The sequence below is a fragment of the Pan troglodytes genome, chromosome 19 (assembly GCF_028858775.2).
Source record: "Pan troglodytes isolate AG18354 chromosome 19, NHGRI_mPanTro3-v2.0_pri, whole genome shotgun sequence".
Taxonomy (NCBI): Eukaryota; Metazoa; Chordata; class Mammalia; order Primates; family Hominidae; genus Pan; species Pan troglodytes.
This window is the reverse complement of record NC_072417.2, coordinates 12906365-13050543: the sequence shown is the minus strand read 5'-3', so window position 1 is coordinate 13050543 and position 144179 is coordinate 12906365. Positions and strand designations below refer to the sequence as shown.

The window sequence follows — 144179 nt, the reverse complement described above, 5'->3', positions numbered from 1 at the left end:
CCATTTCTACTAAAAATACCAAAAATTACCTGGGTGTAGTGGTCGGCGCCTGTAATCCCAGCTACTCAGGAGGCCGAGACAGGAGAATCGCTTGAACCCGGGAGTGGGAGGTTGCAGTGAGCCGAGATCACGTCATTGTACTCCAGCCTGGTTAACGAGAGTGAAACCCCGTTTCAAAAAAACAAAAAAAAACAAGTGTTTGCTGGGCCTGGCGGCTCACGTGTGTAAGCTCAATGCTCTGGGAGGCCAAAGCAGGAGGATTACCTGAGGCTAGGAGTTCAAGACCAGCCTGGGCAACATCGTGAGATCCTATCTCTAAAAAAAAAGAAATAAAATAACAAGTGTTGGTGAGGGTGCGAAGAAACTGGAACCCATGTGGATTCTGTGGGGATGTAAAATGAGGCCGCTGCTGCAGGAAACAGTACAGTGAATCCCTACAAAACTAAGTGTGGAATTACCATCCAACCCAGCAATTCCACTTTTTTTTTTTTTTTGGTGGAGTCTCACTCTGCTGCCCAGGCTGGAGTGCAGTGGCGCCACCTCAGCTCACTGCAGCCTCTGCCTCCTGGATTCCAGTGATTCTCCTGCCTCAGCCTCCCGAGTAGCTGGGATTACAGGAACGTGCCACCACGCCTGGCTAATTTTTGTGTTTTTAGTAGAGACGGGGTTTTACCATGTTGGCCAGGCTGGTCTTGAACTCCTGATCTGAGGTGAACCTCCCACGTCAGCCTCCCAAAGTGCTTGGATTACAGGTGTGAGCCACCGCGCCCGGCCTCAGTAATTCCACTTCTGGGTGTAGACCCAAAATAATTAAAGCAGGGACCGCAATGTATATTTGTTCACCTACATTCACAGCTGCATTATTCACAACAGCCAAGTAGAAGCTACCCAAGTGTCCATCGACAGGTGAATGGACACACAAAATGTGGTAGATTCATACAAGGAGATACATTAGTAAGCCTGAAAATGTGAGAAAATTCTGGCCCACGCTACAACGTTGAAAACATCATGTGAAGTGAAATAAGCTAGTCACAAAAAGAAAAATGTTTTATGATTCCACTTATATGAGGTTTCTAGGGTAGTCAAAATCATGGGGACAGAAATTAAGAGGGTGGTTTGTGGGCTGGGGGGAGGGGAGAATGGGGAGTTAGTGTTTAATGGGTGCAGTTTCAGGGGAGGGTGATGAAAAAGTTATGGAGACAGATGGGTGTGATGGTTGTACAACTATGAATGTACTTACTGCCGCTGAACCATACACTTAAAAATGGTTAAACGGAGGCTGGGTGCAGTGGCTCATGCCTGTCATCCCAGCACTTTGGGAGGCCGAGGCAGGAGGATCACTTGAGGTCAGGAGTTTGAGACCAGGCTGGCCAACACGGTGAAACCCCGTCTCCACTAAAAATACAAAAATTAGCCGGGCATGGTGGTGTGCACCTGTAATCCCAGCTACTCGGGAGGCTGAGGCAGGAGAATGCTTGAACCTGGGAGGCGGAGGTTGCAGTGAGCCGAGATGATGCCACTGCACTCCACTCCAGCCTGGGCGACAGAACAAAACTCCGTCTCAAAAAAAAAAGCATCTGCGCCCTGTCTGTCGGAGGAAGATGGGACTGTCGAGCTGCGGGGCTGAGGGTAGGGCGGTGGCAGGAGTCCTTTCCTGCCCTAGGAGTCATAGTCATTCAGCCTGCATGGGCAGGGTGTCCCGTTCTGTCACTGTGCTTGACAACAACGTGGTCCAACCAAGATCAGCCCATGTAGCAGGGATCCTTTTGACATCACCAGAAAGAGAAAGCCAAAGCATTGCCACATCTTTTTTCTGGTTATTGGAGGGCATTTGTTTAAATGACATTTAATTTTTTTTTTTCTTTTTTGAGACGGAGTCTCGCTGTGTCGCCCTGGCTGGAGTGCAGTGGTGCGATCTCGGCTCACTGCAAGCTCCACCTCCCGGGTTTACACCATTCTCCTGTCTCAGCCTCCCGAGTAGCTGGGACGACAGGCGCCCGCCACCACGCCCAGCTAATTTTTTGTATTTTTAGTAGAGACGGGGTTTCACCGTGTTAGCCAGGATGGTCTCAATCTCCTGAACTCATGATCCGCCCGCCTCGGCCTCCCATAGTGCTGGGATTACAGGCGTGAGCCACCACGCCTGGTCTTTTTTTTTTTTTTTTTTTTGAGATAGAGTCTTGCCCTGTCTCCCAGGCTGGAGTCCAGCGGCTCGATCTCAGCTCACTGCAACCTCCGCCTCCTGGGTTCCAGTGATTCTCACACCTCAGCCTCCCAAGTAGCTGGGATTACAGGCGCCTGCCACCATGCCCAGCTAATTTTTGTATTTTTAGTAGAGACAGGGTTTCGCCATGTCGACCAGGCTGGTCTTGAACTCCTGATCTCAAATGATCTGTCTGCCTCAACCTCCCAAAGTACTGGGATTACAGGCATGAGCCACTGCACCTGGCCAAAATTTTTTATCTTTAATAAAATCATATAGGAACTGAGTTTTTAAAGAGTCCAATAGAAGAAAAAGGCTTGGAGGAAAGACAGCCGCCTTCTGCTCCCCAACTCCCTACCCAAGTCCTGCTTCTCAGATCCAACCACTTTGAACTCCTTTTTAGCTATTTTTTTCTGGTATTTATCCCCATATCTCCAATAACAGGTTTATATCAGCACTTTTTAAATTTCAGTTGCAGATATTACCCATGGGCTTCCTTGGAGGAACTTGAGGATTTATGAACTTGGAGGATTTAACTGTCTTACCTCACCTCTTTCCCTGCCTTCTCAACGTCTTTTTTTTTTTTTTGAGATGGAGTTTTGCTCTTGTTGCACAGGCTAGAGTGCAATGGCGTAATCACGGCTCACCACAACCTCTGAGGCCTCCCGGTTTCAAGCGATTCTCCTGCCTCAGCCTCCTGAGTAGCTGGGATTACAGGCATGCGCCACCACGTCCAGCTAATTTTGTATTTTTGATAGACACAGGGTTTCTCCATGCTGGCCAGGCTGGTCTTGAACATCCGACCTCAGGTGATCCGCCCGCCTCAGCCTCCCAAAGTGCTGGGATTACAAGCATGAGCCACCGAGCCCTGCCCTTCTCAAGGTCTTTTAACACAATTTTGGCTAAAGCCTTATTTAGCGTCTTCCTTATGATGGCTATGTAGGTATCAGTGACAACCACATGTATTTCCCTTTTGTTTTCCCTGGAGTGAACGTCTTCTTTTTTTCATGTGCTCAGCTTTGTTGGAATCTGTGAGTCTTCCCACACTCTCCAGCAACTCTGTAAACCCGTCCTAATCCAATTTTCCGCAGAGTCAAACTTGCCGGCTACTTCCTCGGTTCTGTGTTTTCTCTGTGGACCCCTCTGCAGCCCCTCACCCCACCTGGACAGGCTGCTCTCCCAGCCGCCGCAAGGTTCCCTTTCTGAAACTTTCCTTTGCTGTCCTCCTGGGAACGCCAAAGAGAATTGTTTTATAACTATTTTTATACCTTTCAAAAGCCCTACCTGTTCATTGTAGAAAAACTAAAAAGGCACAAGAAAGAAAAATAAAGGTGATATATAATTTTTCTACCCAAACATAACCATTGACATTTTGGTAGATATCTTCTTGGTCTTTTTCTACACATCAGTATACATCAAAGAGGGTAGAGCATGGGGGAAGCAGGGGGGGAAATGCTATTTTGAAAACAAAGCTCAGGGGTGCTGCATTCCTGCCCCGGAAGAGCAGCAGGAAGATTCTGCTGTGGAGGAAAATAGCTTGTTGGGCCTCATCCGTTGATGAATAGCAAAAGTGCCGCCGGCCCCAGGACACGGTTAACAGAGCACAAGGAGAGATAACGTTTTTGAAAAAACAGAGGAATCAAATGCTTTGCCAGGAGGCAGTGGTAGGAATTAAGACGTTGAAGACCCACAGCATGCAAGGGAAGAAGTGTCTAGAGTCGCATAGTCCACTACAGTAGTCACTAGCCTCATGAAGCTATTTATTTATTATTAATTAATTAATTACTTTTTTTTTTGAGACGGAGTTTCACTCCTGTTGCCCAGGCTGCAGTGCAATAGCATGATCTCGGCTCACCGCAACCTCTGCCTCCCGGGTTCAAGCGATTCTCCTGCCTCAGCCTCCTGAGTAGCTGGGATTACAGGCATCCGCCACCACACCCGGCTAATTTTGTATTTTTTTTAGTATTTTTAGTAGAGATGGAGTTTCACCATATCGGCCAGGCCAGTCTCGAACTCCAGACCTCAGGTGATCCACCCTCCTCAGCCTCCCAAAGTGCTGGGATTACAAGCATGAGCCACCGTACCCAGCCAATTTTTTAAAGATAGAGTCTCACTCTGTCAACCAGGATGGAGTGCAATAGCACAATCTTGGCTAACTGTAGCCTCCACCTCCCGGGTTCAAGCGATTCTCCTGCCTCAGCCTCCAGATTGGCTGGGATTACAGGCACGTGCCACCACGCCCAGCTGATTTTTTTTATTTTTAGTAGAGACGGGGTTTCGCCTTGTTGGCCAGGCTGGTCTCGAACTCCTGACCTTAAGTGATCTGCCCTTGAGGTGGAAATATCTCCATTTGACACAGCAGGCATGTGAAAAAATAAATAGGCCTGGCACCATGGCTCACGCCTATAATCCCAGCACTTTGGGAGGCGAAGTGGGAGGTTTGATTGAGCCCAAGAGTTCGAGACCAGCCTGGGCAACATGGTGAAACCCCATTTTTACCCAGGAGGACGAGGCTGCAGTGAGTGAGCAACACCTGGGCACTCGAATCTGGGTGGCAGAGCAAGACTCTGTTGCAAATAACTAACTAAATGAGACATATCTTCAGGCAAGAGAATGGCAGGTGGTTATTTTGGACAGTGATGTCCAATGTTCAATTTTGAGCCATATTGCCCACTGTAGTGTGTTGTGGTTCTCTACCTCAAATCTTCAGTAAAGGCCAGGTGCGGTGGCTCACGACTGTAATCCCAGCATATTGGGAGACCAAGGCGGGCAGATCACTTGAGGTCAGGAGATCGAGACCAGCCTGGCCAACATGGTGAAACCCCATCTGTACTAAAAATACAAAAATTAGCTGGGTGTGGTGGCAGGTGCATGTAATCCCAGCTACTCGGGAGGCTGAGGCACGAGAATCGCTTGAACCCAGGAGGTGGAGGTTGCAGTGAGCCAAGATCTCGCCATCGCGCTCCAGGCTGGGTGACAGATTGAGACTCCATCTCAATAAACAACAGCAACAACCACAAAAAAGGCTAGGCACAGTGGTTTACACCTGTAATCCCAGCACTTTGGGAGGCTGAGGCGGGTGGATCATGAGGTCAAGAGATCGAGACCAGCCTGGCCAACATGGTGAAACCCTGTCTCTACTAAATATACAAAAATTAGCCGGGCGTGGTGATATGCTCCTGTAGTCCCAGCTACTCAGGAGGCTGAGGCAGGAGAATTGCTTCAACCGGGGAGGTGGAGGTTGCTGTGAGCCAAGATCGTGCCATTGCACTCCAGCCTGGTGACAGAGCGAGACTCCGCCTCAAAAAAAAAAAAAAAAAAAAAAAACTTCAATAAAGTCTGCTGCCCACTTGGTTTGAGAGAAATGGTAGAGTATTTGGGAGAAATGAAGGAATGAGGTGGCACAGTGTGAAACAGCATGGTGGGAAAGTAGAATAAGAGTGACAGAGTAAAGACTGAGAACCTCCAAGCATTCAACAATGAGCTAGCTCCTTGAAAAATCTTAGGAATTTTCTTTTCCTTTGTAGAGATAGGGTCTTGCTCTATCACCCAGGCTGGAGTGCAGTGGTGCCATCACAGCTCACTGGAGCCTTGGCCTCCCGGGCTCAAGCGATCTTCCCACCTCAGCCTCCTAAGCAGCTGAGACTATAGGTGTGTGCCACCACTCTCAGCTAATTAAAAAAAATTTTTTGTGTGTGGAAAGGGGGTCTCACTGTGCTGCCCAGGCTGGTCTCCAACTCCTAGGCTAAAGCGATGCTCCCACCTCGGCCCCCAAAAGTGTTGGGATTACAGGCATTAGCCACTGTGCCTGTTCTAGGCACACATAATCTATGCAACTGAAAGATTACCAAGTCCCTGGAAGGGCGGGAGAAGAAGACTCAAGGTTTGCTTTCAGGAATGACTCCCAGAACACTCCCAATGGAGTCATTATCTGTCACCCACAGGAACGCTGAGTTGTAGGACATTCTGTTCTAGCGACAATCCAGGTACCAGGAAGCTGGGCCCAAGAGGTTGCTGCCATCCACTGCCCCCACCTATACACTAGAATGTGGAATTCTGCCACTGCTACCTCCACAGTTTCTCTCAATATCCTCAAACCTGGAGACTTGACATGGGCATCTCATGGCCTTCTTGCCAAAAGCAAACAGCTAAGAGCAAAAAGAACACAGCATGACCTCCTTCCCTTCCCCTCCCTTCCCTTCATCTCGTCTCTTCTAGTCTCTTTCCTCCCCTCCCTTCCTCTTCTCTTCTTTTCTCTTTTTTTTTCCTGAGACAGAGTTTCACTCCTGTTGTCCAGGCTGGAGTGCAGTGGTGCAATCTCGGCTCACTGCAACCTCCGCCTCCTGGGTTTAAGTGATTCTCCTGCCTCAGCCTCCCGAGTAGCTGGGATTACAGGTGCCCACCACCACACCCAGCTGATTTTTGTATTTTTAGTAGAGGTGGAGTTTCACCATGTTGGCCAGGCTGGTCTTGAACTCCTGACCTCAGGTGATCCACCAGCCTCGGCCTCCCAAAGTGCTGGGATTACCGGCGTGAGCCACCGCACCCAGCCCACTTCCACTTTTCAGATCTCGAAGGAATGCATTTATTAATAAGTATCAACCTAGAACCCAGGCTGCGCCCAGAATCCAAGCTGCATGCAATCTGGGAAGGGCAGCTTTCTCCTTCCAGCCTCCCCAGCACAGAAAGGCCCGCTGGAAGAGGTGCCGAGGCTCACCCTACGCCATTCAGCAGAGGCTGGTCACCTCTAGGAAATCTCACAGTCTCTGTTATGCGCAGAGCTATTTTTGTCCTTCCTGCTCTCTATAGTCCTTTCTTCTAATAATAAAAGGTTTTCCTTTGAGGAGCCACCTCTCTCCTACTTGCAATGCATATAGTTGGGTGCGGCTGACCCCAGGCCCCAGTTCCAGGGGAGTGCACAGGTACCTACCCTGGGTAACTAGTATACTCCATCTCCTGCCTGTAATCCCAGCACTTTGGGAGGCCAAGGCAGGTGGATCGCTTGAGGTCAGGAGTTCGAGACCAGCCTGACCAACATGGTGAAACCCCGTCTTTACTAAAATACAAAAATTAGCTGGGCATGGTGGCAGGTGCCTGTAATCCCAGCTACTCAGGAGGCTGAGGCAGGAGAATCACTTGAACCCAGGAGAAGGAGGTTCCAGGGTGCAGAGATCACACCACTGCACTCCAGCCTGGGTGACAGAGTGAAACTCCGTCTCAAAAAAAAAAAAAAAAAAAAATTAGCTGGGCGTGGTGGCACATGCCTGTAATCTCAGCTACTCAAGAGGGTGAGACACAAGAATCGCTTGAACCTGGGACGTGGAGTTTGCAGTGAGCTGAGATTGCGCCACTGCACTCCAGCCTGAGCAACGGAGCAAGACTCTGTCTCAAAAATAAATAAATAAACTGTAGCAGGACAAGCTGCAGACAAAACCCCTCAGACACCAAGTTAAAGAAGGAAGGCTTTATTCGGCCGGGAGCTTCTAAAGACTCACATCTCCAACAACCAAGCTCCCCGAGTGAGCAATTCCTGTCCCTTTTAAGGGCTCAAAACTCTAAGGGGGTCTGCGTGAGACGGTTGTGATAGATTGAGCAAGCAGGGGGTACGTGACTGGGGGCTGCATGCACCGGTAATCAGAATGAAACAGAACAGGACAGGGATTTTCGCAGTGCTTTTCTACATAACGTCTGTAATCTATAGATAACATAACCGATTCGGTCAGGGGTCGATTTTCAACCAGGCCCAGGGCGTGGCGCCGGGCTGTCTGCCTGTGGATTTCATTTCTGCCTTTTAGTTTTTACTTCTTTCTTTGGAGGCAGAAATTGGGCATAAGACAATATGAGGGGTGGTCTCCTCCCTTAAAACTAGTATACACCATCTCCTGTTCTCGCTTGGTGTGTAATTCCTCAGAGAATATGTGAAGGGACATGATAGCATATCCCTGGAGACAGCCAAGAAGGGCAGGGATAGCCGTTTATCTTGGACTGCTGGGATATTTACCAACCTAGAAGCCAGGGGCAGAATACTATGATTCATTGTCATTTTCTGCTCTAAGATTTGGCAATTGTCCAGTCTCAGTGATCCAGATAAGCCAATTATTCAACAGCTATCTTTCAGAATTTCTTTTTTTTTTTTGAGACGGAGTTTCACTCTTATTGCCCAAGCTGGAGTGCAGTGGTGCGATCTCGGCTCACTGCAACCTCCGCCTCCCGGGTTCAAGCGATTCTCCTGCCTCAGCCTCTCGAGTAGCTGGGATTATAGGTGCGTGCCACCATGCCTGGCTAATTTTTTGTATTTTTAGTAGAAACGGGGTTTCACCATGTTAGCCAGGCTGTCTTGAACTCCAGACCTCAGGTGATCCGCCCGCCTTGGCCTTCGAAAGCGCTGGGATTACAGGCGTGAGCTACTGCGCCCGGTCTCTTTCAGAGTTTCAAACTGTCTACAAAGAAGACAGTCCTGATTTTATTTTTATTTTTTAGAGACAGTGTCTCATTCTGTCACCCAGGGTGGAGTGCAGTGGTGTGACCATAGCTCACCGTACCCTTGAACTCCTGGGCTCAAGCCATCCTCCTGCCTCAGCCTTCTGAGTACCTGTGACCACACGTGTACACCGCTGCATGTGGCTAATTTTTTTTTTTTTTTTTCCTGAGAAGGAGTCTCGCTCTGTCGCCCAGGCTGGAGTGCAGTGGCGCTATCTCGGCTCACTGCAAGCTCCACCTCCCGGGTTCATGCCCTTCTCCCGCCTCAGCCTCCCGAGTAGCTGGGACTACAGGCGCCTGCCACCACGCCTGGCTAATTTTGTTTTTGTATTTTTAGTAGAGACGGGTTTCACCGTGTTAGCCAGGATGGTCTTGATCTCCTGACCTTGTGATCCGCCTGCCTCAGCCTCCCAAAGTGCTGGGATTACAGAAGTGAGCCACCATGCCCGGCCTATTTTATTTTATTTTTGAGACGGAGTCTCGCCCTGTTGCCCAGGCTGGAGTGCAATGGCATGATTTCGGCTAAGTGCAACCTCCACCTCCAGGTTCAAATGGTTCTCCTGCCTCAGCCTCCCAAGTAGCTGGGATTACAGGCGCCCACGACCACGCCCAGTTAATTTTTGTATTTTTAGTAGAGACGAGGTTTCACCGTGTTGGCCAGGCTGGTCTCAAACTCCTGACCTTGTGATCTGCCTGCCTCAGACTCCCAAAGTGCTGGGATTACAGACGTGAGCCACTGCGCCCGGCCTAATTTTTGTATTTTTAGTTAGAGATGGGGTTTCACCAAGTTGGCCAGGCTGGTCTCAAACTCCTCGCCTCAAGTAATCCACCTGCCTTGGCCTCTCAAAGTCCTGGGATTATAGGCGTGAGCCACCACGCCAGCCAGGACAGATGATCTCTAATGGCAAAGCTCTGAGATCGTGTTTGAGCTCATGATCCAAAGTCACCAAGAAGGTGTCAGCTCTAATGTTTTTCTGGGGAAGTAAATCAGAAGGGAAAGTGAATGCTCTCAGTTAAAGAAGGGGCTGCTCCTGAGATCTTTGGGCGCCTCCTGTATTCATGGGAGTCTTCCTGTCCATTTGTTCCTGTCTTGCTCTCAAACTTAAGGCTTCAGGGCAGGAACTGGCACATATGAGACCCAAAGCCAGCCTCATGATCAGGACCTTGAATTCTGCTGAGTCCTGCCGCGGTTAGAGTCCAAGGGTTGAAGACCAGCCTTTCCCAGCGGCTGATCAGGGCCTTTTACCGGCCCAGCCCAAGCGACTACTTGGCAGTGGACTTTGTGTAATCTATTGTTAGTTGCCCCAGAAGTGCCACTTTGGCTGACACCCTCATCCACACCAGGCCCCACAGCCCACAGGGCCTGTGACCTCTGAGTCTGTCTGTCGTCAAGGGCAACTCTCCTAGAGGATTTTCCAGGCTTAGCCACTTAAGAGAGGTGTCACGAGGGCAAGCCTCACTTCTGAAAAGAATGTTGACTAGGGAAGCCTGGTGGGAAGAGAAGAGGGGCATGTGGGAAGAAGCAGAGGCAATGAGTGGGGGAGGAGAGTGAGGAATTCTGGAGTTACCCAAAAGGAAGAAAAAGGCTTGAACTTACGAAATGAAACAAAGCATGGCTTCCAAGAAATCTAGTTTGGCCCAGGAAGATCCTTAAGTGAACAATAGATTAAAATGTGGTTGGGCGAGGTGGCTCACGCCTGTCATCCCAGCACTTTGGGAGGCCGAGGCGGGCGGATCACCTGAGGTGGAGAATTCAAGACCAGCCTGGCCAACATGATGAAACCCCCATCTCTACTAAAAATACAAAAAAATTAGCCAGACACGGTGACATGCACCTGTAATCCCAGCTACTCGGGAGGCTGAGGCAGGAGAATCTCTTGAACCCAGGAGGTGGAGGTTGCAGTGAGCTGAGATCACGCCACTGCACTCAGTCTGGGCGATAGAGCTTCGTCTCAAAATAAATAAATAAACAAAAAAAGATGAAAATGTACAGAATGTCACATCATGTTGTACACAATAAGTACATACAATTTGTTATTTGTTTTGCTTTTTATCTTTTTATTTCTTCAAAGTGGTTTTTTGTTTTGTTTTGTTTTGTTTTTAGACAGAGTCTTGCTCTGTTGCCCAGACTGGAGTGCAGTGGCAAGATCTCAGCTCACCGCAACCTCCGTCTGCTGGGTTCAAGTGATTTTCCTGCCTCAGCCTCCTGAGTAGCTGGGACAACAGGCACATACCACCACTCCCAGCTAATTTTTGTATTTTTAGTAGAGACGGGGTTTCACCATATTGGCCAGGCTGGTCTCGAACTCCTGATCTCATGATCTGCCCGCCTCAGCCTCCCAAAGTGCTAGGATTACAGCTGTGAGCCACCACGCCCGGCCTTGTCATAATTTTTAACGACTGTATGATATTTGATTATGTGAATGTACTATACATATATATGTATGTGTGTGTGTGTGTGTGTGTGTGTGTGTGTGTGTATACACATATATGTATATATAGACGGAGTTTTGCTCTTATTGCCCGGGCTGGAGTGCAATGGCACGATCTCGGCTCACAGCAACCTCTGCCTTCTGGGTTCAAGCGAATCTCTTGCTTCAGCCTCCTGAGTAGCTGGGATTACAGGTATGCGCCACCATGCCCGGCTTATTTTGTAATTTTAGTAGAGACGGGGTTTCTCCATGTTGGTCAGGCTGGTCTCAAACTCTCAACCTCAGGTGATCTGCCTGCCTTGGCCTCCCATAGTGCTGGGATTACAGGTGTGAGCCACTGTGCCTGGCCGGAAGTACTATTTTTAACAATCTTCTGTTGCTAGGTATTTAAATCATGTCTATTTTCAACTATTATAAACCTGCTTCTTTAAACTTCCTGGCATATATATGTATCTTTGCACATCTGTCCAATTATTGCCTTCAGATGAATTCCTAAAAGTGGAGGTGCTAGGTTAATTTTTTTTATGCATATTGACATATTGACCACTTTTCCTACAGAAAGATTGTACCAATTTATTTTCCACCACCACGACTCATGCCTGATCCCCCTTTAAGTTAACAGCTTTGGTACTTTTTGTATTAAGACCATGGCTGGCTGGGCGCCGTGGCTCCTGCCTGTAATCCCAGCATTTTGGGAGGCTGAAGTGGGAGAATCACTTGAGGTCAGCAGTTTGAGACAAGCCTGGCCGACATCTTGAGATCCTGTATTTACAAAAAGTTTAAAAATTAGCTCAGCTTGGCGGCCTGTGCCTATAGCCCCAGTTACTCAGGAGGCTCAGGTGGGAGGATCACCTGTGCTCAGGAGTTCCAGGTTGCAGTGAGCTATGATGGCACCACTGCACTTCAGCCCCTAGGGGACAGAGCTCCTCCTCAGCCTCCGGAAGAGCTGGGACTACAGGCGCCCGCCACCACGCCCGGCTAATTTTTTTTTTTTTTTTTTTTTTTTTGGTATTTTTTGTAGAGACGGGGTTTCACCATGTTAGCCAGGATGGTCTCTATCTCCTGACCTCATGATCTGCCCGCCTCAGCCTCCCAAAGTGCTGGGATTATAGGCGTGAACCACCGACCTTTCTTTTTTAACATCATAATTGCATAAGTTTTATCCTTTGGCTCAGCAATTCTACTCATGGGAAAAATTTTAAAGAAAATATCTGGATTACATGCACAAAAAGAGTTTATGCTGAGGCTCACTGCAAATTGTAATCACTTTGTATATGATTACATACACATAAAGAGTTTATACAGGCGTGGTGGCTCAAACCTGTAATCCCAGCATTTTGGGAGGCTAAGGCAAGTGGATTGCTTGAGGTCAGTAGTTCGAGACCAGCCTGACCAACATGGTGAGACCCTGTCTCTACTAAAAAAAAGTACAAAATTAGTCAGGCGTGGTGGCTCACGACTGTAATCCCACCTACTTGGGGAGGCTGAGGCAGGAGAATCACTTGAACCCAGGAGGCAGAGGTTGTAGTGAGCCAAGATGGCGCCACTGCACTCCAGCCTGGGCAACAAGGGTGAAACTCCATCTCAAAAAACAAAACAAAACAAAAAAAACAAACAGTTTATGCCGATAGACTAGATTTTTTTCTGGCTGTCTGAGCAAGCCAATTGCTTTGGACAATCATCACTGTGTCCGGGTGGATTGGAAAGGGAGCCCTTAATTGTCTGAGTCTGTGCTCCAACTTTCTTACTGAGGGAGGAGGGGCGGGTGATGACTTGCAGCTCTGCGGACAGCACAAACCACCGTTGTTCAGACACCCACAGTCCGCACCCTTCTCCTTTTTCACAGGGTGAACCTCCTGCCTATGCTGCTGTCTTTACCATCAGCCTCCTCAACCTCACTTTACCTTCCTCAATGACATCAGGTCTTGGCTCATACACAGCTCTCTGCCCCACCCTGTCTGCCGAAGGTCACTGGTGACATGTGCCCAGATAATTTTGCTGCATTATTTATGAGGCAGGATAATAATTTAAGATGATAACGAGTTTCTTCTTCCCCTTTCTCAAAATCCCTTTTAATCCAAGGCCACCATCCCTCCTAGGATAGAACCAGATAAAAAAAGTCAACAACATCTTGGCTTTTAAACTCACAAGCTGTGCATTCAAGAGTGAGACCAAAAGACTCAGGAAGAGGAGAAACAATTCTCCGCACCTCCGCTCCAGATAAGATTTCATTAGAGAGGGAAGACAGGTGGGGCATTGGAAGAGGAAGCGAAAGAACAGGAACTGCGCACCCAGCCCCATCTGAAGTTCAATAGACCTCTTTTAAGTGGATTGAAAAGATCTTGATTCCTGGGGAAGCCCCAGGAGGGCAGCAAGCCCCAGAGGCAGATCTCCTACCACGATGGCATGGACACTGTGGAGTAGAAATGGCAGCTTGGCATGTCTAGGCTTGAGATTAGAAACAGATTCTTGCTGGGCACAGTGGCTCACGCCTGTAATTCCAGCACTTTGGGAGACCGAGGCAGGTGGATCACGAGATCAGGAATTCGAGACCAGCCTGGCCAACATGGTGAAACCCCGTCTCTACTAAAAAATACAAAAATTAGTTGGGCATGGTGGCAGGTGCCTGTAATCCCAGCTACTGGGGAGGCTGAGGCAGGAGGATCACTTGAACCCAGGAGGCAGAGGTTGCAGTAAGCCAAGATCATGCCATGGCACTCCAGCCTGGGCGACAGAGCAAGACTCTGTCTCAAAACAAAAACAAAAAGAAACAGATTCTTCCAGCTTCTACACTCTACTTCTTTAGAGAGGGGGGATCTCATGGCTGTGATAAGAGAATGCCACATGGATGGATGAGGATGTGGCTACACAGCAGGTTATCCACACTCGAGGCAGATCCTTCCTGCCTCCCACTCACACATTCCCTCAATGCTGCCTTCCTACCTTCTTCTACCCCAGCCTGAGACAGACAGGGATGGCTCACCTGGTACACCTGGAACAGGAGACCACCATGGAACAAGGCTGACAAAGATCAAGAAGCATGTCCCCTCCCCATTGGCTCTTTGGTGACATTTACATAACTCCCTCAGCAACAGAGTGGTGAGGACTTGAGAACAGCAGAATCTGATTAAGACAGTTTACCTGGGCCGAGCACGGTGGCTCACACCTGTAATCCCAGCACTTTGGGAGGCTGAGGTGCCTGTAGTCCCAGCTACTCGGGAGGCTGAGGCACGAGAATGGCATGAACCCAGGAGGCGGAGCTTGCAGTGAGCCGACATCACACCACTGCACTCCAGCCTGGGTGACAGAGCGAGACTCCATCTCAAAAAAAAAAAAAAAAAAATATATACACACACACACACACACACACACACACACACACACACACACACAAACACTGAGTTTACTTGGAAGTGACTTGATTATGTTCTTTGCTTCCAGAGACCTGGGGCTTAAGAAAGACATTTAGTTCAGTTATAGAAAAATAAAGTCCATGCAACTGTGAAATTTGAGTCTCCTTTGATGACAGTGAACAAATGGAAAAGCGGGGATCCAACAATAACCCTGCAGTATTATGCAAGGTTTTTTGTTGTTGTTGTTTTCTTTGAGACGAGGTCTCACTCTGTCGCTCAGGCTGGACTGCAGTGGCACCATCTCAGATGACTGCAGCCCTGAGGCTTCCCAGGCTGAAGCGATTCTCCCGCCTCAGCCTCCTGAGTAGCTGGGACTACAGGCATGTGCCACCACGCCTAGCTAATTTTTGTATGTTTTGTAGAGACAGGGTTTTGCTATGCTGCCCAGGTTGGTCTCAACCTCCTGGGCTCAAGTGATCTGCCTGTCTCAACTTCCCAAAGTGCTGGGATTACAGGCATGAGCCATTGTGCCGGGCCTATGCAAGTATTTAATATTTACAAATACTACAGACTAACATAGAAATCTTTATGATACAGTGTTATGTGAAAAAGCAGGACGTGTGTGCCCTTATAAATTACAACGTTTTTCTTTTTTTTTTTGAGATGGAGTCTTTCTCTGTCTTCCAGACTGGAGTGCAGTGGCACGATCTCGGCTCACTGTAACCTCTGCCTCCTAGGTTCAAGCGATTCTCCTGCCTCTGCCTCCTGAGTAGCTAGGATTATAGGCGCCCACCACCATGCCCAGCTAATGTTTGTATTTTTAGTAGAGACTGGGTTTCCGCATGTTGGCCAGGCTGTTCTTGAACTCCTGACCTCAAGTGATCTGCCTGCTTGGGCCTCCCAAAGTGCTGGGATTACAGGCATGAGACTGCACACGGCCTAAATTACGACAATGTTTAGAAGAGGCTGGGCATGGTGGCGCGTGCCTGTAATCCCAACACTTTAGGAGACCAAGGTGGGAGGATCACTTGAGCCAAGAAGTTTGACACCAACCTAGGTAACAGAGCAAGACCCTGTCTCTACAAAAAAAGAAAAAAAAAACAGCTGGGCATGGTGGCACACACCTGTAGTCCCAGCTACTCAGGAGGTTAAGATGGGAGAACCACTTGAGCCCAGGAGTTCAAGGCTGCAGTGAGCTATGATGACACCACTATACTTCAGCCTCAGTGACAGAACGAGACCTTGTTTCTATTAAAACAAAACAGGGCCGGGCGCGGTGTAATCCCAGTATCACGCCTGTAATCCCAGCACTTTGGGAGGCCGAGGCGGGCGGATCACGAGGTCAGGAGATTGAGACCATCCTGGTTAACACGGTGAAATCCCGTCTCTACTAAAAATACAAAAAATTAGCCAGGGGTGGTGGCAGGCACCTGTAGTCCCAGCTACTCAGGTGGCTGAGGCAGGAGAATGGCGTGAACCCGGGAGGCGGAGCTTGCAGTGAGCAGAGACTGCGCCACTGCACTCCAGCCTGGGTGACAGAGCAAGACTCTGTCTCGAAAAAAAAAAAAAAAAACAACAGACCAGGTGCGGTGGCTCACGCTGTAACCCCAACACTTTGGGAGGCCGAGGTGGGCAGATCACGAGGTAAAGAGATAGAGACCATCCTGGCCCACATCGTGAAACTCCTTCTCTACTATAAATACAAAAATTAGCCAGGTGTAGTGGCACGTGCCTGTAGTCCCAGCTACTCAGGAGGCAGAGCCAGGGAAATATTTTGAACCCTGAAAGCGAAGGTTGTAGTGAGCCTAGATCATGCCACTGCACTCCAGCTTGGCAACAGAGCCAGACTCTGTCTCAAAAAAAAAGAAAAAAGAAAAAAGAAACCACAAAGCAAAACAAAAGAAGCAAAAGCAATGTTTAAAAGAAAACCCTCAAAACATAGTTGAAATAAAATTTGGGACTAGACCAAAATGTTAAGTGGTTGTCTTTGGGAAGCTGTGGGTAATTTTTTTCCTCTATGAACATGTAGGTGTGTATGCATGTATGTGTGTATGCATGTATGTGTATGTATGTGTGCGTGCATGTGTGTGCATGCATGTATGTGTATGCATGTGTGTATGCATGTGTGCATGCGTGTATGCGTGCATGCATGTGTGCATGTATGCACGTATGTACATATGTATTTATTTATTTTTGAGACAGCCTGAGATCTGTCGCCCAGGGTGTAATGCAATGGCACGATCATGGCTCACTGCAGCCTTGACAACGTGGGCTCAAGCGATCCTCCCACCTCAGCCTCCTGAGTAGCTGGGACTATAGGCACACACCATCATACTCGGCTTGTTTTTTAATTTTTTTGTAGAGACAGGGTCTTGCCAGGTTGTGCAGGCTGATCTTGAACTCCTGGCCTTAAATGATCCTCCTGCCTCAGCCTCCCAAAGTGCTGGGATTACAGGCATGAGCCACCATGCCCAGCCCATGTATTTCTTTTTGCAGGCTGAGTATCCCTTATCCGCAATGTTTGCAACCAGAAGTGTTTCAGATTTCAGATTTTTTTTCCAGATTTTGGAATATTTGCATTATATCTATGTGTTGAACATCCTAAATCCAAAAATTCAAAATCTGAAATGCTGCAGTGAGCATTTTCCTTGAGTGTCATGTTGGTGCTCAAAAGTTTTGGATTTTGAAACATTTCGGGTTTCAGATTTTGGGATTTGGGATGCTCAACCTGTAATGAAATGTATGCATAAAATATATATGTATTATATATTTAACATATACATATTTAAATATGTACTTGTGTGTTATTTTAAGCATGATTTGGATCCATGGCCTAAAGCTTCGAAGAAGCTGGAGAAAAGCAGCGTAAAAGGGATTATGCAGGCCCCGTTTAGTATCGTCCTGCTCAGTCAGTCATCAGTTGTCTCCTTCCTCTTGCCTCGTAGGTGAATGTTGGGTGATGTCATGGACAGCACGAACCAAGAAATGGCAGACCGTGATGAATAGGATCCTTTGTTCATAGGAAAGACAGGAAACCCACGTACTACTTTACATTTTAAGTCAGCAGTTCTCAAAGTGTCATCCTCAGATCAGCAGCCTCAGCACTGCTTGTTAGAAATGCAACTTCTCGGCAGGGCACAGTGGCTCATGCCTGTAATCCCAGCACTTTGGGAGGCCGACGCAGGTGGATCACGAGGTCAGGAGATTGAGACAAGCCTGGCCAACATGGAGAAACCCCATCTCTACTAAAAATATAAAATTAGCCAGGTGTGGTGGCACATGCCTGTAATCCCAGGTCCTCAGGAGGCTGAGGCAGAAGAATCGCTTGAACCCAGGAGGCGGAGGTTGCAGTGAGCCGAGAACGCACCACTGCACTCCAGCCTGGGCAACAGACCAAGACTCTATCTCAAAAAAAAAAAAAAAAAAAAAAAGAGAAATGCAAGTTCTCTGGCTCCAGCCCAGACCCACTGAATCAGCAACTCTGGGGCTGGGACCCAGCAATGTGTATTTAATATTTAATAAGCCTTCCAGAGAATTCTGCTAAAGTTTGACAATGACATTCTTTTTTTTTGATCAAGTTTTTTCAGTAAACTTATTTTTTTAGTAAACAGTTTTATATTTACAGAAAAATGGCAAAGATAGTAAGTACAAAAAGTTCCATATCCTCTGCACTCAGTTTCCCTATTAACATCTTACATTTGGATAACTGCTTTTCTGATTAATAATCATGGAAGAGCTGGCTTTAGTCACTGGAGTAGATACCAATATGGAGGCTGGAAGGAACTAAGAATTATGTTTATCATCATTTTTACCACCACCTCTACCATGAAGTGGTGATACATTATGTTATTCATATAATGATTCCTATTTTATTTGAATTATTTATTTCATTTGATTCACAATATATGCCTGTGAAGTAGGCCAAGGAAGTTATCCCCACCTTACAGCTGAAAAAAACTGAGGACCAGAAAGATCACACAATTACTAATAATCATGGCTGATATATTTTTGTCTATTTGATTGTTTTTGTTTGTTGTTTTGTTTTGAGACAGGGTCTCATTCAGTTGCCCAGACTGGAGCATAGCGGCACAATCTTGGATCACTGCAGCCTCAACCTCCTGGACTCAAGTGATCCTCTTGCCTCAGCCTCCTGAGTAGCTGGGACTACAGGTGTGCACCACCACGTCCTGCTAATTTAAATTTTTTTTTTGTAGAAACAGGGTCTCCCTATGTTGCCCAGGCTGGTCCCAAACTCCTGGACTCAAGCAATCCTCCTGCCTCAGCCTCCCAAAGTACTGGCATTACAGGTGTGAGTCACTGCGCCTGGCCGACATGGCTGATGTTTATTAAACGTTTCCAATAAGGCAAGTCTTATTGATAATATACCAATAATATGTTAACAATTTATATGCATTATCTCATTTAAACCTCAAACTAGCATAGAAGTTTTTATATAAATAAAAATTTAAAAGGGGCCGGTCGTGGTGGCTCACACCTATAATCCCAGCAATTTGGGAGGCCGAGGCGGGCGGATCACCCGAGGTCAGCAGTTAAAGACCAGCCTGACCAACATGGACAAACCCCGTCTCTACTAAAAATACAAAATTAGTCAGGCGTGGTGGCGCATGCCTGTAATCCCAGCTACTCAGGGGGCTGAGGCAGGAGAATCACTTGAACCCGCGAGGCAGAAGTTGCGGTGAGCCAAGATTGAGCCCCTGCACTCCAGCCTGGGCAACAAGAGCGAAACTCCGTCTCAAAAACAACAAAAACAAAAACAAAACAAAAAATTAAAAGGAAATAAAAATAATTTTAAAAAACCTCAAACTAATCTTAAATGCTACTATTACATCTTCATTTTACAGACAAGCAAACTGAGGCCCAGAAAGACTAAGAAACTTACCCTTGGACATACGACTTGAAATAAAGGAAACAAATCAAATCTGAGAAGTCTGACTTCGAGCCCTCCATGCACAGCCATTAAACTATACGGTAACTATGGTGGCTGAATTCCCTTTCCCAGAATCCCCTTTCCCAGAGTTCCCTTTCCTGTTCATTTCCAGTTAGCATGGGCCACAAATGATTCTTTTTTTTTTTCGCCCCTGAACCCAATTGAAGACTACACAAGAGAGTCCTGTGAGAGACTGGAGGGCTGAATTGAAGCAGCAGCCGTTCCGCAGCTGACACTTAGTGCTGGTTATCTGATGCCTCAACTCATTGGCAAGAGGCAGCAGCTACACCTGTAATTGCTTCACCTTCTCCTGAATCTTCCTTCAGCTTCTCTGACTCCTGGACCAGGTGTCAGTGTTTATACCTCTGGGCAAAGAGCCCTGGTTTCTCCTGGATGCCCACACCACCAACATTAGAAGCAACAAGAACTGACGCGGTCTGCAGCCTGCCCTCATGGGCTCCAGTTTATGCTAGTGAGTTCCAGCTCGTTCTCCACTTTACCAACTGCCTGCCCCGGGGACCTCAAACTCCAGCATCAGATATGAAGACAACAACCGTGTAGAAACTGCTTAACCAGCAGCCTTCACTTTGCATGGCCATGCAGGACCACAAATAGGACCATGCAAGCTGAAACCATGCAGAGCAATCTTTTTTTTTTTTTTTTTGGATACAGAGTCTTGCTCTGTTGCCCATGCTGGAGTGCAGTGGCACAATCTCGGCTCACTGCAACCTCTGCCTCCTGGGTTCAAGTGATTCTTCTGCCTCAGCCTTCCAAGTAGCTGGGACTACAGGCGTGCGCTACCACGCCCAGTTAATTTTTGTATTATTAGTAGAGATGGGGTTTCACTATATTGGCCAGGCTGATCTTGAACTCCTGACCTTGTGATCCACCTACCTCGGCCTCCCAAAGTGCTACGATTACACCACGCCCGGCCTTTTTGTTTTTGTTTTTTGAGACGGAGTCCCACTCTGTCACCCAGGCTGGAATGCAGTGGCGCCATCTCGGCTCACTGCAACCTCCACTTCCCAGGTTCAAGCGATTCTCCTGCCTCTGCCTCCTGAATAGCGGGACTACAGGTTGCCGCCCCCACGCCCGGCTAATTTTTTGTATTTTTAGTAGAGACGGGGTTTCACCGTGTTAGCCAGGATGGTCTCCATCTCCTGACCGCCTGCCTCGGCCTCCCAAAGTGCTGGGATTACAGGCGTGAGCCACCACGCCCGGCCGCAAAGGAATCTTAATAATCAATGAGAAAATGTATGATTGCTCTGTGACCTTTAAATATTTTGGTCAAAACATTAAAAACTCTCTTACTGTCAGTTGTAAATATATAGGAATTTTTTCTTTGATTAAAAAAAATAGAGATAGGGGTTTCACCATGTTGTCCAGCCTGGTCTCGAACTCCTGAGCTCAAGTGATCTGCCCACCTCGGCCTCCCAGAGTGCTGGGATTACAGGCGTGAGCATTCCTGGCTGGAAAAAAATTTTTAAGTGCAGCTGATATTTATTTAGTACCTCTTTTCATTCATGATAAAGGTTATTTAAACCTTTTGTCTTTCCCTTGGCCAGGCACGGTGGCTTACGCCTGTAATCCCAGCAATTTGGGAGGCTGAGGTGGGTGGATCGCTTGAGATCAGGAGTTTGAGACCAGCCTGGCCAACATAGTGAAACCCCGTCTCTACTAAAAAAATACAAAAGTTAGCCAGGAGTGGTGGTGCACACCTGTAATCCCAACTATTTGGGAGGCTGAGGCAGGAGAATTGCTTGAACCCAGGAGGCAGAGGTTGCAGTGAGCAGAGATCGTGCCACTGCACTCCAGCCTGAGTGACAGAGTGAGACTCCGTCTCAAAAAAAAAAAACAAACAAACCTTTTGTCTTTTTCTTAACCAGCTATGCCAGGGGGTTGGCAATTACTCTTTTCAAAATACGAGATGCAGTTGTTTTCAGATATATCCACAAATCCTTTTCTTTTTTTTGAGACAGAGTCTCACTCTGTCACCCAGGCTGGAGTGCAGTGAGCCACCGCTTCTTATAATATACACCTTAAATATAAGGATGCAGAAAGGCACATCATTCACTCAAAAACAGAAATAATAATAATAATAATAATTAAAAAATCGACAAGGCCGGGTGCGGTGGCTCACGTCTGTAATCCCAGCACTTTGGGAGGCCAAGGCAGGCAGATCACGAGGTCAGGAAATTGAGACCATCCTGGCTAACACGGTGAAACCCTGTCTCTACTAAAAATACAAAAAATTAGCCGGGCGTGGTAGCGGGTGCCTGTAGTCCCAGCTCCTCGGGAGGCTGAGGCAGGAGAATGGCGTGAACCCGGAAGGCGGAGCTTGCAGTGAGCCGAGATCGCGCCAGTGCACTCCAGCCTGGGCGACAGAGGGAAACACCGCCTCAAATTAAAAAAAAAAAAAAAAAAAAAAAAAAAAGATGGCTGGGTGCAGTGGCTCACGCCTGTAATCCCAGCGCTTTGGGAGGCCGAGGCGGGTGGATCGCGGGGTCAGGAGATCGAGACCATCCTGGCTAACACGGTGAAACCCCGTCTCTACTAAAAACACAAAAAATTAGCCGGGCGTGGTGGCGGGAGCCCGTAGTCCCAACTCGGGAGGCTGAGGCAGGAGAATGGCGTGAACCCGGGAGGCGGAACTTGCAGTGAGCCGAGATCGCGCCACTGCACTCCAGCCTGGGCGACAGAGGGAGACAAATGAAGGTATACAAATGGCCAAGAAACACATGAAAAGATGCTCAACATCACTAATCGTTAAGGAAATGTAAATCAAAACCTCATTCCCATTAGGATGGCCACTACAGGAAAAAAAAAAACAAAACAAAAAACACAGAGAATTAAGTGTTGGAGAGAATGTGGAAACATTGGAACTCTCGTGTACTCTTGGTGGGAATGTAAATGGTTACAAGTAGCAGGGCAGTTTGTTTGTTTGTTTTGAGATGGAGTCTCTATCTGTCGCCCAGACTGGAGTGAAGTGGTACAATCTCAGCTCACTTCAACCTCCAACTCTCAGGCTCAAGCAATTCTCGTGCCTCAGCGTCCTGAGTAGCTGGGATTACAGGCAGGCGCCAACACGCCTGGCTAGTTTTTGTGTTTTTTTTTTTTTTTTCAGTAGAGACGGGGTTTCGCCATGTTGACCAGGCTGGTGTCAAGCTCCTGGCCTCAAGTAATTCACCCGCCTCAGCCTCCCAAAGTGTTGGGATTACAGGCCCCACCACCACGCCCAGCCAGTTCCTTAAATATTTTTATATGACATTACAAACCACTTTATTTCAGGAATTTCTACATATTGTAGAAACAGGCACAAGCTGGGAAAAAGAAAATTATCACAAGAAGAAACGATGAATGGTAAAGAATGTCCCAAGAAAGAAATATTAATGAAATTAAATCCATTCCCACAAAGTAATTCCAGGCCCAGATGGCTTTATCATTGAATTCTACCAAAATACTTAAGGAAGAAAGAATGCTACTTTTATACTAACTTTATACCTGGGCCTCAATTTTCTCATCTGTATAAGGCAGATGTTGGACCAACTAAACTCAAAAGTTTCACTCTTGGCTGCTTATGGGGACTCCTGGGGCAAGAGCAAAGTTGAAGATATTTCACTTCGAAAAAGGCTTCACAATTCTGTGGTTTGGTATGGCCGGGTGCAGTGGCTCATGCCTGTATTCCCAGCACTTTGGGAGACCAAGGTGGGAGGATCGCTTGAGCCCAGAAGTTCAAGACCAGCCTGGGCAACATAGTGAGACTCCATCTCAAAAAAAAACATTGTGTGGTTCGGTACTGGCTGATCATCAGTGGATGAGTGAAAGCTGCCTGGGCTCCATTCTCCGTGGTCTGTAAGCTGCGATGGATGTTCCCATGTGAACTGAAGTGGGTCCTCCTTCAGGGGTCCTATTGAGAGGTGACAGCGTGCTGGAAGCCCTAGCTCGCTCTGGGTGCCTCCTCGGCCTCGGTGCCCATTCTGGCCGCGCTTGAGGAGCCCTTCAGCCCGCCGCTGCACCGTGGGAGCCCTTCTCTGGGCTGGCCAAGGCCGGAGCCAGCTCCCTCAGCTTGCGGGGAGGTGTGGAGGGAAAGGCGCCGGCGGGAACCCGGGCTGTGCGCAGCGCTTGCAGGCCAGCCTGAGTTCCGGGTGGGCGTGGGCGTGGGCTGGGCGGCCCGGCACTGGGAGCGGCCGGCAGGCCCGCCCCGCCAGCCCGGGCAGCGAGGGGCTTAGCACCTGGGCCAGCAGCTGCTGTGGTCGATTTCTCGCCGGGCCTTAGCAGCCTCCCTGCGGGGCAGGGCTCAGGACCTGCAGTCCGCCATGCCTGAGTCTCCACCCCGCCCCCCACGCTGGGCGCCTGCGCGGCTTGAGCCTCCCCGAGCGCCGCTCCCTGCTCCACGGCGCCCAATCCCATCTACCGCCCAAGGGCTGAGGAGTGCGGGTGCAGGGCGCGGGACTGGCAGGCAGCTCCACCTGCGGTCCAGGTGAGCGATCCACTGGGAGAGGCCAGCTGGGCTCCTGAGGCTAGTGGGGACTTGGAGAGCCTTTGTGTCTAGCTAAGGGATTGTGAATGCACCAATCAGCACTCTGTGTCTAGCTCAGGGTTTGTGGATGCACCAATTGGCACTCTGTATCTAGCTAATCTGGTGGGGACTTGGAGAATCTTTATGTCTAGCTAAGGGATTGTGAATGCACCAATCAGCACTCTGTGTCTAGCTCAGGGTTTGTGGATGCACCAATTGGCACTCTGTATCTAGCTAATCTGGTGGGGACTTGGAGAATCTTTATGTCTAGCTAAGGGATTGTGAATGCACCAATCAGCACTCTGTGTCTAGCTCAAGGTTTGTGAACACACCAATCAGCACCCCGTCTCTAGCTCAGGGTTTGTGGGTGCACCAATCGGCACTCTGTATCTAGCTAATCTGGTGGGGACTTGGAGAATCTTTATGTCTAGCTAAGGGATTGTGAATGCACCAATCAGCACTCTGTCTAGCTCAAGGTTTGTAAATGCACCGATCAGTGCTCTGTGTCTAGCTAATCTGGCCGGGACTTGGAGAATCTTTACCTCTAGCTAAGGGATTATGAATGCACCAATCAGCACTCTGTATCTAGCTCAAGGTTTGTAAATGCACCAATCAGCACTCTGTGTCTAGCTCAGGGTTTGTGAATACACCAATCAGCACTCTGTATCTAGCTAATCTAGTGGGGACGTGGGGAACTTTTGTGTCTAGCTCAGGGATTGTAAACGCACCAATCAGCACCCTGTCAAAACGGACCAATCAGCTCTCTGTAAAACAAACCAATCGGCTCTCTGTAAAATGGACCAATCAGCAGTATGTGGGTGGGGTCAGATAAGAGAATAAAAGCAGGCTGCCTGAGCTAGCAGCAGCAGCAATCTGATTGGGTATCCCTTCACGTTGTGGAAACTTTGTTTTTTTTTGCTCTTCAGAGTAAATCTTGCTGCTGCTGATATTTTGGGTCCACGCTGCTGTTATGAGCTGTAACAGTCATCACAAAGGTCTGCAGCTTCGCTCCTGAAGGTAGCAAGACCACAAACCCACTGAGAGGAGGGAACAGCTCTAGATGTGCCATCTTAAGAGCAGTTAACAGTCGCCGTGAAGGTCTGTAGCTTCACTCCAGAACCAACCTCAGACCACGAACCCACCAGAAGGAAGAAACTCTGAACAAATCTGAACATCAGAAGGAAAAAACTCCAGACACGCCGTCTTTAAGAACTGTAACACTCACCGCGAGGGTTCACGGCTTCATTCTTGAAGTCAGTAAGACCAAGAACCCACCAATTCTGGACACACTGTTATCTCCACCACCTCCTTTTCCTCCCAGGGGAGCATAGGAAACTTAAAAGTATCCTATAAGAAAGCTAGGCACAGTGGTTCATGCCTCTAATTCCAGCACATTGGGAGGCTAAGGCAGGCAGATCACCTGAGGTTAGGAGATTGAGACCAGCTTGGCCAATATGTGAGGCGAGGTTGTGCTACTGTACTGCCGCCTGGGAGACAGAGCGAGACTCTTCAAAACAAAGTATCCTGTAAGAACCCCAGGATTAAGGGCAGATGGGGTCTTTGAGTGTGATATTAATTTCAAAACTTCAACTATCCAGAACCTATAGCTTTACCTCTCTAAGCACCAAAACTTTTTATTTTTACCATCTTGCTTGGAAACTGCTAAATATATTCTATGCATCTCTTCTTTCCTAGGTATAGGTTAACAAATCTATGTTCTCTGGATTTTTCTTCAGAATATAGGGTTATAGTGATAAATATCAGTTATTGTAATGTCAGAGAAGCATTTGGGGAAATTAAAATACATTATCTGCTCCTATACCAACTAAATCTTTCCTTTTTTTTTTTTTTTTTTTTTTTTTGAGACAGTCCTGCTCTGTTGACCCTGAGTGCTGGAGTGCAGGGACAGGATCATGACTCATCACCCTTGATCTCCCAGGGTCAGTAATCCTCCCACTTCAGCCTCCCCAGTAGCTGGAACTACAGGCTCATACCACCATGCCCAGCTAATTTTTTAATATCTATATCTATATATATATATATTTTTTTTTTTGGTAAAGATGGGGTTTTAAGCATGTTGCCCAGGCTTTTCCAATTTTCTGTGATTTTTGAATTCTCATCTGCCATTAAAATATATATAATCTCTTCAGCCGGACATGGTGGCTCACGCCTGTAATCCCAGCACTTTGGGAGGCCAAGGCAGGTAGATCACTTGAGGTCAGTAGTTCGAGACCAGCCTGGCCAACATGGTGAAACCCCATCTCTACTAAAAATACAAAAAGAATTAGCCTGGTGTTGTGGTGCATGCCTGCAATACCAGCTACTTGGGAGGCTGAGGCAGGAGAATCGCTTGAACCCAGGAAGCGGAGGTTTCGGTGAGCTGAGATCATGCCACTGCGCTCCAGCCTGCATGACAGAGTGATATGTCTCAAACAAAACAAAAACCTTCTGTATGTTTCAGGGTGTTTTCAATTACCTTAGGCATTATGTGTTATTTATTTTTATTGTTTTTTTTTTGTTGTTCGTTTGTTTTTAAACAGTGTCGCTCTTATCTCCCAGGCTAGAGTGCAGTGGTGTGATCTTGGCTCACTGCAACCTCCACCCCCCGGGTTCAAGTGATTCTCCTGCCTCAGCCTCCTGAGCAGCTGGGATTACAGGCGCCCACCACCACGCCTGGCTAATTTTTGTACTTTTAGTAGGGATGGGGTTTCTTCATGTTGGCCAGGCTGGTCTGGAACTCCTGATCACTCAGGTGATCCGCCCACCTCGGCCTCCCAAAGTGCTGGGATTACAGGCGTGAGCCACTGTGCCAGGCCATTTTTATTTATTTATTATTATTATTATTATTTTTATGGAGTCTCGCTCTGTCGCCCAGGCTGGAGTGCAGTGGTGCGATCTCGGCTCACTGCAAGCTCCACCTCCCAGGTTCACGCCATTCTCCTGCCTCAGCCTCCCGAGTAGCTGGGACTACAGGCACCCACCACCGTGCCTGGCTAATTTTTTTTGTATTTTTAGTAGATGGGATTTCACCATGTTAGCCAGGATGGTCTTGATCTCCTGACCTTGTGATCTGCCCACCTTGGCCTCCCAAAGTGCTGGGATTACAGGTGTGAGCCACTGTGCCAGGCCATTTTTATTTTTTTTAGAGGCGGGGTCTTGCTCGCTTGGCCAGGCTGGAGTGCAATGGCACAATGATAGCTCACTGCAGCCTCGAACTTCTGGGATCAATCAATCCTCCCACCTTAGCTTCTCAAGTACCTAGAATTACAGGTGCATGCCACCACAGTCAGCTAGTTTTTTGGTTTTTTTTCTTAATTTTTTTGTGGAGACAGGGGTCTCGCTATATTGCCCATGCTGGTCTTCAACTCCTAGGCCTCATGCAATCCTCCCACCTCAGGTTCCTAAAGTGCTGGGATTACAGGTGTAAGCCACCACGCCCAGCCTCGGTATTATGTGTTTTTTTAGCAGCTGCTGATCAGACTTTTCTAATCTGCTGCTTCTATTTTCCTGTGAGTTAAGAAAAGAGATAGGGCCAGGTGTGGTGGCTCACGCCTGTAATCCCAGCACTTTGGGAGGCCGAGGTGGGCGGATCATGAGGTCAGGAGTTTGAGACCAGCCTGACCAACATGGTGAAAACCCGTCTCTACTAAAAATGGAAAAATTAGCCGGGTGTGGTGGTGTGTGCCTGTAACCCCAGCTACTCAAGAGGGTGAGGTAGGAGAATTGCTTGAACCTGGGAGGTGGAGGTTGCAGTGAGCCGAGATCACGCCACTGCACTCCAGCCTGGGCGACAGAGGGAGACTCCATCTCAAAAAAAGAAAAAGATTATTTGTGACACCGGAGTTCAAGGCTGCAGTGAACTATGATCATGCCACTGCATTCTGGTGTGGGCAACAGGACCAGACTCCATCTCAAAAAGGGAAGGGGAGGAGAGGGGAGGGGAGATGACTAGGCATGTTAGGATTGTGTGTAAACGCCATAAAGGTAAATGGGAAAATATTATATTGAGATATTAACCATCAGTGGCTCCCACCTATCCACTCATGGTCAGAGAGCATCAAACCACAGAATTCTGAAATCTTTTCCAATCAAAGCCAAATGTCCTCCACTTTGCCCTTGGACTGGGGCCTGCCAGAGGAAGCCCAGAGACACATCAAGGGCTGACGCTGGGTGAGAACTGCGCCCCCACCCTCTCCCGCTCTTCCTTCAAGCAGGTCGAAGATCTTGGGCTACTTTTCTCTGGAGGCCTTGTGACTCCTGTGGAACAGTTTGGGATTGAGAAGAGATGAATTTCTTGTGGCCAGGATTTCTTATGACCTGGGGTCCTTGAATATGGATGGGAAAAACAATTACATCTTTTTTGTTGTTATTATTGAGGTGGAGTCTTGCTCTGTCACCAGGCTGGAGTGCAGTGGCATGATCTCAGCTTACTGCAACCTGGGCCTCCGGGGTTGAAGCGATTCTCCTGCCTCTCAGCCTCCTGAGTAGCTGCGACTACAGGTGCCTGCCACCACACCCGGCTAATTTTTCTATTTTTAGTAGAGATGGGGTTTCACCATGTTGGCCAGGATGGTCTCGATCTCTTGACCTCGTGATCCACCTGCTTCGGCCTCCCAAAGTGTTGGGATTACAGGCGTGAGCTACCACGCCCAGCCAAAAAATTACATCTTTATATTCACTAATTTGTATCTAAAATATAAATTTCTGGCTGGGCGAGTATAATACAAAGAGGGGTTCTTTTTTCATTTAATGTTACAGCGAAGCGTACACGGCAAGTCCAAACTGGACCTCAGCATGCGAACACGGGTATTTGACTTTTCCGTGCTGTTGATATCTACAATGCACAGAAGTCTGTAACTAAAACCAGGCCTTCAGTCACCAGAGAGGTCTCTGCAGCTGCCACAAACTTCAACCCCCAAACTCAGTTGCGTAGGAAGTACTTTGGGTTTTGGGGATCCTGTATTTCCATGGGTTGTGTACAGTTTTGAGAGTGCTTCTGTGGGAGGGCCTTATATATGATATATGTATATAATATATATCATATATACGATATATACTATATATTATATACATATATGTGATCTTATATATGATAAACAGTTGGATAATTTAAAAAAACAAAACCAGGCTGGGAGTGGTGGCTCACGCCTGTAATCCCAGCACTCTGGGAGGCCAAGGCGGGTGGATCACTTGAAGTAAGGAGTTTGAGACTCCTTACTTCAACATGGCCAACATGGTGAAACCCTGTCTCTACTAAAATACAAAAATTAGCCAGGTGTGGTGGCGCGTGACTGTGATCCCAGCTGCTCAGGAGGCTGAGGCACAAGAATTGCTTGAACCCAGGAGGGGGAAAGTTGCAGTGAGCTGAGATCATGCCACTGCACTCCAGCCAGGGTGACAGAGCAAGACTCAGTCTCCAAAAAAAAAAACAAAAACAAAAGCCTCTCATTGGATTGCTCAGAGGCTGTGATGGAATTGCTGAACAGTGGCTAAGTATGGCCATCTTCATGGCACACCTGAGAAAGGCCATGGCCCTGGGAAAGGCGTGTCTGGCCTCTGCATTTGTTGCCTCACAGCTCAGGGAACCAAACTGGGACCCCGGACATGTTTGCACTGAGTCCACTCTCCAGTGCCTCCATTAGAGGCTGCATGGGCAGCCTCAACAACAAAGTCGGCTCTCCGTCTCATCTCTTATTTCTCCATTTTATACGTAAACTCACAACTCATGGCCTGAAAGAAGGACCAGCCAAAAGCTTCTTCCTCCTCCTTTTTTTTTTTTTTTTTGAGATGGAGTCTCGCTCTGTCGTCCAGGCTGGAGTGCAGTGGCGCGATCTCAGCTCACTGCAACCTCCGCCTCCTGGGCTCAAGCGATTCTCCTGCCTCAGCCTCCTGAGTAGCTGGGACTACAGGTGCCTGCCACCACGCCTGGCTGAGTTTTGTATTTTTAGTAGAGACGGGATTTTGCCATGTTGGCCAGGCTGGTCTCTAACTCCAGACCTTAAGTGATCCGCCTGCCATGGCCTCCCAAAGTGCTGGGATTACAGGCGTGAGTCACTGCGCCCGGCGCTTCCTCTTCCTTTCCATGTTTTTTTTTTCTTTTTTTCTTTTTTTTGGAGACAAGGTCTCACTCTGTCACCCAGGCTGGAGTGCAGTGGCGCAGTCTCAGCTCTCAGCTCACTGCTGCCTCCACCTCCTGGGTTCAAGAGATTCTCCCTGCCTTAGCCTCTTGAGTAGCTGGGATTACAGGGGTGAACAACTGCACCTGGCCTACGTGTTTTGTTGCTGTTGTTGTTGTTGTTTCTAAGACAAGGTCTTGCTCTGTTCCTCAGGCTGGAGTGCAGTGGTGCACATCACAGCTCACTGCAGCCTCGAACTCCTAAAGCCATCCTCCTGCCTCAGCCTCCCAAATAGCTGAGACTACAAGCATGCGCCACCATGCTTGGTTAATTTTTAAAATGGTATAGACAGGGCCTCACTATGTTGCCCAGTTTGGTCTCAAACTCCTTGGCTCAAGTGATTCTCCTGCCTCAGCCTCCCAAAGTGTTGGGATTACAAGTGTGAGCCACTGCACCCAGCCTCTTTTCTGTCTTGTCCCCAAATTCCCTCCCTGAAATAAAAGACCCTTCAGAGGTGAGAAAGAGTACTAGCCTTGCCCTGTTCAACTCTTGCAGAGAACCTATTTTCCCACCCCTGCTTCCCCGATAGGCCTCTCTTAACTTCAACCCACCCCAAGCCCTGCAGGGAGAGGGGGTAGGATCTGAGGGGAAGGTAGGACTAGTGTCCAGCTTCCTTGTTATTCCCCGCACCCTGACCTTTTCCCTCTTCAGCTGGGCCTAGTGTGGGAAGCAGAGTCCCTGGCCTCAACTTGTCAAGTTATGCAATGGACCGGCTGACAGGTGAGGCAGGCTCTTCCCGCCCCCAGAGTGGTAGACTCATTAGCTGCTTAGTAGCCAGCATCTTCAAAGGGCTGAGTGTTGAGGCCTTGGGAGGAGCTGGGGCAAGGCTGAGCTAGTGGCTGTGGGTCCTCCTCCCTCACCTCTATCCGTCAGGAGACACAGGAGATCCGGGTTCTTGTCCAAAATCTGCCACGGAAGAGCTAAGCATCCTCGGTCCATCCAAGTCTCCTTCCCACTCTAGCATTAGTTTTTCCATTTTTAAGACAAGTGATTAAAACTAGATGGAGCTGGACCCAGTGGCTCACATCTTAAATCCTAGCACTTTGGGGCCGGGCGCAGTGGCTCACGCCTGTAATCCCAGCACTTTGGGAGGCCGAGGTGGGCAGATCACCTGAGGTCAGGAGTCTGAGACCAGCCTGGCCAACATGGCGAAACCCCGTCTCTACTAAAAAATACAATTAGCCGGACGTGGTGGCACATGCTTTTAATCCCAGCTACTGGGGAAGCCGAGGCAGGAGAACTGCTTGAATCGAGTAAGCAGAAACTGCAGTGAGCCAGGATCACGCCACCGCACTGTAGCCTGGGCGACAGAGCAAGACTCTGTCTCAAAAAAAAAAAAAAAAAAAAGACTCAGGAGAGCTCTAGGCTGGCTGCTGAGCTTACAAACAGTGAGAAAGAGCCAAAGAAGGCTCATCACTAGAGATGCAAAAGGAAACCTACAGGCACAGCCAGATGTGAGGCTGGAGGATGCAAAAGAGAAACAGTGGGAATGGTTTGGAGGCAGTAGGATAGGAGAAGGTAGATGCTGGAATGACTTGCTTGTCCAAAATACAGTGTCCCACATAGTCCTGTTGTCATCAGAGAAAAATGTCATATTAGCCAAACATGCAATCAGCTCGGCTGGGAAATGAGGCCATGTCTTCGTGACAGATGCAGGCTGTGAGACACAGACTGGGAGGAGCAGGACAGGGGCTGGTTGCAGTCTGCATGGTGGAGGTGGAGGTGGATTTTTACAAGCTTCCATTGGCCTCTTGAGGCCTAACATCTTTTTTGTTTTTTGTTTTTTGTTTCGAGACGGAGTCTCCCTCTATTGGCCAGGCTGGAGTGCAGTGGCGCAATCTCGGCTCACTGAAACCTCCGCCTCCAGGGTTCAAGAGATTCTCCTGCCTCAGCCTCCCAAGTAGCTGGGACTACAGGCTTGTGCCACCATGCCCACCTAGCTTTTGTATTTTTAGTAGAGACGGGGGTTTCACGATATTGGCCAGGCTGGTCTCGAACTCCTGATCTCATGATCTGTCCATGTCAGCCTCCCAAAGTGTTGGGATTACAGGCATGAGCCACTGCACCCAGCTGAGGCCTGACATCTTGCTCCCTGGTCCCTAGTGCCTGATGGAGGAGAGATGAGGTACAGAGGGTAAATAACCTCAAGAGATTCCAGTAGTGACTAAGGAACTTTGTCTTTCTCTCATTTTATTAATTTAATTTTTAATTTTTTTTTTCCTGAGACGGAGTCTCCCTCTGTCGCCAGGCTGGAGTGCAGAGGCACGATCTTGGCTCACTGCAACCTCCACCTCCTGGGTTCAAGCAATTCCCCTGCTTCAGCCTCCTAAGTAGCTGGGACTACAGGCATGCACCACCACGCCTAGCTAGCTTTTTGTATTTTAGTAGAGATGGGGTTTCACCATGTTGGCCAGGATGGTCTCGATCTCCTGACCTCGTGATCCACCCGCCTTGGCCTCCCAAAGTGCTGGGATTACAGGTGTGAGCCACCGCGCCTGGCCTATTTTTTAATTTTAAAATATTTAACATAGTCAAAAAATACATGTTGCCAGGCACGGTGGCTCACGCCTGTAATCCCAGCACTTTGGGAGGCTGAGGCGGGCGGGTCACCTGAGGTCGGGAGTTCAAGACCAGCCTGACCAACATGGCAAAACCCCATCTTTACTAAAAATACAAAATTAGCTGGGCATGGTGGCGCATGCCTGTAATCCCAGCTACTCGGGAGGCTGAGGCAGAAGAATGGCATGAACCCAGGAGGCGGAGCTTGCAGTGAGCCGAGATCGCACCACTGCACTGCAGCCTGGGCAACAGAGCGAGACTCCGTCTAAAAAAAAAAAATAAAGTCATGCATATGTATTTTGTATGCACAATAAGACAAAGACTTGTGAACCTACCACTCAATTTAACAACTGGAATTCTTTTCCAGATTTTTGCTGTTTAAATAATGCTTCTGCCTGTAATCCCAACAATTTGGGAGGCTGAGGTGGGAGGATCGCTTGAGCCCAGAAGTTTGAGACCAGCCTGGGCAACATAGTGAGACTCTGTCTCGACAAAAAGTAAAGGCCAGGCGTGGTGGCTGATGCCTGTAATCCCAGAACTTTGGGAGGTCGAGGCGGTGGATCACCCGAGGTCAAAAGTTCAAGACCAGCCTGGCCAACATGGTGAAACCCCGCCTCTACTAAAAATACAAAAACTAACCAGGCACAGTGGTGCGTGCCTGTAATCCCAGCTACTCAGGAGGCTGAGGCAGGAGAATTGCTTGAACCCGGGAGGCGGAGGTTGCAGTGAGCCAATATCATGCCACTGCACTCCAGTCTGGGTGACAGAGGAAACTCTGTCTAAAAAAAAAAAAGTACAAAAATTAGCCAGGTGTGGTGGTGTGCACGTGTGGTCCCAGCTACTCAGGAGGCTGAGGTGGGAGAAACGGTGTTTCTCCATGTTGGTCAGGCTGGTCTTGAACTCCAACCTCAGGTGATCCGCCCGCCTTGGCCTCCCAAAGTGTTGGGATTACAGGCATGAGCCACTTCGCCCAGCCACTAGTGGACTTTTTAATGCTCCAGCGAACATGCTGAGCTACTTCTAGTCCTGTAGTCCTATAGTCCTAACTGAATGACATGGAGGACAAGGGAGGGGAGGAATTGCCAGATTAGGGAGAGACTAGGGGACTTGGGGTCTTTCTATGTGACTCTCAGAATCCCTGGACTTTCTTAGAGAATGGAAGCCAGCTGGTGGATTTGTTATTCACAGTTCTGTTCCAACCCAAAGCACACTACGGCCTGATCCTCTGGGAATGATTGAAGATGCCTAAGTAACTGTCTGTCCTATCCGACCCCCGACAGCCTCTCCTGCTTCTCAGGTGAACACTGTTTACTTCCCTCTACTCTTGAAGTCAGTGTTTCTCCAAGTGTGGCACACAAGCCACTTACATTAGAATCAGCTGACGTGTTGTTAAAAATGCAGATTCTTGGCTGGGTGCAGTGGCTCACGCCTATAATCCTAGCACTTTGGGAGGCCGAGGTGGGCAGATCACCTGAGGTCGGGAGTTTGAGAGCAGCCTGACCAACATGGCGAAACCCCATCTCTACTAAAAATAGAAAAATTAGCCAGGTATGGTGGCATATGCCTGTAATCCCAGCCACTTGGGAGGCCAAGGCAGGAGAATCGCTTGAACCTGGGAGGTTGCGGTTGCGGTGAGCCAAGATTGCACCATTGCACTCCAGCCTGGGCAACAAGAGTGAAACTCTGCCTCAAAAAAAAAAAAAAAAAAAAAAAACAGATTCCCAGCTGGGCACGGGGGCTCACACCTGTAATCCTAGCACTTTGGGAGGCCAAGGTGGGCAGATCACGAGGTCAGGAGTTCTAGACCAGCCTGGCCAATATGGTGAAACCCCATCTCTACTAAAAATACAAAAATTAGCTGGGCATGGTGGCTTATGCCTGTAGTCCCAGCTGCTCGGGAGCCTGAGGCAGGAGAATCGCTTGAACCCGGGAGGCAGAGCTTGCAGTGAGCAGAGATCACAGCACTGCACTCCAGCCTGGGCAACAGAGTAAGACTGTCTCAAAAAAAAAAAAAAAAAAAAAAAAAAAGCGTATTCTCAGACCTTGCCCCAGACTGAACCTGATTCTCTGGAGTGCGACTTAGGAACCTGCTGTTTAATTAGCTCCCCAAGTGATCTTCACATTGAGATTTGAGGGCTACTGCTCTAAGCACTGCCATCAAGGAGGTCAGGCCAAGGTCATCTCTAGGCAGCTTCAGACACTCTCCTCCGTAAGGGACAAGTTGAATCCCATTTTCCCCTGATGCTTCCCTTACTTCCGCTGACCCCTTAAATTGTAGGATCCGCAGGTACAAGATGTGTATCCCAGCATTGTTTATAGTAGAAAGAAACTAAAAACAGCTGCTTGCTAGTAGAAGCCTGGTAAAATATGTAATGGCTCATCTTTCCAGTGGAGTGCTGTGCAGCTATTAGAAGTGGCTTGATGTCCGGGCGCGGTGGCTCATGCCTGTAATCCCAGCACTTTGGGAGGCCGAGGCAGGTGGGTCACTTGAGGTCAGGAGTTTGAGACCAGACTGGCCAACATGGTGAAACCCCGTCTCTACTAAAAATACAAAAATTAGCTGGGCATGGTAGCAGGTGCCTGTAGCCCCAGCTACTCAGGAGGCTGAGGCAGGAGAATTGCTTGAACACATAAAAGATACATTCAGTTGTAAGAGAACACCCAACTCAAGCTGCCTTAAACAGTAAAATATGTGTTTGAGTTGAGAATATTTATTATTTATTATTTATTTATTTATTTATTTATTTATTTATTTATTTATTGAGATGGAGTCTCGCTCTGTCGCCCAGGCTAGAGTGCAGTGGCGTGATCTCGGCTCACTGCAAGCTCTGTCTCCCAGGTTCATGCCATTCTCCTGCCTCAGCCTCCCAAGTAGCTGGGACTACAGGCGCCTGCAACCCCGCCCAGCTAATTTTTTGTATTTTTAATAGAGACGGGGTTTCACCGTGTTAGCCGGGACGGTCTCGATCTCCTGACCTCGTGATCCGCCCGCCTCGGCCTCCCAAACTGCTGGGATTGCAAGCGTGAGCCACCGCACCCGGCTTATTTATTTTTTTGAGACAGAGTCTCCCTCTGTCGCCCAGGCTGGAGTCCAGTGGCGCAATCTCCGCTCATTGCAACCTCTGCCTCCCGGGTTCAAGTGATTCTCCTGTCTCAGCCTCCCCAGTAGCTGGGACTACAGGCACGTGCCACCGTGCCCAGCTATTAGTTTTAGTAGAGGCGGGGTTTCACCACGTTGGCCAGGATGGTCTCGATCTCTTGACCTCGTGATTTGCCCGCCTCAGCCTCCCAAAGTGCTGGGATCACAGGCATGAGCCACTGCGCTCGGCCGAGAGTATTTAAAAACACAACACCCCAAATGCATCTTTCCCTCTACTCTTCCAGGGCCTGAGAGACTATTGATCTCCCAGACTTCTGCACACAGGACCCTGGAAGTTATCTGAGAGCCTATTCTGCAGAGGTGCTGGGAAGGACAAGTACACAGTGGAGCATGAAGTAGGTGCCTAAGAGCCAGACAGTCACTGGAGCTCCGATTCAGCCACTTACTGGCCGCAATACCTTCTTTAAAATTCTTAATCTCGGCTGGGCGTAGTGGCTCCGGCCTGTAAGCCCAACACTTTGGGAGGGTGAGGCGGGAGGATCACTTGAGTTCAGGAGTTCGAGACCAGCCCAGGCAACAGAGAGAGAGAGAGGAGAGAGAGAGAGAGAGAGAGAGAGAGAGGAGAGAGAGAGAGAGAGAAAGAGAGGATTAGAAGAGGTAATGTTTGGACCGGGCACGGTGGCTCACGCCTGTAATCCCACCGCTTTGGGACGCCAAGGTGGGTGGATCACTTGAGTCCAGGAGTTTGAGACCAGCCTGAGCAACATGGTGAAACCCCGTCTCTACAAAACATATAAAAATTAGCAGGGTGTGATGGTGGGTGCCTGTAGTCCCAGCTACCTGGGAGCCTGAGGTGGGAGAATGGCTTGAGCCCAGGGAAGTCGAAGTTGCAGAGAGGCAGAGGTTGCAGAGTGGCAGAAGTTGCAGTGAGCCAAGATTGCGCCACTGCACTCCAACCTGGACAACGGAGCCAGACCCTGTCTCAAGAAATAAATAAAACACGGGCTGGGCGCGGTGGCTCACCCCTGTAATCCCAGCACTTTGGGAGGCGGAGGCGGGCGGATCACGAGGTCAGGAGAACAACACCACGGTGAAACCCCGTCTCTACTAAAAATACAAAAAATTAGCCGGGTGCAGTGGCGAGCACCTGTAGTCCCAGCTACTTGGGAGGCTGAGGCAGGAGAACAGTGTGAACCCGGGAGGCGGAGCTTGCAGTGAGCCGAGATCGTGCCACTGCACTCCGGCCTGGGTGACAGAGTGAGACTGTTTCAAAAATAAATAAATAAATAGATAAATAAAACAGTGTTTCAACCAGAGGTTCACAGACAACCTGTGGGGATTTTTTTTTTTTTTGGCGGAGTTTTGCTTTTGTTGCCCAGACTGGAGTGCAATGGCGCGATCTCGGGGCTCACCACAACCTCCGCCTCCCGGGTTCAAGTGAGTCTCCTGCCTCAGCTTCCCGAGTAGCTGGGATTACAGGCATGTGCCACCACACCAGGCTAATTTTGTATTTTTAGTAGAGATGGGGTTTCTCCATTTTGGTCAGGCTGGTCTCGAACTCCCGGCCTCAGGTGACCCACCCGCCTAAGCCTCCCAAAGTGCTGGGATTACAGGCGTGAGCCACTGCGCCTGGCTAGCATTTGGATTTTTTAAAAAGATCTTCCAAGATTCTGACGTGAACTCCTAGTTGAGACCTGTTGCTGTAATACAGAATTGTTGTTGATTGTGGGCCAATAAAAGAAACGCAAATAACTATTCAGAGGGCAAATTTGAGTGAGCACCCTAAGAAAGTGACAAAACAAATGCTATGGGGCTTCAACGGAGCTAGAGGTTACATCTGGATGGAAGAATCAAGAAGGCTTTATGGGTTAAGTGGCAATTTGTAATGAGACATGAAAGTATATGTAGGCTGTGGGACAGTAGAAATTGTGGGAAGGAGGCTGGACATGGTGGCTCACACCTGTAATTCCAGCACTTTGGGGGTCCAAGGTGGGCAGATCACTTAAGGTCAGGAATTTGAGCCTGTTCAACATGGTGAAACCCCATCTCTTAAAAAAAAAAAAGCTGGGCAGGGAGGCGGGCACCTGTAATCCCAGCTAGCTACTCAGGAGGCTGAAGCAGGAGAATCACTTGAGCCTGGGAGGCAGAGGTTGCAGTGAGTTGAGATTGCACTGCTACATTCCAGCCTGGGCCACAGAGGAGACTCTGTCTCATTAAAAAAAACAACAAAAAAAAAAGGAAACTGTGGGAAGAAGAGGAGAAGGATATATATATATATATATTTTTTTTTTTTGAGACAGAGTCTCACTCTGTTGCCCAGGTTGGAGTACAGTGGCACAGTGGCACGATCTCGGCTCACTGCAACCTCTGCCTCCTGGGTTCAAGCGATTCTCCTGCCTCAGCCTCCCGAGTAGCTGGGATTACAGGCGTGCACCACCACGCCCGGCTAATTTTTTGTATTTTTAGTAGAGATGGGATTTCACCATATTAGCCAGGGTGGTCTCCATCTCCTGACCTCATGATCCGCCTGCCTCGGCCTCCCAAAGTGCTGGGATTACAGGCATGAGCCACCGTGCCCGGCCAGGAAACTGTGGGAAGAAGAGGAGGAGGATGTTTCAGAAAGAGAGACTAGTTTGGGTGAAGAGAGATGCAGAAAAGAACACAGAATATGTTCAGAGACCAGATCATAGTGAATTTGGCTGGAAGGTAGTTAAACGCCGAAGGAAAAGGTAGATTGGAGCTGCTGTGAATGGTCTTGTATTCTAGGATGAAGTCTTATTAAATATGAGTAGGAGAGTCAATATTGAAGAAATGCCAATCCTCTCAAAATTCATCTATCTATATAAAATGTAATAACAATAAAAAAATCCCAAAAGGATTTTTGTAGAAAACTTAATAAAATGGTTCTGGAGTTTATTGCATGGACATGTGAGTCAGGCAAATTCTGAAAAACAAGATTAACATAGCGGCCTTATGTTATATTATACTGCATAGTAATAGAAAGCTACACTAATTAAAACAAATGTGTACATGTATAGAAATAAGCTGACAGATCAATGAAACAAGTCTAGAAATAAACTCAAGCATATGTGGGAAGTACATGAATTACCAACAGGACGACTCAAATCGATGTGTTAAAAATGGTATTCACGCGGGCCGGGCGCAGTGGCTCATGCCTGTAATCCCAGCACTTTGGGAGGCCGAGGCAGGCAGGCGGATCACCTGAGGTCAGGAGACCACTCTGGCCAACATGGTAAAAACCCATGTCTACTAAAAATACAAAAATCAGCCAGGTGTGGTGGCTACTCAGAGGACTGAGATAGGAGAATTGCTTGAACCTGGGAGGCGGAGGTTGCCGTGAGCTGAGATCATGCCACTGCTCTCCAGCCTGGGTGACAGAGTGAGACTCCATCTCAAAAAAAAAAAAAAAAAGGTATTCATGATGGGTGTGGTGGCTCACATCTGTAATCCCAGCACTTTGGGAGGCCCAGGTGGAAGGAACGATCGCTCTAGGCCAAGAGTTCAAGACTAGCCTGGGCAACATAGCAAGACCCTGTCTCTAAAAAAAAAAAAAAAATTCGCTGGATGTGATGGTGTGCACCTGTAGTCGTAGCTACTTAAGAGGCTGACATGGAGGCCAGGTGCGGTGGCTCACGCCTGTAATCCCAGCACTTTGGGAGGCCCAGGCAGGCGGATCACAAGGTCAGGAGATCAAGACCATCCCAGCTAACATGGTGAAACCCCGTCTCTACTAAAAATACAAAAAATTAGGCAGGCATGATGGCAGGCGAGATCCTGCCTTCAGTTTTGGGGGCTATATACCTAGAAGTTGAATTGCCAGATCACAGGGTAATCCTATTTTTAATTTTTTGAGGAATTGCTCATTTTAGAGTATAATCCCTATTCGTCTACATTTTGATTCTGTTTTGTCTGTCTGTGGTGCTTGTGGATGAGGTGTGTGTAGTGAACACCATCACTCTTCAGCAATATTTTGAGCACATGGAGGGACTGCAGGCCTGCCCTCTTCCCCACCCCAAGTTAGGTGGGGACATCTGACTTGATTTGATTGTCAATGATGCGTGTCACTTCCGAGTAGAAGCTCTGAAAAGCCATCCTCTCTCTCTCCTTTTTGCAGGGGTCCTGGAAGCCCATGTTGACACAGTGGTGCCACAGACTGTGGCTATGTGGATCATAGAATCATCACATGGAGGATGGCTGTCCTGAGCAGCTGCTGAGGCCACAGGAGGCTTTGCTTCCCCTCCAAACTGTCTTTTCCTGCATAAGTGTCAGGCTGTGTGTGTGTGTGTGGTTTTTTTTTTTTTTTTTTTTTTTTGACAAATTTGATTTTCTCTTCTTTTTCTTATTTTAAATCTTTTTTTAAAATCATACAAATGATGTATGAATCCATTATCATTGTAAAACATTCAAATGATATAGACAAAATTAAAGACTCTCATATCCCACTTCTAACATTCCAACTCAGTTTCCCTGAGGTTTCCCTAAGGTAACCGCTGTTCTCAGTCTGGGTTTTTCCTTTCAGATCTTTTTCTACGGCTACTTTTATGCTTTATATTTTCATATTGAAATGTGTTCTGGTTTTACTTTATATAAACAATATCAAACTGAACCTACTGTTTCACAATTTCCTTTTACCTTATTCCATATCTTGGAAATCTTCCGTGTCAGTAGATATAGATTTCCTTTTTTTTTTTTTTTTGAGACAGGGTCCCGCTTTGTCACCCAGGTTGGAATGCAGTGGCATGAACATGGCTCACTGTGGCCTCGACCTCTTCGGCTCAAGCAATCCTCCTGCCTCAGCCCCTCAAGTAGCTGGGACTATAGGCACACACCACCACACCCGGCTAATTTTTGTATTTTTTGTAGAAATGGGGTTTTGCCATGTTGGCTTCCCACACCACCACACCCGGCTAATTTTTGTATTTTTTGTAGAAATGGGGTTTTACCATGTTGGCTTCCTAGGTTGGGCTCAAACTCCTGGGCTCAAGCGAACCCACCTGCCTCAGCCTTCCAAGGTGCTGGGATTATAGGAATGAGCTATCGTACCTGGTCAATTTTTTTTGGTTTTTATGATTATTTTGTTTCTTAATCCATATGGGATTATTTTATGTATGGTGTAATTTTAATTTTTTTCCAAGTGGAAAACATCGTTATTGGCTATTCTTGCACATTTTGTTTTCCAGCTAAATGTTATAATCATCTTAAGCTTCCTATAAAACTTCTTGGCATTTTAGATGGTCTTCCTATTCACCCTGTATTTTTTCAGAGTATCCTCAAATTTTCTGGTGTGTCAATAACACTAATTCTGAATTTTCAGCTCGATTTGAAATTTACTGTTTAATTTTTAAAATGAGTATGTTCTGTTTTATGATACTTGGAACAGGAAGCAGGGCAGTAGTAAGATGTACATTTATATCCAGTTCTTCCACCAGCTATCATTATTCATTTATTTATTTTATTTTTTGAGATGGAGTCTCCCTCTGTTGCCCAGGGGAGAGTGCAATGGCGTGATCTTGGCTAACTGCAACCTCTGCCTCCCGGATTCAAGAGCCCAGGTAGTCGAGGCTACAATGAGCTGTGATCATGACGCTACACTCCAGCCTGGGTGACAGAATGAGATCCTGTCTCAAAAAACATAAAGAAATGAAAAAGAAAATGTGGTGTCCTTAGTGCAGAGGATCACTTCAGTGGCTCTCTCAGTTATGTAAATGTAAGCTGAGAAAAAATAATTGTTCTGTGAAAAGGATATCATTTTTTTTTTTTTTTTGTCATGGACTCTTGCTCTGTTGCCCAGGCTGGAATGCAGTGGCGCGATCTCAGTTCACTGCAATCTCTGCCTCCTGGGTTCAAGTGATTCTCCTGCCTCAGCCTCCCAAGTAGCTGGGATTACAGCCATCTACCACCCCGCCTGACTAATTTTTTGTATTTTTAATAGAGACGGGGTTTCATCATGTTGGCCAGGCTAGTCTAGAACTCATGACCACAGGTGATCCACCCTCCTCAGCCTCCCAAAGTGCTGGGATTACAGGCGTAAGCCACTGCACCTGCCTGGATATAGCTTTTGTGACAACTATAATGGCTATTAGATCCCTGATATGTAAACTTGGTCCCTAAGAAGGAGGTGGATACATTTACATAAGGAAGCTAGAGTCTTCTAAGCTAGAAGAAATTGATACTCAATGATTACTTTCTGAAATACAAAGTTAGAGAGACCTGTGGCTGTTGACAGGCTGGCTGTGGCCAAAGGACAGTGACAGGGAAGGGCCACAAAATCCTTGAAATAATTAATTTCAGTCAAGAGGGAGTCCAGTCTGATGCCCTCAAGGATTGATTCCAGTCCAGTAGGCAGCTGATGCTGAAAGCAGCTCTGATAACTTGCTAGGCAACATTTCATAATTAGCAGCATTATTCACTGGATGTGCAGAATCAGTTTCCTGCTACAAAGAGGTAGCAAAGGATGTAACTGGCTAATTGGACATCTGCACTGTCCTTGCTGTGGTATGGAAGTTTGAGAGACTTCTCTGACCAATTACATCCTTGGACATTTCAGGGTAAATTTGGAAAAAGGCAGATGTTGAATATCTTGTTAATCTATTCTGTGGAGTCTCCAGATAATTTTCATTTTATATAAAAAAGTTTTCAAGGATATGTATTTATCATTGTACCACAATATTTGGGAATAGGTCATACCAGATACATTGGAAAGAACCTATGTCCATCCACAGGGGAATTAGTTTTTTTTTTTTGTTGTTTGTTTGTTTGTTTGTTTTTGAGATGGAGTCTTACTCTGTTGCCCAGGCTGGAGTGCAATGGCGCGATCTCGGCTCACTGCAACCTCTGCCTCCCGGGTTTAAGCGATTTTCCTGCCTCAGCCTCCCGAGTAGCTGGGATTGCAGGTGCCCGCCACCACGCCCAGCTAATTTTTGTATTTTTAATGGAGACGGGGTTTGACTATGTTGGCCAGGCTGGTCTCAAACTCCTGACCTCAAGTGACCCACCTGCCTTGGCCTCTCAGAGTGCTGGGATTATAGGTCTGGCCAACCGAACCTGGGCACGAATTAGTTTTTCAAAAAGTGGTATATCCAGCTGGGTGCAGTGGCCCAGGCCTATAATCCCAGCCCTCTGGGAGGCCGAGGCGAGTGGATCACGAAGTCAGGAGTTCGAGACCAACCTGGCCAACATGGTGAAACCTTGTCTCTACTAAAAATACAAAAAAATTAGCCAGGCCTGGTGGTGGGCACCTGTAATCCCAGCTACTCGGGAGGCTGAGGCAGAAGAATCGCTTGAACCTAGGAGGTGGAGGTTGCAGTGAGCCGAGATCACGCCACTGCACTCTAGCCTGGGCGACAGAGAGACTCTGTCTCAAAAAAAAAAAAAAAAAAAAAAAGTGGTATATCCATTCAATGGAATACTGTGCACCTATCACAAAGAACAATAAAGAGCTATATTGTTGGAAGTGGAAGAATCTCCAAGAGTTATATTTGAGTATATGTGCATGTGTGTGTGTATATATATGTAATTACATATATATACGAATATATATTATTATTTGTATAAAAATTATTTGGTTATATATCCTTATGAGATATAGAGGTTTAGTAGTAAGGTTACCCAAATTTGATGGTGCTTGGCTGTGAGTGGTGAGATTTTAGATAATTTTTGTCTTTCTGATATCTTTATGTATTATTTAAATTATTTACAAATTTTCAGTTATTAAAATGTTTTATCTTTATGGAATACTTAAAAAAAACTGACCAGAGAAGTTATAAGGAACAATATTATTATTATTAGGAACTCACTATATACTAGACATTCTGCTGTTTTATATGCATTATCTGATTTAATTCTCACAACCCCATGAGATTATTATCCTATTTTGTAATATTGAGCAAACTAAGCCTTCAAGTGTTTAAGCAAATTGCCCATACTCACAGGGTTAGTAAATGGTGGGGGCAGGATTAAAGGCGAGGTTTCCCAGCTGCAGTGCTACTAGGGTCTCTCTGGCCCGACCTACAGGTAAACTGGGTTGCTCTTTGGAGCTAACAGAAAGTTACCAATATCTTAAATACAATCACTTCAACCCCACCAGTCCTATCTCCGAGGCCATCTTTTCTTTTACCTTTCCAGCAGCATGCACTAAATAAAATGCCGTAACTAGTATCAAAGCCACTACCAACCAAAGATGGAAAACTCTCTGTGGTAATATGTTACATTGGTTGCTGAAATGAACCATGCCTTCCAGTATTGGAAGGGACCCTGGCATAGTCCCCTCCCCTTGAATTGGGGCTGGCCCTTCTACTTGCTTTAACCAAGAATATAGCCAAGGTGCTAGTTCTGCACCTACGCTTTAAGAAGGCCTGGCAGCTTCCACTTTTGCCCTTTTGGGAGCCCCGAGCCAACATGTAAGAAGTATTCTGGCCGGGCACGGTGGCTCATGCCTGTAATCTCAGTACTTTGGGAGGCCGAGGCGGGTGGATCACCTGAGGTCAGGAGTTTGAGACCAGCCTGGCCAACAGGATGAAACCCCGTCTCTACTAAAAATACAAAAAGTTAGCTGGGCATGGTGGCGGGCGCCTATAATCTCAGCTACTCAGCTACTTGGGAGGCTGAGGCAGGAAAATCGCTTGAACCCAGGAGGCAGAGGTTGCAGTGAGCCGAGATGGCGCCATTGCACTCCAGCCTGGGCAATAAGAGTGAAACTCCATCTCGGGGGAAAAAAAAATGTCATCCTACTCTGCTAGACAAATTACATGGAAAGGCCACGTGGACAGGGAGAGAACTTGGACTATAGGGAGAGAGACCCAGTTCTTTCAGCGGAACCAGCCCCCACTTGTTGCTATGACCACTGGCAAGACCAGCAGAACGGGTGGGCTAATCCCAGCCCAGATTGCAGAACTGTGAGCAAGTAAAATGGTGGTTGTTTTAAGTCTTACGTTTTGGGGCGGTTTGTTACACAACAGATTATGAAAACACCTCCTCAGCTTTCCTTGGGTGACTACTGGTACTCACTTGTGCATAAGGCTGAAGTCTCCATTCCTTAATCCTTACTATCTCCCAATTTTATGGTAATAGTTTGCCAGAAGCGTTCACATTAACGACGAGGGCGTAGGCAGGCCTTTTTTTTTTTTTTTTTTTTTGAGACAGAGTCTTGCTCTTTCGCTCAGGCTGGAGTGCAGTGGTGCGATCTTGGCGCACTGCAACCTCCGCTTCCCGGATTCAAGCGATTCTCCTGCCTCAGCCTCCCAAGTAGCTGGGATTACAGGCGCCCGCCACCACGCCCGGCTAATTTTTGTATTTTTAGTAGAGACGGGGTTTCACCATGTTGTCCAGGCTGGTCTTGAACTCCTGACCTCAGGTGATCTGCCCGCCTCAGCCTCCCAAAGTGCTGAGATTACAAGCGTGAGCCACCGCGTCCGGCCGGATCCTCAGTTCTTTCGCTGTAAACGAGAGTACTCTTCCCCGACCCACAGGCTTATATCTCTTACAATTCAGTGAGTGAGACATCGCCTGAGGACACACCTGTTGCACAAAAAGGGCTCACTGCACGCCATCACACCCAAGTCTCGTACCCTCATCTTCATAACCTGCCCAATCCCAGTGAGTGTGAGAGGTAAGTCTGCAGCAGGGCCCGGAAAACTTGTTTCTTTTTCTTTTAAATAAGTTTTCTCGCGAATTCGAATGCAGGTCCTCGTCCTGCCATACCGCAAAGGACTCTGCTCGTCACCACGCCCCCGCGCCTTCTGTTAGGAGCAGCAAACCCCAGGTGTCGCGAGGGTTTCTTCTTTCTTCAAGATCAGCCACAGGTCGCGCGAGAGGGATGTGTCCAATCACGAGGCTAGATGGCTTCACAAGATGGCGGCGCGCTGGGAGGGTATCATCTGCGTTTCTAGGAGCTTCGCTGTGCGGCTGCTTTAAGATTCTAGGGTTGTACAGGCCCACGCCAGACACGACGTCTGGCAGGAACCTCGGCCTCAGAGGTGGGTCACTTATATCTCTCACACAGATTTACTATCATGGGTCACTTAACCCGTGGATCACACGGCTTCCTCATTCTTGAGTTTTGGGCTAGTGAGGTGCCGACTTCGGGGTCTAGGAGGGGAGACCTGATGTGGCTGTGTGTGCGCACGCGGGGGTGTTGAGAGTGGATGAGTGGGAGGAGTTGGCGAATAGAATAGAGACTAGGATTGAAGTAGGAAAGACTCCCCGGGGTTTAGGAGGTTTAGAGAGATCCAAAACTGAGGCGGGAAGACAAACTGAGCTGATAAAATGAGGGCATGGAAAGAATGGAAGAGATGGAGAATGGCAGTGGCAGGACTAGTGGGAAACGTCGCATTTATGAGAGAAGGCGAAGAGAGAAGATGTAGATTGGTGTGGAAGTGGGAGGGATCTGTGCAGAAAGAATTTGAAGTTCTGAAATTGGAATTTAGACTGTTTTACAGGCTGTGTATCAAGAGAGTGGTAGTTGAAGAGGGTTAATGGTCAAGAGGAACCAAGGAAACAGAAGCATGGAGATGAGAAAGAAAAAAAAAAAGGGAAAGCCTCATTCTCAGGGTTCTACTATTAACTGTAGCTTTCTGGACTGACTCAAGTAACCGGGAAGAAAAGTTCCAGTCCTTGGGCTGAGCTTTTTTTGAAACTCAGTGAGGGTGCTTTGTGTCGGTGATCCGGACAGGGAAGAGTTCTATCGTGGTTTCAATCAACAAATACTTGAGTGCCTACTCTCTTAGGCCCTATTTTAGGCGTTGGGATATGCGGTGAACAAGACAGACAAAATATTTACCCTCTTGAAACTTACTGACGGGAGATTTTTTAAAGTAAGTAAAATATATGGAATGTCAGATGGGTAAATTCTGTGTCGAAAATTGAAGCTAGAGCCTGGGTAGCAAAGCCAGACTCCCTTTCTACAAAAAATGAAGTAAATTAACCAGGTGCAGTGCCCTGTACCTGTAGTCCCAGCTGCTTGGGAGGCTCAGGCGGGAGGATTGCTTGATCTCAGGAGTTGGAGGCTGCAGGGAGCTATGATTCCATCATTGCACTCTGGGCAACAGAATGGAAGACCTTGTCTCAACAAAGAAGAAAAAAAAAAAAAAGAATTGATGCCCAGTTAAACTCTGAAGAATAGGTTATATTTAGCTAAGAACTCATTGCCTATATTGGGAGGTTAGTTAGAAGAGAAGTGGTTGTATTTACTCATTCTGTATCTGTTCTGACCAGAAAAGTTGAATAATGTAGGAAATGAATCGAATCTGCCATGTCTGTAATTTAATTTGTTTCACATATATTCAGAGTATTATGTTGTGTGTGCACTGATGTCAGCTATGTAGTCTGTAGAATTTTCCTTAATGTGTTGCAGAGCCCTAACATGCCACTGTCTCTTGAAGTCACTGTTAGGATATGGTGACTAAAGTCAGCAACAATGTATATTTCAAAATAGCTAGGAGAGAGGGCTTGAAATGTTACCAATACATAGATATAAAAAATACTCAAAGTGGTGAATACCCCATATACTCTGACTTGATCATCACACATTCTATGCGTGGAACAAATACCCCATAAATGTCACATGTCCCCCATAAATTGGGAAAATATTTTCCATCAGTTTAAAGAAATTACTCTTAGTTTACTTTTTTTTGTTGCTTGCCATAATCACAAGAAAGAACATTTTCTTTTTCTTTTTTTTTTTTGAGACAGTTTCACTGTCACCAAGGCTGGAGTGCAGTAGCACGATCTTGGCTCACTGCAACCTCCACCTCCTGGGTTCAAGTGATTCTCCTGCCTCAGCCTCCCGAGTAGCTGGGATTACAGGCACCCACCACCACGCCCAGCTAATTTTTTTTTTTTTTTTTTTTTTTTTTTTTTTGAGACGGAGTGTTGCTCTGTCACCAGGCTGGAGTGCAGTGGCGTGATCTTGGCTCACTGCAACTTCGGCCTCCTGAATTCAAGTGATTCTCCTGCCTCAGCCTACCAAGTAACTGGGACTTCAGGCACATGCCACCACACCCAGCTAATTTTTGTATTTTTAGTAGAGATAGGGTTTCACTGTGTTGGCCAGGATGGTCTCCATGTTGGCCAGGCTGGTCTCACGAACTCCTGACCTCAGGTGATCCTCCAGTCTTGGCCTCCGAAAGTGTTGGGATTATAGTCGTGAGCGACTGTGCCTGGCCAACACTTTCATTTTGGATATTTTCTTTTTAATAAAGTCTGTTATTTGTATTTGTTTATTTTGAGACAGGGTCTCACTGTGTTGCCCAGGCTGGACTGGAACTCCTGGGCTCAAGCTATCCTTGGCATCCCTAGTAGCTAGGACCACAGGCATGCACCACCTTGCCCAGTTGATGTTTTCTTGAGAACTGGGGGCCATCCTAGTTTTATGCTCCCCTCTTTCCTGATGGTCAGTAAAGGGTATGTCAATGCTAGGAAATTAAGACAGGTATATAGTCATTTTTAGTCATAGTGTGAGGGGCAAAATGTAGTAACAGTATGCTGAAAAACTTTCAGGTGACTACTAATCCCCTCAAATTCTGAATTGTTTACTCAAAAAATATTTATTGTGTACAGGTTGCTGGGGGTATAGTAAAGACTAGGATGGATATGGTTGCAGGTCTATGTGTGACATATGCAAATTAATTACACACCCAGTAGTAAATTGAAGATCTCTGAGGGAGAAGCAGCACAGGGTGCTTTGAAAGCGTGTAGATGGGCATCTGATTGGATTGTGGGGTCAGAGAAAGGCTGCCTGAGTAAATGATGCCTAGGGTGTGATTTGAGTAGCTAGTGGACCTTCAGAGGTGAAAGGCGATGGTGGGAGGTTGAGGAGAGTCTTATAGGCAGTAAGAATAGGAGATGGTGAGACAGACTACCATGCAGCAGAGAAAATGGAAGAAGACCAGTATGTCTGGAAGGGGAAAGTGGCAACAAATGAAGTTGGAGGGACAGATAAGGCCTGGATTGTGCCTCCCTTGTTAATGATTTTAGACTTTATTAGCTTAATAGCTTTGGGATGCCACTGAAGGGATTTAATAAGGAAATGTTCACATTTGCATGGGGGGAGTGGCTTGTCTGCTGAGTGAAAAGTGGCTGGTAGAGGGCAAGAGTGTTTATGAAGAGATCAGTTTGAGACTCTTAGAGCAACCCAAGAAAGACATGATAATGACCTGGGCCAGAGAGGTGGTGTTGTGAAGGGTGAAAAGTGGGATAAGGTCAAGAAATAATTGGGAGATGGAGTATTCAGGACCTGGTGTGTTGTGAATGGGGGAGGCAGCATGGAGAAGGTGTTGAAGATTTTTGATGTGATTATCACAAGAAAGATAGCAGTGCATTTGGTGAGATAGGGAAGATGAGAAGGACCAGTTTGGGGTGGGTAGAAGTGATTTAATTTTGCACATATTGTACATGTATTTTTGAGCCCTTCAAGTGAGAAATATGGTAGGCAGTTGGATATGTGATTTGGAAAAGTCTGGAATGAAGACAACAGTTCTTTTCTGAAATTGGTTTAATTTCCAGTGTAGGAAGCTGTCAAAAAACCATCTGAAATAGCATTGACAGATTTATGACTATGTAAAATTATGTCTCTAACAAAGATTGCACAAGAAAAATATTTATTGCTAGGAGATGTTATAATAGAGGATTTGTCTTAACTGGGGAGATTAGGGAAGGAAAGATCTTCCTGAAGAAGAGATGCTTGAACTGTGAGCCCAAGAATGACTAAGAATTCGCCGACTGAAGAGAGGGAGGAAAAAACATTACAGATAAAAAGAATAACCTGCATAGGAGGCTGAGGCAGGAGAATCGCTTGAACCCGGGAGGCAGACGTTGCAGTGAGCCAAGATTGCGCCACTGCACTCCAGCCTGGTGACAGAGGGAGACTCTGTCTCAAAAAAAAAAAAGAATAGCCTGCATAAAGGTCCTGTGGTCAGGGTAGAAGGACACAAAGAGCAAGGGCATGTGACTTAAACTGATGGTGAAAAGATAGGCAAGGCCAGGTCATGTAGGGCCTTGTATGTAGGCTGAAGTGATTTTTTTTATTTTATCCTAAGAGTAAGGTTTTGAGCAGGTGGACATAGGAGAAGGACATACTGAGATTTGTGTTTAGAAATGATCACTGCGAGGTGGAAGGAGGGATGGCGAGAACAAGAGTGGATGCAGGGAGACCAATTAAGAGGCTACTGTAAACCAGGTGCGGTGGTGCACACCTGTAGTCTCAGCCATTTGGGAGCCCGAGGTGGGAGGATTGCTTAAGCTCAGGAGTTCAAGTCTGGCCTGGGCAATGTAGTCTCTAAGGAAATAAAAGTAAGTAAATAAAAAGGCTGTTCTGGCCGGGCGTGGTGGCTTACAACTATAATCCTAGCACTTTGGGAGGCTGAGGTGGCAGGATTGCTTGAGGCCAGGAGTTCAAGACCAACCTGGCCAACGTAACTAAACCATGTATCTAAAAAAAAAAAAAAAAAAAAAAAAAAAAATGCCTCTGGGCTTGACGTTGTTGGGGACAGGGAAAAAGAGTGGATTTAAGAGGTATTTAGCAGGTAAAACCTACAGGAGTGGTGATTTCTTGGATATGAGAAACTATCAACTGACTCCTAGATTTTTGGCTAACATAATATTGTTTAGAAGAATAATCATTATTTAAAAAGTAAAAAATAAAGATATTAAGAAAATAAAAGTCACTTGCCACCCAGAGAGAGAGATATATATATAATAGTAAAATATTTTTTAAATTACCAACTACCTGGAGATTTACTAAACCATTATAATAGTTTCTCTTTCAGTGTTTATGTCTTGATATAAGTACGTTTGCTTTTATTTCTTGTTGTAATCTGGAAGAAGACAAAATTATGTTCGTTTTCATTTGGTTTTAGCTACCTGGGAATGACAAGATTGAAACTTTAAGTTGGAATCAAAGATATTTTTTCAAAGTTTGGTGATGTTATGGTACACTACCAAATATTCAGTCCTTGTAAGGATACTGTAAAAACTAACCCCCAAGCTGGGTGTGATGGTTCATGTCTGTAGTCGTAGCACTTTGGGAGGCTGAGGCAGGAGGATCACTTGAGCTCAGGAGTCGGAAACCAATCTGGGCAACAAAGGGAGACCCTGTCTCTACAAAAAATAAAATTAAAAATAAATTAGCCAGGCGTGGTGGCATGGTGGCACATACCTATAATCCCAGCTACTCAGGAGGCTGAGGTGGAAGGACTGTTTGAGCACGGGAGATTGAGGCTGCAGTGAGGTATGATTGTGCCACTGCACTCCATACTGGATGATAGAGTGAGACACTGTCTCAAAACAAACAAAACAAAACAAAACAAAACACAACTAACCTCTAACTAATATCCTTGGTTATAGATCATATATACAGACTGTGTTCCGTCACTTTGATGCTCTTAAAGGAATACTTTTCAGCTTTCTTCCCTTGATTTAAAAAAAAAGACTCACTCTTACGTTGTCTGCATTTTTAAAATCATGGAAAAATATACATAACATAAAATTTACCATTTTAGCCATTTTTAAGTGTACCATTCAGTGACATTAAATGTGTTCATTCTCTTGTGCAACCATCACTTCTATCTCCAGAACTTTGTCATCATTCCAAAGTGAAACTCTGTACCTATTAAACAGTAACTCCTCATTCTTCCCTCCGCAGCTCCTCGTCACCTCTATTCCACTCTCCATCTGTGTAATAAATTTACCTCTACTGGGTGCCTCATATAAGTGAAAGCATACAGTATTTGTCCTTTTGTGTGTGGTTTATTTCCCTTAGCATGGTGTTTTCAGGGTTCTTCCATGTTGTAGCATGTATCAGAATTTCATTCCTTCTTAGGGCTGCATAATATTTATTGTATGTATATACCGTATTTTGTTGATCCATATTTATTGTATGGATATACCATATTTTGTCAATCATATGTATTGTATGGATATATTGTATTTTGTTGATCCATATTTATTGTATGGATATACCATATTTTGTTGATCCATATTTAGTGTGTGGATATACCGTATTTTGTTGATCCATATTTAGTGTGTGGATATACCGTATTTTGTTGATCCATATTTACTGTATGGATATACCATGTTTTGTTTATCCATATTTATTGTATGGATATACCGTATTTTGTTTATCCATATTTATTGTATGGATATACCGTATTTTGTTGATCCATATTTATTGTATGGATATACCATCTTTTGTTGATCCATATTTATTGTATGGATATACTGTGTTTTGTTAATCTATATTTATTGTATGGATTACCATATTTTGTTGATCCATATTTAGTGTATGGATATACCATATTTTGTTGACCCATATTTATTGTATGGATATACTGTATTTTGTTGATCCATATTTAGTGTATGGATATACCGTATTTTGTTGATCCATATTTAGGGTATGGATATACCGTATTTTGTTGATCCATATTTAGGGTATGGATATACCATATTTTGTTGACCCATATTTATTATATGGATATACTGTATTTTCATATTTAGTGTATGGATATACTGTATTTTGTTGATCCATATTTCGTGTATGGATATACTGTATTTTGTTGATCCATATTTAGGGTATGGATATACTGTATTTTGTTGATCCATATTTAGGGTATGGATATACCGTATTTTGTTGATCCATATTTAGGGTATGGATATACCGTATTTTGTTGATCCATATTTAGGGTATGGATATACTGTATTTTGTTGATCCATATTTATTGTATGGATATACTGTATTTTGTTGATCCATATTTAGGGTATGGATATACTGTATTTTGTTGATCCATATTTAGGGTATGGATATACTGTATTTTGTTGATCCATATTTATTGTATGGATATACCATGTTTTGTTAATGTATATTTATTGTATGGATTACCGTATTTTGTTGATCCATATTTAGTGTATGGATATACCATATTTTGTTGATCCATATTTATTGTATGGATATACTGTATTTTGTTGACCCATATTTAGTGTATGGATATACCGTATTTTGTTGATCCATATTTAGGGTATGGATATACCGTATTTTGTTGATCCATATTTAGGGTATGGATATACCGTATTTTGTTGACCCATATTTATTATATGGATATACCGTATTTTCATATTTAGTGTATGGATATACTGTATTTTGTTGATCCATATTTAGGGTATGGATATACTGTATTTTGTTGATCCATATTTAGGGTATGGATATACTGTATTTTGTTGATCCATATTTAGGGTATGGATATACTGTATTTTGTTGATCCATATTTAGGGTATGGATATACTGTATTTTGTTGATCCATATTTAGGGTATGGATATACTGTATTTTGTTGATCCATATTTAGGGTATGGATATACTGTATTTTGTTGATCCATATTTAGGGTATGGATATACTGTATTTTGTTGATCCATATTTAGGGTATGGATATACTGTATTTTGTTGATCCATATTTAGGGTATGGATATACTGTATTTTGTTGATCCATATTTAGGGTATGGATATACTGTATTTTGTTGATCCATATTTAGGGTATGGATATACTGTATTTTGTTGATCCATATTTAGGGTATGGATATACTGTATTTTGTTGATCCATATTTAGGGTATGGATATACTGTATTTTGTTGATCCATATTTAGTGTATGGATATACTGTATTTTGTTGATCCATATTTAGGGTATGGATATACTGTATTTTGTTGATCCATATTTAGGGTATGGATATACTGTATTTTGTTGATCCATATTTAGGGTATGGATATACCATGTTTTGTTAATGTATATTTATTGTATGGATTACCGTATTTTGTTGATCCATATTTAGTGTATGGATATACCAATTTTGTTGATCCATATTTATTGTATGGATATACTGTATTTTGTTGATCCATATTTAGGGTATGGATATACTGTATTTTGTTGATCCATATTTAGTGTATGGATATACTGTATTTTGTTGGTCCACATTCATCTGCTGATGGACACTCAGGTTGTTTCCCACCTTTTCACTCTTGGGAATGATACTACTGTGAACACTGCTGTACAAATATCTGTTTCAGTTCCTCCTTTCAGTTCTTTTGGGAATATACCTAGGAGTGGAATTGCTGAATCAGATAGTAATTCTATGTTTAGCTTTTTAAAGAACCGCCAAGCGTTTTTCGACAGCAGCTGTGCCATTTCACATTCCCAACAGCAATGCACGAGATCTCCAATTTCTTCACATCCTTGCAGAACACTCGTTGTTTCTGTTTTTTTAATTTTTGATTTTTGTTTTTTTGTTGACAGCAGCCATCCTAGTGGGTATGAAGTGGTATCTCACGTGGTTTTGATTTGTATTTCCCTGATGACTAATGATGTTCACCATCTCTTCATGTGCTTATTTGTTGTATACATTTTAAAAATGTGATTTCTACTTTCACACTTGATCGGCAAAGACATGTTGGCTGTAACTATTAACTTGGCATCCACAGCTTTCCCCACTGATTTTTTTTTTTTGAGACGGAGTTTCGCTCTTGTTGCCCAGGCTGGAGTGCAATGGCGTGATCTCGGCTCACTGCACCCTCCACCTCATGGGTTCAAGCAATTCTCCTGCCTCAGCCTCCCAAGTAGCTGGGATTACAGGCTCCCGCCACCATGCTCGGCTACTTTTTGTATTTTTAGTAGAGACGGGCTTTCATCCTGTTGGCCAGGATGGGATGGTCTTGAACTCCTGAATCAGGTGACCTACTTGCCTTGGCCTCCCAAAGTACTGGGATTAGAGGCATGAGGCACCGCACCCGGCCCCCATTAATGGTTTTTAATAAATATGCTGATTTTCTTTCTCTCTTTCTCTCCTTAAGATGGCTCTGAGTAAATCAATGCATGCAAGAAATAGATACAAGGACAAACCTCCTGACTTTGCATATCTGGCATCCAAATATCCAGATTTTAAGCAGCATGTTCAGATAAATCTGAATGGAAGAGTGAGGTAGGTAACGGATGAAAAATCACTGTTATTCTTGTGTGATTCAAATGGATATGATGTAATAGAAAGCCCACCTGAATGTTAATCTTAGACATTTGATTAAACATCCCATGCGACCTTGGACAAATCACTTAACCTCTCTTGGTCTCAGCTTTTTAATGTATAACGTTAGAGGAATGGACCAGATGCTTTTAAGTTTCCTTCTGGCTTAAAAAAAAATTCTCTTGATGTCCAAATTGTTGCTTACCCTACGGAAATCCCAGAGTAACTTCAGAGACTTACGATTGTGCTCTTTGTGATCTAAAACTTAGTGACTGGTGAGGATCTAAAGACTTTTTTTTTTTTTTTTGAGACAAAGTCTCGCTCTGTTGCCCAGGCTAGAGTACAGTGGCATGATCTCGGCTCACTGCAACCTCTGCCTCCCAGGTTCAAGTGATTCTTCTGCCTCAGCCTCCTGAGTAGCTGGGATTACAGGCGCCCGCCACCACGCTCAGCCAATGTCTGTATTTTTAGTAGAGACGGGGTTTCACCATGTTGGTCAGACTGGTCTTGAACTCCTGACCTCGTGATCTGCCCTCCTTGGCCTCCCAAAGTGCTGGGATTACAGGTGTGAGCCACTGTGCCTGGCCTAAAGATATTTTAATAAGTGTGTGTTTATTTTGATGTGAGGCAGGAAAATAATAACCAGGACATCAGGACTGATTTCACAGATATTATTATTTAAGATGTTACCAAATTTAAGAAGTTGATTTATTTTTATTTATTTATTTTGTTTTTAGAGATAGGATCTTGCTCTGTTGCCCAAGCTGGAGTGCAGTGGCACAGTCATAGCTTGTGACAGCATTGAACTCCTGGGCTCAAGCTGTCTTCCTGCCCCAGCCTCCCCAGATAAAAATAGCCAAGTGTGCCCTACCATGCTTAGCTATTTTTATTTTTATTTTTGTAGAGACAAGGTCTTGTCATATTGCCCAGGCTGGTCTCAAACGCCTAGATTCAAGTGGTCCTCCCTCCTTTGCCTCCCAAGGTTCTGAGATTACAGCCACCACACCAAGCCAGAAAGTTGATTTTTTATTTTTACTTTATTTTATTTTTTTGAGACGGAGTCTCTGTTGCCCAGGGTGGAGTACAGTGGTGCAGTCTCGCCTCACTGCAACCTCTGCCTCCCGAGTTCAAGCAATTCTCCTGTCTCAGCCTCCCGAGTAGCTGGGACTACAGGCCTCTACCACCACGCCTGGCTAATTTTTGTATTTTTAGTAGGGACAGAGTTTCACCATGTTGGCCAGACTGGTCTTGAACTCCTGGCCTCAGGTGATCCGCCCGCCTTGGCTTCCCAAAGTGCTGGGATTACAGGTGTGAGCCATGTGCCCGGCCTTGATTTTTTTAAATTAAGAAAATAATAGTATAAGTGTTTCAGGAAATGGCAAAATTATGATAACTATATGGGAATGACTGATGTGTCTTTTATACCTCTGAGAAAGAACTATCTCTAACTGCATTCCTCAACTCTGCGAGTTACAGAGGGAATTGGAAATTCCCAGCCTGCCTGGAGAGAGGCGTGGTGATTCAGCTATGGGAAGGAAGAGGAGCAGGATTAGAGGAGAAAAGGGAAGGGAAAGAATAATAGTGGCCAGGCGCGGTGGCTCAAGCCTGTAATCCCAGCACTTTGGGAGGCCAAGGTGGGCGGATCACTTGAGGTCAGGAGTTTGAGACCAGCCTGACCAACATGGTGAAAACCTCATCTCTACTAAAAATACAAAAATGAGCTGGGTGTGGTGGCACGAGCCTGTAATCCCAGCTACTCCAGGGGCTGAGTGAGGCAGGAGAATCACTTGAACCTGAGAGGTGGAGGTTGCAGTGAGCCGAGATCGTGCCACTGCACTCCAACCTGGGTGACAGAGTGAGACTCCATCTCAAAAAAAAAAGAAAAAAGAAAAAAGAAAAAAAGAAGATTAGGATCATAGGGCTTGAGGCATTTTCTTCACCTCTTCTTTACTCTAAGCCCTCTCCTTATAGCTTTAGAAATGGAGGCCCTGGGGCAAGACTTAACCTGGAAGCCAAGATAACCCTTAAAATCATACAGGAGTTCAAACAAATATTTATGTTCATTTTTCTGACAGATAATCCTTAGCTGTCATCACATTCTCAAAGGGATCTGTGAAACTCTCCACCCACACCCAAGTATAAGGGTTAAGATCACTTTGGGAGGCCGAGGTGGGCAGATCACCTGAAGTTAGGAGTTCAAGACCAGCCTGGCCAACAAAGCAAAACCCTGTCTCTATTAAAAATACAAAAAATTAGCTGGGTGTGGTGATGCACACCTATAGTCCCAGCTACTCAGGAGACTGAGGAGGGAGAATTGCTTGAACTGGGGAGGCGGAGGTTTTAGTGAACCGAGATCATGCCACTGCACTTCAGCCTGGGCAACAGAATGAGACTCTATCTCAAAAAAATAGAATAAATTGAGCACAGCCTATATGTGAATGCTTGTACTACTTACTGTGTTAATATATTAAGTACATTTGAAAACATATTTCAAAATAGAAATTAAAAATATATTTAAATAGGACTTCAGGTATTTTCTTTGGATACCATAATCACCTTTGGCACCTTACTTTGGAGTCAGTTACCCTGAAGAGATTGAATTGGAATTTCTCTGTTTATAACATCTCTCTCATTGTTTGTAAGTCATTGTTTCATAGTGATATACGTGGATGTTGATCCTAGTAGCTTTAGGAAAGATATCATTTTAGTGGGGTGCAACACTGTGCATCTGTAGTCCCAGCTACATGAGAGGCTGAGGTGAGAGGATCTTGAGTCCAGGAGTCTGAATCCAGCCTGGGCAACATAGCGAAATCCTGTAATTAAAAAAAAAAAAAAAAAAAAATATATAGTTTTGTCATTGTTTGTTTCCTCTCTATACTTACTATTGTACTTAATCAGCTATTTAACAAAAACCTATTGATTAGCCACATTGTGCTCAGTTCTAGGAAAGCCTTAAAAAACAAGAAAGATGTCACTGCCACAGTCACACGCTAGTTTATACACTAGTGGGGAAAATGGACAAATACATAAGCCGTTAACCTTTTAGTATGGGAGAATCTGGGGGATGTGCAGTGGGATCACATGAAAAGGAGACCGTACCCTGACTTTGGGATTTAGAGAATGATTTGAAACCGAAATGGTCTCTTGGTTGTGTTTTAAGGAATGAGTGGAGTGAGCCAGGTAGAAAGAAGAGTATTCCAGGCAGAGGCAGCAGCATGTGCAAAGAATACTGGGCAGAGGGGAACTGAAGAAGTGAAGCGTGGCTGGGGTGCAGTGGACAAGAGACAGGAGGAGGTGGGCTGGGGATGGTTATACTTTGTGGTGCTTTATAAGGCCCACTGAGGAGTTTGAAATTTTTCTTAAGGGCGTGGTATGGAGGATTCTTGTGCCTTGCCCATCCCCATCCTCATCCACTAAAGTTTTATATTATTTTCTGAGACACAGTCTTGCTCTGTTGCCCAGGCTGGAGTGCAGTAATGTCATCTTGGCTCACTGCAACCTCCGCCTCCTGGGTTCAAACAATTCTCCTGTCTCAGCCTCCTGAGTAGCTGGGATTACAGGCTCGCACCACCACGGCCATCTAATTTTTGCATTTTTAGTAGAGACGGAGTTTCAACATGTTGGCCAGGCTGGTCTCAGAACTCCTGACTTCAAGTGATCCGCCCACCTCAACCTCCCAAAGTACTGGGATTACAGGCGTGAGCCACCGCGCCCAGCTGATGGTTAGGATTTTTAAGATTTTTGTTTTGTTTTGCATTGTTTGGAGACAGAGTCTTGCTCTGTCACCAGGCTGGAGTGCAGTGGCGCTGTCTCGGCTCACCGCAAGCTCTGCCTCCCGGGTTCAAGAGATTCTCCTGCCTCAACCTCCTGAGTAGCTGGGACTACAGGCACATGCCACCATGCCCAACTAAGTTTTGTATTTTTAGTAGAGACGGGGTTTCACCATGATGGGCAGGATGGTCTCGATCTCGTTTTTTTTGAGATGGAATCTTACTCTGCCGCCCAGGTTGGAGTGCAGTGGCACGATCTCGGCTCACTGCAAGCTCCGCCTCCCGGGTTCACGCCATTCTCCTGCCTCAGCCTCCTGAGTAGCTGGGACTACAGGTACCCGCCACCACGCCCTGCTAATTTTTTGTATTTTTAGTAGAGATGGGGTTTCACCGTGTTAGCCACGATGGTCTCGATCTCCTGACCTCATGATCTGCCCACCTCAGCCTCCCAAAGTGCTGGGATTACAGGCGTGAGCCACCGCGCCGGGCCTAAGAGGTATATTTTTTAAAAGGCCAAGCGCAGTGCCTCATACCTGCAGTCACAGCACTTTCAGAGGCTGAGGCAGGAGGATTGCTTGAGCCCAGGGGGTCAAGGCTGCAGTGAACCATGATCGCGCCACTGCACTCCAGCCTAGGCAACAGAGCGAGACCTTGTTTCCAAAAAAAACCTGTCACTCTGAAGCAGACCTAACAGATGTGTTTTTACAACATATCTAAAGGTACCTGGCAAGTCACAGACATTGAGTTAATATTTGTTGACTGCATGAGAATAATTTCTCTATTAAATGATATGCCAGGCCGGGCATAGTGGCTCATGCCTATATTCCCAGCACTTTGAGAGGCCAGCGAATGGCTTGAGCTCAGAAGTTTGAGATCATCCTGGGCAACATGGAGAGACCCCTTCTCTGCTAAAAATACAAAAATGAGCCGGGCGTGGTGGCATATGCCTGTAATCTCAGCTACTCGGAAGGCTGAGGCACGAGAATCGCTTGAGCTTGAGAGGTAGAGGTTGCAGTGAGCTGAGATTGTGCCACTACACTCCAGCCTGGGCGACAGAGTGAGATCCTATCTCAAAAAAAAAAAAAAAAAAAAAAGGCCGGGTGCAGTGGCGCACGCCTGTAAACCCAGCACTTTGGGAGGCCAAGGTGGGCGGATCACCTGAGGTCAGGAGTTCGAGAACAGTCTGGCCAACATGGTGAAACCCCATCTCTACTAAAAATACAAAAATAAGCCAGGCGTGATGGTGCGCACTTGTGATCCCAGCTACTTGGGAGGCTGAGGCAGGAGAATTGCTTGAACCCAGGAGGTGGAGGTTGCAGTGAGCCAAGATCGTGCCACTGCACTGCAACCTGGGCAACAGAGCAAGAGTCCGCCTCAAGAAAATAAAAAAGAAAAAACAACAACAACAAAACATTATGCCATATATAAGTGGCATGAGACTGGTAATTTATGAAGAACAGAAATTTATTTCTCATAGTCTGGGGGCTGGGAAGTCCAAGAGCAAGGCCCTGGCATCTGGTTAAGGGCCCTTTTGCTGCATCCTCACAGGGTGGAAGGTGGAAGGGGGCAAACCTACTTCTGAAAGCTTTTTTTTAAATAGCAGCATTAATCCATTCATAAGGGCAAAGCCCTCGTGACCTAAACCTCTCCCACTAGGTCCCACCTCCTAACACTGTTGGCATTGGGGATTAGGTTTCCAACAAAGGAATTCTGGGGGACACATTCAGATCATAGCACATACCTAAAACAGAATTACAGAGAAATGAAAGTAAAGGGATGCGCAAAAATAAGTAGGTAAATGAGAGTTCCCCCTAAATCAAATAAAGTAGAAAAGAAGGCAAAAAGCATCAAAATGGAAAATTATATGGATAAATAACTTTCAGTGAAGATCAAGACTTAGCATTTTGAAAAGTATAGAAATTTTAAAAAACATGTTTGACAGGGTATAGTGGTGCACGTCTGTAATCCCAGCTACTTGGGAGGCTGAGGTGGGGGGATCATTTGATCCCAGGAGTTCAAGGCTGCAGTGAACTTATGATTACACCACCGCACTCCAGCCTGAGCGGCAAGGTGAGACCATCTCTAAAAAACACTGTTTGACGTAATTTGGAACTTTTAAAAAAATATTTCTAACTAAGTAGACAGAAATATACAGAGAACAGTGAACTTAGGGACTTTCAGAGGATCCATGAATGCCTTGAACACAATTAGATAAAAATACTATTTGTGTAGGATGTTTTTTCTTTTTTTTTGTTTTGTTTTGTGTGTGTGTGTGTGCATGTGTGTTTTGAGACAGACTCGCTCTGTCACCCTGGCTGCTGGAGTGCAGTGGTGTGGTCTCAGGTCACTGCAACCTCCAGCTCCCAGGTACAAGCAATTCTCCTGCCTCAGCCTCCTGAGTAGCTGGGATTACAGGTGTGCACTGCCACGCCCAAATAATTTTTGTATTTTTTAGTAGAGACAAGGTTTTGCCATGTTGGCCAGGCTGATCTCAAACTGCTGACCTCAAGTGACCCGCCTGCCTCGGCCTCCCAAAGTGCTGGGATTACAGGCGTGAGCCACCGCGCCCGGCCGGTCTTCACTTTTAATTCTAGTTCTCTTGCTATTTTCAGCACATCTGCAGTTACTTCCCATGCTGAAGTCTTGAGTCCGTCAGACTCACCTATGAGGGTTGAAATAATCTTTTTCTTTTTTTTTTTTTTTGAGACAGAGTCTCTCTCTGTCACCCAGGCTGGGGTGCAGTGGCCGGATCTCAGCTCACTGCAGCCTCCACCTCCTGGGTTCAAGGGATTCTTCTGCCTCAGCCTCCTGGGTAGCTGGGATTACAGGTGCGCACAACCACACCTGGCTAATTTTTGTATTTTTGATAGAGACAGTGTTTCACCATGTTAGCCAGGCTGGTCTCGAACTCTGACCTCGTGATCCGCCCACCTTGGCCTCTCAAAGTGCTGGGATTACAGGCGTGAGCCACCGCACCCAGCCGAAATCATCTTTTTCATATTCGATTAATGTTGATAATGACCTCCTCTCATCAATCCCAAATGTTCTTTTATTTTTTGTGTTTTTGAGACAGGGTCTCACTCTGTTGCCCAGGCTAGAGTGCAGTGGTATAATCGTGGCTCACAGTAGCCTCAACCTCCCCGGGCTCAGGTGATCCTCTTACCTCAGCCTCCCAAGTAGCTGGGACTGGGTGTGTGCTGCCACACCCAGCTAATTTTTTGTGGTTGTTGTTTCACCCCATCTGGTCTTGAACTCCTGGGCTCAAGTGATTTGCCTCTCTCGACCTCTGAAAGTATTGGGATTACAGGCATGAGCCACCATGCCTGGCCAATCCTGAATGTTTTTAATGGCATCTAGAATGCTGAATCTTTTCCAGAAGGTTTTCAATTTACTTTGCCCAGATCTGTCTGAGGAATCACTATCTATGGCCTTAAAATGTTTCTTAAATAATAAGACGTGCAACCTCCGGCTCCCGGGTTCAAAGGATTCCTCTGCCTCAGCCTCTCGAGTATCTGGAACTACAGGTGCACGCCACCACGCCTGGCTGTTTTTTTTGTATTTTAGTAGAGATGGGGTTTCACCATGTTGGCCAGGATGGTCTCGATCTCCTGACCTCGTGATTCGCCTGCCTCAGCCTCCCAAAGTGCTAGGATTACAGGCGTGAGCAATCACGCCCGGCCTTGTTTTTCTTTTTTAGAGAGAGGGTCCCTGTTGCCCAGGCTGGAGTGCAGTGGTAGGATTATAGCTCATTGTAGCCTCAAATTCCTGGGCTCAAGCAATCCTCCTACCTCAGTCTCCTAAGTAACTAAAACAAAAACAAACATACACACACAAAAAAACAACAAACAAAGACCACTGATCATAAATCACCACAACAAAGTTTGAAATATTGTGAGAGTTACTGACATGTGGCATAGAGACATAAAGTGGGCACGTGCTATTGGAAAAATGGCACCAATACACTTGCTAGATGTAAGATTGCCACAAACATTTGATTTGCTAAAAATACAATGTATATCCCATATACCCCCTAAATATATATACCTACCATGTACCCACAAAAATTAGTAAATCTTGACTGGGCACAGTGGCTCACGCCTGTAATCCCAGCACTTTGGGAGGCCAAGGTGGGTGGATCCCTTGAGGCCAGGAGTTTGAGACCAGCCTGGCCAACATGGAGAAACCCCATCTCTACTAAAAATACAAAAATTAACCTCCCAGCGACTCGGGAGGCTGAGGCATGAGGATCGCTTGAACCCAGGAGATAGAGGTTACGGTGAGCCAAGATTGCACCACTGCACTCCAGCCAGGGCAACAGAGCGAGACTCTGTCTCAAAAACAAAAAGAAAAGAAATTAAAAGTAATCTTTAAAAAGTTTTTTAAAAAGACTTGTTACAGGGAAGAAGAAATGTGTCTGTGAGGGGATGGGAAGAGGATACGGCAGTCTTGAGGAGAACTTCCTTGTTTTTCTTTTAGAGATGAGAGCAATGTGAGCCTGTTTATAGTTGCAACCTCGCGTGGTTCGCAGGAACCTGTGGTAGACATAGGAGAGTCTACCTTGGTGTAAATGACCTGGCGGCTCCCAGAAATCTTCCCCCTTCCTGCTTAGGTAGGAGTTGTTGATGATTGTCTGCACTGGTAGAATGTTCTTCGTTTTTACAATGGTTTTTTTTTTTTTTTTTGAGACAGAGTCTCACAGCGTCACCCAGACTGGAGTGCAGTGGCCCAATCTCGGCTCACTGCAACCTCCACCACCTGAGTTCAAGCAATTCATGTGCCTCAGTCTCCTGAGTAGCTGGAATTATAGGCGTGTGCCACTACAGCTGGCTAATTTTTGTATTTTTAGTAGAGATGGGGTTTTACCATGTTGGTTAGGCTGGTCTCGAACTCCTGACGTCAAGTGATCCACCCGCTTTGGCCTCCCAAAGTGCTGGGATTACAGGTGTGAGCCACAGCGCCCAGCCTATAATGGCTTTGTATTTAATTCTGTCAGTTGTATTAAAGAAGAATTACCGGGCTGGGTGTGGTGGCTGCCTGTAATTCCAGCACTTTGGGAGGCCAAGGCGGGCGGATCATGAGGTCAGGAGATCAAGACCATCCTGGCTAACACAGTGAAACCCCATCTCTACTAAAAATACAAAAAAATTAGCCGGGTGTGGTGGCACGCACCTCTAATCTCAGCTACTCAGGAGGCTGAGGCAGGAGAATGGCATGAACCCGGGAGGCGGAGCTTGCAGTGAGCTGAAATTGTCTCAAAAAAAAAAAAAAAAAGAAGAATCACCAAAATATAAACTAAACTAATGATGGAAAAGAAATGTCACACAAAACATTAGACCTTCAGTGGGTCAGAGTGTCACTTATTTGCTTAACTCCTAAGTGGTCTCTTAAGGGAATCAGGGGTGTTTTGGAAAGGGGACATGTCTAAGTTAGTCTTGTTAAGTATCAGTCTTGAGGGTGCCAGTTCCAGCTGTGTTTTTTTTTTTGTTGTTGTTTTTTTTTTTTTTTGAGACGGAGTCTTGCTCTGTTGCCCAGGCTGGAGTGCAGTGGCATGATCTTGGCTCACTGCAACCTCTGCTTCCTGGGGTTCAAGCAATTCTCCTGCCTCAGCCTCCTGAGTAGCTGGGATTATAGGTGCCCACCACCACACCTGGCTAATTTTTTTATTTTTTATTTTTAGTAGAGATGGGGTTTCACCATGTTGGCCAGGCTGGTCTCAAACTCCTGACCTCTTGATCCACCCGCCTCAGCCTCCCAAAGTGCTGGGATTACAGGTGTGAGCCACTGTGGCCGGCCTTAGCTGTGAGATTTTATGTAATTTTCTTAGCTTTACTGAGACTGAATCTTCTCACCTGAAAAGGAGGGATGAGAGGACATCCTCATGAAGGTTAGCAGTAATGTGTGTAGAATGACCAGCATTCTATGGACACTGAGTTCATGGTGGTGCTCATATTGTTGTTAAGCCTGGTATAAGTAAGGTGGCAAGGATTGCTACTCTGATATCTTGTTTTTCTTCCCTGCATGTCCCTGCTTTGTTATAATCATATCTGACCATTGCAATTAGATTTTAGTTTGTGTTTTTTCACAATAATCAGTTCCATAGGGACAGCCTACAATTTAGTTCAGCACTGTCAGTTCAGCTTGAATAGAATGTGACACTTAACCGATTTGTTTTTATTTATTTATTTATTATTTATTTATTTATTTATTTTTGAGACGGAGTCTTGCTCTGTCGCCCAGGCTGGAGTGCAGTGGCGCGATCTCGGCTCACTGCAAGCTCCGCCTCCCAGGTTCACGCCATTCTCCTACCTCAGCCTCCCGAGTAGCTGGGACTACAGGCACCCGCCACCACGCCCGGCTAATTTTTTGTATTTGTAGTAGAGACAGGGTTTCACCGTGTTAGCCAGGATGGTCTCGATCTCCTGACCTCGTGATCCGTCAGCCTTGGCCTCCTAAAGTGCTGGGGTTACAGGCGTGAGCCACCGCGCCCAGCCCTATTTGTTTTTATTTTTATTTATTTTAACTGATTTTTTTTTTTTTTTTTTTTTTTTTTTTTTTTTTTTTTTTGTGAGACGGTGTCTCGCTCTGTCGCCCAGGCTGGAGTGCAGTGGCGCGATCTCGGCTCACTGCAAGCTCTGCCTCCCAGGTTCATGCCATTCTCCTGCCTCAGCCTCCGGAGTAGCTGGAACTACAGGCTCCCACCACCACGCCCGGCTAATTTTTTGTATTTTTAATAGAGACGGGGTTTCACCGTGTTAGCCAGGATGGTCTCGATCTCCTGACCTCGTGATTCACCCGCCTTGGCCTCCCAAAGTGCTGACATTACAGGTGTGAGCCACCGTGCCCGGCCAACTGATTTGTTTTTAAACCAAAGACCTAGCATGGAAGGGCTTTATCATGCTGGGTAGACTGTACCATTTTTAGCACCTCAGTGACCATCTAAAGACTAGAAACCAACCTTGGAGTAACACTGGGAGGCTTTTGGCTTTTGTTTTTGTTGCATCAGGTTCAGCTTCTACAGGATTAGAATGATTGTTATTTTAACAATGGATTACAGAAATGTGTCAGTTCAAAATCCATCTGTAATGGTAATACTGTATTCATCAGTGGTAGAGCAGGAGTCATTCTGGGGAAATCGGCCATGAGCCTGTTGACAATAGGCTATTTTGGGAAGCTGGATGTGTTAAACAAACAGCAAAGACTGAAAATGAATAAACTGCTGATTTTCACGTGAGAGCTAATTTTAGTTCCTGGGCCTCCCTGTGATCTCTGAAATGAGAATGAGAAAAGATCTTGCCTGTGTTCAGGATTTTTGAATGTCCCAGAGTGCTAACGTGACCTAGATTCTTAACTAGTGAAGTCGAGTGACTTGACTTTGCCCAACAAAAGTATTTTTGACACTCAGACTAGTGTCTGGATCTTTTCAGAAAAGAAAATAAACAACAAAGTCTAACAATCAGCTCTTCATTGGTGTTCACTTTATTTCCTTCCATGAAACTAGCCTCAGCTTAATGTTTTGTACTTTTTTAGGATATAGTTCCTTGTGAATAAATTGTGTGCTCTAGTTCATCATTTTGTAAGTTGAATATATATATATATATTTGAATAATAAGAATTGTTTATGTAAGCAACAACTTTCTTTGAAGGCCCTTGGAAAACATTAATTACATTGTTCTCTTGCCCAAAATGTCTCTTGAAGCTTTATGATGAGCGCTACAGCTGCAGCACTATCTTTTGGTGATTGCTGTCACTGTGTTACGGAGAGCAGATATTCCAGAACCAAAGACCCGTTTTCCGGTTTTCAAAAAAGGAATTATTTTTTACTATACAGACATTATAGACCCCTTAATGGGAAAATTAGAGAAATATATTTTTCCTAACTACATTTATAATGGTAATGTCACATACATACAAAAAGTCAGTTCTTTCACCCTAAAAGATGAAATTAGTCCGTAGTCTCATCTTTCTAAGCCCTTGTCTTTATTCATACGTAGGAATTTTTGTGGTTGTAGTTACATACAATCATTCGTCTTCTCCCCCATTTGACATTATACTGTAAGCATTTTGCATAAAGTTACAAAAGCTGTAATACATCCCCCCAAGCGAGTACAGTGCAGTCATTAAAAAGAATAAGACTGGGCTGATCCACATACACTTGTATGAAGAGAGTTTACATATTTAGTTAAAAAAAAAGTGGAATTATGTAATTAAATGTGTTTAGATAATACAGAAATGTGAGGTGAAGGAAGTCTCCACCCGACGCATCTACCCACCTGCATGCATATCGAGTCCCTACTTACCCTTCCAGACTTTTCCTCTGCATCTGTTTATACAGGGTCTTTTTGTTTTGTTTTTACAAGAATGCAATCAGAATGTACATATATACTTCTACTCAACTTCTTTTTCAAATGTAATATATTGAGGAACGCTCTTCATACAAGTTTATGTAGATCAGCCTAATCTTATTCTTTGTAATAACTGTATAGGATTTTCTTGCATGGTTATATTATAGCTTATTTAGCCAATTCCATACTGATTACTTTTAGGTTGTTCCTAAATTTTCTGTAGTACAAAACTTAAATTTAACAGTTCCTCTTTTATCACTGGACTTTTTTTTCTTTCTTTTTAAGCTTCACTGAATTTAGGGTAAGTCACTGGGCATTGCTAGGAAATCGCAGTATTCGTTTTTTTTTTTTTTTTTTTTTTTTTGAGTCTCACTCTGTCATCCAGGCTGGAGTGCAGTGGCGTGATCTTGGCTCACTGCAACCTCCACCTCTCAGGTTCAAGTGATTCTCCTGCCTCAGCCTCCTTAGTAGCTGGGGTTACAGGCACATGCCACCACGCCCAGCTAATTTTTTTTGCATTTTTAGTAGAGACGGGATTTCACCGTCTCTATTAAATGGCGATTACAGTCGCCTGCCACCACGCTCGGCTAATTTTTGTACTTTTAGTGGAGACAGGGTTTCACCGTGTTGGCCAGGCTGCTCTCAAACTCCTGACGTCAGGTGACCTGCCTGCCTCGGCCTACCAAAGTGCTGGGATTACAGATGTGAGCCACTGCACCCGGCCGAAATCACAGTATTCTTAACTATGCCTGGAAAGGGCAGAGGTGTTTGGATGACTAGATTTTTCTTTTCTGTTATTTGCTCTTTAGTTAGCATAGGAATGGCATTTAAAAGATCAGCCTGAAGGCCCGGCTTCAAGCTGCTTTATGCTTGTAATCACAGCATTTTGGGAAGCTATTGCTTGAGGCCAGGAGTTCAAGATCAGCCTGGTCAATATAGTGAGATCCCTTCTCTACAAAAAATAAAAAAAAATAAAAAAAATAAAGAATGAAAAGTTTAGCTTGATTGATCGAGGTACAATTTCTTATTTTGCCAGTAGGATTTTGGATTCTTTGGTTAAGTTAGGGTTATCAGTAATGGTTGTTTCCATTGTTTCAGGATCTGTGTTTTTGTATATTACTATCTAATTGCTTGTTTGACCCATGAGAGTGTTTAAAAAGTGGACATTTTCTTCAATAAGTCTTCTGTATCGGAGAGTTGAAAAGTGGGAAGGATGTCAGTACAGTACGCGAATAATAATTTAAGGCCACTTAATTTTTTTTATTGTTGTGAGAAACGCAACGTAGAATGTCCCATCTTAATCCAGTTTAAGTGTACAGTGTGTTAACCCTGTGCTTGTTGTCGTGCAGATTTCTAGAACCTTTTCATGAGTTAGACTACTTTAGATACCTTTACCTTAAAGTAGAATCATGCAGTATTTGTTGTTTTCGACTCGCTTATTTCACTTAGCTTGATATCCTTAAAGACTTATCCATGTTCTAGCACGTGACAGGATTTCCTTTTTTTTGTTTTTTTAATGTGTTTTTTTGGTGGGTGGGGAAGGGAGTCTTGCTCTGTTGCCCAGGCTGGAGTGCAGTGGCACTATCTCTGCTCACTGCAACCTATCCGCCTCCCGGGTTGAAGCAATTCTCCTGCCTCAGCCTCCCGAGTAGCTGGGATTATAAGCGCCCACCACCAAGCCTGGCTAATTTTTGTATTTCTAGTAGAGATGGGGTTTCACCATATTGGCCAGGCTGGTCTCAAACTCCTGACCTCAGGTGATCTGCCCACCTCAGCCTCCCAAAGTGTTGGGATTACAGGCGTGAGCCACTGCGCCGGGCTGGGATTTCCTTCTTTTTAAAGGCAGAATAGTATTCCGTTTTGTGTATATACCACATTTGCTTTATCTGTTAATCTGTCAGTGGACCTTTAGGTTGCTTTCACCTCTTGGCTGTTGGGGTTAATGCTACAGTCAATATGGGTGTGCAGATATCTTTTCGAGGTCCTGTTTTCAAATCTTTTGAGGTTTTTTTCATTTTTTAGAGTTGAAATTGTCTATATTTAAGGTGTACCGCATGATTTTCATTTTATGTTATGTTATGTTATGTTATGTTATTTGAGACGGGTCTTGCTCTATTGCCTGGGCTGGAGTGCAGTGATGCAATCACAGCTCACTGTAGCCTTGACCTCCTGTGCTGAGTGATCCTCCTGCCTCAGCCTCCTGAGTAGCCAAGATTATAGGTGTCTGCCACCACACCTGGCTAATTAAAAAATTTTTTTTGTAGAGACAGGGTCTCTTTTTGTTGCCCAGGCTGGTCTTGAACTCCTGGGCTCAAGCAATCCTCCCGCCTCAGCCTCCCACAGTGCTGGGATTACAGGTGTGAGCTTCCACACTCTGCCCTCATTTAATCTTTAGCTGATTCCACAGTGGTTTCTAACTCTACCACTACCAAAGCAGCTCTTTAAAAGGTCTCCAGCAGCCTCATGTCACTGACTCTGATGTGCAGCGCTCCGTTGCCTTCTGAGCAGCAGGTCACTCTGCTGGTTGGTTTATCCTTCATGGATACCCTCTTGCCTTGGCCTCCTCAGCACCACACTGGAAAACTGGTTTTCCTTCTTCCACTCTGGTGTTCCTTTGTCTCCTTGTGGAACTTCCTCTGTAATGACTGTGCATACAGCTATTAAAGGAGTTTTCAAAGCTTGCTCTGCAGCTCTCTTTCCTTCGCACTTTATATTTTCTCCTTCATCGCTGTTATCCGTGCCAGGGCTTCACTTGTTTGTTTGCAAATCACTTACATGTTTATTTCTACACACCTCTTCTCTGGGCTCCATCTCCACTTAAATGTCTCAGATGCAGCTCAGATTTATATTTCTCTTCAAAAACGGTTCTCTGCCAGAGTTACTAACTTCAGTTAGGGTGGCACTGCCTATCCTGTTGAACAAGCCAGAACCTTGGGAGACTCATGTGAAACACAGCATCCCTTAGCTCACATATCATTTTGTTGCTAAATCTCACAAATGTTCTCTCCAAAATATCTCTAATTCCTTTCACTTTTCCCTATCTCTGCCATTGCTACCTTTATCTAGATATAGCCTTTTTTTTTTTTTTTTTTTTTTTTGAGACAGGATCTCACTCTGTTGCCCAGGCTGGAGTGCGGTGGTACAATTTCGGCTCACTGCAGCCTCCACCTCCCAGGCTCAAGTGATCCTCCCACCTCAGTACCACGCCCCACCCCCACTCCCCCGCCTAGAGTAGCTGGGAACACAGGTGCATGCCACCACACCACCACACTGACTAAGTTTTGTATATTTTATAGAAATAGGGTTTCACCATGCTACCCAGGTTGGTCTCAAACTCCTGGACTCAAGCCATCCACCCACCTCAGCCACCCAAAGTGCTGGAATTACAGGTGTGAGCCACCACACCCAGCCTTTATCTAGCCTCTTAACTCAGGTATAGCAGTAGCTTCCTAATTAGAGCCTTTGCTTCCACTTTGTTCCAACTTTATTCTATACCATACCTAAATCCTTAACATAGAATATACTTTTATCAGCTGGGTGCAGTGGCTCACACCTGTAATCCCAGCACTTTGGGAGGTCGAGGCGGGCAGATCATGAGGTCAGGAGATTGAGACCATCCTGCCTGACACGGTGAAACCCCGTCTCTACTAAAAATACAAAAAATTAGTTGGGCATGGTGGTACATGCCTGTAGTCCCAGCTACTCGGGAGGCTGAGGCAGGAGAATTGCTTGAACCTGGGAGGCGGAAGTTGCAATGAGCCGAGATCGCGCCATTGCACTCCAGCCTGGGTGACAGAGCGAGACTCTGTCTCAAAAAAAAAAAGAGTAGTATCCTGGTGTGATTATTAATAGTTTTTACTTTCACTTTCAGAAAAGTTTCAGACTGGACATGATAAAATTATATGGTCACTCTAATTATAATGCCCTACGTAATCTGGAACCTGCATTCCTCCCCAGCTTCGCCTTGAACCATATACGCTTACTTTGCTCTCTGCATTTGAGGCACAGTGACTGTGTCTTAGTACCTGGAATGCTCCAGAAGTTCTGCCTTAGGGTCTTTGTACTTGCGGTTTGCTTTACCTAGGACCCTAGAACGCCACGTTCCCTTCCCCTCGTTCCTTCCTTTGTGAATTTTTCTTCCATTGTCAGTTCTTAGCTCAGTTGTCTGTGCAGGGAAGCCTCCTCTGACCTTCCTAAGGCAGATCCACTAATTAGGGGGGGTCAGTAGTATATTTTACCTGTCTTTTATAGCATCTGTCGCAGTTATAGTTTTACAGGTATTTAAGTGATGTCTGGATAATACCTATCCTCCGCCAGACCGTCCGCTTCAGAAAGGGAGGGATTGTCTGTGTTTGCTTACTGCAATATCCCTAGCATTTTGCGTAATACCTGGCACATAGTTGACACTTAATAACTATTTGTTGAATGAATAAAGGAATGCATGCCAGCTGTCACAGTTTCTTAAAAATTCTGACCTATTCCGTATACCTCAGTTGAACAAAGTAGTGCTCAAAAGAAACATTTTTATATTTCACTTTTAAAAGTAGAGTAGCCAAGTACCCCAACTTTCTTTACAATTCTACTGTTTACAATTGAGTAGAGCAGTGGTCTCCAACCTTTTTGGCACCAGGGACCAGTTTCACGGATGACAATTTTTCCATGGACCTGTGGTGGGAGAGGGGTGATTTCGGGATGATTCAAGCGCATTACATTTATTGTGCATTTATTACGTTGTATTATTTCATGTAATGAAATAATCATACAACTCACCATAGCGTAGAATCAGCTTGTTTTCCCGCAGCTTGTTTCCCCTTAGCTAGATGGTCCCATGTGGGGGTGATGGGAGACAGTGACAGATCATCAGGCTTTAGATCCTCAAGGAGTGCTCAACCTAGATCCCTCACATGCGGCGTTCCCAGGAGGGTTCACGCTCCTGTGAGAATCTAATGCTGCGCTGATCTGACAGGAGGCGGAGCCGAGGCAGTAATGCGAGCAATGGAAAGTGGCTGTAAATTCAGATGAAGCTTTGCTTGCCTCTCACCTCCTGCTGTGCGGCACAAGTCCTAACAGGCCAGGGACCAATATCAGTCCATGGCCCAGGGGTTGGGGACTTCTGTAATAGAGGGTGCAGCCCATTAGCCTGTGAATTGTATAAGGCTTGCAGTTATTATTTATTGCCCATATTAATCTTAAGAATCAGATCCATTTCATGTGAAAACATGGATCACTGGTTTTGTTTGAAAGTATTAGAGAGCTGGCAAAACCGGGCTGGCAAATCCACACAACATTAACTACTTAGAACAGAGTGGTGGTCACCAGGCGCGGTGGCTCACACCTGTAATCCCAGCACTTTGGGAGGCCGAGGCAGGCAGAACGCCTGAGGTGAGGAGTTCAAGACCAGCCTGGCCAACATGGCGAAACCCTGTCTCTATTAAAAATAGAAAATTAGCCGGGCATGGTGGTACATGTGGTACATCTACTCAGGAGGTTGAGGCAGAAGAGTCGCCTGAAGCCGGGAGGTGGAGGTTGCAGTGAGCCGACATTGCGCCATTGAACTCCAGGCTGGGCGACAAGAACGAAACTTCGTCTCAAAAAAAAAAAAAAAAGAACAGAGTAGTGGTCATAACCTTTGAAATGGTCATTTGTGGCATCTGGCATAATGCTACTAAAAGTGGTTATTGAACTGGCTGCTTAACCACAGACTATTTGTTACTGTCCACAGAGATAAGGACCTTGTGCCATATGTTTAGGTTACCTCACATTTCTTTGGTTTAATTGACTTTTTAATGTGTTGTTTACATTCTGGCACAAGCTCTTTATCTTGTCAGGGACTGGCATTTTGAGTAGTACCAATAGCTATTCCTTATAAATATTTTGAAACCCCTGATTTTCACAATTACTTTGAAATGCCAGTGCAAAATAGCAATACTTTTGTTACTATTTACTGCCCTTAGATAATACTCTTTATCAAGCTTATTTTATAAGTAAGTTACTAAGTTTCTTTAATAGAGATTTTCTGAAAACTTTTTTCTCCTCAAATTCCTTTTACCATGAAATTTTACGTTTGAGATGTTAAGCCTTTGAACATAGACATGGGATATTTTTCCTTTTGTGTGTTTAGCAGTGAAATTTAGTTAATAGGTCAGGCTACCATTCTCGAGTTGAAGACACGAATGTGTTTGAATGCCTTAGCATGGTACTTAGATGTGAACTTCTTCGTCATATGTAAAACTTGACTTTCATTCCTGTGTCATTGAAGAAAATGGAATTGGCCCATTTTTCTCACACACCTGACTGATTTCACAGGAATAAAATATTCTCGTTAGAAGTAAAACTGAAGTGCTTATAGATTTTATACCTTTTTATTGCTCATCATTTATCTTGTTGATCCTGAGTTTATACTGCTTTTAATCGAGTAAGAAATACAAAGATAGTGCAAATCTTTTTTTTTATGTGAAAATTGATTGAGGCCATTGCTGTGCTATTGAGTAAAGCAGAAATGTGTTCGTGGTTGTTGCCCCTGGATTAACCCTCTTTTATTAGCCCCCATAAATGACAAAATTAATACATATCCAATTCTGATGTCTAAGAATAAACTTAATACCCCTTTAAATAGACTTAATGTATTTTAATGAGACTTTTAATTGCTAGCATATATTTATGCAATAAACTTCTGCTTCCACTGTCCTATAGAAGCTGTTCTTTAAAACCAACACCCACAGAAATGGAAAGTCAGTCACTTTTTAAAGTTATTATTCTCTTGACCTCCATCAGCATTTTATATTTTTAACCCATTCTACATAGTTGCTCATTTAATCCTTTTGATCCAAAAATTAAGGTTGTCTGTTGTGAAATAACTCCTATTTTCATTTTTATTTGTAGTTGTCTGGGATACTTTTGGTTAAGCTTTTATTTTCAACCTTTGGCTCATTTTGTTTTAGCCGTAGTTTTTGTTTAAAACAGTTTATTGTGATTAGTTGGTTTTGGCTTTTGTAATCTAATCTGAGAGTATTATGAGTTTACTATTTACATTCATTTCACATTCATTTTATATCATGCTTTGTTCTTGTTGCTTTTTTTTTTTACACTATATGATCTGATTTTCACCTACCTTTCCTTTACTACCCCTGATTTTATTTGATTATATTATTTATCTTCATTCTTCTAGTGTTAATATTATTATTATTATTATTTTTGAGATAAGGTCCCACTCTGTCACCCAGGCTGGAGTGCAGTGATGGGATCTTGGCTCACTGCAGCCTTGATCTCCTGGGCTCAAGTGATCCTCCTGCCTCCTGTGTAGCGGGGACCGCAGGCTCACACAACCACCATACTCCACATCCAGCTAATTTTTGTACTTTTTGTACAGACGGGCTTTCGCCATGTTGCCCAGGCTGGTCTCAAGCTCCTGAGCTCAAGCAGTCCGCCCACCTCGGCCTCCCAAAGTGCTGAGATTACAGGTGTGAGCCATTGGGCCCAGCCAGTTTATCTTCCTAAATGCGTGCTTCTATCTCTGCTACTTAGTTTATCAGCCTTAAATTAAGTCTTTTGACCGTGTGTATAAAAGCTGAGGAACTCCCTCTCCATTTCCTGTTTCCTGTCCCGAATTTTGATTATGTGTATGTTGTCATGGTTTGTAAACACTTACATTTTATTATGTAGCCACGGTTCACAGGTGTTTTCATCTTAGCTCTCTGGTTAAAATGGCTTAACTGCTCAGTGCCAGTTGTTTTGCTGTACAGTAAGTCCTCAGTTAGTGTTGCCAGTAGGTTCTTGGAAACTGCGACGTGAATGAAATGATGTATAGCAGGTCCTCTAATAATGTCATTTCCTTATAAGTGATGAGAAAAAAATTGATTTTGTTATGTATGGTTTCGCTTAAAGTCAAAGAACCTATTGTCAATATTAAGTGAAGACTTACTGTAGTTCCTTAATTTATCTCAATTGATTAACTTTTTCCATTAGGAATTTCTTCACAAAGAGCTCATGAAAACTCTACTCCTTGAGTTCCTGTATACTCAAAATGTTTATCTGTTGTCATTATAATCAAAGTAAGTTTGGCTGAGCATAAAATTGTGTCACACTTTTTTTCCTCCAAGGGCTTTGTAGTCAGTGTTCTTTTGTCTTCTACTATTGAATGGTGCTGTGTGGACATCTAAAGGCAGCCTCATTCACCCTACTGCGTCCCTAACCCCAAAATCAATTGTTTAGCTTACTTGCCTAGATATCTAAAGGATTTTTTTTTTCTTGTAAGCCTTAAAGTCTGGTAATTTTTCTAGGTGTTGGTATTTCTAATTCTGTATCTTTTCCTAGGAACATAGTGAGCCTTCTGTTTCTGGAAAGTTACCTTGAATCATGTCTTTGAATATTTCTTTATTCTAATCCTTTGGTTTTCTTATTCAGAATCCCCAGTTATCTGTAAGGGGGTCTTCATTATTAACCTCTCATATGTTTACTACTTTTTCTTTACTTTTTAAAACTTCTTGCTCCTTTCCATTTCATTTGTTTATTGAGATATAGTTCATATACTATAAAATTCACTCTCATAACTTAGTGGTTTTTAGTATATTGACACTTGTACAACCACGACCACTATCTCATTCCTGAATTTTGTTTAATTGTGCCTGCTTTTTTGGGTCTTGCTTGCTGTATCCCTTTCTCTTCTTCTCTGTATCGTTGAAGCATATAATATCAGTTTGTTTCATAATTAGGGGTATTAACTTTGGTCACTTCGTTAAGGGGGTATCTGTCAGATTTCTTCATTTTACTGTTATTTTATCCTTTCATAATCTGATAATTGATATCATTATCAAGGTAGTTGATAATTTGTGGAGAAGTACGTTGTGACTGTGTAAATATCCTGGGGTTTTTTTTTTTGTCATTGTTTCTTTTTTTTCTGAAACATGGTCTCACTATGTCATCCGTACAGGAGTGCAGTGGCTTCATCTAGGCTCACTGCAACCTCTGCCTTCCAGGTTCAAGCAATTCTCCAAGCTCAGCCTCCTGAGTAGCTGGGACTAAAGGTGCATGTGCCACTATGCTTGGCTAATTTTTGTGTTTTTTGATAGAGATGGAGTTGCACCATGTTGGCCAGGCTGGTCTTGAACCCCTGACCTCAAGTGATCCATCTGCCTTGGCCTCCCAAAGTGTTGGGATTACAGGTGTGAGCTGCTGTGCCCAGCCCAATATCCTGTTTTTCAACAAACTTTTACTCATTATTTTTAGCATCCATTGATGGTTCTTAATTGAAACAATTATTAGCATGGCGATTGCCAAATGTAATTATCTAACTCTTTCATTACTTCTACATTTAAGGATGGACTCATGTATTTTATTCTATGGTCTATAATCCTTTGTTAGCCTTCTTCATTCACATTGACACAGATTTGGCCAAAGGGAGCCCCATCAAGCAGGGTCTAGTGTACTTCTGATTTGTTCCTATCTTCCTTCCAGCATGTCCTCTTTTCTAATACAATAAAATGCTTCGGGTTTATCTTGTACTTCCCTTTCCAATTCTGGAATAACCATTTATCCAAGGAACTCCGATTCCTTTGGGGAGTACTATTTGGAAACCAAGGTCTGGCACTCTAGGTATGCTCATAGCGATGGGAGCGTCATTGCTTCTAGGCTCTGGCTGTGTCTCTTCAGAGTCCACTATAGTCATCCTGTTTCTGTCTGCTGTAGATTATATTAAAGCTTCATTCTTCATCCCTTCCATTTTCCTCCCTATAAGTTCGTGTCTGGAAGCATTCTTAGAGGTCAGAAGAAATCATTATATTCAGGTATGGAATGCAATTTTTGTATAGATAACAAATCTATATTCATGAAATCTGATTCTGCCCATCATCCATCTTTTTGCAAGGTCTTTTCCTGTGAAAGGTATGTTTTTTCTTTTCTTTTCTTTTCTTTTTTTTTTTTGAGACAGAGTCTCTCTCTGTCACCTAGGCTGAAGTGCAGTGGCACAGTCTCGGCTCACTGCAACCTCTGCCTTCCGGGTTCAAGCGATTCTCCTGCCTCAGCCTCCTGAGTAGCTGGGATTACAGGCATGCGCCACCATGCCTGGCTAATTTTGTATTTTTAGTAGAGTTGGGGTTTCTCCATGTTGGTCAGGCTGGTCTCGAACTCCCAACCTCAGGTGATCCACCCACCTCAGCCTCCCAAAGTGCTAGGATTACAGGCGTGAGCCACCGTGCCCGGCCAAGGTATGTTTTTTCTGAACAGTTTTTTGAAAGAGTAGGTCATGTTATCTAACAACCACTGGCTGTCTATTCTTTAATATGTGTTCAATTGTGTTGCTGTATGTTTGGCATCATATAACAGAAGAATAAAGAATTTTTCATCATATCAGACTGGAAGGTAATGGAAATGTTTACTGTTTATTCTGTTTTCAGTAACTGTTTCAACAGTTCCATGTCTGTAATTTGCTCGACAAATATTTAATGACTACCATTGTACTAGGTCATAATATTCCTCATAGTCATAAAATACCAGCAAGAAGGACCCTTAGCCTGTTGAGTCAAATCGCTTACTTTTTTTTTTTTCCCCGAGGTGTAGTCTCCCTCTATCACCCAGCCTGGAGTGCAATGGCTTGATCTCGGCTCACTGCAACATTTGCCTCCCAGGCTCAAGTGATTCTCCTGCCTCAGCCTCCTGAGTAGCTGGGATTATAGGTGCCCGCCACCATGACCGACTCATTTTTGTATTTTTTGTGCAGGTGGGGTTTCACCATGTTGGCCATGCTGGTCTCGAACTCCTGACCTCAGGTGATCCACCCACCTTGGCCTCCTAAAGTGGTAGGATTACAGGTGTGAGCCACCGTGCCCGGCCAGTCCTTTACTTTTATAGGTGGAGAAACTGAGACCTAAGAACTGAAGTGACTTACATCCATGGCAAATTGATTGCAGAGCCAAAAGTGGAGTCCAGATCTCCTAACTTCCATACTAGAACATTTTTGCTGTGGGGAGTGGAGAGAGATTGGGTTGATGGTACCTGCCTGAAGTTTCCATAGTTGCTGGGTGGAAACAGCACTCTTCCTTCTGTCTTGGCACTCAAGCATCCCGATGGACATTGAATTTTTCCATTGATTGGTCATTTGATGACCAGGCAGGGGAGCAGAAAAGGAGATAGTCCAGACCAGAAGCTGTTTGAGGATGTGTTGTTGCCTGACCAGACACCTTAAGGGCAGAATTCTAAGTAGTTTCAAAACTCCTCCCTTTCATAGCCCCATCTACTGACTTTCTGCTTTCTTCAAAATGCTCTGTTGGCCAGGTGCAGTGGTTCACGCCTGCAATCCCAACACTTAGGCTGAGGCGGGAGGATTACATGGGCCCAGGAGTTCAAGACCAGTTGAGGCAACATAATGGGCTGGGCCCTTTTCTCTACGAAAAAAAAAAAAAAAAAAAAAAAAGCTGAGTGTGGTGGTGTGCACCTGTAGTCCCAGCTACTTGTGGGGCCAAGGCAGGAGGGTCACTTGAGCCTGGGAGGTTGAGGCTGCCGTGAGCCATGATCACACCGTGCATTCCAGTCTGGGAGACAGTGAGGACCTGGCTCAAAAACAAAACAAAACAAAACCCACAAAAACCAAAAAAGACCCTGCTCTGTTTATAAATAAGGTCTGTTGATTTTCTTTTTTAATATTTTCAGTTTAGCAGTATTTTGACATCAACATAGTTATATTGGTACAAGTTTCTTAAAAAGTTAAATACAAATATATCTTATGATCCATTCCTGACTGTCTACCCAAGAGCAGCGAAAACGTATGTCCACACAAAGACTTGTATGTAAATGTTCATAGCAGCATTGTTCGTGATGGTCAACAATCCATCATGACTGTGATGGAAACAACCCAGATGTTCAGGAACTGGTGAATGGATAAACAAAATGTAGTTATTCTTACTATGGAACATTATTCGCCCATAAAAAGAAGTGAAACACTGACAAGTTACAAAATGGATGAACCTCACAAACTTGTGTTAAGTGACCAGAAGACCTCATTATGATTTCAGTTACTTGAAATGCCCAGAAAAGGCAAATCTATAAAGACAGAAAGTACATCAATGGTTGCCTCAGGCTAAAGTTGGAAATGAGGAAAGACATGCAAATGGTCATGAGTTCTGCTTTTTGGGGTGATAGGAGTGTTCTAAAAGTGGGTTTTGATGATGGTTGCACGACTCTGTTAATATACTAGAAACTATTCAATTGTACACTTACAGGTGAATTTTATAGTATGTGAATTATACTTCATAAAGCTTTAAAAAGTTACATTTAAAATTTGATGTCTGTAATATGTCATATTTAAGTATCTTATCCTGTGTTCATTATTAAACATTTTTATACTGACTTCTTTCCACTTTTAAGTAGGATTTTCAAGGAATGCTAATGTCAGATGATGTTGATGGTAAGAGTAAAAACAGCTAGCATTTGTAAAATAGTTATTATGCACCAGACATTATGCTAAGTACTTCTCAGGTCATGTCACAGTAGCATTGTGATATTGGTATTACTGTCCTCATTTCACAGCAGAGGAAACACTTTCATAGAGGTAAATGACTTGTTCAAAGTCACACAGTAAGGAGACGACGAGACAGGAATTTGAGCCGAGTCATTTAATCTCTGTGCTCCATATACGGATATGCAGTGTTTTTGGTGGAGGATTGTACTGCTTTTCATAAGCTGTGACTGTGTGAAACACTCATGTGTATGTGCCACTGGGATGAGTGCTCTGTGTAACTATGTGTGATCTCTCTGGGAGGTTCAGATGGGTATTTGGTTCTGCCTGTTTGCCATAGAGCTTGTACAACATAGTGAATCTTACTAATCAGTTTTACTTCTTTTTCTTTATTCCTCAGCCTTAATTTTAAAGACCCCGAAGCAGTCAGAGCTCTGACTTGTACTCTCCTAAGGGAAGATTTTGGACTTTCTATTGATATTCCATTGGAGAGACTAATTCCCACAGTTCCCTTGAGACTCAACTATATTCACTGGGTAGAAGACCTGATCGGTCACCAGGATTCTGACAAAAGTACTCTCCGAAGAGGAATTGACATAGGTATATCGTTTTAAATTCTTTTTTGGCTAAACATAGGTTTCATAAGTTTTGCAAGATCAAATTCTTTGTAAACTTTTCTACTGGGTATTTGTTGTTGTACGAAAGAAGCTGGCTACAGATACAGGTTGAGCATCCTTAATCCGAAAATCCGAAATGCTTCAAAATCTGCAACCTTTGAGCACTGATATGCTGCTCAAAGGCAATGTGCATTGGAGCTTTCCAGATTTGGGGGTTAGGGATGTTCAGCCTGTAAATATAGTGCAAATATTTCAAAATCTGAAAAAAAAATTGAAATCCAAAACACTTCTCATCCCAAGCATTTTGGATTAGGGATCCTCAGCCTGCATTACCGTTCTTTTTTACTACACCTGGCCTTTTCTCCCACTGATTTCTCTTGAGAAGGGATTGTCAGTCCAAACAGGGAGCAAGAGGTTAAGGGAAGTACAAAATGAAAATGAGGCTCTTATTTATATAGCTTTTCATTTTATTTTTTTAATTTAAAAATTTTTTTATTTTGAGATGGGGTCTCGTGTTGCCCAGGTTGGTCTTGACTCCTGGGCTCAAGCAGTCCACCTGCCTTGGCTTCCCAAAGTGCTGGGATTACAGGCATGAGCCACTACGCCTGGCCCTATTTAGCTTTTCAGATTACCACTTCGATGTCTGTGTCTGTTGGGCTTTGTTTTTACTCTGGATTATTTGATGTCTTCGTATTCTGATTTTTTTTTTTTTTTTTTTTTTGAAACGGAGTTTTGCTCTTGTCACCCAGGCTGGAGTGCAATGGCACGGTCTCGACTCGTTGCAACCTCCGCCTCCCGGGTTCAAGCAATGCTCCTGCCTCAGCCTCCCAAGTAGCTGGGATTACAGGTGCCTGCCACCACCCCTGGCTAATTTTTGTATTTTTAGTAGAGATGGGATTTCACCATGTTGATCAGGTTGTTCTCAGACTCCTGACGTCAGGTGATCCGCCTGCCTCGTCCTCCCAAAGTGCTGGGATTACAGGCGTGAGCCACCATGCCCAGCCTCTATTTCTAACTGAGTAGAATTAATAGCAGTCCTAATTTCTAGATAGCAGTAAATGTTTAACTTTGATATTTGCATGCATTTTCAGCCCTCATCCTACATGATCTTTTCAGCGGCATTTATTGATCCCTCCTTTCTCTTTTGTTCACTCTCCTTCATTGGCTCCCATGACACCAGACTGCTGGTTTCCTCTTTCATTTCTTTGCACTGTTCTCCACTTTTCAGGCATACCTTCCTGTAGCTGACCACTAGATACTGGTATTCCTTGCATAAGGCTCAGCCTTTAGCTCCTTTCTCACTCAGCACCCTACCCTGGTAATTGCATTCACTTCTATGACGATTTCCCACCTCCATGCAAATAAATCACATATTTATATGTTCCTCCAACTCAGATTACTTTCCTTGACCTCCAATCTCATATATATGAGAAACTTGGATTTCTGAAAAACATCTCAGACTTGGTATGTCCAAGACCAAACCCACACTCTGTTTCCCTAATCCTGGTTCTCTTTGCTTCTTGTTTCAGTGAGTCTACCATGGTCCACCCTGTGGTCCTTGATACTTGCTTCTCCACACGCAGTGAAAAAATGTCTGTCACTGTTTCCTGTTGACTTTCTCTCTTAAATACTTCTGAAATCATCTACTTCTCTCCATCTCCACTGCCATCCTAGCCAAGTCATCGTCTCTCACCTTTCTGCATTTCTCACCTCTTCTGCTTCTCAGCTAGTTTGCTTAAAAAGCTTGACAGCCTAGTTGGTACTAATTTGATTTTAATTATGCCCCAAACCCTCTAAAATAGCACTTGGGGATAGAGGAGGTTAATGGATTTCAATTCTTCACAAGGGGCACTACCTAACTGCAATCACATCCATTCTAATTAGGGTTCTATATAAATTCTTCCCCCAGACTCCATCAGTTTGCTCTAATTCTACCATTACGTACTTTCCATTTTTATTTGTCATTCCAAAGATTATTACCCATTTAAAAATGTCGTTTGGCTTTCTGAGGGGATTTCATTCTGTCCTGTAAAGGACTAGTAGAGAATCTGTTGCGTTCCATTAGAGTGCAAGTCTTTGGGTCTTAAGAATTAAGAAACTTTTTTTGGCGCTGACAAATCTTTTATGTGTATTTATTACCCTGGAGGTAAGTGCACTTTTTTATCTTTTAAATGAAATTGAAGTTTGAAGAGAGAGGCAGTTGTATAAAAGTCAAGGATCTGGTCTGGATTTTTTTCCTACAGAGTCGAAAGTACAACTGACATGTTCTTACTGTGTGTGTGTTTGGCTTACTAGAATGGCTAGCAGGAGCCAAAGAACTGTGGTTTCTGACAGGACCTCGAATACCCTTTACCACGCCTTCCCTCACTGCTCCACAGGTATCCAAGGACGTGCTTGTCCAGTAGCACTGGGGCCAGGATACTGTCGGGCAAACATGGTAGGCAATGCAGCATTCACCGTGACCGTCGGAGAGCTTAAATGTTGCGGCCATCATCTTTTACTAGCCTGTTCAGGATGCGTAATGAGGAAGCAGTATGACGAGTCTGGATTTCCTCTGGGTTAGGAGTATCTAGCCTCTGCTTCTTCCTGGCAAATCCTTACAAGGCTAGACCGGAATTGGGATATGGTCAGATGAGAGCAGGCCTAGAGTGGCTGGTAGAGGCTGACTGCTTTAGGCTTTTGGGAGAAACACTCTTCTCTTGAATATACTCTTTAGGATCTAATTGGCCAAGATAGTCAATATTGTAAGAGAGAAAGAGAGAGAGAGACTTGCTGTCACCCAGGCTGGAGTGCAATGGCACGATCTCGGCTCACTGCCTCCCAGGTTCGAGCGATTCTCCTGCCTCAGCCTCCTGAGTAGCTGGAATTACAGGTACCCACCATCATACCCAGCTAATTTTTGTACTTTTAGTAGAGATGGGGTTTCACCATGTTGGCCAGGCAGGCCTCGAACTCCTGACCTCAGGTGGTCCACCTGCCTCGGCCTCCCAAAGTGCTGGGACTACAGGTGTGAGCCACCACGCCCAGCCTGTAAAAACAATATTCTTGGTTAGTATATAGTCCAGTCCAGGGCTAGGGGTTCTACATAATTTAGTACCAAACCCTAGTGGTCAAAGAGTGTTTTTTTTGCCTGGAGTGTTTGCCTCTTGAGTGCTTCCCTTGAAACTGTGGTGGGGCTAGCCAGTGACTCTGATGTCGTGGCTCCAAACCAAATATTTTCCCATGTCTCCTCATCTGAGAGATGAGTTATCTCTTTAGTTTAGCTTTTTTTTTTTTCTTTTTTCTTTTTGTTTCTTTCAGCTGACAACTTACAGACATTTGGGTAATTCAGCAGTTTAATATAATAAACATTTTATACCCTACATATTTTTTCCTGCTTTTGGAGAATGGAATGTACATTGATCCATTTTAAGATATTACAAAGGCATTTTAACAAATAACATTGTTTTCTTTTAAGAAAATTGAGTTTTGTATGAGATTTAAAATGAAGACTCTTTACAAAGTAAATCAGCTGAGTTTTGAGCATTTTAGGTGAATTAGTCATGTATTCCTCGACCTCTGCTTGTGTGTTCTTCATTTTTTATACAACACACTAAAGAGGAGGCCAGCAAGGTTTCGATCCTTTAGGAAGTTGGATCTAATTAGGAGGTAAGACTAACATACACGAATGACTAGGGAACCCAGTAGCCATAACATGTATGAAATCAGGTACCAGCTTGTGATTTCTCTGCCAAAAAACACAAAAATTACAGAAAATACAAAAAATAGCCAGGCATGGTGGCATGCACCTGTAGTCCCAGGTACTCAGGAGGCTGAGCGGGGAGAATCGCCTGAGCCCAGAAAGTCGAGGCTGCAGTGAACCGTGATCACACCACTGCACTGTAGCCTGGGCGACAGAGTGAGACCCTGTCTGCAAACAGAATTCTGAGAAGAATGGTGTTTTCATGATTATTGTAACCTTTCCCTCTGGTGTGTAGAATGTGTTTTGTATTTTTATTTTATTAGGCACGGGGGCATCTTGCATCTACCCCTTACTTGGAGCAACCTTGAATGGCTGGTATTTCCTCGCAACGGAAGTGGATGATATGTGTTTCAACTATGCAAAGAAAAATGTGGAACAGAATAACTTATCTGATCTCATAAAAGGTTAGCGCCACAGAATGAATGCCTCCAAACTTTGTGTCTTCACCTGCCTTTTTAGTTTAACGCATTTCATTACTTTTTTCTTTAATACACAGACTTCGGTAATTTAAAAAAATCTGGCACTTTGTAATTGGGTTTGCTGTCTTGATACCAGAATTAACTCAGAAAATAGTAACTACAGTTGATCCTTATGATTTGTGGATTCTTTTTTTGTGAATTTGCCTATTTGCCAAAATTTATTTATTTATCCATTCATTTATTTTAGTAGATTTTCTTGAATAAATGTTTCTTTATTTGCTATAACCCCTTAGAAACATTTCCAGAGACTTTAAGTGGGGGTTTTTTGTTTGTTTGTTGAGTTTATTTTTTAGGGCATTTTTAGGTTCATAGCAAAATGAAGTGAAAGGTTCAGAGATTCCCTGTATATCCCTGCCCCCACACACGCGTAGCCTTCTCCATTATCAGCATCCCCCAACAGAGTGGGATATTTGTTACAGGTGATGAACCTATGCTGGCACATCATTATCACCCACAGTTCATACTTTACATTACGGTTTCCTCTTGGTGGTGTACATTCTGTAGTTTTGGACTAATGAAGCTGACATGTATCTCCCAGTACGGTAAACACAGAATCGTTTCACTGCCCTGCCGTCTTCTGTGCCTCAACTGTCCATCTGTCACTGCCAACCCCAGGAAACTACTGACCTTTTTACTGTCTCCACAGTTTTACATTTTCCAGAATGTCATATAATTGGAATCGTACAGTATATAGACTTTTCAGATTGGCTTCTTCCACTTAGTGACATTTATTTAAATTTCCTAATGTCTTTTTATAGTTTGATAGCTTTTTTTAATTCTTTTAATTTATTTTTTTTCCTGCTGCCTCTCTAATTGCAGAAAGCTCATTTATTTTTAGCACATTTCATTTTGATATTCCATTATCTGGGTGTACCAGAGTTTCTCCATTCACCTATTGAAGGACATCTTGATTGCTTTCGAATTTTGACAATTACAAATAAAGTTGTGAGAAACATCTGTGCACAGCTTTTTCTGTGCATGTAAGTTTTTGACTCCTTTAGGTAAATACCAAGCAGTGTGCTTGCTGGATGCTATGGTAATAGTATGTTTAATTTTGTAAGAAACCACTAAACTGTCTTCCAGAGTACTGTTTTGCACTCCCAGCAGCAATGGATGAAAGTTCCTGTTGCTCACATCCTTGCCAGCACTGGGTGCTGGGTGCTGTCAGTGTTCTGGATTTTGGCCGTTCTAATAGGCGTGTAGTGGTATTTCATTATTTTAATTTGCATTTTCCTGATATTCATGTGGAGCATCTTTTCATGTGCTTATTTACCATCTATATATCTTTTTTGGTGAGATGTCTGTTCAGGCCTTTTGCTCTTTTTTTTTTTTTTTTTTTGAGACTTAGTTTTGCTCTTGTTCCCCAGGCTGGAATGCAATGGTATGATCTTGGCTCACTGCAACCTCTGCCTCCTGGGTTCAAGCAATTCTCCTGCTTCAGCCTCCCAAGTAGCTGAGATTATAGGCGCCTGCCACCATGCCCAGCTAATTTTTGTATTTTTAGTAGAGATGGGGTTTCACCATGTTGCCCAGGCTGGTCTCAAACTCCTGACCTCAAGTGATTCTCTTGTCTGGACCTCCTAGAGCGTTGGAATGATAGACATGAGCCACTGCCCCCAGCCAAGCCCAGCTTATTGATCCCTTCTTATTTTTATTTTTTATTTTTTGAGATGGAGTCTCGCTCTGTCACCCAGGCTGGAGTGCAGTGGCGCAATCTCGGCTCACTGCAAGCTCCGCCTGCTGCGTTCACACCATTCTCCTGCTGCGTTCACACCATTCTCCTGCCTCACCTCCCGAGTAGCTGGGACTACAGGCGCCCGCCACCGTGCCTGGCCAATTTTTTGTATTTTCAGTAGAGACGGGGTTTCACTGTGTTAGCCAGGATGGTCTCGATCTCCTGACCTCGTGATCCACCCGCCTTGGCCTCCCAAAGTACTGGGATTGCAGGCATGAGCCACTGCACCTGGCCATTGATCCCTTCTTTTAAGGAATGGTATACAGTACTGTTGGTATTATATCCAAAAAGTGCTGTAATTTCAGCATGCTGGGAGGCTGAGGTGGGTAGATCCTTCAGGTCATGAGTTCGAGACCAGCCTGGCCTATATGATGAACCCCCATCTCTACTAAAAATACAAAAATTAGCCAGCGTGGTGGCGCATGCATGTAATCCCAGTGACTCAGGAGGCTGAGGAACAAGAATCACTTGAACCTGGGAGGCGGAGGTTGCAGTGAGCTGAGATTGTGACACGGCACCCCAGCCTGGGAAACAGAGCAGGACTCTGTTACTTTCTAGGAGTTTTATAGTCTTGCATTTTGCATTTAGGTCTGCGATCTGTTTTGAGTTAAATTTTGTGAGGGATATAAGGTCTTTGTCTAGATTCATTTTATGCATGTGGATGTCCAAGTGATGTTCCAGTATCAGTTCTTGAAAAGACTATATCTATTCTCTTCTGTTGATCTATTCATTCACTAAAAACATACTGTTTTGATTACAGTAGCTTTGTAGTAAGTCTTAGAATTGGGTAGTGTCAGTCTTTTAACTTACCTCTTCTCTTTCAGTATTGTGTTGGCTATCCTGAGTCTTTTGCCTCTCCAAATAAACTTTACAATTAGTTTATCAATAGCTAAAGTGTATGTATATGTTTGTATGCATGAAGGTATTTACTTATTTAATTTTAGAGACAGGGTCTCACTGTCACCCAGGCTGGAGTGTAGTGGTTCACTGTAGCCTCAACCTCCTATGTTCAGGCCTTGTGAGTAGCTGAGACTGCCAGTGCGTGCCACCATGCCTGGCTAATTTTTGTGTGTTTTTTTTTGTAGAGATGGGGTCTTACCATGTTGCCCAGGCTGGTCTTGAACTCCTGGGCTTGAGTGATTTTCTGGCCTCAGCCTCCCAAAGTGCTGGAGTTACAGGCATGAGCCACTGCCCCCAACCTAAAATTTATTTTTAACTTAAAATTGACATTCATGGTACTTTTGTGGTCATTCACAGACTTGTGCATAGTGGCAAATAATTGGAGTTGCCCCAGTGTGCGTGTTCCCAGCTGAGGCTCAACAAGGCAATGCTCTGCCTTCTTATTCCAGCTTCCGGACTGTGAACCAAGCGTCCTTTTCTTGGTCTATTTAATACCACGTTTTGGGTTTTTTTTTTCTTTTTCATTTTTGTGCTGTCTCTTGGTGATTTTGCTGTTTAAAATAGTCCCTAAACATAGTGCTGAAAGGCTGTCTCGTGTTCCTCAGTGCAAAAAGGCTGTGATGTGCCTTACAGAGAAAACGTGTGTTAGACAAGCTTCCTTCAGATGCGAGCTGTAGTGCTGTTGGCCATGAGTTCAGTGTTAGTGAATCAGCGACATATATTCGATAAAGTGTCTTTAAACAGGAACACCATAAAATAAGGTTGTGTGTCTATCAGTTGATGAAAATACGAAGAGAGACTTGTAGGAACCTAACCCTGTATTTCCCCTGGGAATCAGTGGTTCAGTATTCACTCATTGACTATTTGTGGCTACTTTGTAGAATATAACTAGCGCAGATAATGAGAATTGACTATATATGAAGTAACTTAGTCACCAAGATTTTAAAAGGAAGGAAACCCTACTGTTGATTAAACTACACCATTTTTTAATTTTCAGTACATAGGCCGGGTGCGGTGGCTCACACCTGTAATCCCAGCTCTTTGGGAGGCCGAAGCAGATTGTCTGAGGTGAGGAGTTTGAGACCAGCCTGACCAACATGGTGAAACTCCATCTCTACTAAAAATACAAAAATTAGCCGGGCGTGGTGATGGGCACCTGTAATCCCAGCTACTTGGGAGGCTGAGGCAGGAGAATCGCTTGAACCCAGGAGGCAGAGGTTGCAGTTGAGTGGAGATCTCGCTGCTGTACTCTATCCTGGTCTACAGAATGAGACTGTTTCTCAAAAACAAATAATAATTTCAGTACATAGAACTGTGCTAGAAATAGTCAAATCCCCTTGTGATTAGTTACTTTTTAGCTTTGTGACCATTCTGTGTATAAAGCAGTGTTAATTTTTTTTCCGTTAAAGAGATTTTATGTCTCTTTATGAAAGAAATAAGACTTTTCTTCATAGTATTGAACATATCTTTGTAAGGGGAGACATTAATATTATTAGTGCATTTGTTTTATTTCTCCATTGTTGTGTAACAAATTATTCCAAAATCTAGGAGCCTATTTATTTATTTTTATTATTTTTTTTATTTTTTGAGACAGAGTCTTGCTGTGTCGCCCAGGCTGGAGTGCAATGGCACAATCTGCTGCTCACTGCAACCTCTGTCTCCCAGGTTCAAGTGATTCTCCTGCCTCAGCCTCCTGAGTAGCTGGGATTGTAGGTGCCCACCACCACACCCGTCTAAGTTTTGTAATTTTTTAGTAGGGACAGGGTTTCACCATGTTGGCCAGGCAGGTCTCGAACTCCTGACCTCAAGTGATCCACCTGCCTTGGCCTCCCGAAGTGTTGGAATTACAGGCATGAGCCACCATGCCCGGCGCTAGGAGCCTTTTAAAAAAACACACACACACACACACACAACAAAAAAAACCCATTTTTTAATTAGAGACAGGGTCTCACTCTGTCATCCATGATGGTGTGCTGTGGCGTGGTCATGGCTCGCTGCAGCCTCAGCCTCCTGGGCTCAAGCAGTCTCTCACTTTAGCCTCCCAAGTAGCTGGAATTACAGGCTCATACCACCATGCTCAGATAATTTTCTTATTTTTAAAATTTTTGTAGAGATAGGTTCTTGCTGTATTGCCCAGGTTAATCTGGAACTCTTGGTCTCGAGCAGTTCTCCCGTCTTGGCCTCCCAAAGCACTGGGATTACAGGCATGAGCCATCACACTTGGCCCTAGCAACTTTAAACAATAAATATTTATCTCATAGTTCCTATGGGTCATAAATTTTGGCATGGCTTAGTTGAGTGGTTCTAGCTGAGACACTTTGATGCATTTGCGGTCAAGTTGTTGGCTAGAGCTACAGTCATCTGAAGGATGTATGGGTGGTAGAGATTTGCTTCCAAGATGGCTTACTCACGGCTCACTCACACGACTCTTGGAAGGAAACCCTAGTTCATAGCCATGTGGATCTCTCCATGAAGCTATTTGAGTGTCCGTAAAATGCAGCCTATACTCAAGGGGAGGGAAATTAAACTCCATCTCCTGAAGGGAGTACTGTCGAAGAGTCTGAGGACATACAGTCACACCTTACTTAACAGCAGGGATATATTCTGAGAAATGCATTGTTAGGTGATTTCATCGTAGTGTGTGCTCACACACACCTGAATGGTGTAGCCTACTACACACCTGGGCCTATGTGTAATAGCCTGTGGCTCCTAGGCTATAACCTGAACAGTATGTCACTGTATTGAATACTGAAGGCCATTTTAGCACAATGGTATTTGTCTATCTAAGCATATCAAACATAGAAAAGGTACAGTAAAAATGTGGTATTATAATCTTACGGGACCACCGTCATATATGCAGTTGACCAAAGAATCATTATGCAGTGCGCGGTTATACTTTAGAACCACTGCAACATTAATATTAGTTCACAGTCCTGTTTTTTCTCCTAGTGGTGAAAGTGCCACAGAAGACACTCCTGATGGATGCTCTTAAAGAAGAATCTGAGATAATCTATGACTTTTGCATGTGCAACCCTCCCTTTTTTGCCAATCAGTTGGAAGCCAAGGTAAAATGTCTTCTGCTTTAAAATAATTGAATATAGGCTGGGCGCGGTGGCTCATGCCTGTAATCCCTGCACTTTGGGAGGCCAAGGCGGGTGAATCATGAAGTCAGGAGTTTGAGACCAGCCTGGCCAACATGGTGAAACCCCGTCTCTACTAAAGATACAAAAAAATTAGCCAGGCGTCATGGCCCATGCCTGTAATCCCAGCTACTTGGGAGGCTGAGGCAGGAGAATCGCTTGAACCCGGGAGGCAGAGGTTGCAGTGGGCCAAGATCACGCCATTGCACTCCAGCCTGGGCTACAGGGCAAGACTCTATCTCAAAAAAAAAAAAAAAAAAAAAATCTAAATTTGCCTTATTTGCACAGATAAGAGCAAAGAAAACTTTTAAAAATTAACTTACTATTTTTTAAATTAATATATTTGAGATGAGGTCTCGCTGTGTTGCTCAAGCTGGTCTTGAACATCCGGACTCAAGCAGTCCCCCGCCCGTCAACTCCCCTAGTAGCTGAGGCCATAGGCGTGTGCTGCAGTGCCTGGCTTTTGAAAGCTGTGTACCAGTTAGGGGGCTTTTGGTTTGAAGTACTTTCGGCTCTCTGTATCCACAGGTCCTACACCTGTGGGTTCCGCATCGTGGATTCAGCCAGCCATGCATTGAAAGCATTGGGAGGCTTGCACGGTGACTCACACTTGTAATCCCAGCACTTTGGGAGGCCGAGGTGGGCGGATAGCTTGAGCTCAGGAGTTCAAAACCAGCCTGGGCAACGTGGTGAAGCCCTGTCTCTACAAAAACTACAAAAACAATTAACCAGGCACTATGGCTTGTGCCTGTAGACCCAGCTACTTGGGAGGCTGAGGTGGGAGGAAGGCTTGAGCCCAGGAGGTGCAGGTTGCATTGAGCCAGGATCGTGTCACTGCACTTCATCCTCGGTAACAGAGCAAGACCCTGTCTCAAAAAAAAAATATTTTGGGAAAAAAAGAAAATAAAAAATAACAATGTAACAATGAAAAATAATACAAAAATACAGTATCACTATTTTTACGTAGTATTCACATTGTATAAGGTATTATAACTAATCTAGGAATTATTGAAAGTATACCAGATGATGTGGGCAGGTGAAATGCAAATCCTACCCCATGTGATAAAAGGGACTTGAGCTTCCTTGGATTTTGGTATCTAAGGCAGATCTTCCTCAGATACTGAGGAGACCTGTACCTAAAAACCCAATTTAGATTGACTTAACGACAAAGAAAGTTCATTGGCTGACATATTTGAGAAACCCAGCAGTAGTTGGGATTTCATAATGACTTGATTAAGGTGTTGGCAGTATTAAGAGCTCTGTTTTTCTCTTGGCTGTGACTTGTTCTATGGTTGTTTTTGTTCTTAAGCTGGTTTACTTGTGGTACAGCAATATTTAGAGGGTGGGAGGGTGAGGAGAGAGCTTTTTTCTTCCCTAAACCATTGAACATTTGATTTTCTTCTCATTGGACCAACTTAGGTCATAGTCCACTCCTGGACTGAGCTTCTTGGCTTAGGAAGGAAATCAATGTTTTTACTGTTAAGTGGCTTTTTTTTTTTTTTTTTTTTTTTGTGACAGAGTCTTACTCTTGTCACCCAGGCTGGAGTGTAGTGGCGCGATCTCTGCTCACTGCAACCTCCACCTCCCAGGTTCAAGCAATTCTCCTGCCTCAGCCTCCTGAGTAGCTGGGATCACAAGCGTGCACCTCCACGCCCGGCTAATTTTTGTATTTTTAGTAGAGATGGGGTTTCGCCATGTTGGCCAGGCTGGTCTCAAACTCCTGACCTCAAGTGATCTACCTGCCTTGGCCTCCCAAAGTGCTGGGATTACAGGTGTAAGCCATCACACCCGGTCAACACTTCTTATTTGTCCTTTTTTTTTTGAGGTGGGGGGGTGCGGGGAATGGAGTCTTGTTCTGTCGCCAAGGCTGGAGTGCAGTGGTGAGATCTCTGCTCACCGCAACCTCCACCTCCCAGGTTCAAGTGATTCTCATGCCTCAGCCTCCTGAGTTGCTGGGACTCCTGGTGGACACCACCGCGTGTGGCTAATTTGTTTTGCATTTTTATTAGAGACAGGGTTTTACCGTGTTGGCCAGGCTGGTCTCGAAATCCTGACCTCAAGTGATCTGCCCACCTTGGCCTCCCCAAATGCTAGGATTACAGGCATGAGCCACCATGCCCAGCCTGATCTTTTTTTTTTTTTTTTTTGAGACGGAGTCTTGCTCTGTCGCCCAGGCTGGAGTGCAGTGGCGTGATCTCGGTTCACTGCAACCTCTGCCTCCTGGGTTCAAGCGATTCTCCTGCCTCAGCCTCCCGAGTAGCTGGGACTACAGGCGTGAGCCACCACGCCCAGCTAATTTTTTGTATTTTTTTTTTAGTAGAGATGGGGTTTCACTTTGTTAGCCAGGATGGTCTCAATCTCCTGACCTCGTGATCCTCCCGCCTCGGCCTCCTAAAGTGCTGGGATGACAGACATGAGCCACCGCGCCCGGCCTGATCTGTCTTTTTGATTATAGCCATCTTAGTGGGTAAAAAGTGGTATCTCACTGTGGTTTTGATTAGGATTTCCCTGATGACTGATGATGCTGAGCATCTTTTCACGTGCTTATTGGCCATTTGCATATCTTCTTTGGAGAAATGCTTATTCATATCTTTTGCTCATGTTTAAGTTGGTTTGTTTTTCTTTTTATTATTGAGTTGTAAGCATTCTTTATAAGCAAGTTCCTTATTAGATAGTGATTTGCAAACATTCCCTTCCTGTGGGTTGTCTTCTCACTTTCTTGACGGTGCCCTTTGCAGCTCAGAAGTTTTTAATTCGGGTGAAGTCCAATTTATCTGTTTTCTTTTGTTGCTTATGCTTTTGTTGTCATGTCTCAGAAACCGTTGCCTAATCCAAGCTCATGAAAATTAATTTTCTTAATGAAAATTAATCCAAGCTCATGAAAATTTATAGTTTTAGCTTTTCCTTTTAGGTCTTTGATGAATTTTGAGTTAACTTTTCATATGGTATGAGGTAAGGGTGGATTAAATATTTAAATGTGAAAAGCAAAACCATGAAAATGCTAGGAAAAAACAAGTAAATATTTGCTTAATCTTTGGGTGGATCTTCTGTACAGGAGAAAGAAAGCATAAAGAAAAAGTGACAGATTGGGCTTTATAAAAAGGTAAACAATTTTCATGTTTAATCACAAAAATGGAAAGTAAAAGACCTGGGAAGAAATAGTTGCATGAAGTAGCTGTTTGAAATAAAATATTTTAGTGGCTATGATTTTAAAATCCTAAATCTAGCATACTATTTGGAAAGTAAAAATTGCAACTAAACATTCTAACTTAGAGATAGATTACATTCAGACTTGGTTCTTGGGGTGTACACATTTTTCACCAGGGTTTTTTGTTGTTGTTCAGGGAGTAAACTCACGAAATCCTCGAAGACCTCCGCCTAGTTCTGTTAATACAGGAGGTATCACAGAGATCATGGCAGAAGGAGGTGAATTAGAGTTTGTTAAAAGGATCATCCATGACAGTCTACAACTTAAAAAAAGATTAAGGTAAGTCTGTTTTTACAACATAGAGTCCGTTTTTACAACACAGGAATATTTACCCCCTATGTAGTTCTCTTTTTTTTGGTGGCGGGGGACAGAGTCTTGCTCTTGTTGCCAGGCTGGAGTGCAGTGGCGTGATCTCAGCTCACTGCAACCTCTGCCTCCTGGGTTCAAGCTTTTCTTGTGCCTCAGCCTCCCAAGTAGCTGGGATTACAGGCACCTGCCACATGTAATTTTTGTATTTCTAGTAGAGACAAGGGGGTTTCACCATTTTGGCCAGGCTGGTCTGGAACTCCTAGCCTCAGGTGATCTGCCTGCCTCGACCTCCCAAAGTGCTGGAATTATAGGCATGAGCCTCTGTGCCCGGCCTCCCTTATGTAGTTCTAAAACAAACTATGTCACTCAGAGCAAAAGTAATCCTAGTGCTCAGAAGAACAAGCAGATAAAGATTGCAGGCTGGGCGTAGTGGCTCACGCCTGTAATCCCAGCACTTTGGGAGGCCGAGGTGGGCAGATCAGAAGGTTAGGAGTTCAAGACCAGCCTGGCCAATATAGTGAAACCCTGTCTCTACTAAAAATATAAAAATGAGCTGGGTGTGGTGGTGGGTGCCTGTAGTCCCAGCTACTTGGGAGGTTGACGCAGGAGAATCGCTTGAACCCAGGAGGCAGAGGTTGCAGTGAGCCGAGATCATGCCACTGCACTCCAGCCTGGGTGAGAGAGTAAGATTCCTTCTCCAAAAATAAAAATAAAAATAAAGATTGCAAAGGTAGTGGCTCCTACAATATGCGAAGACTGTGTTTCTGAGGATGTTCCATGCCTTTAATTGATTAGTGTTTACTGTAATCATGTATATTACATAGACAGGAAAGAGGAAAATACCGTATGATTGTATTGCTCCCATTAGGATGGTCCTGTGGTAGAACAAAACTGATTCAAATATGGCTTTTGATTAGAAAACAGATGGGTTCAGTTCTGTCCCATGAACCAGAATAAATTTGTTGCCTCGTCCTTTCAGCAGTTTAGGTTCTTGGAATCAGTCTCCCAAACAGTGACAGATGTGAGGACATTGAGCTGTCAAGAACTTAATGAAGGGAAACTGAGATCACTAACCAGTTGCAGAGGAGGGTTAAGGCCATTCCTTTTGAAAGCTAATTATTTTGGACAACACACCTGTCATTAAGCAACATAAGGTACTCAAACAGAGCTATTTGTCTCGCTTGACTTCTCACCCTGCCACATGTTGTTGAAATGCTGGATAATATGGTAGTTCAAAAACTAAAAGAGCTTTCAATCCAAGGATTTAGCTTTGGGACATAGGGAAGGTTTTATTTATTATTATTATTGTGGTAAATACACGTAACATAAAATTTACCATCTGTATTAGTCCATTCTCACACTGCTATAAAGAAATACCTGAGACTGAGTAATTTGTAAAGAAAAGAGGCTTAATTAGTTCACAGTTCCACAGGCTGTACCGGAAGCACGGCTGGGGAAGCCTCAGGAAACGTACAATCATGGCGGAAGGTGAAGGGGAAGCAGGCACATCATTACGTGGCCAGAGGAGGAGGAAGAGAGGGAAGGAGGAGGTGCTACACACTTAAACAACCAGATCTAGTGAGATCTCACTCACTGTCACCAGAACAGCAAGGGGAAATCTGCCCTCAGGATCCAGTCACCTCCCAGCAGGCCCCGTCGCCAACACTAGAGATTACAGTTTGACATGAGATTTGGGCGGGGACACAAATCCAAACCGTATCGCCATCTAAAATTTTAGAGTATAGTTTAGTAATGTGAAGTACATTCTCATTGTTGCGCAAACAGTCTCCAGAACTCTTCATTTTTTGTAACTATAACTCTGTACTCGTTAAATCCCTCCTCATTCTCTCCTTCCTGAGCCCCTGGCAACCATCATTCTGCTGTCTGTCTCTATGAACTTGACTACTCTAGGTACTTCATACAAATGGAATCATACAGTATTTGTCCTTTTATGACTGGCTTTTTTCACTTTTCGTCATGTTTTCAAGGTTCTTCCATGATGCAGCATATTTCAGAATTTTCTTCCTTTTTAAGGCTGATATGCCACATTTCGTTTATCTGTTCATCTGTTGATGGAGGATTCTTAGGTTGCTTGTACCCTTTGGTTATTGTGAATAATGCTATGTGAATGTGGGTATATAAATATCTCCTGGAGACCCTGCTTTCATTTCTTTGAATGTAGACCTAGAAGTAGAATTCCTGGATAGGGAAGATTTTTTTCCTATACAGTATTGTCCTCTTTTCTGTCTATGTAGTATAGATGATTATAGGAAACAAAATCACTTAAAGACATGAGAAGGCTGGGCACGGTGGCTCACGCCTGTAATCCCAGCACTCTGGGAGACCAAAGCGGGTGGATCACCTGAGGTCAGGAGTTGGAGACCAGCCTCACCAACGTGGTGAAACCCCGTCTCTAGTAAAAAATACAAAAAATTAGCTGGGTGTGGTGGCAGGCGCCTGTAATCCCAGCTACTCGGGAGGCTGAGGCAGGAGAACTGCTTGAACCTGGGAGGCGTAGGTTGCAGTGAACCAAGATTGTGCCACTGCACTCCAGCCTGGGTGACAGAGTGAGACTTCATCTGAAAAAAAAAAAAAGACAGGAGAACATCCTCAGAAATGAAAACGTCCTCAGAAACAGGGTCTTTGCAGGCTACAGGAGCTACTACTACCTTTTCAATCTTTGTATATTCTTATTCTATAAATCTTTCCTATCTCCCAAAGGTGGAAAGCTGCTTATTTTGTTAAAGACCAATTCCAAAATCATCAAATATCCTGTTTTTTTGTTTGTTTGTTTGTTTTTTGTTTTTTTGAGACAGAGTCTCACTCTGTCACCCAGGCTGGAGTGCACTAGGGTGATCTTGGCTCACTGCAGCCTCTGTCCACTTCCCAGTTTCAAACAATTCTCATGCCTCAACTTCCTGAGTAGTTGGGACTACAGGCACGCGCCACCACGCCTGGCTAAGTTTTTGTATTTTTTTTAGTAGTCGTGGGGTTTCACCATGTTGGCCAGGCTGGTCTCAAAGTCTTGACCTCAGGTGATTCTCCTGTCTCAGCCTCCCAACGTGCTGGGATTACAGGTGCGAGCCACCGCACCCAGTCTAGATTGACTTATTTAGACACATTAGACTATCTTGAAGAAGAAATAGACTAAAATTATACTGAGCATTGAGAAAAGTCTGAGAAAGTAAAATAAACTTAAAGAAGGTAACAGCACTGAAATTCACAGAAAAGAGTTAACCAAGTCATGTGACCATTTCATTATGACTTTTTTTTTTTTTTTTTTTTGAGACTGAGTTTCCCTCTTATTGCCTGGGCTGGAGTGCAATGGCATGATCTTGGCTCACTGCAACCTCTGCCTCCCAGGTTCAAGTGATTCTCCTGCCTTAGCCTCCCGAGTAGCTGGGATTACAGGCGTGTGCCACCACACCAAGCTAATTTTGTATTTTTAGTAGAGATGGGGTTTCTCCGTGTTGGTCAGGCTGGTCTTGAACTCCCGACCTCAGGTGATCCACCCGCCTCGGCCTCCCAAAGTGCTGGGATTACAGGCATGAGCCACCACGCCCAACTCTCATTATGGCTTTTGAGGGAACTAGAGCCAGCCAGGAAAATGGGGAACTGTAGGTGGCTCTCCTAGGCTACAATAATATTGGGGTTGTTTTTAGGAGGCTTTTAAACAGTAAGTTTCTGTTATTTCCAAAGTACCATTTGAACTACAAAAATATGTTCGAATAGAACACCATTCTAAGGGGTAGAAATGGACCCAGTATGTTCCTAGTCTGCTTATACTTGGTTCTGTGGCAGCCTGCAAATTGAATGAAGGGTGTAAATTTGCTAGGAAGGATAAAATGCAAGAGCCCATCCCAGCTCTGGAGAGCTGGCCATTTTGTGCTTGGTCTCATATATGGGAAACACTGCCCTTTAGGATTTATTTAAAACAGGGTGCAACTTTCTTCGCTGTGAGGACTCAAGCAGTTTGAGAGTTTAGATGAAAGAAAGGAAGAAATGAAGTGATTTTTACTGAGAAGAAACTAGAACAGTGTTTTGTGAAAGGGTGTTGCTTGCAAGTATTGTTTTCACTCACATCCTACCATGATGACTTACATTTGTACAACTACCAGTTTGTGTCCCCATGCATGTATATATACACACATATACACATACGTTTTCTGAGATGGAGTTTTTGCTCTTGTTGCCCAGGCTGGAGTGCAATGGTGTGATCTCAGCTCGCTGCAACCCCCGCTTCCTGGATTCAAGCGATTATCCTGCCTCAGCCTCGAGAGTAGCTGGGATTACAGGCATGTGCTACCACGCCTGGCTAATTTTGTATTTTTAGTAGAGACAGGATTTCTCCATGTTGGTCAGGCTGGTCTCGAACTCCTGACCTCAGGTGATCCGCCTGCCTCGGCCTCCCAAAGTGCTGGGATTAAAGGCATGAGCCACTGCGCCCGGCCCCCATGCATATTTTTATAGTTGACATCATAATGTTTATACAACCGTGTGACTCACATTTCAGAATGCTCTGAAAATTGTGTATTTTGAAGCTCTAAAAAATAAGAGATTATAAACAAGTACCTTAACCCTACCATCTGTTTCTTATTCCTGTAGAATGTTTTTCTCCTTGTCCCTGAAGAAATACAGGAACTAGGCAGAATTTGCAGCATTATGGGGTGAAATAAGTTAAATGTGTTGGACTGACCTCAGGATGGCGCTTGTGATGCCTCGCCTCCCCTGGGAGGTTCATGTCTCACCTCCGTCATGCTCAGCAGCAGTTACAGTTTTGTTTTGTATCTTAAGGAATTTTGCAGCTGGAAAGACCTTGAGAGGTAAAGTTATCCAACTTCTTGGTTTACAGACTGGAAACTTAGAACTCAGATATCCTCATTCTAGTCCAGTGGTCTTTCCGCTACCCCTGGCAGCCTCTGCAGCTCTAAGCTGCAGTTGGACTCTGTGAAGAGCCTTTCTGTCGTTGATGAGGATTTACAAGTGCTTGTCACCCTTACTTTGGCTTTTTGTGCCTGTGGCTTGAGCTTACTTAATAGCTTTTTTTTCTCAAGTGACTCACCGAGGCCAGGCACAATGGCTCACACCTGTAATCCCAACACTTTGGGAGGCTGAGTTGGTGGATCACTTGAGCCCAGGAGTTCAAGACCAGCCTGGGCCACATGGCGACACCCCTTCCCTACAAATAATACAAAAATTAGCTGGATGTGGTGGCACATGCCTGTAGTCCCAGCTACTCGGGAGGCTGAGGTAGGAGGATCGCTTGAGCCCAGGAGGTCGAGGCTGCAGTAAGCCGAGATTGTACCACTGCACTCCAGCTTGAGTGACAGAGTGAGACCCTATCTCAAAAAAGAAAAAAAAAAAAGGGACTCACCCATCTAACCTTCTAGATAAATTACCAGACTTTATCAAACTCCTCATGGCCTGAATTGTGTGTGTGTGTGTGTGTGTGTGTGTGTATGTGTGTGTGTGTGTATGTGTGTGTGTGTCAGAGTCTTGCTCTGTCACCCAGGCTGCAGTGAGGTGGAGTGATCTTCTCTCACTGCAACCTCTGCCTCCCAAGTTCAAGTGATTCTCCCACGTCAGCCTCCCTAGTTGCTGGGATTTCAAATGTGTACCCCCACACTCAGCTGATTTTTGTATTTTTATTAGAGTCAGGGTTTCACCATGTTGCCCAGGCTGGTCTGGAACTCTTGAGCTCAAATGATCTGCCCGCCTTGGCCTCACAAAGTGCTGGGATTACAGGTGTGAGTCACCACACCTGGCCCTGAATTTTTTTTTTTTTTAATTTATTCTCCACACCGTAATTTTTTATGTTTTGGATTCTCTCTTGTCATTGGTTACCAGTTCTATAACTGATGCCCTTTATGGCAACGATTTTAGGCTTTTCTTAGGAACCAGAGATCTGTATTCTACAAAGCACCAGCGTGTCCCCTGCCAGATGATGGATACTGCTTGGATTTGGATATAATCCACGTATTTGGGGATGGGTAATAAATTTAATAATCTGGGCCTAGGCCAGGCACAGTGGCCCATACCTATAATCCTAGCACTTTGGGAGGCTGAGGCAGGAGGATCAGTTGAGCTCAGGAGATTGAGACCAGCCTGGGCAACATAGCAAGACCCCATCTCTACAAAAAATTAAAAAATTAGCTGGGTATGGTTGCACATGCCTGTGGTCCCAGCTACCCAGGAGGCCAAGGTGGAAGAATTGCTTGAGCCTGGGAGGTTGAGGCTGCCATGAGCTGTGTTTATGTCGCTGCACTCCAGCCTGGGTGACAGAGCAAGAGCCCGTCTCAAAAATTAGTAATAATCTGGGCCTTTTGAATGTGATTCTTTGGTTTGAAATTTTGATTTATCATTGGTAAAATGGAATGATAGTAGCTATCTCATAAAGTGGTTACAGAATTAAATGAATACATATTTGACATAATAATAGTGGATATTAAATAGGGCGATTTTTTTTTTTTTTTTTGAGACAGAGTCTCACTCTGTCATCCAGGCTGGAATGCAGTGGTGTGATTTTTAGCTCACCGCAACCTCCGCCTCCTAGGTTTAAGCAATTCTCCTGCTTCAGTCTCCCAAGTAGCTGGGATTAAAGGCACGCGCCACCATGCCCGGCTAATTTTTGTATTTTCAGTAGAGATGGGGTTTCAGCGTGTTGGCCAGGCTGGTCTCAAACTCCTGACCTCAGGTTATCCACCTGCCTCGGCCTCCTAAAGTGCTGGGATTACAGGCGTGAGCCACTGTGCCTGGCCAATCTTTAACTCTTGACTATTCTAGGAGGTTGCAACATGTAGTATAAATGTTAGATAATGACTTTTTTTTTTTTTGAGACGGAGTCTCGCTCTGTCGCCCAGGCTGGAGTGCAGTGGCGCGTTCTTGGCTCACTGCAACCTCCACCTCCCGGGTTCACGCCATTCTCCTGCCTCAGCCTCCCGAGTAGCTGGGACTACAGGCGCCCGTCACCACGCCCAGCTAATTTTTTTTTTTTTGTATTTTTAGTAGAACGGGGTTTTACCGTGTTAGCCAGGATGATCTCGATCTCATGACCTCGTGATCCACCCGCCTCGGCCTCCCAAAGTGCTGGGATTACAGGCGTGAGCCACCGCGCCCAGCCAACATTATTATTTTTATAATTTTGTTATCTCTTAAACAATATAACCACACTTACAGGAAATTAGAAAATGGAGAAAGCTGCTTTGGCATTTAAAAAAAAAAAAAAAAGGCCGGGTGCAATGGCTCACGCCTGTAATCCTAGCACTTTGGGAGGCCAAGGCGGGCGGATCATGAGGTCAGGAGATTGAGACCATCCTGGCTAACATGGTGAAACCCCATCTCCACTAAAAATACAAAAAATTAGCCAGGCTTGGTGGCGGGCACCTGTAGTCCCAGTTACTTGGGAGGCTGAGGCAGGAGAATGGTGTGAACCTGGGAGGCGGAGCTTGTAGTGAGCCGAGATTGCGCCACTGCACTCCAGCCTGGGTGACAGAGCGAGACTCCATCTCGGGGGGAAAAAAAAAGACACTGGGTGTGGTGGCTCACATGAGCCTGTAATCACAGCGCTTTGGGAGGCTGAGGTGGGTGGATTGCATGCGATCAGGAGTTTGAGACCAGCCTGGCCAACATGGTGAAACCTCGTAACCCTGTCTCTACTAAAAATACAAAAATTAACTGGGCATGGTGGCATGCGCCTGTAATCCCAGCTACATGGCAGGCTGAGGCAGGAGAATCACTTACCTGGGAGACAGAAGGTTGCAGTGAGCTGAGATTGCGACAGTGTACTCCAGCCTGGGCAACAGAGTGAAACTATGTCTTAAAAATAAATAAATAAATAAATACAAAATAAGTAGCTTGACAGTCCGGGTGTGGTAACTCATGCCTGTAATCTCAGCACTTTGCAAACCTGAGGCTGGAGGATGGCTTCAGGCCAGGAGTTCAAGACCAGCCTGGGCAACATAGGAAGACTCTGTGTCTACAAAAAATCAGCCTGGTGTGGTGGCATGTTCCTGTAGTCCCAGCTACTTGTGAGGCTGAGGCCTGAGGATCACTTAAGTCCAGGAGGTCAAGGCTGCAGTGAGCCATGATCACACCATTGCACTCCAACCGGGGCAACAGAACGAGACCCTGTCTCAGTCAATCAGTCAGTAGCTAGTGAGCTTAACAACAGTCCATAATTAACTAATTCTTTGTTATTGGGCATTCAGAGGTTTTCTTGTTTTCACTGTTAAAAAGAACATACCACTTCTTGTTTCTTACTGAACTGCCATCTGTTGAGGCTGTTATGAATGGCTATGTTTGACCCCCGCTTTCATCTTTGATTGGGACCCAAAGTAGGGTTGTCAGTCAATAAAGGTGTTTTGGGGTATCATTACAAAGAATTGTGCCCCTCAGCTTCCTACACAGATACCAGAGATAGAGAAGTACTGGGGACAGATGGTGTACCAGCTTGTTCTCCAGGTAGTGCAGCGTTTTTGCAATTAAAACATGAAGGAACATTTCCCAGTTGTGAGCTCCACAGGGGGTAGATGCTGCTATTTTGATTTTTCCTTCATACTAAGGTAGGAAAAAGAAGGATAAGCAGCCTGAAAGATAAGGGACTACCTTATTTTATTTTAATTAATTAATTAATTAATTAATTTTCGAGACAGGGTCTTGCTCTGTCACCCAGACTAGAGTGCAGTGGCATGATCACAGCTCACTGCAGCCTTCACCTTCTGAGCTCAAGCAATCCTCCTGCCTCAGCCTCCTGAGTAGCTAGGACTATACGTGCACAACACCATGCCTGGCCAATTTTTGCATTTTTTTGTAGAGATGGGGTTTTGCCATGTTGCCCAGGGTGGCCTCAAAGTCCTGGGCTCAAGTCATTCCACCCCACCTTGGCTTCCTAGAGTTCTGGGGTTACAGGCGTGAACCATTGCACCTGGCCTTACCTTATTTTCTTTAATGAATTAGGTTATATGCATTTCATCATTTTAACTCAGGTATCATGCTTAGTTTAATCCCTTTCAGGATTGATATGGCAGCCTTGTTGATTGGTGTCTGCTCTGAGGTCTCAGGGAGAAAAGATTGGATTCAGCAGCTTGCGCCACGGTGAGCTAGCTGTGTCAGCTTACATGGCATTTCCGACTACGTGACATAGTCACTGCTTGGTTCTGCGTTAGCTGGTGAAAGAAGAGAATTCTTAAAATCAACAAGCATGTATTTTGAGTTCATCTAACAGTCTACAAAGGAATAACAGGCTGGGCGCGGTGGCTCACGCCTGTAATCCTGGCACTTTGGGAGGCTGAGGTGGGTGGATCACCTGAGGTCAGGAGTTCAAGACCAGCCGGGCCATCATGTTGAAATCCTGTCTCTACTAAAAATATAAAAAGTAGCTGGGCAGGCCAGACACGGTGACTCATGCCTGCAATCCCAGCACTTTGGGAGGCTGAGGTGGGTGGATCACCTGAGGTCAGGAGTTGAGACCAGCCTGGCCAACATGTTGAAACCCCGTCTTTATAAAAATACAAAAAGTAGCCAGACATGGTGGTGCATGCCTATAGTCCCAGCTATTTGGGAGGCTGAGGCAGGAGAATCGCTTGAACCTGGGAGGCGGAGGTTGCAGTGAGCCAAGATAACGCCATTGCACTCCAGCCTGGGCAACAGAGTGAGACTCCGTCTCAAAAAAAAAAAAAAAAAGTACCTGGGCGTAGTGGCACGTGCCTGTAATCCCAGCGGCTTGGGAGGCTGAGGCAGGAGAATCGCTTGAAACTGGGAGGCAGAGGTTGCAGTGAGCCGAGATTGCACCACTGCACTCCAGCCTGAGCAACAGAGCAAGACTCCATCTCAAAAATAATAAATAAATAAATAGGATAACAAATTAAAAGCCTTGGTTCCACTTGCTTGTTATAATGTAGTCTTTTGGCTGGGCGTGGGGGCTCACTCCTGTAATCCTAGCACTTTGGGAGGCCAAGGTGGGCAGATCACCAGAGGTCAGGAGTTCAAGATCAGCCTGGCCAACATGATGAAACCCTGTCTCTACTAAAATACAAAAATTAGCTGGGCATGATGGCTGGTGCCTGTAATCCCAGCTACTTGGGAGGCTGAGATGGGAAAATTGCTTGAACCCAGGAGACAGTGGTTGCAGTGAGCTGAGATCATGCCACTGCACTCCACCCTGGGCAGCTGAGCAAGACTCCGTCTCAAAAAAAAAAAAAAAAAAAAAAAGAAAATAATAATAATATAGTCTTATCCATGTCAAAAAGTGAATAATTAAAATCACTTATAAGAGCATAGGATAAAAGTTTATTTTTAGTTATATAGATTCGAAATTTATGATAGTTTAAATAGTAAATTTTGAGATCAGGTGGACATTGGGGCTGCTCCGTTGAATATCTAGGGGCATTTGTTCTGGTAATTTATTATAGGCAGCAAGGTGTTGGATTTTACTACTTAGAGAACTTTTTAGGTAAGGTTCATAATTGCTTATACCCCAAACCTCTGCTTTCCTGTTTTTCTATATTATACTTCACTTGAGTTTTTAATAAGTTTCTAAATAACCGTTCCCCAGTGAGGGGAAAAAAAGTTTTTTGGAGAAACGGTAAATTCCACTTCTGAGTTGGGGTGAGTACACAATGAGCCTGGAATATCTTCTAGTACCAGAAAGTAATGACATACTCAAAAAATGACATGTCAGAAGAACCTAGAGTGAGCTCAGGGCAAAGCTGGGACAACATGAGTTTCAAGATGAATAATGACAATAATGACTTGTAACCCATTGAATAAGATACAGTACATACAGGGGATAGAGTGGATGCCGATGAATAAATATAGAAAGAATAATAAACTATTATATTACTTATTTTTAAAATAATGTAATAGCATTTTTCATACTTTTAAAGTTAGATTTTTCATGTATGTTATTTAGTGTATGAGGTTGAAATACCAGATTGCCAGTCTTCAATAGTTTCTGACCTATCAAATAGTTTTTGACGTATAAAAATGTCAGTTTCATACAGTTTTAACCTAATTGGTGATTTTAGAGGCTCTTAAATTTTGCAACAATCATAGTAATAATTGATTCGTGGAACAATTGGCAAAGGGAAATTTGAAAAGGAACAGGATAACTACCTAGTTTCAAAGAACCACCCCTTCCCCCTTTAGGTTACTTACAGTTACAGAGAGAAATGTGGGAGTTTACAAAGTAAAGAGTTTGCTTTGGAGAAAGCACAGGCCACCTCCCTGACCAGGTGCTCATCTCCTGATGTGACGCACCTGGAAGGACAAGCAGCGCCTCCGTGCTCTTCACGCCAGAAATGTGTCATCTGAATCCAACGACGTGGAAACTTCAGACACACCCAGTTGAGGGACTGTGTAAAATCAGCTCCTCAAAAACATTAAGGTCATGAGAGTAAAAGAAGACTGAGGAACTATTCCAGATTGAAGGAGGCTAAAGAGACATGACAAGTACATGAAATTCGCAATCCTAAGGGGCCTTGTATCGGGGAGAATATTGGGATAAACAGGTGAAATTTAAGTGTGGACTGTATTCCAGATAATAGTATTGAATGAGTGTTAAGTTTTAGCAATTTGATAATTCCTCTGTGGTTACAAAAATGAATACACTTGTTTCCGTGGGGGTGCAGCGGCTCACACCTGTAATCCCAGCACTTTGGGAGGCCAAGGCAGGTGGATCACCTGAGGTCAGGAGTTCAAGACCAGCCTGACCAACACAGTGAAACCCCGTCTCTAGGAAAAATACAAAAATTAGCCTGTTGTGGTGGCACATGCCTGTAATCCCAGCTACTCTGGAGGCTGAGTCAGGAGAATCGCCTGAGCCTGGGAGGCGGAGGTGCAGTGAGCTGAGATTGCACCACTGCACTCCAGCCTGGGAGACAGAGTGAGCCTCTGTCTGAAAAAAAGTCTAAAAAAAACAAAAACAAAAACAAAAAACAATACGTGCTTTTAAAATGGACATGCCAAAATATTACAGTTAATGAGACATGTTGATGTCTGTAACTGATTCTCAAACAGCTTAGGAAAAAACACATACACACAGAATGAAGGAAGATGTAATTGGTGAATCTGGGTGAAGGGTATACTGGAGTCATTTGCGCGAATCCTGCAACTCTTCTGAAAGTTTGAAATTATTTCAAAATAATTTTTCTTGAAACCTACCATCTCAGAGGAATTCCTAAATGTTGTAATAAGTAGAGTGCTACTTTCATCATTAAAATAGTTTAATGGATTCAAAGTCTCTTGGGTGACTAGATCTTCCTTTTCTTCATTTTTTTTTCCACTTGCATTTTGATTAGTTGTCACAAGATGCCCGTTGAGAGTAGCTAGGATCTAGTGGGTAGGCATATTTAAAATGTGCAGCTACAATAGGATTTTTAACACATCCAATGACTTCTGCTTTTTCCATAACAAATACAACTGTTGCTGAAAACAGCGTATATATGACATTCAATCTGAAATGATTCACAGTGTGGTATTCAGTTTAGTGCAAAGGTTAAAAGAAATATGAATTCCCTCCCGAGTGTCTATTAAGTATCAATGGCATGTTTAACTATTACTAGCCTTTCTTGTCTTCTAAATATTTCTTTTCCTTCATCTCCTGAAGAACCTTACAGTATCTTTTTTTTTTTTTTTTTTTTTTTTTTTTGAGACAAGGGCTTGCTCTGTCATTCAGGCTGGGTTGCAGTGGTGCAGTCACTGCTCACTGCAGCCCTGACCTCCCAGGCTCAAGCGATCCTATCACCTCAGCCCCCCTAGTAGCTGGGACCACAGGCATGCACCACCATGCCCAGCTATTTTTTGTAGATATGGGGTCTTGCCATGTTGCCCAGGATGGTCTCAAACTCCTGGGCTCAAGTGATCCACCTGCCTCGGCCTCCCAAAGTGCTGGGGTTACAGATGTGAGCCACCACGCCAAGCTAGTATCTTTTTTTGTTGTTCTAGGCCGCTTCTTGGCTTCTGATAGCTCTGATCTATCTAATCTGTTGAGGAATGCTAGTTTTAAAGGAAACTGTTAACCTGTTTTATGCTGTTACCGTGTCAGCACTAATTGCTCCCGATTTCTCTTCCTTCATCTTGTTCGTAATATACCCAAGGCTTTAAATTCCTGGTTAATGAATCCATTTATACACTTTCTTTCTTTTCTTTTCTTTTCTTTTTTTTTTTTTTTTGGAAACAGAGTCTACCTCTGTCACCCAGGCTGGAGTGCAGTGCCACCATCTCAGCTCACTGCAACCTCCGCCTCCTGGGTTCAAGAGATTCTCCTGCTTCAGCCTCCTGAGTAGCTGGAACTACAGGTGTGCACCACCACACCAGCTAAATTTTTTTGTATTTTTTAATAGAGACAAGGTTTCCCATGTTGGCCAGGCTGGTCCCGAACTCCTGACCCCAAGTGATCCTCCCACCTCGCCCTCCGAAAGTGCTGGGATTACAGACGTGAGCCGCTGTGCCCGATGATACTTTCTTAAAGGGAACATATTATTTTTCTTCTAAACATTTTTAAACTTTTCATTTTAAATAATGAAATTTATTATCCTTTAAATAACTTTACCGGGGTTTGTTTAAAGTAGTTTAGCTATAACAATTATTTCTTTATTTTCAAAGGGAAAAAGGATTGCCTAAACAAAAATAGATGTGGTCACCTCTTGTTGAATTCACAGTGAAGACAAAATATTTGTTGATGCCCACTATTTCTAAAGTAATATAATAGTATTTTTCATACTTTTAAAATAATTAGATTTTTCATTTATGTTATTTAATGTATGAGGTCGAAATACCAGATTGCCAGTCTTCAATAGTTTTTGACCTATAAAACAGTTTTTGACGTATAAAAATATCAGTTTCATACAGTTTTAACCTAATGGGTGATTTTAGAGGCTCTTAAATTCTCTTAGAATTTAAATTCTTGAAATTTCTTGAAATTTCAATTCTTGAAATTAAATCCTTGAAAATTCATCTTGTAGTAGGCATTTTGTATATAAACAATTAAATATTGAATGTATATCCCTTAATCTGAAATTTCCCTTTTAATGCGATTAGGTGAATTTTGAATGACACAGGTGATTATAATGCTTAGTGAGAAAAGCAGGAGACAGAATATGTATTGTTAGTTTGGCTAAGCTGTTACAAAACAAGAAGGAAACATGTAAAACATTACGATATGGTTAACCTTATTTTATGTGTATTTGAAGGTATAAGATAATCCCATTTATAAATTTATATATTTCAGTCAGTCGTCCTGAGGTAAACTTGAGTAACTCCCATTTAAGTGTGCAGTTGGATGAGTTTAGACAAATGTGGAACATTTCCATCACCCTAAAAAGTTTCCTGTTCCCCTCTGCAGTCTGTCCACACTCTGCTCCCAGCTTCCTGTAGCCCTGATGTACTTTCTGTCACAACAGTTTCGTGTGTTCTAGACTTTTCATATAAATGGAGTCATAGAAAATGTAGGTTTTGATTGTCTGCTTTCTTTCACGTAGCAGCATATCCATGCTTTTTTTGTGTCAGTGGCCTGTCCCTTTTGTTGCTAAATAGTCTGAGTATACCACAGTTTGTTCATCCATTTGCCAGTTGAAGGACATTTGGGTCATTTCCAGGTTTTGGCTAGTAGGAATAAAACTGAACATTTGCTTATAATTTTTTGTGTCTAATTAAATTTTCCCCCATCTTAAGTAAATACCTGAGAGTAGGACTCCTGGTCCTGTTGTAAGTGTATGTTTAACTTTATTAAGAAGCTGCTTTTCAAAGTGACTGTACAGTATTTTACATTCCCACCAGCAATATCTGAGAGTTTCTGTTGACACCATTTGGTACTGTTGTCACCTTTTTAAAATGTATCTGTTCTAACGGGTAGGTAGTGGTATCTCATTATGATTGGAATTTGCATTTCTCTGGTGGCTGGTGATAGGGAGCATCCGCATGTGCTTATTGGCCATTCCTGTATCTCCTTTTTATTGGTTCATTAATCTTACTGATTGGTAGTTCTTTATAGATTCTGAATACAGTCCATTGTCAAATGTGTTTTGCAAGTATTTCCTCCCAGTCTATAGTTGCCTTTCCATTTTTATAAATCTCTTTTAAAAAGACCAAACCTTTAGTGGCCTTTGTTTAAAATCAGCTGACCATATGAGTTATTTCTGGACTCTGTTCCATTCTGTTAATCTGTGTCTATCTTATGCCAGTACCATATGGTCTGAATTATCATAGCTTTGTAGAAGTCTTGAAATCCGGCAGTGTAAATCCTCTATCTTTGTTTTTGTTTTTTGTTTTTTGTTTTCAAAATTGTTTTAAGCCAGACATGGTGGCTCACGCCTGTAATCCCAGCACGTTGGGAGGCTGAGGCAGGAAGATTGCTTGCATCCAGGAGTTTGAGACCAGCCTGTGCAACATAGTCATACCCTGTCTTTATGGAAAAAAATTTGTTTTAGCTACTTGAAATCTTTTGCATTTCCATATAAATTTTAGCATCAGTTTATCAATTTTCATGAAAATGTATGGTTGGGATTGTGTTGAATTTATAGGTCAAGTTGGAAAGAATTGATACCTTAACAATAATGAGTCTTGCATTCCAACCTGGTTTAGCTGTTCATTTATTTAGGTCTTCAATATCTTTCACCTTTACACACATTATACGAACTTCATTCCTAAGTATTTTATGTATTTTCATGCTACCATAAATGGCATTTAAAATTTTTAATTTCTAGTTATGTATTGCTACTATAAGAAAATACAGTTGATTTATTTTATTAGTATTTTACTTTTTTTTTTTTGAGACGGAGTCTTGCTCTGTCGCCAGGCTGGAGTGCAGTGGCGCAGTCTCGGCTCACTGCAACCTCTGCCTCCCAGGTTCAAGCGATTCTCATGCCTCAGCCTCCCAAGTAGCTGGGACTACAGGCGCGCACCACCACACCCAGCTAATTTTTGTATTTTTAGTAGAGACGGGGTTCACCATGTTGGCCAGGATGCTCTTGATCTCTTGACCTTGTGATCCGCCCGCCTTGGCCTCCCAAAGTGCCGAGATTACAGGTGTGAGCCACTGCACCTGGCCCAACAATTGATTTTGTGTTGACCTTTCATTCTGTGGCCTTGCTGAACTCACTTATTAGTTCTAATAGGTTTTTCCTAGATTTCATGGAATTTTCTGCATAGAAGACCATGTCTTCTGTGATGTAAAGGCAGAAGTAAAGGCAGTTTTACTTCTTTCATTTCAGTTTGTATGCATTTTATTTCTTTTTCTTGCCTTACTGTACTGACTAGGATCTCCAGCACAATTTTGAATAGAAGTGGTGAAGAGTGGCCATCTTGCATCATTCCCAATCTTAAGGCAGTTTTATTATACTTTGACCATGATGATGTTGGCTGTTACAGAGTTTTTTGGTTTGGGGGTTTTGTTTGTTTCTTAGATTCACTTTATTAGGTTGAGGAAGTTTTCTTCTATTTCTAGTCTGTTTAGAGTTTTTAATCATGAATGATGAGTTTTGTCATGAAAAAGCATTGACTTTTTCCAAATGCTTTTTCTATGTCTATTGAGGTGATAATGTGGTTTGTCCTTTTTAGTCCATTAATACAGTGACTTATAGATATTGATTTTTGAATATTGAACCAGCCTTGCCTTCTTGTAGTAAATGCCCCTTGGTTATAATGTATTATTCTTTTTATATATTGCTGGATTAAATTTACTAGTATTTTATTAAGGATTCTAAAACCTTTTTTATATATCTTTTATTTTATTATTTTTTAAATTAATTAATTTTTTTTTTTTTTTTTAAGATAGAGTCTTACTCTGTTGCCCAGGCTGGAGTGGAGTGGCACCATCTCAGCTCACTGTGACCTCTGCCTCTCGGGTTCAAGCAATTCTCCTGTCTCAGCCTCCTGAGTAGCTAGGATTACAGGTGTGTGCCACCACACCTGTCTAATTTTTGTATTTTCAGTAGAGGCAGGGTTTTGCCATATTGGCCAGGCTGGTCTCAAACTCCTGACCTCAAGTGATCCACCCACCTCAGCCTCCCAAAGTGCTGGGATTACAGGCGTGAGCCACCACGCATATAAATCCCTGACCTTTATATGCATTTTATTTTTAGTTGACAAATAATAGTTGTATTTTTGGGGGGGTACAAGGCGATGTTTTAATATACAGTCATGTGTTGCTTAATGAGGGGGGAAATCTGAGAAATGCATCATTAGGTGATTTTTTTGTTATTGTGTGAATGCTATAGATGATATAGCCTACTACACACCTAGGCCTATAATGTAATAATAGCCTGTGTTTCCTAGGCTACAAACCTGTACAGCATGTACAGCATGGTATTGAATACCATGGGCAGTTTTAGCACAATGGTAAGTTTTGTGTATGTAAACATATCAAACATAGAAAAGGGACAGTAAAAATTAAAGACAAAAATGGGCTGAGCACGGCGGCTCACACCTGTAATCCCAGCACTTTGGGAGGCCAAGGTGGGTGGATCACGAGGTTAGGAGATGGAGACCATTGTGGCTAACATGGTGAAACCCTGTCTCTACTAAAAATACAAAAAATTAGCCTAGCGTGGTGGCATGCACCTCTAATTCCAGCACTTTGAGAGGCCTAAGTGGGTGGAACACCTGAGGTCAGGAGTTCAAGACCAGCCTGGCCAACATGGTGAAACCCCGTCACTACTAAAAATACAAAAATTAGCTGGGAGTGGTGGAGGGGGTGCCTGTAGTCCCAGCTACTCGGGAGGCTGAGGCAGGGGAATTGCTTGAACCCAGGAGGCAGAGTTTGCAGTGAGACAAGATCACGCCACTGCACTGCAGCCTGGGCGACAGAGCGAAACTCCATCTCAAAAAAAAAAAAAAAAAATGGTCCACCTGTGTAGGGCACTTACCATGAGTGGAGCTTGCAGGACTAGAAGCTGCTCTGTGTGAGTCAGTGAGAGAGTGGCGAGCGAATATGAAGGCCTAGAACATCACTGTATAGTATTGTAGACTTTATAAACACCGTACACTTAAGCTACACTTTACTTTTTAAAATTGTGCTATGATGTTGCAACAGCTACGATATCACTAGGCAATAGGAATTTTTCAACTTCATTTTATTTTATTTTATTTTACTTTATTTTATTTTGAGACAGAGTCTCACTCTGTAGCCCAGGCTGGAGTGCAGTGGTGTGATCTCTGCTCACTGCAACCTCTACCTCTGGGGTTCAAGCTATTTTCCTGCGTCAGCCTCCTGAGTAGCTGGGATTACAGATGCCCACCACCACATCTGGCTAATTTTTGTATTTTTAGCAGAGACAGGGTTTCACCATGTTGGCCAAGCTAGTCTCGAACTCTTGGCCTCAAGTGATCTGCCGCCTTAGCCTCCCAAAGTGTGAGCCACCATGCCCGGCCTCAACTCCATTTTAATCTTATGGGACCCCCTGTTGTAAGTGCCATCTGTTACTGACTGAGATGTCCTTATGTGACTCATGGTTGTATGTATTTATTGTTAAATGATTCAATCAAACTAACTAACATATTCCTCACCCAATTTTTTGTGTGGTGAGAACATTTTAAGTCTAATCTTTTAGCAATTTTGAAATATGTAATATGTCATTATTAACTATAGTCACCATGCTATGCTAAAAACTGAAACTTATTCCTGCTGTCTGAAACTTTGTGCCCTCCCACCAACATCTTCCCTTTTCCCAGCCCACCCTCCCTTGTTAAGGATTTTTATATCTTATGTTCATGAAGGATACCTGGTCTATACCTTTCTTATCATTATAAGAAATAAGGCCAGGTGCGGTGGCTCACCCCTGTAATCCCAGCACTTTGGGAGGCCGAGGGGGACGGATCACGAGGTCAGGAGATCGAGACCATCCTGGCTAACATGGTGAAACCCCGTTTCTACTAAAAAAAAAAAAAAAAATAGCCGGGCGTGGTGGTGGGCGCCTGTAGTCCCAGCTACTCGGGAGGCTGAGGCAGGATAATGGCCTGAACCCAGGAGGTGGAGCTTGCAGCGAGCCGAGATGGTGCTACTGCACTCCAGCCTGGGTGACAGAGTGAGACTCTGTCTCAAAAAAAAAAAAAAAAAAAAAAAAGAAAAAGAAATGATATGATTTGTTGATGTAATACTGGCCTTATAAGATGAGTTGGGGAAGTGTTCCCTCTTTAATATTTTTTGGAAGAGTTTGCATATAATTAATATTATTTCTTCCTTAAATGTTTAGTAGAATTCACTAGTGAAGTGACTTGGGTCTGGAAAGTTTTTAATACAAATTCAGTTTCTTTAATTGATAGAGAACTATTCAAGTTATCTATTTCTCTGTCACGCATGGTGGCTCATGCTTGTAATTCCAGCACTTAGAGAGGCCGAGGCGGGAGTTTGAGACTAGCCTGGCCAACATGGTGAAACCCTGTCTCTACTAAAAATACAAAAGAAAATTAGCCAGGTGTGGTGGCGCACACTTGTAATCCCAACTACTCAGGAGGCTGAGGTGGGAAAATCGCTTGAGCCCGGAAGTGGAGGTTGCAGTGAGTGGAGATCACACCACTGCACTCCAGCCTGGGCGACAGAGTGGTACTCTGTCTCAAAAACAAAAAAATTAGTTGGGCGTGGTGGCACACACATATAATCCCAGCTACTTGCGAGGTTGAGGCGGGAGAATTACCTCAACCCGGAAGGCGGAGGTGGCGGTGAGCCCAGATGGTACCACTGCACTCCAGCCTGGGCAACAGAACAAGACTATCTCAAAAAAAAAAAAGAACTATTCAAGTTATCTATTTCTTCCTGAGTAATCTTGGGTAGTTTGTGTTTTTGAAGCAATTTGTTTCATCTAAGTTGTGACATTTATTGGCAAAAAGTTGTTCTATACCTCTTCACAACCTTTAATACCTGTAGGACCTGTGGGACGTCCCCTCTTAATACCTATAGGGTCTGTGGGACGTCCCCTCTTTCGGTTCTGATACTGAGAGTTCCGTCTTCTTTTTTTCTTGACTTCAAGAAAATTTGTTTTCATAGAACCAGCTCTTGGTTTCATTATTCTTCTCCATTGTTTTCCTGTTTTCTCTTTCCTCAGTTTCTGCTCTAATCTTTTTTTTTTCTTCCTTTCTTCTTCTTACTTGGGTTTCACTTGCTCTTGTTAATTTGCTTTACAAATCGTAACTCCGTCAGCATCTCTGAACTTTGATCTGTGTCTCATCAACTCAGCAAGACGTTGGACTGTGTTTGAATTTCTTTTCCCTGTACTGCAGTCTGGGAATTTCCTTCTAGGAAAGCTCTAGCAAATGCAGGCTCACCTCATTTGTTTCTGGGACTGTAGGTCTGCACTGCCAGTTATCCAATGTCTGAAAAACAGCTATTTTATATGTTTTGTCCAGTTTCCTGGTTGTTTATAGTGGAAGGGCAATTCCCATAGTAACTAATCTTTCATGGGCTGAAGCAGAGGTCCTTTACAAACTTTTTAGAATAATCAGAAGCAATATATTCTATCCCTTTACCTTTCAATCATTTCAGTCCAACTTCCCCACATTCCTTCTTCTGGATTTGTTTTTACTCTAGAGCAAATTGATTTCATGATCTGTTGAAACTCAAATGCATTATCTATCCTTAAATTACTTGCAGATGAGGACATCTCACAATACAGGTTCATGCTGGATCTAATTTTAAGTTCTCTTAGTATTATGTTTTTGTTGTTTTTTATTTTCTAATTTCTGTCCTAGAGATAAACGGCCTTTGTTGTAAGCATGACAGATGAGACTTCATTACTCTTTTTCCAAATATTTAATACATAGCCCTGAAGCATTGGAGAGGCTAAGTACATTTATTTATTTATTTATTTTTTAAGTTGCCTTGGGCTTGTTTTCCATCATTAGATTTGGTCTTTGTCGAAATACATTGTATGTAATTCCTGATATTTTTCACTTGTGACCTTACTCAGTATTTGTTTGTTACTGTTCTCATCTTATTCACTTGAATAATGCTTAGTTTAAAATTTTAACCACATAAACTGTATTTACTTGTCTGATTTTTTTTTCCTAGATGGTATAGCTGCATGCTGGGAAAGAAATGCAGCCTGGCGCCTCTGAAGGAGGAGCTTCGCATACAAGGGGTGAGGCTTCCTCATTACTGTTCTCGTGTAGCTACTTTTCTTTGTATCCATGGGGCACAAGTACAGTTTTGCTACATAGATATATTGCATTGTGGTGAAGTCAGGGCCTTCAGTGTAACTGTCACTGGAACAGTTCATGTCGTTGTGCATGTCCTACCCACCAAGCAACCTCCCGTCACCCGGTCTCCCACTCCCCAGCCACAAGTCTCCCTTTGCCCATCATTCCATACTTTGCTTCCATGTGTACACATTATTTAACTCCTACTTAGAAGTAAGAACACGTGGTATTTGTCTCAGTTGTTTCACTTAAGATAATGGCCTCCAGTTCTGTCCATGTTGCTGAAGACACAATTTCATTCTTTTTTATGGCTGAATAGTATTCCATTGTGTATGTATGCTGCATTTTTAAAATCCAATCCTTTGTTGATGGATACTTAAGTTTATTCAAGTCCAGATATCTTTTCTTTCTTTTTTCTTCTTCCTCTTCTTCCTCTTCTTCCTCCTCTTCCTCTTCTTCCTCCTCTTCCTCTTCTTCCTCTTCTTCCTCCTCTTCCTCCTCTTCCTCCTCTTCCTCCTCCTCTTCCTCTTCCCCTTCCCCTTCTCCTTCTCCCTCTTCCTCTTCCTCTTCCGCTTCTTCTTCTTCTTCTTCTTTCTTCTTTCTTCTTTCTTCTTCTTCTTCTTCCACAGTGGTGGGATCATGACTCACTGTAATCTTGAACTCCTGGGCTCAACCCATCCTCCTACCTCAGCCTCCTGAGTAGCTGGGACTATAGGCAGATGGCACCATGCCTAGCTAATTTTGTTTTTCTTTAGTAGTGATGGGGTCTTGCCATGTTGCCCAGGCTGGTCTCAGACTCCTGGGCTCAAGCAGTCCTCTCACCTCAGCCTCCCAAACTGCTGGGATTACAGGTGTGCACCATTGCACCCCACCTAATGATTTCTTTTCCTTTGGGACCAAGTCTTCTAGTATTTTTTGTACTTTCAGGTCTTATATTCAAGTCTTTAGTCCATCTTGAGGTTTTTTCCATATATCTACTTTTTTTTTTTTTTTTTTTGAGAAATGGGGTCGGGCTGGGCACAGTGGCTCACGCCTGTAATCCCAGCACTTTGGCAGGCTGATGTGGGCGGATCATGAGGTCAAGAGATCGAGACCATCCTGGGCAACATGGTGAAACCTCATCTCTACTAAAAATGCAAAAATTAGCCGGGCATGGTGGCACGCACCTGTAGTCCCAGCTACTGGGGAGGCTGAGGCAGGAGAATCTCTTGAACCTGGGAGGCAGAGGTTGCAGTGAGCTGAGATCGTGCCACTGCACTCCAGCCTGGTGACACAGCGAGACTCCGTCTCAAAAAAAAAAAGATGGTGTCTTGCTCTGTCAACCAGACTGTAGTGTGGTTGCACAATCATAGTTTGCTGCAACCTCAAACTTCTAGGCTTAAGCAATCCTCCTACTTCAGCCTCCCAAGTAGCTGGGACTGTTGGCACACACCACCATGCCCAGCTAATTTTTAAATTTTTAGTAGAAACAAGGTCTCTCTGTGTTGCCCAGACTAGTTCAAACTCCTGTACTCAAGTAATCCTTATTTTTTATAAAGATAGGGTCTTGCTGTATTGCCCAGGCTGGTCTCAAACTACTGGCCTCAAGTGATCCTTCCACCTAGGCCTCCCAAAGTGCTGGGATTACAGGCGTGACCCATGCACCTGACCTGTGTGTACTCTGATGGTAGTTTTGAGTATAGAATTTTCTTTATACTCTAAAACTCTAAATGTGTTTTTTGTTTTGTTTTCTAAGTTCTATATTTTTAGAGCTAAAATATATTTTTTATAGATTATTAAAACAAGGCCTTTTTTGACAATTATAGAGAAAGGTGGAGAAAAACAGGGTGAGTAGAATGTCAGAGAGAAGCCAGAAATCAAAAAACCTGGTATCTACCACTGACCTCACATCGAACTCCTTTTTATTTTTAATATTTTTTTAATTTTTATTTTTTACCATGCCTCCAAGACAAGTTCAACTCACTCCTTTATAGATCCAGAAACTCAAGCTACATAGGTTTAAGGGCTTGTTGTGGGCCATGCAGTTAGCTCTGGGGGAACAGCACCAGCACACAGTCTCGGTCCCCTGTGCTTCCCACTAGGATGACATTCCACAAGAGCAGAGCCCCGTGCTCCTGTTTCAGAAGGCAGGTTGCAAGTAAGTACTCCCAGGCCGGGCAAAGTGGCTCGTGTCTGTAATCACAGCACTTTGGGAGGCTGAGGCGGGCAGATTGCTTGAACCCAGGAATTCAAGACCAGCCTGGGCAACACAGAGAAATGTCATCTCAACAAAAAAATACAAAAAGTTAGCCAAGCGTGACGGTGCGTGCCTGTAGTCCCCACTACCCAGGAGGCTGAGGTGGGAGGATCCACTGAGCCCGGAAAGTTGAAGTTGCAGCAAGCTAAGATCACGCCACTGCACTACAGTCTGGACGACAGAGCGAGACCCTGTCTCCCAAAAAAATTTTCTTTTAAATAAAATAAATACTCCCACCGCCACTTCCACTTTCCTCCCAGTTTCTGGTTTTTGGTGTGAGTCAGATGACTTCTCAGCAAAAGGGTCAGATGCAAGTCAGTGGGAGGAGCAGAGTTTCTGGTCTCTGGTTTCTCTCTGACGTCCTATTCCTCCTCTTTTCCTCACAATACCATTTCTTAGGTAAATTGTGAGAGCTACAAACTAGTTCCTTTACCTTTCCTAAAATCTGATTGATAAAACAGATTACCTGCCTGTGTCTAGCCCAGACTTTGGTTGACTTTCTTTCTAAAAAAGAAAACAAAAAATCACTTGAGGCTGGGTGTGGTGGCTCACACCTGTAATCTCAGCACTTTGGGAGGCCAAGGTGGGCGGATCGCCTGAGGTCATGAGTTTGAGACCAGCGATGGTGAAACCCCATCTCTACTAAAAATACAAAAATTAGCTGGGCGTGGTGGCGTGCGCCTGTAATCCCAGCCACTCGGGAGGCTGAGGCAGGAGAATTGCTTGAATCTGGGAGGTGGAGGTTGCAGTGAGCCAAGACCGCACACTGCACTCCAGCCCGGGCGACAGAGCAAGACTCTGTCTCAAAAAAACAAAAAACAAAAAAACTCACTTGAGTCATATTACAAATAATTCTCTAAAGAGCTGTGTTTTCAGTGTTTCATATATTTGAACCTTCAAGTCATATCTGTAAATTCTCTTATGTTTTATGGGAGGAAAAAATATAACTTTGTTGAGAGATGATTTATTCATTCATTATTAGGCAGCTATCTATAACTGTTGTTTGATAATATTGTTTGTTAACTGATTAAAAAGAAGGATCAACATAATATGGCATGACGCAGCAGCCAGAAACATATTGGTAGAATGATTGCAGTTTGATGAGATGCTGTCTTTGTTGGTTTCAGGTTCCCAAAGTAACGTACACTGAATTCTGTCAAGGTCGGACAATGAGATGGGCCTTAGCTTGGAGTTTTTATGATGATGTCACAGTACCAGTAAGTACAGACCTTGCTCCGCTTCACCACCTGCCAGCACATGGTGGGTTTCGGTCCGTCATAAGTGAACTGAATTGGTAGTGTCCTGTTTAACTGAAGTTTGTCCCAAATGCTTATGTCAGAATGGAAAGGGGTTGTAACCAAGACACAGTCCTAGAAGGCTGGTCCTGGAGACCGTGGAGCCTTCCTCTGTGAGTCTGTACAACACAGTGATTTTTGCTCAGCCGACAGAAATGTATCTTTTAGGAATTAAAAATTTGGCCGGGCATGGTGGCTTATGCCTGTAATCCCAGCACTTTGGGAAGCCGAGCTGGGCGGATAACTTGAGGCCAGGAGTTTGAGACCTGCCTGGTCAACATGGTGAAACTGTGTCTCTGCTAAAAATGCAAAAATTAGCTGGGCGTGGTGGCACTCCTGTAATCCCAGCTACTCGGGAGGCTGAGGCACGAGAATTGCTTGAACCCAGGAGACAGAGGTTGCAGTGAGCTGAGATTGTGCCACTGCACTCCAGCCTGGGCCACAGAGCAAGACTCTGTCTCAAAAATATTAAAAATGAAATAAATAAAAATTTTTTTAAAAAACAAAATTCAGGTAACATAACCTGTAGAAACATTTTGCAGATATAATTACGCTGGTGGACATTGCTCAAGAATTGAAAATGAGGTCTCTTTCTTTTCCTTACCACTGCTGCTTTCCTAGAATAGCTGCCTCTTGGGGCTCCTGGAGAACGTAGAAGTTGACTTTTTGGATTGCAGGCTTTTGATGTGCAACACTTGGGGATCATTTTAATGAAGGGTTCTGTCTTGGCTTTCAGATGAGCACTAGAATCTTAACCATTTTTGAAGCTGGGTGATAGATCATTATTCCTTTCTATTTTGTGTATGCTAGAACATTTTCTGGAATAAAAAGTTTAAAGAAATGATTTGTGTCCAGGCCTGGTGGCTCACACCTGTGATCTCAACACTTTGGGAGGCCGAGGCGGGCGGATCACTTGATCTCAGGAGTTCGAAACCAGCCTAGGCAACATGGTGAAACCCCGTCTTTACAAAAAATACAAAAATTTTTGTATTTTGATGGTGCGTGCCTGTAGTCCCAGCTGCTGGGGAGGCTGAGGTGGGAGGATCACTTGAGCCTGGCAGGTAGAGGCTGCAGTGAGCCCTGATCGTGTCACTGCACTTTCTGCACTTCAGCCTGGGGCAACAGAGTGAGAGCCTGTCTCAAAAAAAAAAAAAAAAAAAAGGTTTGTTCACAGATGTCTCTTTGTCCTCAGTGCTGCTATAGGTAAAGGAAAACCACCTCTGAGCTGGCCAGACTGAATGATTTTCCGGGCAGTGCTGAGAGGCAGTGACAGAATAGCATCTGTTGCTTCTCACAGTTCCCTCCCAGATGTGGTTGGCTTCTTGTTGCCTGGAGATTCCCAGCTGAAGTGTCTGCACACACTGCCCAGCAGGTGCTCTTCCTTTCTTAGTATGTGCGGGGACCTGACACCTGCTGCTTTGCTCCCTCAGCGCCTACAGTGGGCTTGTTCTGGGTGCTGTTCTTCCAAGCTCTTGGCTGCTCTTGGTCTCTAACATCATCTTACATGTTGCTGTGTGTCTGAGTCTCTTTTCCTGCTCTTGTAGGGTAGAGGAGTAGAGACATGTAGCACAAGGGAACAATTTGCAGATACTACCATGTTTCTGAAAACAGGAGCTTAAATCCGAGGTTGAGCCTGTCCTTCTACTCTGCAGCTAGAAGTGCTGCTGGGTTCAAGTACACTCCCCAGTGCCATTTGAATGGCCCTTCCATGAAGGGTAGACTCCTGGACAGTGCAGTAAGTTATCTAGAGGTTTGTTTTGTGTTTGAAATAGTCTCTGGTTAAAAAGATGCTTCTCCTTTTTTGACACCCCTCACCACCCCGAAGAATTATCCTTTCTGTCGTTTTCTAGAATATCAGGGCCCTCACACCACATGGTTAAAATCATTAGTAATGCTCTGAGTTATCCCCGTGGAGACACTAACAGCTGCGGCAAAGCGGAACTGCACCTGTTTTCAAGTGCTTTCTGCTTCACCCGCCTCCCACATGTGTCGGCGCTGCAGGTGGAAGAGCAGATAAGCACCCTGGCACTCCACACCAGCTCCGAGACCGAGTCCTCCGGGCCCTCCTGCATGAGTAGCCTTGTCAGGTCCACGTAGGAAAGGGCACTGCTTCTGTGTTAACAAAACCAGCTTATTTTGCAGAGGAACCCCCTAAGCTTCCCTCCCCTCCTCTCCTCTGTTTTGGGGCATCCTTCAGCCCCGTTCATAGTTCTCAACCATCAGAGAATGCTGAGGGCCCCAGATTCCCCCCCTACCAGAGTCTTCCTCCCTCCCCACCACTACCCCAGCCCCAAGCCGCTAATAATGCACTCCCATCTCAACCATCAGAGAATGCTGAGGGCCCCAGATTCCCCCCTGCCAGAGTCTACCTCCCTCCCCACCACTACCCCGGCCCCAAGCTGCTAATAATGCACTCCCAAGTGTTCCGTTAGACGCACTTCAGCCGCTACAGGAAAAAACGGCAATTCCTGATTTGTAGTAACCCAGCAACAGTTTCTTAGCACTGCTGCCCTTGATCGGCAACTGCTTTCCCCAGGGGGTCGTCCCAGGGTACTCACGAGGTTTTTATTTAGCCATCCTCTTGGTTCTCTTCCCTCTTCCTAGACCTCTCTCCCCACCCTCGTTTTTTGAAAACCCCATCTGACTTTCCCCCTCTTGCTCCTGTTGGGGGTGAGGAAGGAGGAGGATGCTGCTTTAGACAAGGAATAGAGCTAGTTAAGCAGAAACATTGACCTATTTCCCCACCCCCACTCCCGCCATTTTAGGGTAAATGTGCAAGTTACTATGGCAACTTCTGTTTTCACTTATCTCAGGCCTACTGACTCGTTTCTGTTGGTGCTGAATGCTGAAAAATTCTAATTCACTGGTGATTCAAGTGCCCACACTCAGCCCATTCCTGTTGTCTGGATTTCTTTTAGCAACAAAAAGACAGGTCCTAATGTTGATAGAATTTTGTTCCATAATTTCAGCTAATGATGAATGTAAGGAAGCATGTTCTACAAACTGTTCTCTGCAGAATTCTAACAAGCCACTTACCTCTTTGTTCCAGCTCTCCGCTAATTGCCGAAAGCATTATTTTAGCTTTGTTTTGGTTTGCTTGAAGGAAGTTTGACGTTTGTTAGGAGAAAAAGGGGAAAGTGTAGCCCTAGTGAGTTGTTCACTCTTGGTGTGAGCACTGCTCAGGAACTCTGGGCTTAAAAAGGATCCCCTGCATTGAAGACATTACCTTTAAGCCTGGGACGTGGCTGTCTAGGGAGTAAGAACTAGAGGGCTTTTTGGAGAGCAGATGGAGGAGAGGTGTCAAACTAATTAGGCAACTTTGTGCGTGTTGGAGCTGGGTATCCTGACAGTGCCCAGCTCCCTTCTCCTTAGGTTTTCAGTCTTGTCCACATAGCTGAGGGATGCCAGGTAGGTGCCCCAGGGTGGGGCAGACATCAGGCTGGTACTTGAGACCTCCCTCTCATTTTAAAGAGCTCATCTGCTTTTATCATTGTTATGTGTTGATTTATTTGTTGAAAGTGTCCTGCTGTTAAGAAATGGTTTGGGCTGGCCGTGGTGGCTGATGCCTGTGATCCCAGCACTTTGGGAGGCCAAGGTGGTGATCACCTGAAGTCAGGAGTTTGAGACCAGCCTGGCCAACATGATGAAACCCCATCTCTACTAAAAATACAAAAGTTAGCTGGGCGTGGTGGTGCACACCTGTAATCCCAGCTACTGGGGAGACTGAGGCAGGAGAATCACTTGAACCTGCAAGGCGGAGGTTACAGTGGGCGGAGGTTACAGTGAGCCGAGGTCATGCCATTGCCCACCAGCCTGGGTGACAGAGTGAGACTGGGTCTCAAAATAAAAAGAAGTTTGAATAAAAATAGTTTGAAAACCAGTACTGTACCAGGCTGTGCATTATGCTACAAGATGGCCAGGGGCTGAGCTCTTGAGCAAAACCAAAGCTTAGGACCCTCTTCTTAGTTACTTTTCTTCTTAAGTGTGGTCTCCATTGTGATGATAAACAAATCAGACATTGTTTTCTGTTACTCACAATGATGAGTTTTATAGGAAAGAAAAACACGTGGAGCTATTGATGCCGATCTGCAGCAGATTTGCATATGAGTAAGTGCTGAGTGGTAGGGGCAGGAGTGGCCAGGAGTTGAGAAAAGGAAATGGCTCAGGCTGGGGCTAGTCAAAGACCGCTTTATGGAGGAGGAGTCGCCAGCGTCTGACTCGTAGGTCGGTGGGTGGCGTTCCCAGTGTTGGTTGAATGTTGAAAGGAACGGTGTAGGACTTGCATTAAAGAGCAACATTGTGCGCAGGATCCAGTAGATTTAGTAGATTTGAAGCACTGGATATAATATTTGTTGTTGTTTGAATACTTCACATACATTATAGTCTCATTTTATTTCCACTTGACAGCAATCGAGTGAAGTACGTCTACTGGAGGCTCCAAAAAGTCAGGTTAGAACCCAGATGAGTCTGATTTCACAGCCTGAGCACCTAATGTCACTCTGACACTCTGCCCGCCACGGCCCTATGTTGTTCCTGGCCTGGCCAGAACCTGCTCATGTTGGCCTCACATCTTGCTTATGGACCATCCTAGCAGTTTCTCATCTGCGAGTGACTTGGATTCATCCTGCGGTCAGCATCCTGCTCACCCACTCCTGAGTGGCCACCTACCACAAGTGGGAGGAAGTACAGCTCCTCGTTTGGCTCCTTGGGCCTCCCAGATCTGTCCTGACTTTCCATCCTAATCAGTCCCAGTTGTCCTGACTGTACTGTCTCCACAGCCTTCCCATGGTGCCGAAGTCAGAGCTGACTTTGTACAGCCTTTGCTCATACCCCGTTCTGATCCTTCCCTCTGACGTCCTCCACTGCAACCCAGCCCAGTTCCAACTTACTTACATAGAGCTCCCATAAGCATTCAGCCCATAGAACCTGGACATCTCTCCCTTCCTCTGGACTTAACTGCATTGATCTCTTTCAGTTATCTGTACTCTGCATAAACTTCCTTGTGGCATACTTTACACTGGTGTTTTGTTTAACTGAGGTACTGTGGATAACACCAAAACCTTCTTGCATAGATGTGGAAAAGGCCTTTTGTGAGCTGGTCCCTGTCTGGCTTTACATAGAACAGGCTACTTAACTTCGCTAAACTTCAGTTTCCTCATCTGTAAAATGGGGAATAATAATAGTATCTACCACATAGGGTTGTTTTGAGGATTAAGTGTACTTAACTTAGTGCCTGGTATGTACTAATGCTCAGTAAAATATATTGTGTTGTCATTTCCCACCATTTCTTCCCACCTGCCCCTGTATTTGATACTCCAGTCATGTTGAGCTACAGCTCTCTAATCCTCTGCCTGGAGATTCCTCCTCTGACCATTAACCCATTTATGCCGGAAGTTGCAAGTTTTTTTTTTGTGAAAACTCAGACCTTGGCGATGACCTTGAGCGTCGGATATAAATAATTCCACCAAGCTTAATTTTTTTTTTTTTTTATTTTGAGACTGGGTCTCACTGTTGCCAAGGCTGGAATGTATTGGCGCGCTCACGGCTCACTGCAGCTTCGACCTCCCAGGCTCGTGTGATCCTCCCCTGTCAGCCTCCCTAGTAGCTGCGCCTACAGGCATGTGCCACCATGCCTGGCTAATTTTTGTATTATTTTATAGAGACAGAGTCTCCCTAGGTTGCCCAGGTTGGTCTTGAACTCCTGGGCTCAAGTGATCCACCTTCCTCGGCCTCCCACAGTGCTGGGATTACAGGCATGAGCCATTGCACCCAGCCTAAAATGCAAACTAATTTAATATTGAGTCACATTTAAGCTGGGCGTGGTGGCTCACACCTGTAATCCCAGCACTTTGGGAGGCCAAGGCAGGCGGATCACGAGGTCAGGAGATCGAGACCATCCTGGCTAACACGGTGAAACCTCCCCTCCGTCTCTACTAAAAATACAAAAAAATAGCCGGACATGGTGGTGCGCGCCTATAGTCCCAGCTACCCCAGAGGCTGAGGCAGGAGAATGGCGTGAACCCGGGAGACAGAGTGTGCAGTGAGCCAGGATCGTGCCACTGCACTCCAGCCTGGGCGACAGAGCAAGACTCAGTCTCAAAAGAAAAAAAAAAAATATTGAGTCACATTGAGCTTCTGAGAAGATAGCTTGTTGTTATTTCTCCTTGTTATTATTGTTATTATATCCTTGTTGTTATTTCTCTTGCTCCGTTGTTATTTCTACAAATTATGGCAAATGATAAGGTTATTTTTAAACATTTAATTTTTAAACCATCTATTCCCCAAAATGCAGATTGCAGACTCCCCAATTCACAGGCATTTTATTTATTTATTTATTTTTGAGTCAAAAGATACCAAAAAGGATGTTAAATCTCATTAGTTATTAGAGAACTGCAAATGAAAAGCATAATGGCATACTGGATAGACCATCCAGCGTCGGCAAGGATGCAGAGCAGTTGCCGATCCTCTCACGCAGCTGGGTGTCAACTGGTAACATTCAGGAGAACATATCTTTAGGAAGATTTATGAGAGCTGAGCTTGCTCATACCCTGTGACCCAGCAATTCCACTCCTAAGTTTATATCCAAAAGAAATGTGTATTCACACGTATCACAAACATTGTACAAGAATGTTCACAGCAACATTATTCATAATAGCCCTAAACTAGAAGCCACTGAAATGTCTCTAAATAGTAGAAAGGGTAAATAAGTTGTAGTATATTCAGAAGATGGAAACTAAACAGTAATTCTGTTCCAGTGAATGAACCTGCCTTCACAACAATATGAATGAATCCCATACACATGATTTACACGAAAAGGCTGGGTGCAGCAGCTCCCACATGTAATCCTAGCATTTTGGGAGGCAGAGGCAGGTGGGTCACCTGAGGTCAGGATTTTGAGACCAACCTGGCCAACATAGTGAAACTCTGTCTGTCTCTACTAAAAGTAACAAAAATTAGCTGGGCATGGTGGCACATTCCTGTAATCCCAGCTAGTTGGGAGGCTGAGTCAGGAGAATTGCTTGAACCCAGGAGGCGGAGGTTGCAGTGAGCCGAGATCACACCACTGCACTCCAGCCTGGGCGACAAGAGCGAGACTCTGTCTCAAAAATAATAATAATTATTATTATTTAATAATTTACATGAAAGAAGTCAGATACTGAAGACTGCAAACAGGTACAACCCATGGTGATAGAAATTGAGATACTGAGAGAGGGATTGGTAATGGCGAATGAGCATGAGAGGGAATTGGGGTTCCTGGTAAATAAGTTCTTAAGACTTAACGTTTATAACAGATATGCTTTTCTGTATCTATATTTCAATTTAAAAAAAAAATTCTAAAAATATATCTAGGCTGGGCGCGGTGGCTCACGCCTGTAATCCCAGCACTTTAGGAGGCCAAGGCCGGCGGATCGCGAAGTCAGGAGATCAAGACCATCCTGGCTAACACAGTGAAACCCCGTCTCTACTAAAAAAATACAAAAAAATTAGCATGGCATGGTGGCGGGCACCTGTAGTCCCAGCTACTCGGGAGGCTGAGGCAGGAGAATGGCGTGAGCCCGGGAGGCGGAGCTTGCAGTGAGCCGAGATCGAGCCACTGCACTCCAGCCTGGGCGACAGAGCGAGACTCCGTCTCAAAAAAAAAAAAAAAAAAAAAAAGGAGAATTCTAAAAATATATCTGAATAGAACAGAATTAAGGCAACTGAAACTGTCTAAAGTTCATAATTCAACTTTAAATACAGATAGAAGCATATTTTTAGGTACAGCAGCGCTGTCTCTATGAAAAAAAAAATAGCCAGGAGTGGTGGTATGCGCCTGTAGTCCCAGCTACTTGGGAGGCTGAGATGAGAAGATCACTTGACCCCAGTAGTTTGAGTCTGCAGTGAGCTATGATTGCACCACTGCACTCCAGACTGGGTGACAGAGCAAGACTTTGTCTTAAAAAGAAAAAAAGTAGGAGGTGGGCAGGTGGCTCATGTCTGTAATTGCAGCACTTTGGGAGGCCGAGGCAGGTGGATCAACTGAGGTTAGGAGTTTGAGACTAGCCTGGCCAACATGGTGAAACCCCCGTCTCCACTAAAAATAGAAAAAAATTAGCCGGGCATGGTGGCGGGCGCCTGTAATCCCAGCTACTCGGGAGGCTGAGACAGGAGAATCGCTTGAACCCGGTAGGCAGAGGTTGCTGTGAGCCGAGATCGTGCCACTGCACTCCAGCCTGGGCGACAGAGCGAGACTCCGCCTCAGAAAAAAAAAAGAAGCAGCAGCAGCTTGATCAGATACAGGGTTGATTTTTCTTTTTTTTTTTTTTTTGCTTGGGGAGGGGGAGCAAGAATACTTTGCAGGTGGTATGTGGTATATACTATCGTATGGAGGCACATGTTAGATTGTATCTTCATGATGTGAGCAGTCATTGATGATCATTGCCTAGATCCATTAATTCATTTAGAGTTGCAAATAATGATATTCCAATTCTATTCGTCCCTTCATTTATTAGGTGAGGTACTTCTATGAAAGGAAACTTCTCCTATTAGTTATTAGTAACTTTGAAGTACAGTTCATCTAGTAAAGCTGGATAAATGTTTGATTCTTGGCCGAGCACAGTGGCTCACACCTGTAATCCCAGCACTTTGGGAGGCCGAGGCGGGCGGATTGCCTGAGGTCAGGAGTTCGAGACCAGCCTGGCCAACATAGTGAATCCCCATCTCTATTAAAAATACAAATTTAGTCGGGTGTGATGATACACGCCTGTAGTCCCAGCTACTTGGGAGACTGAGGCAGGAGAATCGCTTGAACCCGGGAGGTGGAGGTTGCAGTGAGCCAAGATCGTACCACTGCACTCCGCCTGGGTGAGACTACATCTCCAAAAAAAAAAAAAAAAAAGTTTCATTCTTTTGCTTTATCAGTTTTAAAAATAATGAGTTGGCTGGGCGCGGTGGCTCATGCCTGTAATCCCAGCGCTTTGGGAGGCCGAAGCGGGTGGATCACCTGAGGTCGGGAGTTCGAGACCAGCCCGACCAACATGGAGAAACCCTGTCTCTACTAAAAATACAAAATTAGCCAGGCCTGGTGGCGCAGCCTGTAGTCCCAGCTACTCGGGAGGCTGAGGCGGGAGAATCACTTGAACCCAGGAGGCAGAGAGATTGCGGTGAGCCGAGATTGTGCCACTGCACTCCAGCCTGGGCGACAGAGCAAAACTCCGTCTCAAAAAGTAAAAAAGTAAAATAAATAAAAACAATGAGTTTGTGGTTCCCTAGCATCTTCCAAAAGTGACCAAAGAGGGTGGTTTGGTTTTCCTTTGTAGCGTCTTATGAAGTCATGGATTACTTTTTTTTTTCTTTTTATTAGAGATGGTCTTACTATGTTGCCCATGCTGGTCTCGAACTCCTGGGCTCAAGTGATCCTCCTGCTTCTGCCTCCCAAAGTGCTGAGATTACAGGTGTGAGCCACTGTGCCCCGCTGTATTACAATTTTTTAATATATTTTTCTTTTTTTTTGAGACGGAGTCTTGCTCTGTCGCCTGGGCTGGAGTGCAATGGCAGGATCTCAGCTCACTGCAAGCTCTGCCTCCCGGGTTGAGGCTACATTTTTCAATTCATTACACTTAGTATCTCTACTGAGGCACAGTTAACCACCTTTGGCCGTGGAGAATTTATTCAACTTGGCTCGTGAGTCTTTTTTATCATATCCACTGTAGTCTTTGGTGGCTTCCTTGCTTTCTGGTATCACAGGTTGTTCTAGGCTCATATTTTTTCCTCTCTCAGATCTGGAATCAACCATTTCTCCCAGGAGATCTGGTTTATTTTGCTGGGAAGTCGTATTTAAAGGTATTCATCTGGGCACTAGGGATGGTACCAGGTTAGTCATTGTTTTTAGAGGCTTTTTCAGCAGAGCTAGGAATTACTATTTTTAAGATAAAATATGTTGCAAGTTCTTGTTGATTCCTTTCCTTTCTTTTCCTTTCCTCCTCTCCCCTCCCCTTCCTTTCCCATCCCTCTCCTTCCCTCTTCCACTTACTCCCTCCCTCCCTTCCTTCCTTGCCACCACACCCAGCTAATTTTTTTTTTTTTTTTTTTTTTTTTGGGTAAAGATGGAGTTTTGCCATGTTGCCCAAGCTGGTCTCAAACTCTTGGGCTCAAGTGATCCTCCTGCCTCGACCTCCCCAAGTGCTGGGATTGCAGGTGTGAGCCACTGTACCCAGCATATACTTGCTGATACTTTATTCAGCTTCACATCTGTGGGTTTTTACTTAATTTCATCAATTGTCCATCTGTATCTCCCATTCAAAAATCCTGTGACTGCAGTGGTGCACGCCTGTAATCCTAGCTACTCAGGAGGCTGAGGCGGGGGGATCACTTGAGCTCAGGTGTTTGAGGCCAGCCTGGGCAACACAGAAGACCCTATCTCTTAAAAAAAGAAAAAAAATCCCATGCCAAAAAATCCAGTCCTCAGCCAACATATTACTCATTAACTTTATCTCACAATATGCCCCAGGAGTCTCAAAAGTAACATTACCATCAACAAAATGATTTCTGAAAATAGCTATTTTTTTACTTTTACATTTCTTTTTTGTCCTTGGAGACTCTCATGATGGATTTCAAAGTCATTTGGAACGTTTCCACTCTGAATTTTCTGCATGGAGTCAGGACAGAGGTTCGTTTGTTTCATCTTCTTCAGATTTTTAGGGAGTGCCTTTTTTGTTGTTAATTTTGTTTTGTAATAAAATATATTTCTAATTTCTCTACCTGTGAAATGAAAAAAAATCAAATCTCAAAAGAATGGTCAGAAGTCTAACTTCTTTCTTCTATCTCATTCACCCTAATCCTTTACTTCCTCATGGGTTACTATTTAAACAATTTTATAATTTATCATTCCTTTATTTGTATTTATATTTTTGAGCCAGGGTCTTGCTCTGTTGCCCAGGCTGGAGTGTTGTGGCATGATGTCGGCTCACTGCAGGCCCTGCCTCCTGGGTTCAAGCTATTATTCTCCTGCCTCAGTCTTCCGAGCAGCTGGGATTACAGGTGTATGCCTCCATGCCCGGCTCTTTTTTTTTTTTTTTTTCGTATTTTTAGTAGAGATGGGGTTTCACCATGTTGGCCAGGCTGGTCTGGAACTACTGACCTCAAGTGATCTGCCTGCCTTGGCCTCTCAAAGTGCTGGGATTGCAGGCATGAACCACTGTGCCTGACCCATTTTTTCAAATTCAAAGAAATACACGTATGTATCTATAATCATTCCTTCTTAAATAGGTAGCATTCTGCAATAGTTTTCTTCCCCTTGCTATTTTTACTTTTTTTTTTTTTTTTTTTTTTTTTTGAGACGGAGTCTTGCTCTGTCACCCAGGTTGGAGTCCAGTGGCGTGATCTCGGCTCACTGCAACCTCTGACTCCCTGGTTCAAGCAATTCTCCTGCCTCAGCCTCCCGAGTAGCTGGGATTATAGACACATGCCGCCATGCCCAACTAATTTTTATATTTTTAGTAGAGACAGGGTTTCACCATGTTGGCCAGGCTGGTCTTGATCTCCTGACCTTGTGATCTACCCGCCTCAGCCTCCCAAAGTGCTGGGATTACAGGCGTGAGCCATGGCACCCGGCTGCTATTTTTACTTTTTACTGTTTTTACATACTCCTGGGGGTGATTTCAGGACATTTTAAACAACGACCTGTCAGATTAAGATGAAAGAAATGGGCTGGGTGTGGTGATGTGCACCTGTAGTTGCAGCTACTTGGGGAGGCTGAAGTGAGAGAATCACCTGCGCACAGGAGTTCAAGGCCAGCCTGGGCAACATTGTAACTCCCTATCTCTTTTAAAAAACAGACGGCCACTGCACTGGGGTCTCCTCTGCCCTGTCCCCTTTCCCCTTGAGGTTTTTCTAGAAGCTGCTTTGCCAAAACAAAGAGGTTGTGGCTTCGTGCGCACCAGATTTCTCTGTAGAATGGCTCTTCTCTTCCTGCAAATACTAGAGAGAATTTAATGATTTCATTCAGCCTGTGGCTTTTTTTTTTTTTTTGCCTTAGCCATAATTAACGGAGACATAACATGCCACACTGATCTGTGTCAAGCTACACCACATGTGAAAGTTTCTTGGCTGATGGCATCATTGAGATCTAGAAATTAAAGTGAAGATTCAAATTTGTACCAGTCTGGGCGACATGGCAGAACCCCATCTCTACAAAAAATACAAAAATTAGCTAGGCATGGTGGCACACACCTATAGTCCCTGCTACTCAGAAGACTGAGGTGGGAGGATCACTTGAGCCTAGGAGGTTGAGGCTGCACTGAGCCGTAATTGCGCCGCTGCACTCCAGCCTGGGTGCCAGAGCATGACCCTGTCTCAAAAAAAAAAAAGACAAGAAAAGAAATTTGTAGACCACCCTGCTACGTAGCATATTTTAAAATTTAAGAACTGGTTTTTTGTTTGTTTGTTTTTGCCTGATTGATGGCTTCTGTGATCTAATGTGTTTTTAACGCTTGCAGTTCCTCTCTTATTGATGATCATTCCTTGACTACTTGGAATTCAAAAGATATAAAACCTGTGTTCTCTACAGACCTACGACTCCTCACCAGGCTTCTCTCACATTGTAATTCCAGCAGTGCATCTTCAAATCCAAAATCAGCTGTAAATTCACCTAGTTCTTTGCATTAAACTGGATTAGTCATTGTAAATGATTGGTTTTGGGGTAGACTTTAAAATGTTGAATTATTTATGTACGCCTTGCCTGCTAAACTAGATTATGACAGTTTGATTGTAGCACTCTTCATTTAAAATATTTGTGTTTTGCAATTATAAGGATATTAGCAAAATAAGATCATTTCAATTGGGGAAAAACTGACAGCTTCTATGTACTAGTGTTTGCGGCAAAATGTAAAAATTGCCTACGACCAGAGAGGTGTGGTGTTGAATTTAACTATTAATTTCTTAGAACTTGATCCTATATTTTACTGTGACCCTGCCCACGAGGAATTTTCATGATAAATAAGAGGGGACTGAACAACTGCTGTGAGCCATACTTCAGTTAATCTTTCATCATTTAAAAGCCTTGCTTGAGAACTCCTGGAGTATGAATTATCTGTCTTTTTTTTTTTTATTTTTGAGACGGAGTCTCGCTCTGTCACCGAGGCGGGAGTGCAGTGGCGCGATCTCTGCTCGCTGCAAGCTCCGCCTCCTGGGTTCACGCCATTCTCCCACCTCAGCCTCCCGAGTAGCTGGGACTACAGGCGTGTGCCACCACGCCTGGCTAATTTTTTGTATTTTTAGTAGAGATGGGATTTCACCATGTTGGCCAGGATGGTCTCAATCTCCTGACCTTGTGATCCACCCACCTCAGCCTCCCAAAGTGCTGGGATTACAGGTGTGAGCCACTGTGCCTGGCCTGTCTGTCTCTTAATGTCTAGTTTCTATAGTAGAGCAAAGCCAAATTGAAGACAGTCCTGAGATGATGTGTGTGCACGTGTGTGCTAGAGCAGTTCATTAGAAATCTTCCGAATGCAGCTGGCGCAGTGGCTCAGGCCTGGAGTCCGAACACTTTGGGAGGCTGAGGCAGATGGAGAGCTTCAGCCTACGAGTTCCAGAACAGCCTGGGCAGTCAATATAGCAAGACCCTTCTCTATTTAAAAAATAAAAATAAAAGGAAAATTTTTAAAAAAGAAATCTTCAGGAATATCAAGTTTGTTGACTGACCATTGTATATGGGAAAGTTGGGTCAGGATGCAGGTGAAGGAGCCATATTTGAGAGAGGGAAGTTTTCATTTTAGTCCTGAGATACCTGGGTAATAAGTTGTCGATTTTGTGATTTCTGACTTCCTCAGAACTCTGAAAGTATCCCTGATAGAGTTCTTGTCAGGTTGGTAAAGATGTATTTTCTTCTTTTAATCTCTAGAAATGATGAAGCCCGTCCTTACTTTTGGAGAAAGAGTATCGCAGGTCAGCTTTAGCATAATGAGAAACAGCAATATCCTGACTTTACTGCTCAGAATTTGTGAGCAAAATGATCACTCCTTCTGTGAGAAGAGATGGGAAGTGCTGCCCTTTTAGCCATGCTTGTAGGTGACCTTTGCTGTGCAGGGCGGGCTGGCGGGGAGGGCCAGGTTGCAGTGAGCTCTCCATGGTCATGGCCTTTGATGTTGGGACGGGGAATGGGGAGTCTGATTCTCCACCCCCATCATCCTCCCACACACCGGCTTAATACGCTTCTTCCCCAGCTTAATACGCTTATTGTAAGCTCCTTACTGCAAAGCGTTAGGCTCTCAGTAGACTAGAAATTATGTTTCTCATGCAGGATGATTGAGTAATAACAATATGACTGTCTTAATGTCAGTATGAATTTGTCTCATCTTGTCTGAAACATAATTGAAGAAGTTCAGGTTCAGACAGGTCTTAGAGTCCACTATTCATTTCTCAAGAGCAGGTTCTTCAAACACACACACACACACACACACACACACACCCCTTGTTTTTTATCCTTCCTTAACAGTTTCCTGGTATAGAATAAACTGGATAGGTTGTTGTGTATGTGTGCAGTGTGAGGCCGCTGGTTAGTTCTTATTAGAAGGCGTCCCCCAGTAATCAGAACCTGTGGTGTCTGCGTGTGTGCGTGTGCGCTGTCAGTGTGGCCAGGTACGACTGGAATGACCAGTAGCAGTCGTCAGATTCCTTTTAGCAGAAAAAGATCTTCAAACCTGACTTGGTGTTTTTTCTTTTTTATCCTTTTTGTTGTTGTTTTTGAGACACAGTCTCCTTCTGTCACCCAGGCTGGAGTGCAGTGGCACAATCTCATCTCACTGCAACCTGCACCTCCTGGGTTCAAGTGATTCTCCTGCCTCAGCCTCCCGAGTAGCTGGAATTACAGGCGCGGCCCACCACACCCGGCTAATTTTTGTATTTTTACTAGAGATGGGGTTTCACCATGTTGGCCAGGCTGGTCTCAAACTCCTGAGCTCAATCCATCCGGCCGCCTCGGCCTCCGAAAGTGCTGGGATTACAGGCATAAGCCACCACACCCAGCCTAAAGTTTTTACTTTAAAGAAAGAAATTTTCAGGCTGGACACGGTGGCTCACACTTGTAATCCCAGCACTTTGGGAGGCCGAGGCAGGTGGATCATGAGGTCAAGAGATCGAGACCATCCTGGCCAACATGGTGAAACCCCGTCTCTACTAAAAATACAAAAATTGGCTGGGCTTGGTGGCGCAGTCCCAGGTACTCGGGAGGCTGAGGCAGGAGAATCGCTTGAAACCGGAGGTGGAGGTTGCAGTGAGCCGAGATGGCGCCATTGCACTCCAGTGACAGAGTGAGATTCCATCTCAAAAATAAATAAATGAATAAATTAATTTTCAATACAGTGGTGGCATTGGTTTTGTTTTTTTTTTTCTAAAACGGAGTTTCACTCTTGTTGCCCAGGCCCAGACTGGAGTGCAGTGGCACAATCTCGGCTCACTGCAACCTTTGGCTCCTGGGTTCAAGCAATTCTTCTGCCTCAGCCTCCCGAGTAGCTGGGATTATAGGTGCGTGCCCCCATGCCCAGCTAATTTTTGTATTTTTGGTAGAGACGGGGTTTCACCATGTAGGCCAGGATGGTCTTGAACTCCTGACCTCAAGTGATCTGCCTGCTTCGGCCTCCCAGAGTGCTAGGATTACAAGCATGAGCCACCGCGCCCAGCAGGTGCCATTGGTTTTTAAAGTGGAACTTGAGTCCCTCTAGTGGGTAGGGTATAATTCACCTTCCCAGCTTGAGATAGAATGGAAGATGCCAGTCGTGATTTTCTTGGAACCAGCTTTGAAATCCAGTCTTCTCATCAGCGCCGGTGCCACCCTCCCCAGCTAAAAGGCAGTACTTAGCTCGCCGCTGGCTTGGTCCCGACATCAGCCACGATTCAGGAGTCCTCCTCCTCTGCCCACGTGATCTTAGTGGCCCTGATCCTTCCTCGCATGTCATCTCACGGCTGTGGTTCACCGGCTGCTTTATCTCAAGCCTCAGCCAATATAAACTCAAACTACAAGTTGATGATGTTTCTGCCCTGCAGTTCTTTCCAGCCAAGAACACAGTGCCCCCAGGGTCCTCGAGTTGTCATGAAATAAATAATTGTGCCGGTCTGCTTTGGGTACCACAGGTACACGAAGGACGTTTAGCAGTTGGAGGAGTTACATCTGATAGCCAGAACAAAGGCAGTGCGGTGAGGCTGGAAAGAACGTGGGTTTGGCGTTCAGTCCTAACTGCAGTTACTGTGTGACCTTGAGCTGTGTGACATAGCCTTTCTGTATCTTCGTTTTCCTGGAGATGCCTAAACTATCTTGTGGGGTTCTTATTTTTTTAATTAAAAATTTTTTTTTTTCTTAAGAGACAGGGTCTCACCCCGTTTCCTGGGCTAGATTGCGGTGGCGCAATCAGAGCTCCCTGCAGCCTGGAAGTCTTGGGCTCAAATGATCCTCCCTCCTCTGCTTTCGGAGTAGCCGGGACCACAGGCATACACCATTGTGGCTGACTAGTTTTAAACATTTTTTTAGAGATGGAGGTCTTACTATGTTGCTGGGGCTGATCTCAAACTCCTGGGCTCAAGTGATGCTCCTGCCATGGCCCCCCAAAGTGCTGGGATTATAGGCGTGAATGACTGCACCTTGCAGGGTTGTTTTAAGTGCTGGAAATAACACACACAAAACCCTTTGTGTTTTCAGTGCTCTATGATTGGTAGCAGAAGTTGTGGAAATTTTCTCTGAGTTCATTACAATGCATGAGGTTTAATTATTCGGATAACTTTCTCCTCTTTTCTATGCTTCCTTTTTCTTGCAGTCACCACCAAGTAAGCGAAGAAAATTAGAGAAACCGAGGAAACCCATTACATTCGTGGTGCTGGCGTCCGTGATGAAGGAATTATCCCTCAAAGCATCACCTCTGCGCTCGGAGACGGCGGAAGGCATAGTCGTTGTCACGACATGGATTGAAAAAATTCTCACTGATTTGAAGGTACCTGCTTAACCATATTGACGAAGTACTCATAATGATCCTTCTCTTTTTTCTTTATTGAGAGTTTGGAGAGAGGGGAAACGTGATTTCCCACAAAATTCTGTTTTTCCTCCAAACAGGTCCAGCATAAACGAGTTCCCTGTGGAAAAGAGGAAGTCAGCCTTTTCCTAACGGCCATAGAAAACTCCTGGATTCATTTAAGGAGAAAGAAAAGAGAGCGTGTGAGACAGCTGAGAGAAGTTCCCCGAGCTCCTGAGGACGTCATTCAGGCCTTGGAAGAGAAAAAGGCCACCCCCAAAGAGTCTGGCAATAGCCAAGAACTGGCCAGGGGCCCCCAGGAGAGGACCCCCTGTGGGCCTGCTCTGCGGGAAGGCGAGGCTGCCGCTGTGGAGGGCCCGTGCCCGAGCCAGGAGTCCCTGTCCCAGGAGGAAAACCCGGAACCCACGGAGGATGAAAGGAGTGAGGAAAAGGGAGGGGTGGAGGTTTTGGAAAGTTGTCAAGGCTCTAGCAACGGAGCCCAGGACCAAGAGGCTTCTGAGCAGTTCGGCAGCCCAGTGGCTGAAAGGGGGAAACGTCTCCCAGGAGTGGCCGGACAGTACCTGTTTAAGTGTTTGATAAACGTTAAGAAGGAGGTGGACGATGCCTTAGTGGAGATGCACTGGGTTGAGGGCCAGAACAGGGATCTGATGAACCAGCTTTGCACCTACATACGTAACCAAATTTTCAGGCTTGTTGCAGTTAACTAGAAACCTCCTGCACAGTTGGAAACGTGTTGATAGTAACTTGCTTTGGAGTGGCCTGTGGGGTGGCAAGAGGAATCCTACCAGCGGCCCATTAGTAGCACGATGTGGAATTATCTTCGAAAACAAAAACCTATGAATCTGTCCCCCACCTCCCCCTGCCTCCTTCCCGCTTTTTGAGTTACAGGGAGTCGTAGTGTGGTCATTTACAAGGAGGAATTGTGGTCATCAGTAACAACAGAAAGCCCTCAGTAAACTCCCGAGGGATTGCAAGCTGGCTCAAGCTGGCCCCTCAGCTCTGGACTGCTTCTGCAAGGTCAGAAGGGTTGTTTGTGGAGTCTGGGCTGGGCAGCACTGCCTAGAATATCATGCTGTCTCTGTCACCCAAGGGTGTTTCTTGAGGAGGGGTGGCTCTCTCTGCCTCCAGCTGGAGGCCCTGGTACCCTGTTCTAGGTCACTCTTCAAGATGGGGCCTACCTTGCGTCAATCCCACAAAGGGAGCCGTATGGTGGGTGGTGGGGAATCTGGGAGAGAAACCTTAGTAATGCTGGGAAGGAGCAGCAGAGTCTGGGGACCACCCGGTAAATGGCACATTCGTGACACCTGGCTGTTTTGGTGTTGCTTATTTCAGAAGCAGAATTAGGTAAGCAAAACTCCCCGGTGTGACTGAGGCACACAGAAGGCACCCATACCCCCACCTCCAGCCTGTTGACAGTACCATTTTGTAGCAGTTTTACTACTGTATGATTTTTGTTTGGACATCTGAAGTAGAGCTTGTTTTGTTTTTAAATAAGAATATTCACAAATTAAAAACCAGCGGTCCTATTTGAATCCTGGGGTTAGCTGAGTGAGCGGCTGATGATAGAAATGAGAAATAGAACAAAATAGTATGTGCCGTAGGTAGCTTAAGAAAGTCTCAGATATTTTGTTGCTGATCAAATACTGTTTTTTTGTGGCTTCACTTGTAATCCCTCCTGTACTTACCTACTCACATTGGAGAGTTCTGAGGCCGGAGTAACCGTGTCCTTAAAACACGTTTCTAATTGGAATGCCAGGGTTCAGTAGCCGTCCCCCCGGAAAGGGGTGACCTTTTGCTGTGCTTGATGTTGCATCAGCAGCCTAGGGTTCTGTTTAGACTAAAATCTTTGCCAGAGCTCCTTGCCATCTGCTAAGAAGACTGGGGCTGAGTAGTTAAGCCAGCCTTCTGAGAGGTGGCTGTTGGTCAGGACGGGAAGCTGGTGACCTTGGCATGTCTTGGCAGCAGCTAGATCGGGCCCTCGGCAGAGACACAGGAAGCCCAACTGCTGTGCCTTAACTTGGCTGTGGAGCTGGAGCTGGAGAAGGCAGCATACTGACCAGTGGCTTTTTGATTGATTGTTTGTTATGAGATGGAGTTTCACTCTTGTTGTCTAGGCTGGAGTGCCGTGGTGCGATCTCAGCTCACTGCCACCCCCGCCTCCCGGGTTCAAGCGATTCTCCTGCCTCAGCCTCCCAAGTAGCTGGGATTACAGGCGCGTGCCACCACACCTGGCTAATTTTGTGTTGTTGGTAGAGATGGGATTTCACCATGTTGGCCAGGCTAATCTCGAACTCATGATCTCGGGTGATCCGTCCACCTTGGCCTCCCAAAGTGCTGGGATTACAGCCGTGAGCCACTACTCCCAACCTCTGACCAGTGTTCTTAACCTCTGACCGTGGACCTCCAGAGAGTCCATATACCTCCTAGAGTTACTTCTAAAAGCTCTGTGAGCATGTGTGTGTGTGTGTTTTTTTTTTTTTTCCTGGAGAGAGGGTTCCCAGAACCCTCAGACACAGACAAAGGGGTCAATAACCCACTAAGGATTAAGAATCATTATTCTAGTCCAAGCATTCATGTGTCAGGCTGCAAAAAACAATACCCAGGGTCACACAGAGCCAAGACTCAGTTCAGGACCGTGGATTCCCCTGGTCTAGAAATTTTCTGCTGTGCCAGCCCACACCACCCCACTGTCCTTACCTCGAGTGAATATCACATTTGAGTCATTTGCTGGACCCAAACCTAAAATTGGTATAATTTTAGGATAATTGTTTAAGTGGCAACTATTCATTCAGTAAGTAGTAAGTACTTATTGTTTGCTTGTTTCATTATGAAAGAGTGGCACATGCTCATTAAAGATTTGGAAAAATGAAAGTCAAAACAACAAAATCACCCCGAGTCCCAACCTTCTGTAACATAACCACTCTTGGCATTGGCGCGTTCCTTTCTAGTCTCTCTGTAGATGGGGTGTGTGAGTGTGTGGGTTTAACTTTGGTTGTCCTCATGCTGCGTATTCAGTTTTGTATTCTGGTCCTTTGTTCATTTAACATCTTACAAGTATTTGTCCATGTTGTAACAGTAGTGTATTGGCTTACACTCCTTGCCTGTTGAAAATGTCTTTCAGGCACAGCACCGGCCTTTAAGCCTGTGTCGCAGGGATTTCCAGAGATGCTCTGTGTATTGAAGCACAGAAGGTGTTTCTGTGTCTCAGTGTGTTTCTGTCCCTAGGTTTAAGGCTTCATGTCATGGAGGAGATTTTATAGATGTCAAGCTAATGACCTTAGAGTTTTAAAAAATCCGTGACCGTGGCCAGGCGCAGTGGCTCACGCCTGTAATCCCAGCACTGTGAGGCTGAGATGGGCGCATCGCATGAGGTCGGGAGTTTGAGACCAGCCTGGCCAACATGGCGAAACCCCGTCTCTACTCAAAATACAAAAATTAGCTGGGCATGATAGCACATGCCTGTAATCCCAGCTACTCGGGAGGCTGAGTCAGGAGACTCGCTTGAACCTGGGAGGTGGAGGTTGCAGTGAGCTGAGAATGCCACTGCACTACAGCCTGGGCGACAAAGTGGGACTATCTCAAAAAAAAAAAAAAAAAAAAGGAACCCGTGAGCCGGCCAGCTTTCAGTCTGGAGCCGAGTGCCTTCTGTGCATTTGGATGTTTCCATTTCCTTCCCTGAGAAGATTTTCTTAGGCTACCTAGTGAGAGAACATTGAAAATATTTTTAAAGGACATCTAAGCATTGTTTTGGTCATGCATATGCTTTATAATTGTGTGTTGTTTCATAGCATATACCTCTGGTGCAGGTGGGCAAGTTTTGCTTTGAAGAAATGGGTTATTGACTCATCTGTCATCATCTTGAGTGTTACTCTCCCGGTGTCCGGAGGCCACATTCATGTTGTTGGGTTGGTATGAAATTAAATCTTTGTGGTGTGACCCTAAATTCTCTTCTGGTCCCTAGAATCGGCTTCTGGTCTCCTGATAACTGAAGTGGAGACAGAAGTTGAGCCTGTTTTCCAGGCAAACTAAAGCTGCTTTTGTTCTTCGGAATCTGCTTTGCCTCCGTCAGCCTGGTTCCTTCCCCACACATGCTGGCCGCACTGTCCCCACTCCAGACCTCTGCTGCGTGTCCTGGGCAGGGCCGCGGCTCGGCAGTACCCTTTCAACTCATCCCAAGCTTCGTGTGTAGATTACTTTAGTATATATTTTTTATAAAACATAAAGCCTTTCCTCTCGATGGAAATCAAAGCTTACCATGTGAGCACTCGAACTTCTAAGTTCTGACAGGAATAACAAAACTGCAAGGAGTGGAAAAGATGGAAAAGCCTGTGGGAAATCTGAGGCCTTTTGAAAGAAGGGAGCTGATGACTTCACGACCAGCTCCTGGAGCCCCTCCTTTCTGCTGAAGCCGCGGCATTTCCCTCTGTGGCCACACGAGGGCACCCTTGGCCCTTTTATCAAAGCGCCTTCACTTCCCCGTGGGAATGGAGACAAGTCTGTCCACGGTGTTTTCTTGAAATACCCAGTTGCTACCCAGATTTGTATTTTTATGTAAACAAATACATTTTCACAGAAATAAAATTTGAAAAATAAAAGTAGAAAGAGAAACACTAGCCATGGTCTCTTTACCTGGTATAATCCCTTTCGACCTTTTAATGTTTTTTTAATGGTCCCAGCTGACTGTTTTTTCTATTCTTTCCAGCTGTCCTTCTACTCTAGAATATATCCAGGTTGGGCCAGTCCTTTGGATCCAGTTTTTCTTGATATCTAGTTAATGAAGATACTGGAGGGGAAATGCTGAGTGATCTTCAAACAGTAACTTTCCAAAAGCCAAGAGTAATACCAAGATCTCCAAGAAAGCAGCTGGGTTCAGAAGGCCGGGCACGGTGGCTCATGCCTGTCATCCCAGCACTTTGGGAGGCAGAGGCGGGCGGATCACAAGGTCAGGAGTTCAAGACCAGCCTGACCAACATGGTGAAACCCTGTTTCTACTAAAAATACAAAAATGAGCTGGGCGTGGTGGTGTATGCCTGTAATCCCAGCTACTCAGGAGGCTGAGGTAGGAGAATCGCTTGAACCCGGGAGGCAGAGGTTGCAGTGAGCCAAGATCGTGCCACTGCACTCCAGCCCGGGCAACAGAGTAAGACTCAGTCTCAAAAAAAAAAAAAAAAAAAAAAAAAAAAAAGCAGCTGGGTTCAGTGTTCTGTTGTTGACCCTTGTTTGGGGTTCCTCTGGTTGGCTGGCTACCATGCATGTCGTGTGTTGCTTATATCAGAAGGTGAGGGTTCTGTGTGGTGTAGATGCTGTCGGTTAGCCGGCCTTGCTTCTCACAAGGGGCGTTTCTGGGGAGAACGCTGGGGTCTGTGTGGGCTCAAGGAGGATCCCGTCTCCCCTTATGTTTCTGGTACAGGATCAGATGTGGCCGCCCAGCAGTTGTGCACATGGGAGGAGAAGGGGCCAGGTGGGAAAAGTAAGTCAAGAGCCCTCTGGAAGAAGGAGCATTTCAAAGGTGCAGCAGGTTTATGGCGATAGAGGGGGTCCCCTCAGGAAAGGGTCACGGCCTTTTTAGGGAAGTTGGTGCACAGGACACTTGGTTTGCTGAACGGGCACTAACCTCGGTAAAACCCAGAAGAGGCTGAATAGAATGAATTGGCTCCTGCCTCCTGCGGGCAGCACTGATGTGTTGAACCTCTCTAGTAATCCTGAGTACACGGCTCTCGGTGTGAGTGCCAGCGCAGTATCAGAGGCCCGGACGGTGCCTGCCCCACTGATGACGGGCATCACATGTGCCCCGGTGTTCCTGCTCTGTTCTGTGACATTCACATGCTCTGCTGTGGCTCAGCCAAATGACTAAAACAGCGGTTGGTGTTTTAAATTGCTGGTTGGAGCAGCTAATGCTGCCTGGTGGAGGCTGTGCTTTGTACTCCAGGGACTGTGTTGTGACTACGGAACGCCCTTGCCCCTCGAGGTGCCCTTTGAGATGTAGCCTGTCTGCCGGTCTCAATCCAAGCAGAAGCGTGGGTTTCCTTAGGGAAGAGGAAGATTGTGGGTGCTTCCCTCACAGGGGAACTGAAAGGAGAAGGGGTAGAGGGAAAAGTATAGTCGGACTTGGCAGAACTGGCTTGCAAACGGTGCTCTGAGAGGGCCAGGCAGCTGTAAACCCAAGACTCTTTTCCACTCACCCTAGGGGAGCAAGAGGCAGGAAAGAGCACAGACTTCGACGTTCAGACCTGGGTTCCCGTCCAGTTCCATTCCTTGCACAGGGTAAGTCCGTTTACTAAGCCTTGTCTTCCTCGTGCCACAGATGAGGAATTGCCGCTTCACAATTAGAGCAGTGCTTAAGTGCAAGAAGGACTGAGATCTCAGCAGAGGGTGGAAACACTTGCTCCTCTTCCGATTCTTTGAATTGTCCATTTCCATTCAGAAAACCTTCTACCAGTAGACTCAGATGAAAAGGCTGAGACCTCACGTGTATGTCTGTAGGTGTAAAGTACCACCGTTGACAAAGAGCAAAACCCATACTTAGATGGAGGGAGGACCGGGGGCCAATATTGATGGTCCACCTTCCACACACACTGTCTCATTTAGTAACCCTGTCAGCCTGTGTGATGTTCCTAGGTGGTGGCTGAAGGAAAGGGAAGCTCAGAGAGTGTCAGTGACTTGCTGTAAGGTTATCCACGGAGCTCAGTCATAGAAATGGGATTCGAACTCAAGTCCAAGAAGCCAAGACTGGGATCTTGTGCCGGAACTCAAAAGTCTATGGCAAGTGCCGCACTTCATGTGGAAATGTACTTCCAGGCTCGTCCGACCCACCTCTAGGGAGGGGGCTGCAGTGATACAACACGGGGAAGGAAAAAAGCATCTTTCACCCTCACAGTTTAGCACTTCAAGGTAATATTATTTTCCAGCCTATGATGAACGAGTGACATGTAGTCAGTGGAATTACTTAGAATTCTTCATTTATGCTACCAAATCTTCATGCAACTTTGTATTTGGCAGTAGTGCAGATAATTAAGTAGTTAGTGAAAGCGCAAAATAAAATATCTAGTGAAAGTACATGTTGGGGCCAGACGCAGTGGCTCACGCCTGTAATCCCAGCACTTTGGGAGGCTGAGGCGGGTGGATCACCTGAGGTCAGGAGTTTGAGACCAGCCTGGCCAACATGGTGAAACCCGTCTCTACTAAAAATACAAAAATTAGCCGGGCGTGGTGGCACACACCTGTAATCCCAGCTACTTGGGAGGCTGAGTCAGGAGAATCGCTTGAACCCGGGTGGCAGAGGTTGCAGTGAGCCGAGATCGCGCCACTGTGCTCCAGCCTGGGGGACAGAATGAGAAAAAAAAATTATGCTACCAAATCTTCACAGAACTTTGTATTTGGCAGTAGTGCAGGTAATTATGTAGTTAGTGAAAGCGCAAAATAAAATGTCTAGTTAAAGTACATGTTGGACCAGAATCAATAGGAAATAACTGATTATTAGGTAAATTATTCTTTGGCAATACATAATTGTATAATGAAAGAGAGGTTTAATTATTTTTTTTAAATAAGGCAGCTCCAGATATTTCACTTACAGAACAACACAAAACTGATGTGCTTTTTGAGCTTCCTGGAGAAGGTAGCAATTGCCAGAAAAACAGCCAGGCCTCCTCCCCAGGCAGGGTGTGTGAACTAGTGTCAGTCTGGGAAGAGGAAAGGCTGCCTGCCATCTGGTGGACCCATTCAGGGAATGTGGCCCCAGAATCTAAAAACCAGAGCCAGGAAGTTCCCAGCTGGGGCACTTGGCTGGCTCGAGGAGCCAGTCAGGCCCCAGGGAAATGGCAGCTTGTGCTGCTGCTGTCCAGAGAGAGAATGAGAATGTGGCCCAGAGGGCACTGCTGAGCAGGCCCCCTCCTGGGACACTGGTGAGCAGGGGCCTGTGCCCAGAGACTGGCCATTTGGAAACTGTGTCTCCTGCTAGGAAAAGGGGAGTCCCTGTCTGGTCTGACACAGGATCCTTACTTCACACATATTTGTCCCAGATTCCTGCCTTCAAGGCCAAATGTGGGCTTCTTTGTTTTGAGACAGAATTTCACTCTTGTTGCCCAGGCTGGAGTGCAAAGGCGTGATCTCAGCTCACTGCAATCTCTGCCGGGGTTCAAGCGATTCTCCTGCCTCAGTCTCCCCAAGTAGCTGGGACTACAGGCACCTGCCACAATGCCCGGCTAATTTTTTGTATTTTTAGTAGAAGACAGGGTTTCACCATGTTGCCCAGGCTGGTCTTGAACTCCCAACCTCAGGTTATCCACCTGCCTTGGCCTCCCAGAGTGCTGGGATTCCAGGCGTGAGCCACCGCACACGGCTGCCCAAATGTGGGTTTATTTGGGGGCTTTATGGAGCAAACTCTGGCCGTATTCAGTGAGAGCTCTGGACTAGCAAAGATGAAGACTTCTTCATTCTCAAAGGAAACATCTCAGCCAGGTGCGGCGGCTCAGCCTGGAATCCCAGCACTTCTGGAGGCCGAGGAGGGCGGATCACCTGAGGTCAGGAGTTCGAGACCAGCCTGGCCAACATGGCAAAACCCCGTCTCTACTAAAAATACAAAAATTAGCTGGGTGTGGTGGCGCATGCCTGTAATCCCAGCTACTTGGAAGGCCGAGGCAGGAGAATCACTTGAACCCGGGAGGTGGAGGTTGCAGTGAGCCAAGATAGCACCACTGCACTCCAGCCTAGGTGACACAGCGAGACTCTGTCTCAAAATAATAATAATAAATTTAAAAATAAAAATATAGTGGAGTGGCTTGTGTTCAGCTCCCCCTGGTTATTGCTATGCTGAAATAGGTGCCCAGTGTTGCTGGATCTTCTGATGTTTTGAGGGAAGCCAGAAATCCAGATTTATGAGAAATTTGCTTAATTGTGAACCCTGACAATTAATTATTTTATTAAAAATGTAAACCAGCTGGGCATGGTGGCACAAGCCTATAATCCTAGCACCTTTGGGAGGCTGAGGTTGGTGGACTGCTTGAGGCCAGGAGTTCGAGACCAGCCTGGGCTTGGCAAAACCCCATCTCTATG

At 44.7% G+C, this 144179-nt stretch overlaps 1 protein-coding gene across 2 annotated transcripts; it reads left to right on the top strand.

The window, feature by feature from the left end:
* Positions 1-44746: 44746 nt before the first annotated feature.
* Positions 44747-139741, top strand: METTL16 (methyltransferase 16, RNA N6-adenosine). 2 transcript variants are annotated; one of them, XR_010152752.1, is made up of 12 exons: positions 44747-44853; positions 45259-45765; positions 54618-54745; positions 79745-79944; positions 83967-84107; positions 89767-89882; positions 93302-93444; positions 114473-114542; positions 117964-118053; positions 134916-135089; positions 135209-136145; positions 139090-139741. XR_010152752.1 is itself a non-coding variant. In XM_054669916.2 (11 exons), exons 3-11 carry the CDS (start codon positions 54618-54620, stop codon positions 135833-135835), a joined length of 1689 nt encoding a protein of 562 aa, XP_054525891.1. In that variant the 5' UTR covers positions 44747-44853; positions 45259-45765; the 3' UTR covers positions 135836-139741. The 2 variants fall into 2 exon arrangements, 1 of the variants encoding a protein (XP_054525891.1); XM_054669916.2 differs by having other exon boundaries at positions 135209-139741.
* The last annotated feature ends 4438 nt before the right edge of the window (positions 139742-144179 follow it).

Coding starts and splice junctions, on each gene's coding strand:
- METTL16 (XM_054669916.2), top strand. CDS start 54,618: ATGGCTCTGAGTAAATCAATGCATGCAAGAAATAGATACAAGGACAAA. Junction 93,445..114,472: donor CAACTTAAAAAAAGATTAAG/GTAAGTCTGTTT, acceptor TTTTTTTCCTAG/ATGGTATAGCTGCATGCTGG. Junction 118,054..134,915: donor ATGATGATGTCACAGTACCA/GTAAGTACAGAC, acceptor TTTTTCTTGCAG/TCACCACCAAGTAAGCGAAG.